At 40.2% G+C, this 144179-nt stretch overlaps 3 protein-coding genes and 1 long non-coding RNA gene across 8 annotated transcripts; 2 read left to right on the top strand and 2 right to left on the bottom strand.

The window, feature by feature from the left end:
• Positions 1-23877: 23877 nt before the first annotated feature.
• On the bottom strand, positions 23878-34695 carry LOC140507291 (zinc finger protein 184-like). Its single transcript, XM_072615412.1, is given in 4 exon segments — positions 23878-27467; positions 32443-32538; positions 33590-33716; positions 34447-34695. Coding segments are annotated over 4 exon segments (1212 nt in total). The 3' UTR covers positions 23878-26727.
• A 15482-nt stretch (positions 34696-50177) lies between these two features.
• On the top strand, positions 50178-93488 carry LOC140508236 (uncharacterized). 2 transcript variants are annotated; one of them, XR_011968351.1, is made up of 4 exons: positions 50178-50516; positions 50816-50966; positions 87379-87514; positions 93350-93488. It is a non-coding gene; the product is annotated as an uncharacterized lncRNA (long non-coding RNA). The 2 variants fall into 2 exon arrangements; XR_011968350.1 differs by lacking the exon at positions 93350-93488 and adding an exon at positions 91154-91529.
• LOC140508222 (uncharacterized) lies at positions 67797-104430 on the bottom strand. Of its 3 annotated transcripts, none has more exons than XM_072615998.1 (6): positions 103619-104430; positions 90833-91031; positions 88166-88311; positions 84224-84350; positions 83089-83184; positions 67797-70572 (listed from the first exon to the last, which is right to left on the bottom strand). In XM_072615998.1, exons 2-6 carry the CDS (start codon positions 90852-90854, stop codon positions 67898-67900), a joined length of 3066 nt encoding a protein of 1021 aa, XP_072472099.1. In that variant the 5' UTR covers positions 90855-91031; positions 103619-104430; the 3' UTR covers positions 67797-67897. The 3 variants fall into 3 exon arrangements, with proteins under 3 accessions (XP_072472099.1, XP_072472100.1, XP_072472101.1); XM_072615999.1 differs by having other exon boundaries at positions 103721-104430; XM_072616000.1 differs by lacking the exons at positions 90833-91031; positions 103619-104430 and adding an exon at positions 90099-90411.
• On the top strand, positions 104418-127696 carry LOC140508227 (uncharacterized). 2 transcript variants are annotated; one of them, XM_072616012.1, is made up of 7 exons: positions 104418-104620; positions 108681-108791; positions 110488-110672; positions 112005-112184; positions 115512-115638; positions 117443-117538; positions 124323-127696. In XM_072616012.1, exons 4-7 carry the CDS (start codon positions 112152-112154, stop codon positions 126488-126490), a joined length of 2424 nt encoding a protein of 807 aa, XP_072472113.1. In that variant the 5' UTR covers positions 104418-104620; positions 108681-108791; positions 110488-110672; positions 112005-112151; the 3' UTR covers positions 126491-127696. The 2 variants fall into 2 exon arrangements, with proteins under 2 accessions (XP_072472113.1, XP_072472112.1); XM_072616011.1 differs by lacking the exon at positions 104418-104620 and having other exon boundaries at positions 104739-108791; positions 110485-110672.
• Positions 127697-144179: the final 16483 nt, after the last annotated feature.

Here is a 144179-nt window from a genome sequence, read left to right as displayed (position 1 = left end):
GCCTCCTGATCTTCCCAGCCAGCGTTTGGGGTCTGAGATTCAAATGTTGCTTCCAGCCTCAGGGCTTTGGGCGGGGGCAGTGTGAGATTAAGTTCAGGTGGTCAGGTCAGGGCAGGGCCACCTCTCAGGCTCAGTTCCCTCAGGGAGTTTATGCACAGACCTTCCACAATGGATCCAGGCTCCTGCCCCCTTGGGGAGCCCCGGTCTGCAGCCGCCTCTCAGCTTCTACCTCCCAGGGGGGGGGCCTGAGTTATGGGGGCACCCCACTCCCCTCTCGACCTGCCAAAGAGCCTCTCTCACCGACCCCCATCACCTGTGGGTGGAGGCACTTGTGCGGCCACTGGAGATGCCATCCCTGAAGCCTGCTCGGATCTGTATCTCTCGGTGCGGTGGCCTTGGCAGGTCTGGGCTGGGCTCCGCGTCTGCAGCGTGACAGACCTTTTGCGAGAGGTTTGCAGGTCCCTCTGTGGGTGGAGGAACCTGCGTGGCCCGCTCAGATCTTTTCCTCTCGGTGCCGCGGCTGCAGCAGGGCTGCACTCAGCTCCCTGTCCAGGCGCCCAGTCCGCAGCGTGAAGGACCCCCCGTGAGAGGTTTGCAGGTCCCTCTGGAACAGAAATCTCCCTCACTCCAATATTCCGGGGCCTCTGGGTGCAGAATTCGCCGTGAGTTACTTCCCTGTAGCCGTTCTATGGGTTGTGGGTTCGGAGCTATGTGTATGTGCGTCTTTCTACTCCGCCATCTTGGCTCCGCCCCCTTGATATTCTTTTTAAAAGCAAGTAGTCAATAATTCATTTTAAGTGTTATTCACGGTTAAAATGCTTTTGGACTCGCAATTTTATTCATCCCTCCTTTGATTTTCAGAATTTCTATTTTGGTGTTAAATTAGAGGTTTTTAATTTGTGTTTTAATAGGATTTTTTTAGTTGCATGCCCACTTCACTGATCTGTCTTTTTCTCTTATTTATGTAAACATTCAGAGATACAAAATTTCCCCTAAGTACTGCTTTGCTGTAGCTTAAAAATTTTGATATGTTATCTCATTATTGTCTTTCATGAACCTGTAGTTTCTCTGATTTGATTTTTGATCAATTCATTCTTTATGTTTAGATTATTTACTTTTCAATTAATTTTTAATTTATGCTTCCAAGGTCATTCATTGAACGTGATTTTTATTGCATTATTTATTGCCCACAAAAGGTACATTTTATATTTTTGTTTTTCCCTGCAATTGTGAGATTTTTATGCCCTATTGTCAATTGTTCTGAAGGTGCCACATAGAGGTAAGGAATAGGTATAATCCATTCTGTTTTCTTTCAAATTTATTCAAAATTCTATTATGTAACTTTTCTAAAATTCTATTAATTTATTGAATCTATTTTATTGCTAGATGTATCCAGGTCTGAGAGGATAAGTTGAAGTCCTTAATTAGTACAGTTTTACTTTCTATTTCCTCCTGTAGCTCATTTAACTTTTCTTTTAAAATCTGTATGCTACAAGAGTCCAAGAAGATGGCAGAGTAGGTCAGAAAACTTTCAGCTCTCCAAATTTCCTCCACAATAAAAGACAGAACATCTCCTCAGAGCAGCAGAATAAACATTTTAGAGAAGAGTTAATTGAGCAAAAACTGGTTGTTCTTTTTCCAGAGTTAGACAAGAAGAAAGCATCTGAGGCAGGATTTGAACCCATCTCCCTGATTCTAAACCCAGTGCCCTATAATTATAGCATGCTGCTTTACACCATTTTGAATAGCAATTTCAAGTATAAAAAAAGTTAAATAAATTATCCAAACCTTTTCACTCAAGATTCTACTATGAGAATTATGACTGAAAGAATGAAAAGAAGAACTAGCATTTCAATACTGACAATGCTTGCAAAGCAATTTATAAATATTATCAAATTTGAACATCATGTCCATCCTCAGAGACAGGTGTTATCAGTATATAGATAGGAAAAACTGAGGTAGTACCAGGGTAAGTGATTTGCCCAGGGTCACACAGCTTGGATGTGTTAGAGACTAAATTTGAACTGAGGTCTTTTTGTTCCAGTGACAGCACTCTATCTACTGTGCCACATACTAAAGAAATTGTAATATAAATACCCAACAGTTACCAAAATATTTATGTCAGAATTTTTTTTGTGTCAACAAGAAACAGGAAACAAGTGAGTATTAGTCAACTGGGGAATCGCTGATGGGATTATGCCATAACTGTTATGGAGGTATTAATGTTATTGGATGCTATTGAGAATTGAAAAACAATGGAATTTCATAGAACAAAATTACATTTAAAGGGCTTTATCTGTGCATTTAGGTTTATCAAGTCTGTATTTATAAAATCTTCATGAAATCTGGGAATTTTAGTCTGTGCTGCAGCCAAATATCTCCTCTTGTTAATTAGACTCAAAAGTTTTATCTCCAGCATACTTCCTCCAATGTATAGTCGAGTATGAGCTCCCCTTCAAGGCTCTCCCACAATTTTTGCTTTTATTATCCTTCTAGTGTGAATATTCTGATGTTCAGGGACCATCTTCTTCCATGAAAAGCTATATCCCCACTGAGCTCAATATAAAGTTTCACTCCACCATGAGTCCTCTGATGTGAGTGATGATCTCTGACTAAAGGTCTTCTCCACATTGAGTCCAAACTGCGTTTGTTCCCAGAATGAATTTTCAGATGTCTAACCAGCTCTCTGCTCCATTTCAATGCTTTTCCTCCTTCAGGAGAGTAATGATTTCTATCTATTATGAAATCTTCTGTGGGAAATGAGGGATGGCAGTTGCCAGAAGGTCTTACAACACTGATTACACTCATATGATTTCTCTCCAGTGTGGATTGTCTGATGTACAATAAGAGATGAACGCTCCCTAAAAGCTCTCCCACATTCATGACACTCATGAGGTTTCTCCCCAGTGTGCACTCTTGGTGGAGAACAAGTTTGGAGTCGAATCTGAAAGTCTTTCCACATCGGTTATATTCATAAGGTTTCTCTCCAGTGTGGATTCTCTGATGATTAGCAAGACTGGAGCTGTGTCTGAAAGTCTTTCCACAATGATTACATTTATAAGGTTTTTCTCCATGCTCTTTAATACTTATTGAAAATGACATCCAACGATTATGTGCTATGCTAGGAACAGCTGCATACTGCTTTCAGTGGATCCTATCTATCAGTGAGGTCACTGAGCTGTGGCTATTTTTTTAACCAGAGACTCTTTCTGAACCATTAATCCTAGAGCCTAAACACCATAATTTTAATTGTGACAAATAGAACTGAAGCAGAGCAGTGCAGAGGGATAGGGTAAATAAGGGTGAGTATAGTAAGGATAACTAGGAAGAAGGAAAGTACACAAGTAATTGTAGCTTAGAATAGAATGGGATGAATTAGCCTAATAAATGGAAATGGATAGAAGATTAAAAATTTTAATTGAACATTATGTCACTTCTATGAAGCATTATAAAAATGGCAGAAACACACATATATAAAATAAAGGGCAGGAGTTGAATTTAGTTTGTAAAAAAAAGCAGGGATAATAACCATGATCTCAGATAAAGTTAAAATTAAAATTAAAATGGATTTAACTAAAAGTGAAAAATAGAGAAACTACACTATGTGTCAGCAATGTTATTCAATATCGTCTCCCATTGCATCGTGGGCCATTTCCAGTCATCCTGATGAATATCTGGTCTCTGGATCCAGAGGAGAACTGAGGTGGGTGACCTTGCACAATACTCCCTGACTCAAAGCAAAGTCAAATTCAAGTCATGTTATCATTTCTCTGATAATATGGTCTTCTTCAGCAATGAAGGATGACCACAACAGACCATTTACAGTACCTAGACAGTACAAAAACTTGAGCCTATACCTGCCAGAACAAACACATATGAACATAAGAACACTTTTTATAAAAATGCATTCATATCTAAATAACTGAAGTAAAATTTATTGTTCATGAGTAGGTAAAGACAAAGTAATTTTTAAATGACAATTTTACCTAACTAATCTATTTATTCAATGTCATCCCAATTAAATTACTAAAATATTATTTTACTGAATTAGAAGAAACAACAACAAAGGTAATTTGAAAGAACAAAAAGTCAGGAACTTTAAAAAAAATTAAGGGGAAAAGATGTATAAGAAGTAGATTCAGCAGTATCAGACCTTAAAATGTCTTCCAAGGTGAGAGCATTGTTGAAGTATAAAATGGATAATTCTGATGATGTTAAACGAAAATTTTCTTATATACATAAAACCTATGTAGCAAAAAACAGAAGAAATGCAGCAAATTTGGGAAAACCTTTCATAGACAATCATTCAGGCAGGATGTGATTGTGTTGGAATATTGTTGTGTTGTAGGAAACAATGAGCTGGTTGATTTAGAAAAACATGGAATGATTTGGACTTATGAAAGAAGACACTATCAAGAGAAACAGATGATGGGAAATCAACATAATATGAGTAAGTGTTTGTTTATAGATACATTTGTGTGTATGTGTATCTCCATACTTAATTGCAGCCTTTTTTAGGGAAGGGGGAGGGAGGAAAACAATGAAGTAAAAAGCACACAGCGGAGACAGAAGGAAAACCACTAAGAAAGCAAAGAAAAGCTGAATAACTTTGAAAACAACGTGCAATATTTATTATATAGGTTTTCTTCAAGAGGAAATTGGGTGTTTTATATTGAATCCTCTTATGGTCTGCTGTGTACATGGAAATTTTTTTCCTTTCATCATTTTGCATTTTAGTTCAACAGTTAAAAACAAATTTGCCAAAAAAGTGAATCTCTACGCTTTGTCATTTGGCACATGCATGTTCTCTTCTGTGATTCATTCATTTAATATGGTGCCTTTTAACAAAATGAACTTTGGTTTATTATCTCCTTTTGTTATTGTTGTTCAGTTGTTTTAGTCATGTCTCACTCTTCCTGACCTTACTTGGGATTTTCTTGGCAAAGATCCTGGAGCGGTCTCCAATTCCTTCTCCAATTCATTTCACAGATGAGGAATTGAAGCAAACAGGGTTAAGTGACTTGACCAGGGCACATAACTAGTAGTGTCTGAGGATGGATTTGAACTCAGGAAGAGGAGTCTTTCTGACTTCAGGCCCAGCACTCTATCCATTGTGCCCCCAATCTGGCTCCTTTAGTTAGGGGTATTTTTCTTTGTCTTTATCTGAGATGAAGATTCCTACCCATGCCATTTTTACTTTAGCCAAAGCAATATAAATTCTGTTCTACCTTACTATTTGAAGTCTGCACGTCTTTCTGTTTGAAGTATCTCTCTTAGAAACAATATATTGTTGGATTCTGGGTTTTAATCTATCCTGCTATCCTTTTCTATTTTCTGGGTGAGTTCATCACTATCACAATTATAGTTGCTAACTCTGTAGTCCCCTCCATCTTATTCTCTTCTATTTATCTTTCACTTTTATTCCATATTCCCTGTTCAAAAGTCTGCTTTGCTTCTGATCATTAACCCTAACCTCCCTGAATATACTCTCCCTCTTATCCCCCACCCTTTATCTTAATTCTTTCCCCTCCTACTTGCCTGTGAGTACATATATTTAGATATTGACAGACCCTTCCCACCTTGAACCAGTTCAGTTTTCCTTCCATCATAAACTGTTTCTTGAACATTTCTTTTGCATGTTTAATTTTCCCAATTTTTCCTCTCCTTTCCCTCTTGGTCACTCTTCCATTCTTTTAAGATCACCCCAACACAACAGACTCATAACCATGCCCTCTGTCTGAGTAATCTCCTTCTAAATGTCCTAAAGATCAGAAAGTTCTTAGATTTCCCCATACAGGAATGTAAACAGTTTAATCTTTTCCAGTCTCACTCATGTTCACTTTTTTTTGATACTCTTGAATTTTGTGTTTGAATGTCAAATTTCCTATTCAGCTCGAGACTCTTTAGCAGTGTTTAAAAATCCTCTGTTTCATTAAATATACATTTTTCACCAAAGAATTGATTTTTCTTAATTGGATTCCTACCTCCTTTACCTTCTGGAATATCATATTCCAAATTCTCCAGTCCTAATAAATTGTGTCTACTAAATTGTGGTGATCTTAATTTTAGCTCCATGTATATGAATTTTCTTTTGTGGCTAATTAGAATATTTTCTTCTTGATTTATAAGTTCTGGAATTTGTTTAAAATTTTCCTGGGACTTATCATTTTGGAATTTCTTTTAGGAGTTAACCAGTGGATTCTTTGAATTTCTGGTTGGTAGATTTCCAATAGAGTAGATTTCCTTTATATTTTCTTGATATCTGACATCTAAATTCTTTTGTTTGTTATCATGGCTTTTAGGGAGGGTAATAATTGTTGACCTCTCCTTGATCTCTATTCAAGGCCACTTATTTTGTCTCTGAGATAGTTTATATTTGTTTCTCTTTTTAGTTTTTATTTTGTGTTATTTTTTCTGGATTACTCATGGTGTTATTACCTTCCACTTAACGAGTTCTGATTTTGAAATAGTTATCTTTTTCAGTGAGAAAAATACCAAGACTAATCAGCCAATTCTGAATTTTTATGGCATTTTGTTCAATCTTTATTGTGCATCTTTTATTCAACTGTTTTTGCTTCTGTCATAATTTTTTAAATTGCTTTTATTTATTTTCCCAATTTTCTTCTCACATTCTTATTTGAGTTTTAAAACCTCATTTTGATGTTTATTGTTTCTTTTTTGAGCTCTCCAGGAATTCTTATTGGGCTTGTGTCCAATTTGGCTTTTTCTTGGAGGCTTGACTTGTAGTCACTGGGTTCTACCTCCTCATTTTATTTTTTATTTATTTATTTTCAGTGTGCCACAATCACTACCATACGCCCTAGATTTTTTTTTCTCTCCCTCTGCCTCCCTCCCCTAGATGGCATGCAATTTTATATAAGTTCTACACATACATTCCAATTAAATATATTTTCACCATAGTTATGTTGTATAGAAGAATTAAAATGAATGGGAGAAATCATATCACAAACCAAAATGTAATACAAAAGAGAATGATCTGCAATTGAATTCCATAGTTCTTTTTCTGGATGTGGAAGGCATTTTACCTTAAAAGACCATTGGGAATTTTTTAAGTCCTTGCATTGCAATGAAGTTCTAAGTCTACCAGAAAAAGTCGTTGCACACTCCGGTTGTTGCTGTGTACAAAGTTCTCTGGGTTCTACACCTTTCAGTCAGCGTCAGATCATACAAGTCTTTCCAGGACTCTCTGAAGTCTTCCTGTTTATCACTTTTTACAATACAATAGTATTCCATTACATTCATATACCATAATTTATTCAGCCATTCTCCAATTGATGGGCATTGCCTTGATTTCCAGTTTTTTGCCACCACAAAGAGAGCTGCTATATTTTTGTACATGTGGGACCTATTCCAATTTTTATGAGCTCTTGGGGATACAGTCCCAGAAGCAATATTGCTTGATCAAAGGGTATGCACATTATCATAGCCCTTTGGGGATAGTTCCAATGTGCTCTCCAGAGCAGTTGGATCTGCTCACAGGTTCATCAAGAATGAATTACAATTCCAACTCTCCCACATCTCCTCCAACATTTATCATCTTCCTGTTTTGTTATGTTAGCCAATGATGGGTATGATGTGCTACCTCAGAGTTGTTATGATTTCCATCTCTCTAAGCAATAATGGTTTAGAGCATTTTTTTCATGTGACTGTAGATAGCATTAATTTCTTCCTCTGAATACTGCCTGTTTATATCTTTGACCATTTGTCAATTGGGGAATGACTTGATTTCTTGTAAATTTGATTCAGTTCTCTGAAATGAGTCCTTTATAACAGACTCTAGTTGCAAAAATTCTTTCCCATTTTTCTGCTTTCCTCCAAATCTTGGTTGTATTATGTGTATTTGCACAAAACCTTTTCAATTTAATGTAATCAAAGTTATCCATTTTGCATTTTATAATGTTATCTATCTCTTATTTGGTCATAAATTCCTCCATTCTCCATAAATCTGAAAATAATTTATTCTTGCTGTATGATGCAATATTTTCTCCTTGACCTGATAATTTTGGAATTTGACTATAATATTTCTTGGCATTTTCAAATGGGGATCTCTTTCAGAAGGTGATCAGTGGATTTTTTGGTGACTATTTTACCCTCTGAATCTACAACATCAGGGCAGTTTTCCTTGATGATTTCTTAGAAGACACCATCCAGGCTCTTTTTCTCATCATGGCTTTCTTGTAGGCAAATAATCCTTCAACTGTCACTCCTGGATATATGTTTCCAGGTCAGTTGTTTTTCCAATGAGATGTTTAACATTTTCTTCTCTTTTTTCATTCCTTTGATTTTGTTTGACTGATTCTTGATGCTTCATAGGGTCCTTGTGTTCTACTTCTTCAATTTAATTTTTAATGAATTGTTTTCTTCAAGTAACTTTGGTTCCTCCTTCTGGACAATTTTACTTTTTCAGGAGTTATTTTGTTCAGTGATACTTTTTTCCATTTTGTCTATTGCTTTTTTAAAATAATTGATTATTTTTTTCTACCTCTCTGATTTGACTTTTTAAATCCTTCTTGAGCTGTTCCAAGAATGCTTATTGGGCTTGAGTCTAGTTCACATTCCTTTCTGAAGTTTCAGATGTGGGTATAGTGTCAATGCTGTCCTCTTCTGAATTCAAATTTTCATCACCTCTGCCCCATAGTAAGAATCTATGGTCTTTGCTTTTCCAATTTGCTTTTTGCTCATTGTGATTGCCTTTTTCCTGGCTTTTAAAGTGGATCTCTGCTTCTGGGGCACAGGGTGCTCTGTGCCATACTTCTTTTACTGGGGGCTTGGTTACTGGCTTTGTGTGCTGTGACTTCTGGTTCTGGCAGCTGAAAGCTACATATTGTCATTTAACTGTTGCTGAGCTGGAGCTGCCTGGTGTGTGCTGAGGTCAGGTGAGGTCCTTCTGCGTTTCACCAGGGTTGCACTGAAGCTCATGTTGTGAGGTGTGGAAGAGGGGTAATCTGGCTTGTGGAGGTCTACTCCTCTCCTAGGGCTATGCTAGAACACCGTTAGGGTCAGATGCTGATGTCTGCCAATTGCTGTGGCTCTATGAAGGCACACCTGTGGTTCTGATGTTGGCACTTGGCATCCATCACCCTGGGACTCTGGATCTCCCACAGGTTCACTAAGGTGGGGCATGCTGATGGCTTTCTGGGACATCTCCTGTCCTGTACTGGTCCCCTTCAGCCATAGCAAAAGAGACCTTTTCCGTTAATCCCACTAGACTCCTGATTTAAAAGACTGCCATGCCCCATTTCTCTTCTGCTCCCATTATTTCAGAATTTGTCCCAAAGATTTAATTCTAACAATTGTATTTGATCGAGTGAAGTTCCTAGAGACAGTTTCAGAAACACTTCCTGCAAATTTTGATTCAACAAAATTAAGTTGGGTTCATCAACCACGCTCAATTGAAATTTTAAAAAAATCTGTCCTTAAAAGTTCAAGAAGAATTTGCAGAGTTATCAAGTGACACTGGTTTAAAACTTGAGTTTCCTGAAAAATCATTAAAGGAAACATGGCTTGGGATTAGGACAGAATTTCCCAACTATTTCTGAAATGGCCCTAAACATACTTTTGCCATTTGGTACAATGCATTTATGCAAAGTGGCATTCTCAGAGCTGACAAAAGTAAAGTCGAAATATCAATCAACGCTAAAAAATTTTGAAGAGCTCTACATCCTGCAATATCAAACATTCCACCAAGGTTTAATTCTTTATGCAAAAATAAAAAAAACCACATCCATCTCATTATTATGCAAATTTGCTTTAATCTTTAATAAATAGTAAAACTATATGGATACCAAAGAATTGCTTTGAAATAAATTTCTCTATGATTTTTTATCAGTAAATATTTTATTTGTGTACCTATTATCTATACCTATATATCTGAAATCACATAAAAATTCCTAAGGCAAAAAGGGGTCACTGGTGGAAAAAGTTTAAGAAAGCCTCCCTTTTAGCAAAATGTACTTTAATCTATTTTCCTTTTGTTGTTGTGCAGTCATTTCAGTCACGTCTCTTTGTGACCCCATTTGGGGTTTTCTGGGCAAAGATGCATTGCTTTTCAGCTCATTTTACAGATTAGGACATGAGGCAAAGAGGGTTACATGACTTAGCCAGTGTCACATAGTTAGTATCTAAGACTAGATCTGTACTCAGGAAGATATCTGACTTCAGGCCTAGCACTCAGTCTATTGTGCCACACAGTATAGCTTTCAAATATGGGTATTTTTTGCTTTTTCTTCATTTGAGATCAGGTTGGCTACCCATACACTTTTTTACTTTAGCTGAAGCATAATAAATTCTGCTCTAGCTTACTGTTTGAAGTCCATATGTCTTTCCATTTGAAGTGTCTCTCTTATAAACAACACAACCACATGTTGTGGACTCTGATTTCTAATCAGTTCTTGCTATCTTATTGTCTGGATGAGTTCATCACCTTCACAATGATAATTGCTAATTGTGTCTTCCCTCTATTTTATTCTTGTCCACTCATCCCTCTCTCTTTTTTTTTTTTACCTTGTTCCTTCTTCAAAAGTCAGCTTTAATTCTGATCATTAAACCTAACCACCATGAATATACACTCCCTCTTAATCTGACCATTTCTCTTACCTTTTCCCCCTCATACTTGCCTGTGAGTACAAATATACACAGACATATATAGGTATAGTTATACATATATACTTTCTACCCTGAACCAGCTGTTTTGCTTCCATTGTGAAGTCTTCCTTGAACATTTCTTTTACATGATTTAATTTGCCCAATTTTTCCTTTCCTTTCCCTGCTCCCTGTGCATCCTCCCTTCTCACTTTTCCCTTCCTTTTTTAAGATCATCCCAACACAATAGATACTAAGTAAGGTCTTTTTAAGTGCCCTAATGATCATAAAGTTCTTAGGTGTTCCCATATAGTAATGTAAACAGTTTAACCTTTGCAAGTGCTTCATGATGTCTTACTCATGATTGTGGTTTTCTGCGTCTCTTGATTTTTGTTTCAATGTCAAATTTCCTTTTCAGCTCTAGACTCCTTAGGAGTGCTTAGAAGTCCTTCGTTTCATTAACCATCCATTCTCATCCATAGAATTGTGCTGAGTTTCACTGAATTGATTATTCTTAGTTTTAATCCTACTTCCTTTGCCTTCTGGAATATTACATTTTAAACTCTCCAAACCTTAAAATTAGTGTCTGCTAAATCTTAGTTATCCTGATTGTGTCTCCATGGTATTTTAATTGTTTTTCTGGCTAGTTATAATGCTTTCTCCCTGACCTACAACTGCTGGATTTTATTTAAAATATTCTTGGGATTTATGCCCACAAATTTGATAAACTAAACGAGATGGATGAGTATTTTAAAAAATACAAATTGCCCAGATGAACAGAAGAGGAAGTTGAATACTTAAACAACCCCATCTCAGAAAAAGAAATTGAACAAACCATCAATGAAGTCCCTAGGAAAAAATCTCCAGGGCCAGATGGATTTACAAGTGAATTCTATCAAACATTTAAAGAACAGTTAATTCCAATACTATATAGACTATTTTTGAAAGCTGGGAAAGAAGGAGTCCTCCCGAATTCTTTCTGTGATACAAATATGGTTTTGATACCTAAATCAGAAAGAGACAAAACAGAAAAAGAACATTATAGACCAATTTCTCTAATGAATATAGATGGAGAAATTTTAAATAAGATTTTAGCAAAACGAATACAGCATCTTATCATGAGAATAATACATTATGATCAGGTAGGATTCATACTAGGGATGCAGGGCTGGTTCAATATTAGGAAAACTATTAGCATTATTGATCATATCAACAACAAAAATAACAAAAACCACAGGATTATCTCAATAGATGCAGAAAAAGCTTTCAACAAAATATAACACCCACTCCTCTTAAAAACACTGGAGAACATAGGAATAAAGGGAACTTTCCATAAAATAATAAGCAGTATCTACCTAAAACCTTCAGCAAGCATTACATGCAATGGGGATAAGCTAGATGCATTTCCAATAAGATCAGGGGTGAAACAAGGATGTCCATTATCACCACTATTATTCAATATGGTACTAGAAATGTTAGCTGTAGCAATTAGACAAGATAAAGGAATTGAAGGAAAAAGAATAGGCAAAGAAGAAACTAAGTTATCACCCTTTGCAGATGATATGAAGATATACTTAGAGAATGCCAGAGATTCAAGTAAATAACTACTTGAAAAAATAAACAACTTTGGCAAAGTTGCAGGTTACAAAATAAACCCTATAAATCTTCTGCATTCCTATGTATTAGCAACAAAGTCCAACAGCAAGAGATAGAAAGAGAAATCCCATTTAAAGCTAGGGTAGACACTATAAAATACTTAGGAGTTTACCTGCCAAAACAAATCTAGAGATGATATGAACAAAATTACAAGACACCTTTTGCACAAATAAAGTCAGATTTAAGTAAGTGGAAAAACATCAGTTGCTCATGGGTAGGCCGAGCTAATATAATAAAAATGACAATTCTACCTAAATTAATTTACTTATTTAGTGCCATACCAATTAAACTATCAGATAATTATTTTCTAGGGCTGGATAAAATAATATCAAAATTCATCTGGAAGAACAAAAGGTCCAGATATCAAAGGAATTAATGAAAAGAAATGCTAGGAAAGGTGGCCTAACACTACCAGATCTCAAATTGTACTATAAAGTAGCAATTATCAAAACCACTTGGTATTGGCTAAGAAACAGAAGGGCAGACAAGTGGAATAGACTTGGCACTCAAGACACAGTAGGCAAGGAATATAGCAACCTCCTGTTTGATAAACCCAAGGACCTCAGCTTCTGGGATAAGAACTCATTGTTCAACAAAAATTGCTGGGAAAACTGGATAACACTGGGGCAGAAACTAGGCATAGACCCATGCCTGACACCATACACAAGAATAAAGTCCAAATGAGTACACAATCTAGGTATAAAGATTGATACCATGGACAAACTGGAGGAGCAAGGAATAGTGTATTTATCAGATTTATGGAGAAGGGAAGAATTTTTTTTTCTAAAAAAGAGATAGAAAGCATTATGAATTGCAAGATGGATAATTCTGAATACATTAAACTTAAAAGTTTTTGCACAACCAAACACAATGCAACCAAAATTCGGAGGAATGTAGTAAATTGGGAAAGAATTTTTACAGCTAATCTCAGGGATGAAGGCCTGATTTCTAGAATATATAGAGAATTGAGTCAAATGTACAACTATACAAGTCATTTCCCAATTGATAAATGGTCAAAGGATATGAACAGGCAATTTTCAGAGGTAGAAATTAAAGATATCTGTAATCATATGAAAAAATACTCTAAATCACTTTTGATTAGAGAGATGCAAATCACAACAACTCTGAGGTACCACATCACACCTATAAGATTGGCAAACATGACAGAACAGGAAAATGATAAATGTTGGAGAGGATGTGGGAGAGTTGGAACACTAATTCATTGTTGGTGGAACTGTGAGCTCATCCAACCATTCTGTAGAGTGGTTTGGAACTATGCCCAAAGGGCTACAAAAATGTGCACACCCTTTGACCCAGCAATATCACTACTAGGACTATATCCCCAAGAGATCATAAAAATGGGAAAGGGTCCCACAATATTTATAGCAGCACTCTTTGTAGTTGCCAAAAACTGGAAGTCAAGGGGATGCCCATCAACTGGGGAATGGCTGAATAAATTATGGTATATGAATGTAATGGAGTACTATTGCGCCATAAGAAATGATGAACAAGAAGACTTCAGAGAGGCCTGGAAGGACTTATGTGACCTGATGCTGAGCGAAAGGAGCAGAACCAGGAGAACTTTGTGCACAGCAATGACCACAGTGTGTGAGATTTTTTCTTGTAGACTTGGAACTTCATAATAATGCAAGAACTTAAAAAAAAATTCCCAACAGTCTTCTAAGGCAAAATGCCTTCCACACTCAGAGAAAGAACTATGCAATTCATTCGCAGAATGCAGGAGATCATGTTTGTGTGTGTGTGTGTGTGTGTGTGTGTGTGTGTGTGTGTGTGTGTGTATGTGTGTGTGTGTGTGTGTGTTATGTTTTGATTTGTTATATGATTTCTTCCATTTATTTTAGTTCATCTACGCAGCATGACCATAGTGAAAACACATTCAGTAAGAAAGTATATGTAGATCCTATATAGAATTGTACGCTGTCTTGGGGAGGGAGGGGGGTGGTGGGGGGTAGGTGGGTGGGTAAAAATCTAAGTTTTACGATAGTGATTGTAGAACATTAAAAAAAATAAATAAAATATTAAAAAATATTCTTGGGAGTTTTTATTTTGAGATTTCTTTCAGGAGGTGACCAGTTGGTTCTTTGAATTTTTACTTGACATTGTCATTGTAAGATATCAGAGAAGCTTTCCTTTATATTTTCTTGATATCTGACATCTAAGCTCTTTTCTTTTTATCCTGGCTTTTAGGGAGTCCAATAACTCTTGGCCTCTCCTGGATATCTTTTCTAGTTGGCAAGTTTTTCCCATGAGATATTTCCCATTTTCATCTCTTTTTTATTTTAATTTCATGTTCTTGCTTCTAAATTACTCATGGAGTTATTACCTCCCACTTAATCATTTCTAATTTTGAAGGGGTTATTTACTTCAGTGAAGTTTTGAAACTCTTTTACCACTTGATCAATTCTAATTTTTAAAGATTTTTTTCAGTATTTTTTGTGCTTCTTTTACTAGGCTGTTTTTTTCTTTTGTCATAATTTTCTTTAATTGTTTTTATTTGTTTTCCTAATTTTCCTTTAATATACTTACTTAATTTTGAACATCTTCTTTTGATTTTTATTATTTCTTCCTTAAGCTCTTCCAAGAATTCTTCTTGGGCTGGTGTACAATTTGCATTTTTCTTGGAGTCTTTGCTTGCAGTCACTGAGACCAACCTTCTCATTTGAGAGATGACTAAAATGACAAATAGAGGTTGTTCTTCATCCAGATTTACACAAAAAGGGAGCCCCTCAGGCAGGAATTGAACCCAAATCTTCCTGATTCTAAACCCAGTACACTACAGTTACAACATACCACCTTACTCTACACTGTTTTGAATAGCAATTTCAATTAAATGAAAAGTGACTAAATTGTCCAAACCTTTTAACCAAAGATTCTACTATGAGACTTATGACTCAAATAATAATAAGAATAATAAGAAAAGCTAGCATTTAAATAGTAATTTTAAAAGCAATTTACAGACATTATAAAATTTAATCCTCACATCAACCCTCAGAGACAGGGGTTATTAACATATACATTCTACAACACATGAGGAAAAGAAAGACAATACTAAGTTAAGTGATTTGCCCAGGGCCACATAGTTAGGAAGTGTCAGAGACTGAATTTGAATTGAGGTCTTTTGATTCCAGAGGGAGCATTCTATCTGTGCCACAAAGTAAAGAAATCATTCCACAAATAAATGCCTAACAGGTAGCAAAATATTTATACCAGAAATTTTTTGTGTCAATGATAAACAAGAAACAAGTATTAATCAACTGGGGAGTAACTGATGGAGTTATGGGAAGTGAATGTTATGGAATATTGTTGGGAACTGAAAAACAATAGTATTTCAGAGAAAAACATCTTTACATTTATAGGGCTTTATGAATAGTATGAAATATGGAATGTCTAAGATAATTCTGAAGCAAAAGTTCTCCCCTTGCTGATTAGATTCAAAAATTGTATCTCCAGCACAATTTCTCTCATGTACAATCGAGTATGAGCTCCCCTTTAAAGCTTTCCCACAATCAGTGCTTTCATGACTATTCTTTCCAGTTAAATATTGTTATGGACATACTTTCCTCTTTCACCAACAACTATGACACCATTAAACTCATGCATAAGGGCTCTCTCCATTGAATCCTCTGATAAAAGTAAGAGATGGCCTCTGACTAAACTAAAATATATGTTAATGTATAAATTTACTTAGTATAGAAATATATTAACATAAATTTATAACAGAATTTTATTTAAATACGTAAATTTATTTGAGTAAGATAAATTTAATTTTAAAAATAAATCTAAATAAATAAATAAAATTAGATTTAAAAATTTAAAATATATAAATATGTTTCTCTGGAAGAACAAACATGTACTTGTTTAAGAACAATAGTTTTCTTTCTTCAGTCAATCCAAACTCTCACAAACATGCAATGTTTTTCAAATTCATATAGTGATAACATCAAACCCTGACCATTTCTGACTAAGTGCAACATATTCCTTCATAGGCTTAACCTGACATCACATTGTTTTTAACAGCCAGGAAGGTTTGAAATTGAAGTGGAAATTGATTCCAAATGGATGGTCCCAGGCATGCACATAGAGTCACATGCTCTCTGTCACTCCACCAGAGTAGTTTCCTCTTTCCCAGGTTGCCTTGTAAGCAAATGTCATCGGTAGGATATTCACCAGGTCAAGATGTTACATCTTTGCATAGATGGCAGGCTCTTTGGAAACCAAGACCACATGACAAGCCATGTTGAGACCATCATGGACCATCATAATTGTTTTACAAAAGCAATCCTTCTATCGGCCCTCATTACTGGGTTAGGGCTTGTTTTTTCTGATTTGAACTTGTACTTCTGTTGAGCTAATTTTTCTTTTTTCCCCTTTTTCTTTTTTTCATAATATTAATTAACTAATTAAATTAAATAGTCATTAATAGTAATCAGTAACAAATAATGTTTACAGAACAAAACAACCATTTCCATAACATAGCACAATTTTAAAAAAAGATAATTGGCATGAAACTGCTATTCTTGGAAATCCTCAATAGAAGAACGCTCCTGGTCAGCTTTATCCAGCCTTGTAGTTGTTGACACAGGAAGGAGTATTTGGATTCACTCAGAGTGCAAAGCAAAGCTTGTCTGTTATGCCAAACCAATGCGAAGCATTATGGGAGGTTAAGCTCAGAGTGGGCCAAAAATGTCTTTCTCCTGATTGGCCAGCCCAGGTTTTAAAACTTTGGCAGGTCATGGGAGGCTTTCAAACACCTCATAGAATGCTCAGCTACCACCTGTATTCTCATCCAGCTTGTTGTTTTTCTGATGTTCATGTAAAGGATAGTAGATCATATACATAGGCCTTCAATTGTTTCATGAATCTAGATGGATTCATTTAATCAACATGTTTTCATATTATGAATAGAAGACCCTGAATCCTACCTGCCCCCCTTCCATTGTCCAAAACTTACCCTTTCCTCCTCTCAACCTGTAATGCCCCTAATTTATATTTATTTAGAAATGAGATGACCTACTTTTGCATCTTGGTTTATATCCTGGTTAATTTTTTTATTATAATCTATTGGATTTATCTGATAGTTTTGTGTATAAATGTCTGCTTTACTCTGTATTTGATGTCTTAAGACTGGCTGGGAGAATCAGCTGACCCTTTCATTCTGACTGCCTGGTCAATAAATCACTGATGTTTAGACTGTTTCCTTAGGTACTATTAATTACCTACCCCACCTTTGTCAAAGCTATCTAGTTTGGATTCTGGCCACCTCGGGGATAGTTTTGGGGTGGGGGTTTCCCAGGAAGCTCTGCTGATTTCACCATGGGACCTGTTTGAAATTGACTGCCCCAATGGTCAGATTCCTGCTCTCTATCCTATTATCTCCTAAGCTCAGGTAAGGTATGGAGTGTAGTCTCAGTTTTTTTTACTTTAAGGTTTGGCAGTTGCCCAAGGGAATGAGGTGATTTGGAGTTAACTTTTGGTTTCTTTTATAATTTTTTTCCCCAGAAGTCATGTGAGTTTCCCCTTGGATAGAATTTTGATAGCATGGGACTGAAGGATGCTCCTGTTAGTAACAGGAGTGAATAAAACAGCATTTTCTAGTATCATTTGGTACACACCTGCCAGGGACTCTAGTGGTCAATTGTTCTGGCCACAACATGGGTCTTCTCAAAATTGTAAACTAAAGAAATTTTGGCTAGCAAAAATCTTCTGCTCAGATGAACTACTGGTTTTGCTGGGCAGTTTGAAACTATGGTTTGTGCCTGCTCCCTGTAATGGCAATTTAAAAGGAAAGGTCTTTCACATTCATTAATAGGACCATGTGACCTGTTTAAATCATCTGGAAACCTAAGTGACATGTGATGGGAGGAACTTGCTGAAGGAATGAAACAGGAGCGGAGGGAACAGATCCTGAAGGAAGTGAGTGAGAGTGGTTAGGGTGAAGAAGGGAGGATGCAACCCAGTAGGCAAAGTAAGGCTCATGAGTGTTTGCATGTTAGAAGGCCCTAGCTTGGTGGGGAACAGGGTAAGTGTCTGTGGAATACCTTTGTCTCTATCAGTGCTAATGTGTATGGACTTCATGGCTACTATGATAGATTTGACTTTATGGTGTGATTTGGCTTTTTAGTGTTTGAATAAATGTTTTCCGTCTACTTTCTATATGGAAAGTCTTTTATACTGTGATTCAGAACTATGCCAGCATAATCATAGCCATCCTCGGTGATGTGAATGTTGCGCGGGGAGTACATTTGGCATCACAAACAGGATCACAGGGTATAAAATCTCTATCGGAAGGTAGAAAGGATTTAGAGGAAGAAGCAGACATCCCAAGATGGGAGGATTTTGGTATTCTTCCCTAGTAAGGGAATGGGCTAAAAGCACTGGACCCTGAGAGAACTGGGAACCTTGGTTACAGGAGGGGGACCTGGAGATTTGGAAAGGTGTTTGTAAGGAATACCAATAAAACCAGGAAAAGAGCTGGCAGAGATATGTAGTAAAGGCTGGATTTTACTACAGGTTACTGTATTATGGGATCCCAATTCCCCAGCTGAGTTCATACAGGCGGCCAGGGAATCTTTTCTTTTATTCATTTCATGTATTTTCAGTGCTCTACAATCACTACCATATAACTTAGTTTTTTTCTCCTACCCCCCCACTACCTCTCCTAGATGGCATACAATTTTATGTGGATTCAACACATACATTCCTATAAAATATTTTTTCATTATAGTCATGTTGTGTAGAAGAATTAAAATGAATGGGAGAAATCATATTACAAACTAAAATGTAACACAAAAGAAAATGATCTGCTACATTCTATGGTTGAATTCCATAGTTCTTTCTCTGGATGTGGAAGGGATTTTGCCTTAAAAGACCACTAGAAATTTTTTTTAAGTCCTTGCATTGCAATGAAGTTCCATGTCTACCAGAAGAAACTCTCACACATTGTGGTCAATCTCTACCTCAAATATGGAATTATTTTCTGAAAATTTTCTAGATTGGCATGACAATTGGGGGATTCAAAAGTATCATTCTTCATTCATATATATATATGATATATATCTATATAGATAGATGTATCTATTTAATATATCTACATATCTATATAGATATCGATATGGATATATGGACAGGTAAGATAAAAGCCTCAACAACCTGAACTCCCTCTCAGGTTTGGAATCCTGACCAACTAAACCTGCATCCTTCCCAAGGTTGGCTTCCTGCCCAACCTGCCTTGACTTCTCCTCAAACCCTTTGCAAAATACCCCTTCCTCCTGTTTAGACTTGGTGCTCTCTCTCCAAGTAGCTCTAACTCCCTTAAAATCTCAGGCTCCCAGCCAAGCTGTAGGCATTCCTTCAAATGTTCGACCCTGACAAGGGAAATTAAGTTCCCTTCCAAAATCCATTTCCTAATGCCTTTTGCTTTTATTGTCACCAAGCAAGTCATGGATCCAAGTTGGACAATGTGAAATATTGGGATTTAAGATGCGAAAATAGGCAGAGGTGACCCTGGAATAACCCAATTTCGAGCTCTCTGGCATAAGGGTGTGTGGGATGGATGGGGACAATGGTTTCAGGTGAGGATCCTTTCTTTACTTGTCTTGGAGCCTGATGTTCTGGTTGCAACTATCCCTGTCTATCCCACCCCACACTAGTGAACCCTGTCTGATCCTTAAGGTAAATTATTGCTCTGTTATTGGAACCCTAGATGTAGTTGGGATCTTGGGAAAGCTTTTCACTATAACCATTGTCAGCCCAGAATCGTTACTCTTGGCTGTTTCATCTGTGAACATTCCTTTCTCCTATTCCCAGAGTCCCCCATTACCCTATGAGGTCACTATATGGTCTAGCATGTCAAGAGCTATGATGACCTGCTCCCTGGATGAATCTCTAACACAGCAACTGCCTGAGGACTCACTCTCCTTGTTCTCTATATTGGTTCAGAATATCCAAGGGAGACCAAACGATAGTGTGAAATACCATCAGACATCCCTGATTCTCAGTGGGGTTCTTGGTGCTCAGATGTGGGATTGTTAAAATGTGCTATTCTGATTAAGGTTAAGAGGGATGCTCTCCCCACTCCAATCCATTTCTCAGGATTCTTTCTCCAGGAAGGCCACTGAAGGTATTACACCCATCATTGACTCTTTGAAGGATCAAGGTGTCATTATTCCATGTAAATTCCCTGGTAACTCTTTTTTCCTCCCCATTAAGAGACACAAATACAAATTGGAATCCATTGGCATGCCCATTACACTTTTTTTTTCTACAGGATTTATATGGTATTAGTACTTTTCATTCCTAGACCCCCAGTCATCCCAAATTCTGTAACCATGGTCTCCTCAGTACTTTGTGAGGTTTCCTGTGTTAGTGTGATAGATCCTTGCTCCCCCTAGCTGCTCTATCCTTCTTTGAGTTCCCCTGGAAGAATACACATTGGAAGTGGACCCATTGGTCTCAATGGTACACAGAAAGTCCAGCCCTATACTCTGTTTTTAAGAGACTTAGCTTCCATCACTTTCAGGGGCTCTTCTCATGTGCAGTACATTAAAGATCTCCTGTTAGCAGTTTGAGATCTGCCAAGTTGACAGTCATCATCTTCTTCAGCTTCATCAGAGAGGCTGGAAGCTTTCCAGATCAAAGGGCCAATGGTGCCTCCCGCAAGATGAGTGCCTTGGTCTCTATTTTGTCTGCTGGCACTCATTATTTCTCCTGAATTACAATAGTGGTTCTTCAATACTTCTTGAAACTGACGTCCAACAATTTTATGCTTTCCTAGGAACAGCAGCATCCTGCTTCCAGTGGATTCTATCTTTTAATGGGACTACTAAGCCCTTGTTTTTGTTTTTTTTCACCAGAGCTCCTTCTGAACCATTAATCTGAGAACCTTAACACCATCATTTAAATACTGACAAATAGAACTGAAGCAGAGCAGTGAGAAGGGAAAGGGTAAACAAGGGTGAGTATGGTAAAGAAAACTAGGAAGGAAGAAAATACACAAGTTTCTATAGCTTAGAATGTGAATGGGATGAATTTGCCCTTAAAATGGAAAGGGATAGCAGATTAAAATTTTTAATTCAATAGCATGTTGCTTCAAGGAAAATGAGAGAAATACACAAACATAAAATAAAGGGCAGGAGCAGAATTTAGTATTTAACAAAAAGCTGGGATAGTAATCATGACCTTGGACAAAGTTAAAGTTAAAACGGATTTAATCAAGAGTGAAAAATAGAGAAACTAGAATGTGTCAGCAATATTATTTAACATTGTAGACCATTTTAAAATGCCTAGGCAGTACAAGACACTTGAGTGTATACCTGTCAAAATGGACACAGTACCTTGATGAACATAAACATAAAACCACTTTACAAAATAAGCTCATATATAAACAACTGAAGTAAAATTTATTGTTCATGGGCAGGAAAAGCCAATGTAATTTTTTTAAATGGCAATTTTACCTAACTAATCTATTTATTCAATGTCATCACAATTAACTTATTAAACATTATTTTACTGAGCTAGAAAAACCACAAAGTTCACTTGGAAGAACAAAAAGTCAGGAACTTTAAGGAAATCAGGGGGAAAAGATCAGGGGGAAGGAGATTCAGCAGTATCAGACCTGAAACTGTCTTCCAATGTGAGAGCATTATTGAACTCTAAAATGGGTAATTTTGATTGTTAAATTAAAATTTTCTTATGGAAACAAAACCTATGTAGCAAACAATAGGAGGAATGCAGAGAACTGGGGGGGGGGGGAACTTTCATAGACAATCTTTCAGATAGGATTTGATTGGTTTGGAATATTGCTGGGGTGCTGGAAATGAGGTGGCTGATTTAAAAAAGCACAGAAATGCTTCGCCTTATGAAGGAAGACGTTATCCACTTTCAGAGAAGCAGATGATAGGAAATAAGCAGAGGATGATATCACATACATGTGTATGTGTTTTTTATAAGTATGTTTATGTACATATCCATGTTTAATTGTAGTCTTTTTTAGGATTTGGGTAAGGGAGGAAAACAGTAAAGTAAAAATGCACAGCAGAGAACAAAATCTGTAAGGAAGCAAAGCTGAATAGTTGTGAAAACAATGGGTAATATTTACCATACAGGTTTTCTTCAAATGGAAATTCGTTGTTTTATACTGAATCCTCTCTTATGGTCTTTTGTGCACATGGAATTTGGTTTCTCTTCTGATTTTGTATTTTAGTTGAAATAAAAAAAAATCACCCAAAAGTGGATGTCTGTACTTTGTCATTTGGTCCATACATGTTTGCCAGGCCTAGAGGCCTGAGGGCTACCCGAGTCTTACCTTACCTGTATCGCAGGTCTTCGGCTGGCCAAACCGGATAAACGTATGAGAGAAGAGACTTTACGGAGTCGAACAAGGGTTAGGCTTTTATTCAGGGTCCTGGTTACAAGTGCAGGGGGAATTCTTCCTTAGGAGGGAGCGAGGAATCTCCCAAGGAGGCAAAGATCTTATAATAAGAGATTGGAAGCAGAAGTGTAAGTGGGGAGAGAGGGGGAGGGGAGAGTGAAGAGAGGAAAAACGGAGCCTTCTGTCCTGTCCGCTCCGCGCCCCTCCCGCGCTAAGAGCGCTTTCAGGCTTTCCTGATCCCAATTAAGCTCTCGGGCCGCGTAGTTTGCATCTGAATACCGTGCCTGTTAGATAACAATAGGTGTGCCCAGACCCGGGACAGTCTCGAGGGGGATGCTCCTCCCATCACGTTTCTCACGGGAAGAGGCGGAAATACACGAGATTGCTCGGTCTCACTCCTCGATTCCCTGGTGTTTATGGGGGGCCTCATGAGAACTCTAAGATTTAGAAGTTCCCACCTTTACCCGCCCCAGACTGTCCACATGGAATTGAGCTTCCATCCCCAGCACATGTTCAGTTTTGTTATTAATTTATTGAATATGGTGCTTTTTAACAAAGTGGACTTTACCTATCTTGTTGTTGTTGTTGAGTTCCTTCAGTCATATCTGACTCTTCCTGACCCTGTTTGGGGTTTTCTTTGCAAAAATACTGAAGTGGTCTGCCATTTACTTTTCCAGTTCATTTTACAGAAGAACTGAAGCAAACCGGGTCAAGTGACTTGACCAAGGTCACACAGCTAGTACTAGTAGTATCTTAGGTAGATTTGAACTCAGGAAGAAGACTATTTCTGACTTCAGGCCCAGCACTCTATCCATTATGCCACCCAATCTACCTCTTTCAATTAGGGGTATTTTTCTTTGTCTTTGTCTGAGATCAGGATTGTTGCCCATTCTCTTTTTACTTTAGCTGAAGCATTATGAATTCTGCTCCAACCCACTGTTTGAAGTGTACATGCCTTTCTGTTTGAAGTGACTCTCTTAGAAACAACATATTGTTGGATTTTGGTTTTTAATCTATCCTGCTATCCCTTTCTATATTCTGGGTGAGTATCATCACAACTATAATTGCTGCGCAGTTCTCTCCATCTTATTCTCTTGTATTTATCCTTCACTTTTTTACCCTGTCCCCTCTTCATTCCCCCTGCTTTGCTTGTGATCATTAACCCTAATTTCCCTGAATATACTCTCCCTCTTACCCCTAGCCATTCTCTTAGCTCTTTCCCCTTCTACTTGCCTGTGGACATATGTGCACACGGATTTAGATATACACTTCCTACCATGAAGCAGTTGTTTTTCTTCCCAGTGTAAAGTCTTCTTTGAAATTTTTTACATGTTTAATTTCACCAATTTTTCCTCTCCCTTCCCTCTCTCCCAGTGCATCCCTTTTTCACTCCTCCACTCTTAAGACCATCCCAACACAATGGACTCATAACCATTCCCTGTGACTCATCTCCTTCTAAACAACCTAATGATCATAAAATTCTTAGTTTTTCCCCACATAGGAATGTAAAAAGTTTAACCTTTTCAAGTCCCTTATGATGTCTCACTCATATTGACTTATTTTTGCTTCTCATGATTTTGTTTGTGTCAAGTTTCCTACTCAGTTCTAGACTCTTTAGGAGTCCTTAAAAATTGTTTCATTAAATATCCATTTTTCACATGTAGAATTATACTAAGTTCTGCTGAATTGATTATTCTTAATTTTAATCCCACCTCCTTTAACTTCTGGAATATCACATTCCAAATTATGCAGTCCATAAAAGTAGTGTCTACTGAATTTTGTAGACCCAGATTGGGGCTCCATGGTATTTGAATGATTTTTTTTTTCAGGCATTACTTTCTTCTTGACCTACAAATTCTAGATTTTGTTTACAATATTCCTGGGACTTTTCATTTTGGAATTCCTTTCTGGAGATGACCAATAGGTTCTTTGAATTTCTGCTTCACTCTCTAGTTTTAAGAGAAGAGACTTCTTTGTATTTTTTTTGATGTTTAACATCTAGGCTCTTTTGTTTTTTACCATGGCTTTTAGGGAATCTAATAATTCCTCATATCTCCTTGATCTCTTTTCTAGGCCACTAGTTTTCCTATGAGAGATTTCACATTTTCTTCTCTTTTAAATTTTTATTTCGTGCTGTTTCTAGATTACACATGGTATGATTACCTTCCACTTAATTAATTCTAATTTTGAAGGGATCATTTTCTTCAGGGAAATTTTGAACCTCTTTTGACCATTTGGACAAATCTGATTTTTAAGGAAGTTTTTTCAGTATTTTTTGTGCCTCTTTTATTAAGTCACAATTTAATTCAATTGCTTTTACTTATTTTCTCAATTTTCCTCTAACATTCTGGTTTGATTTTTAAAATCTTCTTTTCCTCTTTATTATTTCCTTTTGAGTTCTTCTAGGAATTCTTGTAGGGCTTGGGTCCAATTTGCCTTTCTCTTGGTTGCTTTGCTTACAGTCCCTGGAATCAACCTCTTCATTTTAGAGAAGATCAAACTGAGGCAAATAGAGGTTGTTCTTTGCCCAGAGTTACAAAATAAGAGAGCATCTCAGGCAGGAGTAGAACTCAAGCATTCCTGATTCTAAACCCAGTGCCCTATAATTACAACATACTGCCTTACTCTACACTGTTTTGAAAAGCAATAACATTTATTAAAAAATGACTGAATTGTCCAAACCTTTTAACCAAATACTGACACTTATGACCCAAGGATGATAGGAATACCTAGCACTCAAAGATGGTTTTAAGACTTGCAAAGTAATTGATATGTATTCTCCCATTTGATCCACACACCAACCCTCAGAGATAGGTGTTATTAGTATACTCATCCTACAAGAGAGAGGAAAAACTAAGGCACTGAGAGGATAAGTGATTTCTCCTGGGTCACACAACTAGGATATATCAGAGACTGATTTCGAACTAAGGTCTTTTGATTTCAGAGGGAGTGTTGTGTCCACTGTGCCACATACTAAGGAAATCATTCCATAAATAAATGTCTAACAGTTACCAAAATATTTACACAGAAGTTTTCATGTCAACTGAAAAAAAAACACAACAGGAAACAAGTGATAATGAACTGGGGGAATGCCTGATGGGATTATGGGATGTGAATGCTACAGAATACTATTGAGAAATGGAAAACAATAGCATGTTAGAGAAAAAAGGGGTACATGAACACTATGAAAGCTGGGATCTCTAAAACTGTGCTGAAGCCAGAACTGCATCTGAGAGTCTTTCCACAGTGATTACATACATAAAGTTTCTCTCCAGTGCAGAGTTTCTGTTATTCAGCAAGACTGGAATATTGTGTGAAATATTTTCCACACTGAATAAAATTAATAAAGTCTCATGCCAGTGTGAATGCTCTGATGCACAGCAAGAGCCAAACTACATCTGAAATTCTTTCCACATTGACTACAGTAATAAGGTTTCTCTCCAGTGTTGATTCTCTGATGTAGAGTAAGACTGGAACTCTGTCTGAAAGACTTTCCACAGTGATTACATTTATAAGGCTTTTCTCCAGTGTAGATTCTCTGATGTTTATCAAGAGAATAACTACATCTAAAATGCACACACAATGGCTACATTCATAAGGTTAGCTCCAGGGTAGATTCTCTGATATAGAGTAAGCCAGGAGCTAAAACTGAAAGTTTTCCCACATTGATTATATTCATAAGGTTTCTTTCAAGTATGGATTCTCTGATGTGCAATAAGATTGCTTCTGTCTTTGTAAGCCTTTCCACACTGATTACATTCATAATGTTTCTCTCCAGTGTGGATTCTCTGATGTAAAGCAAGACTGGAGCTGCATGAGAAAGCCTTTCCACATTGATTACATTCATAAGGTTTCTCTCCTGTGTGGCTTCTCTGGTGTACAACAAGATGAGAGCTTCTTCTAAAAGCCTTTTCACATTGATTACATTCATAAGGTTTCTCTCCAGTATGGATTCTGTGATGTACAATGGGATTAGAGTTGTATCTGAAAGTCTTTCCACATTGATTACATTCATAAGATTTTTTTCCACTGTGGATTTTCCGATGTCTTACCACACTTACTGCAAGAATGAGATATCTTTACACCATGGTTCTCTGATGTACAATACAAGAGGAATATTCTCTGAAAGTTTTACCAAGTTTGTGACACTCATGAGATTTGTTTCTAGTATGAATTCTCTGATGGGAAATACGGGATGAATGTTGCCTGAAGGTCCGTCCACATTGCATGCATTTATATAAATTTTGGCTAGAATGAAGTTCTTGATGGTGAGTAAGTGATAACTGTTGCTTAAAGGATTTATCACATTCAACGCATTCATAATGTTTCCCTCCACTTTGAATTGTTAGGTGGTCAATAACCTTTGAAGTATCAGTGAAGACCTTCTCATCTTCATTACACATGTAAAGCATTTCTCTGGGATGACCTTTCTGGTGTCTAATTAGCTCTGAATTCAACCTGAAGGTCATCTCACATTCATTACATTGATAATTTTGCATTTCCAGAGGCTTTCCATGGGACTCAATAGGCCTTCCCTGTCCTGTAAAGCTATCAGTATATTTCTGATCCTGTGAACAGCCATTCCCTGATACCCTTTTCTTACAGTGAGTTAGGACTGAACTTTGTCTGAAACTCTTTCCATCTTCATCAGATTCACAGTGACCCTTTTGTTTTTTCTTGACCTTGATATGAGATTCACAGATTTCTCTCCAACTGAAGTCAGAGTGGCCATCACACATGAATCTTGGCTGTTGTTATGCTTTCACAGAAATGCTCAGCTTTGAAGCAGTTTTCCTGATTTCAAGCCTAGTCTCTCCATCTGAAAGACACAAAGAAACACATTTATTCACTTATTTGTGGACACATACACATACACACATACACATATACATACACACAACTATATACTCTGCCTTCATTGACAGAAAGTAACAGATTAGTAATCTATTTTCTCTTTTATTATTACGTTTACTTGTCTGTATCTGTGTAGAGATCATTATGTAAGCAGTCAATTAAACAAGAATGAATTAAAAATCCCCAATTAAATACCAAATTAGAAATTCTTAAAACCAAAGGAGAGATTAAAAAAATTGAAATTAAGAAAAATACTGAACTAATACATAAAACTGAGCTGATTTTATAGGGAAAAAAACAATAAAATAAGTAAAGCTTTGTTTAATTTTATTTTAAAAACAGAAAGAAGGAAACCAAAGGACCAGCATCAAATATGAAAAGGGAGGATTCACCACCAATGAAGAAGAAAATAAAATAGTAATTAGGAGCTATTTTGCCCAATTGTATGCCAATAAATCTGTGAATCTTAGTGAAATGGATGAATTTATACAAAAACATAAACTCCCAGATGAACAGAAGAGAATATAAAATCCTTAAAGAACTCCATTTCAGAAAATGAAACTGAATTAGTCATCAGTGAACTCCCCAAGAATAATGGCTAGGGCCAGATGGATTTGCAAACTAATTCTATCAAACATGTAAAGAACAATTAATTCCAATATTATGTAAACTATTCAGGATAATAAGCAAAGAAGGTGGGCTATCAAATTCTATATATGGCACATATGTAGTGCTGATTGGTAAATTGCAAAATTGGGAAGAGCTAAAACAGAGAAAGAAAAGTAGAGACCAATTTTCCTAATGAATGCAGTTGCAAACATTGTTAATAAGCTATTAGAAAAGAGGTTACAGCAGCTGATCCCTAGTATGATGTACGATGACCAGGTAGGATTTATTCCAGGATTGCAGGGCTATTTCAATAACAGGAAAACTATCAGCGTAATTGACCATATCAACAGTAAAACTAAGAGAAATCATATGATTATCCAAATGGATACAGAAAAAGCTCTTGACAAAATCAAGCACCCTTTCCTATTAAAAACCATAGAGAGCAGAGGAATAGTCTTCCTTAAAATGAGAAGTAGAATCTACTTAAAACCATCAGCAAGTATTTGTAATGGGGATAAGCTAGATGCATTTCCAATAAGATCAGGAATGAGAAAACAATGTCCATTATCACCACAGTTATTCAAGAGGTAAAGGACCAGAAACACTAGTTTGAGCAAGTAGAGAAAAAAAAGGAATTGAAGGAATTAGAATGGGCAAAGAAGAAAGGTGTTTGTCTGCACGGGTTGTGATGGCACACCTTTAGAATCAAGTAAAAATTCAAGTAAAAAACTTTGAAATAATAAATTTAGCAACGTTGCAAGATGTAAAATAAACCCACATAGAGCATGCGCATTTCTATATGTTAGAAACAAAGCCCAATAGCAAGAAATAGGAAGAGAAATTCCATTTAAAGTTACTGCAGACAATACAAAATATCTGGGAGTCTACCCACCAAGACAAACTCAGGAACTCTAATAACATAAACACAAAACACTTTTCATTCAAATAAAGTCTGATGTAAAAAATCAGAAAAATATCAGTTGCAGCTAGGTAAGGCAGAGCTAATATAATAAAAACGACAATTTTAGGTATGATAATTTACTTATTCAGTGCTATACCAATCACATTAACAAAAAATTCTTTTATAGAGCTAGAAAAAAGTCATACCAAAATTCATGTGGAAGAACGGTCAAGAATACTTATTTAAGAGAATTTATGAAAAGAAATGCTAGGGAAGGAGGCCTAACCAACCTAGATCTTAGAATGTACTATAAAGCAACAATTATCAAAACTACTTGGTACTGGCTAGAAAATGGAGGGGTAGATCAGTGAAATACATGACACAGTTGTCAATGACTAGAGCAGTCTACTGTTGGATAAAACCAAGGACCCCATCCTTACCCTTCTTATACTTATCCTTCTGGGATAAGGCCTCACCGTTTGACAAACACTGCTGGGAATACTGGAAAACAGTGTGGCACAAAATGAGCATAAATCAGCATGTGACACCATATATCACAACACTCTGCAAACAGTTACAGGATTCAGATATCAAGGCTGATACCACCAGCAAACGAGGAGAACAAGGAATAGTGGACCTGTTAGATCCATGGAGAAAGGAAGAACTTATGACCAACTAAGAGGGAAAGAACATTAGGAAATGCAAAATGGATGATTTTGATTCCATTAAACTGAACAGGTTTTGCAGGAACAAAGCCAGTTCAACCAAGATTAGAAGTGAAGCAGAAAGCTGGGAAATAAATTTCAAAGCCAATGTCTCTGGTAAAGCCCTCATTCCTGACATATGTAGAGGACTGAGTCAAATTCATAATGATACAAGTCATTTCCCAATTGATAAATGGGCAAAGGACATGAGCAGGCAGTTTGGGGAGGAAGGAATCAAAGCTATGTATAGTTATATGAAAAAAACTCTCAATCACTATTGATTAGAGAAATGCAAACACAAACAACTCTAAGGTTATGGCATCCCACCAAGCACATTGGCTAACATGACAACACAGGAAAATGATAAATGCTGGAGAAGATGTGAGAAAATTGGAACACTACTGCATTGTTGGTGAAGTTGTAAACTGATTCAACCATTCTGGAAAGCAATTTGGAACTATGCACAAAGAGCTTGTTAAACTACACACACCCTTTGACCTAGAAATATCACTTTTAGGTCTATATCCTCAAGAGATCATAACAATAGGAAAAAGACCTACATGTACAAAAATATTCCTAATAACCTTCTTTGCAGTGGTCAAGAATGGGAAATCAATTGATTTCCAATGATCAAGTGGGGAATGACTGAGAGAGTTGTGGGATAGGAATGGAATGTTCCATAAGAACTGAGAAGCAGGCAGACTTTAGAAAAACCTGGAAAGACTTAAATGAACCGATGCTGTCCAAAATGAGCAGAACCTGAAGAACACTGTACACACTAACAGCCACACTGTGTGCTGACTGACTTTGACAGACTTAGCTCTTCTCAGCAATGCAGGGATCTTAGACAACTCCAAAGACTCATGATGGAAAATGCTGCCTGCATCCAGAAAAAGAACTCTGGAGTCTGAATGCAGATTGCTGCAGACTATTTGCTCTCTTCTTTTCTTTCTTCTTTCTCCTGATTCCTCCCATTGGTTCTCACTCTTCTTTACAACATGACTCATGGGAAAATATGTTTAATATGGATGTATATGTGTATAGCCTATAATCAGATTGCATGCCCTCTTAGGCTGGGGGAAGAGAAAATGGGGGAGAAATTTTAAAACTCACAATCTTAGGAAAGTGAATGTTGATAATTAAAAATAAATAAATATATTTTTAAAAACTCCCACTTTATCCATTCCTAGCAGACACTGGCCTGTATCTGTCTTCCTTTTTATGGCTAAACACTTAGAGATAGCCATCTACACCTGGGCTTTACTCTTTACACTCCTTTACTCTTACTTCCTACAAAACTCTGCATTCTGGTTCCCAATTCACTAGTCACTTGAAGCACCTCCCTCCAAAGTGACCAGTGACCTCCTAATTGCTAAACCAAAGGTCCTTTTATCAGCCCTCATCCTTCCTGACCTCTCTGGAGCTCTTCTCACCATCACTCACCACCTTTTTCTTGCTACTCTCTTTCCTCCAGGTTTCAGTGACACTCCTCTCTTTGGGTTCTCCTCCTATCATGTCCCAAACTAACCTCATCATCTTTCCACCAACCCTCTCATCTTCCTACTCTCCTAACACTATCCATGTCACCCTCCTGATTGTCCAGGCTCATAATAGAGATGTCATCCACTGCTCACCATCTCTCAAGCTCATATACTATCACCCTCCCTCCATTTTTAATCTTTTGCAAAATGCTGTTTTTCCATCTTGGTAACATCTCTCATACCCATTCCCCCTTGTCTCCCAACACTGCCAACTTCTACATTCAGACTTCAATTACCTTAAACCTGCAGTGTTGAAAAGGCCTGCTGTTTGGTCTCACTGTCTTAAGTCACCTTGGATAAGTCAGTGTTCTCCCCAGCTGTCAAATTCAACTTCCTAAAGCTCGCATCTGACTATATCACTGCCTCCTCAATAAACTGAAATGGCTCCCTAGCACCAGGATGACATAGAAAGTCCTATGCTGGACAGTTAAGGAACTTCATCATCTGCCCCTTTCCTCCCTTTCCACTCCTGCTTCATCTCATGCCAACTCCACATATGTTAGGATCCAATAGCAAAGACTCCTTTGTATGCCTTCAACAGAACAAATTATCTCCAGTCTACAAGGGCTTTCCCTGGCTGGCCCTCATGCCTGGAATGCTCCTCCTGCCTTCTCTGAAGCCCCAGATCAAGCCCACCCTCCACAATAAGGCTTTTCCAACCCTCCTTAATCCAAGAGCCTTCCCCCACTTGACTAGCTCCAGTTTCACCTGGACATAGCATGCTTTACATGGCTCTGTCCAGGTTCCCTTCCTCACTGGTCTGTGAGCTCCATGAGGGCAGGTGATGTCCCTCACAATTCTTTGAATCTCCAGCACTTAGCACACAGCAGGCACTTAATAAATGCTTGCACACTTGAAGAAGGCCTTAAAAAAGCCCCATCTCAGTCAGCCCAGGCCCTTTCTGGATTCCTTAAGGAGAGCTCCATGAGCCAAAGTTCAAATTGATCTTATGGGATCACAGTTTTATTCCTGGAACAGAGCTGAAAGATCAAGGCATCCAACCGCTTCATTTCACAGATGGGGAAACTGAGCTTAAGGACTTTCCCAGGATCTTACTGTGAAAAAATGTCTGAAAAAGAGAGGCAAGCCAGGTCTTCCTGCCCACAAGTCTAACATTCTCTTCACTGTGACATGTAGCTGCCCTTGTGCTAACAGCCCTCACAGATCTGCTTTTCCCTCACTCACCTTGACAGGAGGTTCTGGGGTCTTCTTGCTCCAGCATCCAAGGTTCTTCCCCTCCTGCAAAATGTGAGATCACATCTACTCTAGGAGCTGGAAGTCCTGGGCATGGGAATAAGGAAGGGAGGAAAATGGACAAAGATTGGTAAGGTAGCTCTCTTTAGGAAAAGGGGGCATGAAAGGAGAGTGCCAGCATGCCTCAAGATCCTTGTCCATGATATTTACTATTGGAAACTTTGCTAGGGGATGAGAAGGAGATCATGTGGAAGCCAATTTGGAAGCAGAAAATTCTGTTTTCTCCACTTCCTTCCTACAAGCAAGGGCTGAATCCACAGATTCTGTCATCTACAAAGTAAGAGGCAATTGTTAGTGGAGTGGAGAGGCAACTTTGGCCTGGGTTCAGGAAGCTGTGAGTTCAAATCTGCTCTCAAAGAATTACTGGCAAAGCTCCCAAAGCAAGTCACTTAACCTCTGCTTGCCTCAGTTTCCTCAACTATGTAATACCATCTAAATCCCAGGCTTATTAGGAGGATGAAATTAAATAACATTTTTCACAAAATGCTGCCACAGAGTAGGTATACATGAATGCTTATATTCCCTTCCTTCCTTTCCCACCATTTCTTTTGGACTGTGGGGTATTTAGGAAGGAAGATCCAGGTATCTGAGAGTCAGACCAGGAGCTGCGGAGGACAAATTGATACTTGTCAACAAGAAGAATCCTCCAAAGACCAGACCCAACCTAAAGGGGAAGAGCCTGCTTTGGGAGGTGAGGGCTTCCCTGCATAGCCAAACTCCAAGGAAAAGCTGCCTGAGCGTTTTCAGAGACAAAATTCATGTTCAGGGAGAGGTCAGACCAGGCACATCCTCTGAGATTAGCCTGAGATTCTTCAACACGTTTAATCTTTGACCTCAGATTCCCTAAAACTAGTAAGGGACAGCTTCAGGGGCAGCAAAGGAAACTCCTTGTTTTCTATCACACATTGCAAACACCTTTCATGGGAAATCAGTCAAGAAGAGAACTGTGTCAGACACAAGTGATCTCCATTTTGGCCTTTCTGATCATTAATAAATGCTCCAAATCCTGAACACTAGGAAGAGAATGAAGGAAGTTCTTTCGATGATAGATTCATAGATTTAGAGGAAGTGTCCTTACCTAGGGAGAGCAGGTTCTGGGCATTCTCCAGCATGACCTCCTTGTACAGTTCTGTATGAGGATGGTCCAGGAGGCCCCACTCTTCTGGGGTGAAGTCCACAGCACCATCCTGGAATGTCACTAACCCCTAAGTCAGCAAAAGTCATAGGATCAGATCTCAAAGAGACTCCAAATTCATCTAGTCTGACCCTCATGCATTTATGTGAGGAAAGTGAAGCACAGAGAACAGATCTGCCCAAAGGTCACACCCTTAAAGAGAGTCAGAGCCAACACTTAAAACCACAATGAAATAAAATCCCAATGGAATACGGGGAACAACTTTTTGTATTTGCAGCTGGAATAAAGTTGAGAAATGGGCTACTAAGAATTGTTTCTCCCTATGGAAACAGAGAACTTATTTGATCTATCAGAGATACATGGAAATGTGTGGAGGAGAAAGAGACAAGGTGAAGTGAAAATCCTCCCTCATCATAAAAGGCATAAACGATATGTCATAAAGAAAATTCCACTGACTTCAAACAGAAGAACAGAGTGAAAGCCCCTTATGCTTCTCTTTCTCTCCCCTGACCTAAGACTGCCCCTCCCCTCCAGAGAATGGGGACATGGGTGACCAGCCCAAGCAGCCTAAGGCCTGCTACTGGGCTCTGTCAAAGTATCTGAAGCTGAAGAGAACAGGAGGCCTGGGCCCCAGGAGACCTGCTCTGGGACAGTGGTAGAGGCAGCAGCCTTGGCATCCCCTAACCCTCTTCAGATCTTGATTCTCAAGAGACAGAAAGTGCTCCTTCCTATCCCTGATACCCCCAGGTGAAGAAGCAAAGGAGGAGCCTGAAGGGACTACTGAACAACAGGAGTCTAACAGAATGCAGCTTTGTAAGGAGGTGGCAAAACCTGGTCTTCAGAAGGTTCCAACGGATAGCAAGATCGTCACCCATCCCACTATGCTGAACACCCAAGTGGGAGCAGTTCACACCAACACAGATACCCAGAGCACCTTTGCAGCCCTCAGAGCCAAAGGGGAAGACAGTAGCAGCAGAAGAATCATCCAGCAGTGGATGGGACCCTGCCCAGCTCCCCTGGATCCCTGGCCCCAAATCAAGGACTTTCATTTAAGGAGAGAGTCCAGCAGGCCCATTCCATTTCTGACATACCTGTACCACTTTGGGACTTAATGACCAAGAGGGCAGAAGTGGTAGCTGAGAGCATGTGACCCTCCCCAGACCACTAGGGGCCCATTGCAGTTCAGGATCAGAGCTGTAAGTGAGGCAGCAGGTGAGAGCCTGGCCAATATTCAGTGTTCAGAAAGATGGGTTCTCATGGACTGCATTCCTGCAGGATCAAGCAAGAGATAGAGGAGAATCCACATCCAGTGCAAAATCAAGTCAGGGTGGAAGAACCCCCAGCCTCACTGGGCTCCTCACAGGAGCCTTGAACAGAAAACCACCTTGTTCCTACATGGAATGATGCAGTTTGCCATCAGCAACACTGAGCAGAAACCCATGACCTAGAAGGGCATCCACCCCTGGACTGAGGAAGATGTTCCCTCCTTTCAGCACATCACCAAACAAGACTGGACACCACTTGAGGCAGGTTGTCCACCATCATCTGAACACTAGGAGTCGCAACCAAAATGGCCCATCCCTGGCCTCCACAGAAACCTGGGCCTCAAAAATGATCTCCACTCGACTGCATGAAGGTGATGCTGCTTCTCCCAAGGGTCAACTCATAATCACACTCAGGACTAAACTGAGCAGTATGAGACTATTGCCAGTGCAGGGAAAAAGAGACCTCAGTTTCTCTATGGAGGGCTTGAATGGCTCCAGGTATGAGGAGTTATGGCCAAAACATCTCCTGCCTTTGCCTTATGCTTGCTTTCATTTGTCAATGGCAAATATTCATTCATCATGATTATTTAGTTAGAATGAGTAACCAGGAAGAGGAAAGGAGGTTTCCTTCATTTACTACAAAGGTAATACTTTATTAACCAATGCTTGGATTTGAGCAAATTCAGGAGAAAGACATTGCCAGTCTTCTTAAGAGAATAAAGGGTCTATGGAGACACCTAGAATCCTGGAATTTGAGAGAAAAAGAGAAGGGATTCTAGCCAACTGAAGAACAACCCAGAGGACAGTTTGACCAGATCTGAAAATATGCTGATCCATGGCACAGTTCATTCATTTTTCCAACCTCTTAAATGTGGGACACGTTTTTGGTCAATGTGCCAGAAATCTCAGACTCCTCCATCATGCTTTGTTCCACTTCCATTATGTAATGACATGACTCACCTTCTATTATTTTGACGTACTCTCTATCATGCAGTTAAAATTCTTTTTTACCTTTTCATCACTGTGGTTTTTTCCTTAAAATGATAGGTCAAGGCTTTATTGGGAATCCACATTTCAGTTTTAACATCCTTTACTTCTATTATTTATCTGCTGAACAGTTATGAAATTTATCCATCTTTTCCCTCTTTTGGAGATTCCCAAGAATTTGTCTGTGTCTCCTTTTTACTAGAGTCCCTTCAGTCCCTGCTCTCCCCTTCACAGCACTTACTCACAGTGTGGGCTCTCACTGGAGGAAGGCAGGCTTTTATTGATTGATAATTGGGTATTTAACTCACTCCTGACAGAACCTTCTAAGCCTCTTTTCCTTCTATTCTGACCTTCCTTCTCCATCCTCCCACATCCAACCTTTACCACTGAGGGGCAGGGCCATGAACTTTCATGTAAGGAGAGAGCCCAACAGGCCCATCCCATTTCTGACATGCCTGCACCACTTTGGGACTTAATCTGACTGAATTTTCCACCATGCCCAGGGTCTGGGACCTTCTCCTATCCTTGAGACATGTCAGCTTCCTTTTACATGCTGGTTTTCCTCACTTGATTATAAACTCCTTGACAGCAGAGACTGTCTTTCACTTGGGATATTTCATTTCCCAGCACTGAGTACTGGGCATGGCACACAGTATTCCCCACCCAGTCACCCATTTCAGCACCTCAACCCTGACTGTCCTTCCACAACCAAAGCCATTCAAGCTGAGCTAGCTATGCTCCCAGCCTCCTTTCAGACATTTCCAACATGATGTCCAGTATCCTAAGCTCACACTGTCCACAAGAGAACTTCTTACCTTCTCTCCCTGTCAAAGGTAGTCACATACTCCACCAACCTATACCTCATTCTCAATTCCCACTTCTCTCCCATCTTATTCAACCTGCTATCAAAGTCTGTGAACTGTACCTTGTAACATCTGTCAGACACACTCCCTTATCTCCCATGATACTGCAGTTGCCCAGGTATGGGCTCTCATTGTCTCACCCTTGGCCAGTTGCTGAGGCCTGCTGCTGGGTGAACTGGCCTCAAGACTCTCCCCAGTTCAATGCCTCCTTCATTTGGTCCACAAAGGAATTTTCCTTAATAACAGGTCTGACCCCTTACTCAATAAACTCCAGTTTCCTGGACTCCCCCCACCTCCAGGATCAAGTACAAATTTTGTATTCAAAGCCCTTCATGACCTAGACATCACCAGTTACTCCAGTCTTCTTACACCTTGTTTCCTGCCACCTCCTCACTCACAGAATGACACTGGCCTCCTTGCTACTCCACAAGAAGACACCGCATCTCTCAGGTCAGAGCATTTTCCCTGGAGTTAGGAAGAACTGTGTTCAGATGCTGCCTCAGACACTGAGCTAGTGTAGATCCTTCCCTCTCAGAGCACCTCTCATCCATACAGCAGAGAGCTTGTTTGGACAAAGCTGCTGACCTGTCATCTTCTCCATTAGACTGGGAGCTCCTTGAGGCCAGGGACTGGTTTTTTCTTCCTTTGTATACAGAGTAGGTGAGCCCAGTGTCCCTACCCTTTCTAAATGCTTGGGGCCTTCATCTAAGAATTGGTAAATGGGAAGGATTCAGAGAGACCTGACAAGGCGTGTGACCTGATGCAGGAGGACAAAAGCAGGACCATGAGGACACTTTCTGCTCTGCTGACAGCTGTGGAAAGTACCAGAGCTGGGGGAGCCTCAGGGCTCTGCTTTAGGCCTGGCCAGGTCAAGGGGTGTCCTGTCCCTTCAGTGGCTACAAGACAGAGGTGGGTTAAAAGAAACAAAGAGTAGGGGAAGAAATTGTGTGTGTGTGTGTGTGTGTGTGTGTGTGTGTGTGTGTGTGTGTGTGCTAGCAAAAGTAAAGCAAAGCAAACACAGGAAGGCAGCGATTGGGGGATGGGGAGGAGGGGAGGTTAGTGCAGGAGATCCCAAAGTGCCAATGAACCACTTTATAACACACAAGGAGAGAGCAGGGCAGTATGGTTACCATTGCTTTCAATTTCCTGCCTACTTTTGTATAGAAACAACCCATAGGTGAGGTACTACCAACCTCATAGACAATCCTGGGTCCATAGAAATGGTCTCTTTGGCTGATGTTCAGTAAGTCTAAAGAAGGACTGCACTCACCTGGGCTGAAGGGATGGGGCTCCCAGGGGCCATTTCCTCTGGCTCCAGGCTCCCTGCTTTGGACAGGCCTGGGTCCTCTGCAGACTGAGCTGGGCAGGTTGAAGGATTCCAAGGTAGAAGAGGGGGTTCCAGTCACTTTCTGGACAGCAAGCAGAGCTTCAGTGATTTAGAGCGGGTGGAGTCACACAGGAATTATAAAGGCCCTGTCCCTGCCCTCAGGGGAGAGACACCCAGGTGTGGGGGAAGGAAGGTCAGCTTTGGGAATCAAGATGGTCTCAACAGGAAAACTATTCCCCTCCCCCATTCTCCTACAAAGAACCAGGAGGCAGAAGGACCTTAGGGATTCCAAGTGGCATGAGAATAGTCAGAGCCCCCATGGCTGCTAAGCCAGAGCTCTCCCTCCAACCCAACCTCTGACCTCCCTACCTCCCCTCTCCCCAACAAACATAAACAGGATCTAAATTCTCCCTCATTACACCTGCCTCACGCAGATAACCACTTTACTCATTCAATTGTATGCTTCAGGGGTTATGTCTAGGCTTTCTTTTTGCTTGTCCAGCACCAGGCCCCCTCCGTATGCCCAACCCACCCACCCCCAACACACACCCCATTTCCCCCTTGTCTTGGTCTAGGAGAGACGGTACATAGAGAAGGTTGAAGACAGGGAGGCCTCTGAGATGGAGCTGCCAGGAGTGACCAGGGGAAGCCTGAGAGGGGAGACACAATGCTGGTTGGGATTCAGTTGTTTGGCACTCAGAGGGTTTAGAAAAAATATGAGGGCAGGGCAGGAGGCCAGGGTAAGGAAGGCTCTGGGAGCCAGGACAGTATAACAAAGCTGGGGGGGAGGAGAGGGGACATCTGAGTGACAAAAGGTTCCCAGGAGGGCAGCTGAGCCTGAGCAGACAAAATAACTGTGTCCTGGGTCTCCCTAGGAGCCTGGGGTAGGAACCCTCTTTGGACCTTAGCCTTGGAGGCTGCTTATCTGAGTACTTGGAGGGAAACTGGAGACAGGAAAGGCCTGGGATCTAAGAGGGAGCCAGCAGGAGAGCGATAGGTGGTCGGTCCTGGGGGCAAGGAGGCAAGATTCCTGCTTCCCTACAGGGAGCCAAGGCTACTGGTGGGACAATGGAATCTCTGAACAGGAGCTGGGAGACAGTACTAGGGGGACAATTTCTGCCCTGCTGACAGCACTGAACACGAGGTCACACGGGAACGAAAGGGCAGCCAGCAGGAGCTGAGGGCTACATGGCTTCCAGATTCAGACCTACCTGGGAGCTGCAGGCACAGAGATGACTTCTGGGAGGAACAGAGAAGTAGGAAGGATAATCACAGCTCCAAAGAAAGAAAGCAGCTGGATCTCAGCTCCATGGGCTTCCTCTTCCAGCCAGGACACTCTAGGTGGGCTCTCTCAGACCCAGAGCCCCGCCCTGCCTTCCCTTTCCTCCAGTGGCTCCCACAGTCAGGTCTCCTCTCTTCCCAAAACCCTGCCCTTCATCCTGTGGAATGCCTTGGCCAATGAAATAACTCCTTTCCCCTCTAGACCCCTCCCAGGCCTCCACACTCCACCCCAGGGCTCAAATTCCACCTGGGCCCCCACCCACTCCACTAGTCACCTGGGAGAGTCCCCCTCCCACAACCTCTCTTCCCCTCTCCTTCCCCTGCTCTGGGACTCAGACCCTCCTCCTTCTGAGGAGAATCTCCTGGTCTTCTTCCAGCTCTAGTCCCACAAGCACCTTCTTCCAAACTAGGACACCCAGACCCTCCCTCCCTCCTGTCTCTCCCAACCATCCCCTCCCCCACCAGGCAGGTGTCCCTGTCCTCCCTGCTGTTGGACCCCACACTTGCCCAACCCAATTTAACCCTCTCCTTCAGTCTTGAATCATTTGCATTTGGAGGCCTTTCCCTCTATCTTGTCATTTTTCCTTAAGGGACATTCCCTCACTGAAAGGCAGGTGGATGCCCTGGGAGAGCTGAGGGCAGGAAGCAGGACCCCCGGGTCCCAGGGCAGCAATTACAGGTCCCTCGTCATGTGATCAGAGACATTTTAAAGCCGGAAAGAAAATCATCATTTAAACTTTCTTCACAACTTATTAAAGCCGTTTTATATGAAAAACCTTCAATCCAACTTTGAGTTTATTGACAATAATAAAAACATTAATAACATTATTAATAAAATTGAAACACAAAGAAACCCTCTGGGAAAGAATGAAATCAACTTATAAAAACTCCATTCATCTCTGTGTATTCATTGGAGCTTCAGAAACTTCACTCCTTTGGTCTGCATTTTAGTCTTGTGCTTCATTACCTTTAGGATTGAAGGACAACGTAAACATCAATAACATTTAATATCATTTTTGGAGTTTTAGGAAGGGCTGGAGCCTGAACCGATCAATCTGACTGCTGTGCTTTGTTCTAAAAATGCCCTTTCCTGTGTCAACAATTTCAAACACCTGTTTATGACAGGATGCCTGCAACCAGAATGGTGGCATTCTTTATTTTGTCTCACTGAGATATGTACCTTGTTAACTGTCTGGTCTCGTTGTGTTCACAACTTATTCAGCTAAGAAACTTACTTTCTCATGGCATGGTTAAAAACATATAGAGACCATAAATCTCAGGGACACAGAAATCCTGGGATTGTCCTAAGATCGATTTCAGCCTGGTCATCCTTGTGTCAGACAGTCAGAAGTTATCTTCTGGCTCCATGATCACGTATCTGCTAGCTTCATAAATGATATGAATTTAGCCTGTTTGCCTCTTTTAACCAAACTTTCAGGAGGACAGTATATAGTACTCAGGAACCTGATGTTTATTTGACCTTATCTCCCTATTTCCAATAGAAACATTTGGAAGACAATCTCATACATCCAATTCTCAGGAAAGCAGTATAGTTTATACATACATATATATATATGTATATATAATATGTATGTATGTATGTATATATGTGTGTGTGTATCCTCATTTATGTATCTCATCAGATGATCTAGAAAAAAAGTGACATTGTTCAGACCTGATATTCCACAATTCAACAAAGTGCAAAATGGCAAGCCTACTGACTCATTTTCCTAGATGCTGATAATATTTAATATAAATTTTAGACTTTAATAAGGGCCAAAGTTTGCATTAAGAAGAGCCTGGACCTAATAGTCTCCTTTGTTTAGAGGATGCCTTTTGATGGGCAAATGGGACTTCCATATCAGACCCTTCTTCTAGCATCCTAGTGTTAAGAGAAAAACACAAATACCTTGGGGTGTGACTTCAGCTTTGTCAAACTCAGTTAAGATAAACAACTTCAAAGGCCTGTTTAGGACAGGATGTCTGTAATCTGGGTGCTGGGACTTTTCCTTATCTTGAATCGCAGAGGCACACTAGGCAAGGAAGATGCCCATAGCCTGGGGTCATAAAACCCAAATGACAACACTTTGTTTACAATGTGTTTACTGTGAGAACTCCTTTCTCATGGCAAAATGTACTTTGAGACAGTCAATTTCTGTACTAAGTTAGCCAGTTCTGATCCTGGCTCCGTAGTGCTCTGTAACTGTTTTCTTTATGGGGAATTGATTAATTAATTAAATCATAAAATGTATGCATTTAGCCTGTTGCCTTTTCTCTAACCAATGATAATGTTTAATATAAAATTTTGGAATAATCTCTTTGTTCTCTCTGAAGCAAACTCAGAGAATGCCTCTTCCTATGTCAACAAAAGCGTGCCAGGGCTGACTTAACATTCCTTAAGAGATCTTTAACCTAAGACACTATCTTGAATAATGGGACATTTTCCATATCTTAATATTTGTAGACATATAATGTGTTATGGCATGTTAATGGTAAAGAAAACACAGACATCTTGGGTCGTAATTTCTATGTGAAACTTTGTCAAACTCTGTTATCTTATTGTATTTACAACCTATGCAATTAAGAAATTCCTTTCTAATGTCTAGTTAGTCACTTATGGAGATCATAAATCTGAAGGACACAGAACACTTCTTTGTCCTAAAACATATTTAAGGCTGTCCAATTCTTTGTATCAGTAGCCAGAATATTTCTGGCTCCACAATGTATTACGTTAACATTTTCTTTAATAGGGAATTGATGAATTAATTAATTAAATCATAAAGTGTATGCATTTAGCCTGTTGCCTTTTCTCTAACCAAGTTTTCAGGTCAACACCAAGTTTTCAGGTCAACAATGCTTAGGCTGGGAAATTGAAAGAAATGTTGACTACCAATTCAGAATAGTAAAATCAAAACTATAAGGTCTTACATCACTTTGCAGCAACTATATTTAAGTATTGCAACAATAAGACCCATTGTTTAAAAAAAAAACACCTTTCCAATTCACTTGCCCTTCTTTTGGAAATTTACTATGTGTTGACCTGAAAACTTGTTAAGAAAAGGCAACAGGCTAATGCATACATTTTATAATTTAATTAATTAATTATTCAATTCCCTATTAAAGACAACGGTAACATAATGCATTATGGAGCCAGAAATGTTCTGGCTACCCAGTGCAGAAATCTTCTGGCTTATATACATTTTGCTGTGAGAAAGGAACTCTCCTAGTTGAACAAATCATAAATTTAGAAAGACAAGACAATTAACAAAGTAATGTTGGTCAGGCCTTGGGATTCCAGCTGGGTAAACACGTGTCTCGGTGATAAAGAAGGAAATCCCACCACTAGTAAGTGGCAGGCTTCCTGCCCTAAACAGATAACTGACATAGGAAAGGGTAAACAAAGTTCAATAGAAATTACGACCTAGGTTAAAGGTCTCCTAAGGAGTGTAGAGTCAGCCTTGGCTGGCTTTTGCTGACATAGGAAGAGGCACCCTCTGAGTTTGCTTCAGAGAGAACAAAGAGATTATTCCAAAATTTTATATTAAACATTATCAATGAAAGGAAGAGGAAAGGACATAGTGGAAACAACTTCAAGACCATCCCTTCAAGGGCACAAACTGCCCTGAAGAGGGTAAAACTTCCTTAGCTCTGCTCAAACTGCAGGGAAATCCGAGTTAACGTTATGAAATAGCCAATCATGTAGAAAATTTCCACAGTATTCACAGGGCATCCTTGGGAGACACAGGATTTTGGAGATGGGAAACATTTCTATTCGCAAAGGAAATAGCACAATGGGGAAACTGAGTCAAAACCATCCCTCCATGAGCTTTGTAAGGCTGTCTTCTCAACCTTCCCAGGTATAAGCAACAGCCTGTAGTAATTCTCAGATCACACTCACTTTGAGCAGCTCATGGCATTTCCCTTCAATAGTAGTTTACTGGTGTAATGGTAATTCAGACAATTATACCTGAATTAAGAACTCAGAACAATACCATGTTGTAAATACATGCACACGTGCACACACACACACACACACACACACACACACACACACACACACATGTACCCTTGAGAGATTTTCCTCAAATAATCAGTGTAGGGCAAGGTACGGTTTTTTTAAAACTTTTTTGCAGTGGCAATTAATGAGAAAAACATTACTCTTGAGTTCTTAGTAAGTACATCCAAGGACTTAACCTTGTTCTTTCTTTCTAGTTTACATGCAGTCTAGAACTAAAATCAATGAGTAGAATTAGAAGAACAATAACCACATTCTGTAGTGACACACATGCCCTGAATACATGATTGTTCAACTCAAAACCCAGAAAACCACAGGCCATTGAAGGTCTCCAGGAAACAGGCATGCATATCTCAAGGTATTGCATATTAACCACTAAAACAAGAATCTGGGGGATGTTGGAACTAAGATGGCTCAAAAGTATAAATTCAATATATATTGATGGCAGCTTGAGTTTGATAATATGCATAATCAGTGGCCAGAGAAATCATCATCAAAAACACTTCTTTATTCTGAACAAAATTCTTAGCCACTCCCAGCCTAATCCCCTCCATCCCCTGCCAGAAATGGTTTCTCCTTGTAATGAAGGTACAAAGACTTCAGCCCAGACTCAAGCTCATTGGATATCAGAAAATTAGCACTGCAATGAAACTTTACGGATGTAATCAGTGTAATAGTCGTTAGACAACAGTCATCCCTCGATGGCCATCAGAGAAGTCATAGCAGAATGAACTCTTCACTGCAAGAAATGAAGACAAGCATTGAAATGGAGCACAGAGCTGCTTGTTGTGACATGCGGGTTCTGCCCAAATGAATTTGACCAAAGCCTTCTTCCAGCCAAAGGAAAACAAGAATCTGCTATATTGGCCAGACTCTTAAAAAATCTGAGCCATTGGAGGCAACTGGAGACAAGATGGATCTGTTATACAGAAGACTGTGAGAGCAGAGAGAGGTCTAGATGGAATTAAGGGAGGGATTGCCTAAGGTGAGGCCAGACACAGTAAATAACACAGTTTTGAAAGCCTTAAGGCATTATCAATTTGATTTGATTTCTTTGGGTCCTGAGGCCCTGCATCAGGTATTTCTCCTCTTCAAGAAAGCTTGGTTACTGACCCAATTAACCCATAGGTTTGGTCAAGGTTTAGACATCATCAACCTTTCAGTCCCTCTGACCTCTTACACAGGGAGAGGAAATACTCGTAAATTGGATGAGGATCCTGTGGCTGCTAAATCCCACTCTCAAGGCATATTATAGTTTCTATTTCAACTTGGGGAGATATTACAGATTTCATGGAAACGCTACTTCTATCATCAAGGCAATATTCACAGTGCTGCTGGTGACTTTGAATATATGCCAGTGCAGTTCTCAATGACAAAGTATAACAGACTATCCATACAGAAGGCAGAAGACAAGCATTTACTTAGACACCAGAGAGCCAAATCCTGGAACCAGAAAGTTTCATTTGTCATGGTAGCCAAGAAACATGATCACTGCAAGGAGCAAAGCCATTCTAAGCCACCCCACCTCTGCAGGGGCCTTCTCACAAGCACACACTCAGGAATCTAACCCTACTCATGCCTACCTGCCCACCTGCCTGCCAGCCTGCTCTCTCCTCTGCCCCAACCAGTGCTCACTACTTTCCTCCCAGTTCTGCTCCACCCTCCCTGTTCTGCCTGGCCAGAAAGCTCCTCCCACCACATGGGACTTAGGCTTCCTGGTGATTTAAGCAGATCATATGAGCTTATTAATGAATGAGAAAGATCTTTCCATTTAAATTGCTACTGCACTACTCTCTCCAGGGGAAAGAAGCGCCATTATAGAGGCTGCAAACAGACAAGGCCCAGCAGTGGGATCTCCTCTTGGCCCCTTGGGGTCCTAAATGGCTGTTGCAAGACTCTGACAGGGACCCCAATGTCCCAGCTGACTTCTTCAGGCCACAGAATGCTAGGGAATCTTTCATCAGGGCTATGTAGGTGTGCTCATGTTCCAATAATCTGTCCAACAGAACAAGGAAGTCCATTTCATTTTTATGATGGACTGCATAAAAGTGCCAAATGATCACTTAGATTCACCCAATCTAAGAGATACTAGAATTCTAAATTTAGATTTTGTAAATCAACCTCCATCTGAAATATGAAATTATTTTCTGAAAAATTGTCCAGATTGGCATGACAATTGGGGGATTCAAAAGTATCACTCTTTATGCATATGAGGGGACAGATAAAATAAAAGCCTCAATTGACTACTCAGACCATCTTAGCTCCAAGCTCAGGTTTGCATCCTTCCCAAGGTGGGCTTCCTGCCCAGCTAGCCTTCACTTCCCCTCAAGCCCTTGCCCAAATATCCCATCCTCCTACCCAGACTTGGCCTTCTCTCGAGGCAGCTCCAACTCCCTTACAATTGAGGCTCCAAGCCAAGCTGGAGCTATTCCCTTCAAATATTGGACCTCTGACCAGGACAATTCCATTCCCTTCCAAAATCCATTTCCTAATGCCTTTTGCTTTTAGCATCATCAAACAGGTCATGTAGCCAAGTTTGACAATGTGAAACAGTGGGACTTAAGACTCAGAAACACACAGAGGTGCCCCTGGAATAAACCAAGAGGTGATGGTTGGGGGGGGGGGGGGGTGGCTGTCCTTTGTTTTCCAAGCGGAACAAAAGGACATCACCACTGTGTCCACCTGTGGCCCATCAGATCAGTACAAGCTTGGAATGCTCTATCATAGGTTGGTCACAGATAGTCTGTATGAATATTTGGGGTGAATATCCCAAATGTGCACATCCTGCATTTACTTTGTGCTGTCTCATTTCTGCTTTGCTCAAAGAGCACAGCACCCTTTCTGATGTGGGCACTCCATGCTGAGCAGTCCTGTGCCAGTATCTCCCATGTTGCACAGTCAAATCCAAAGTTCTTCAGAGAGACCCTGAGAGTGTGCTTGTATTGTTTCTTCTGGCCACCAGGTGCTCCCTTGCCCCATGCAAGTTCTCTATAAAATAATCTTTTTGTCAAGCATACATTTTGCATCCAAACAATGTGGACAGCCCATGGGAGTTGCCTCTCTGAAGCATAGTTTGAATGCTTGGCAGTTCAGCTCAAGCAAGGACTTCAGTGTCTAGTACCTTCTCCTGTCTGGTGATCCTCAGAAGCTTCCTAAGACAGTTCAAATGGAAGTGATTCAGTGTCCTGGAATGGCGCTGGTAGACTGTCCATGTTTCACAGGCATACAACAATGAGGTCAGTACAACCGCTGTGTAGACCATAGTCAGTCTAATACCTCTTCTCTCCCAAACGTTTCTTTGGAGCCTCCCAAACACTGAGCTAGATCTGGCAATGCACACATCAACCTCATTGAAAATGTATAAATCCCTGGAAAGTACACTACCAAGGTAAGTGAACTTATCCACAGCATTCAAAACTTCTCCATTTGTTGTAATTGATGGTTCCATGTCTGGATGGTTTGGTGGTGGCTGATGGAGCACCTGTGGGTTTTTTTGGTGTTAATTATTAGGCCAAAATTAGCACATGCAGCAGAGAATTGAGCCATACTTTGTTGCATCTCAGCTTCAGAGGCTGCATTGAGTGCACAATCATCTGCAAACAGAAAATCATGCACCAGCACTCTCTTCACTTTGGTCTTGGATTATAGCCTTTTCAAACTGAAGGACTTGCTATCAGTATGGTAGTCCACCTTGATGCCATGTTCATCCTCATTGAAAGCATTTGTCAACATGGCTGAAAACATCATGCTAAAAAGCATAGGAGCAAGCACATGGTACTGCTTCACTCCACTGGTTACTGGGAAGGCACAAGAGCTTTGTCCATTATCCAGAACTTGGCAAACATGCCATCATGAAATTGACATACAACACTGATGAACTTCTCTGGGCAACCAAATTTTGACGTAATTTTCCACACGCCCTCACAACTAACAGTGTCAAAGGCCTTGGTCTGATCCACAAATGTTGTATACAGACATCTCTTCTGCTCCTGGCATTTCTCCTGGAGTTGCCAGGCAGCGAACACCATATCAACTGTTCCTCGGCTCTTTCTGAAGCCATACTACTTCTCTGGTATATGACCATCTTCCAGGTGAAGGATCAGCCTATTAAGGAGGATTCTGGCAAGAATTTTGCCAGCAATGAGTAAGAGAGAGATCCCCTGTGATTGTCCCAGGACAACCTATTCCCTTTACCCTTACTGAGATGGATAATGGAGGCATCTATGACCTCTTGGGGGATAATCTCCCCTTGCCATGTAACCTGGAAAATTTCAGTCAGCTTTTGTATGAGCAATGGTCCCCCTACCTTGTAAATCTCAGCTGGAATAGAATCAGCACCAGGTCCTTTGTCACATGAAAGGTGCCTAATGGCCCTCAAAACTTCTTCTTCAGTTGGAAGTTCAGCCAAGGAGGGATTGACTTCAACCTAAGGTAAATGGTCAATGGCCTCAGCACTGATGGATGATGGTCTGTTGAGAACACCGTGGAAGTGTTCAGCCCATCTCTGTAGGATCAAGTACTTATCACTAATCAATGAGGCTCCATCAGCCCTGGGTAGCTGTGATGCACCACAGGTGTTCGGTCCATAAAGAGCTTGCAGGGAATCATAAAAGTGTTTTGGATTGTTACTATCAGCATAAAACTGAATTTGAGCCAGGAATCCTCCATCTCTCTAAGCTTTGCTTGTACTTTGTTTTTGATGGAACTAAAGGCTGCCCTCTTAGAGGTGGATGAACTATTCTGCTGGTAAATCCTGTGGAGTTCTTGTTTTTCATTTAGCAGTTTCTAATTTATCCATCATTTTCATCAAAGCAGTCTTGGTGGTTGTGAGTTTTCTGACCCAGATGAGTAAAAGCAGTGCTAAACACCAATCTCTGAAAGCTGCCCACTCCTTTTCTGCTCCACTGTTGCCAACTGTGTGTTGGCTCAACTTTTCCTCCAAATCAGCAGCAAACTGTTCACACTCAGAGAAGAGCTCTAATTTGTTGACATTAATTCTTCTGGTAGTCATTTTGCCTTGGGGTCAGCGCTTTTGATGAATGGGAATATTTAGCTTGGAAAGGATAAGTCTATGATCAGTCCAGCCCTCTGCACCACACATTGCCTTTGTCACTCTCACATCTTGTCTGTCTCTTCTCCTTACAATCACATAGTCTTTTGGATGCCAGTGTTTGCTGCAAGGGTGCATTCCATGAAGTTTTATTCGTGGGAGCAAAGGCACTGATGATGGTGGCATGGTGTTTTCTTGAGAGTAGCAACCACATCGTCCTGAGCCTGTCATTCACTCCTTTTGGCAGGCATGCCAGCTTGCTGATTACATTGGTTTTGATTGCAAAGCCCAGGTCAGCTTTAGGGTGCTCTCCTTCACTGTGACCACTCCAGAAAAAGGTGTATCCAGCTCCAATGTCAGTAAGCTGGCCTTCATTTGCCAACCTTTTTTCACTCAGGGCTCCTATTTGGATGTGATACCTGTTGAGTTCTCTTGCAATAAGAGGAATTCTTCTTTCAGGTCTCCTGGATTTTGTGTTGTCTATTAGTGTTCAATGGTGAGTGGAATCATCTTTGCAGATGTTTTTGGACATTTTTTTTGTGTTTCAACCACATAGTGAGATTCCCTGCCTGCTATGACAATCAGGCCAGAGTTGGGTAAGCAGGCAATGTTTAGGGCACCTTTTCTAGCCCCCTTCCTCACACCAGGAGATGAGCAGGGTGATCCTTAAAAGGCTGCTCAGCCAGCAAGGGGGCTGCCAAGTCCCACTGCTGCTTCCAGTAAACAACCACCTATGGCTTGGACCACCTGAGCGCAGGGTTGTGACTACAGCTCTCTGTATATCCACACTGGCTGCTTCATCACTTGCCTATAGCCACAGGACTTTGAGGCATAATGGTGAAATGGTGTGGGTGATGCATTTTGATTCATGTGTAATTTGAATTTAAGTCAGGCAGAGTTGCACGAAGTCTTCAGCCTCACTCTCCTCCAGAGCCATCATAGTCCAGTAGGAGGACAGAGTCAAGATAGCTGGTGATGGCTCAGGATGCAGTGGATGACCTTGGCATCTTCTGTGTCTAACCAAGCTCTAAGCACTCCATATCACTTGCTTCATCTGCCTTTGTGGCCACTGTAACAAATTGTTCCACCCACTCCACCAGATGAAGTCTTCACATGCTTGAGGTAGACACCCCTATAACTCACCAAAGGATTTGAGACCCCTTGGTTTCCCTCAGCCTGGTTTGACCCGTCTGCCGAAATGGTTTACCAGGGTGTGGCTGCTGCACAGGCTGCAGCTTCTGGGACCCACAGGTGAGAGTTAGGGGGAACAGGTGGACACCAAAGGTGGAAGAGTCCTGAAAAGGGCTTGGGAGCCATCACACCAAAGGTACTGGTACTGATACTGGTCCTTCCTGAAAACACCTTACAAACCAAGATGTAGGTCTTTGGCAAGAGGATGTGTGGGATGGATGGGGACAATGGTTTCAGCTGAGGATCCTTTCGTTGTGTTGGAGCCTGATGTTCTAGTTGCAACTCTCCCTGCCTATCTACCCCTTGCCACACTAGTGAACCCCATATGACCCTTAAGGTGAGTTATTGTTCTACTACTGGACCCTGAAATGGAGGTGAGGTCTTGGGAAAGCTTTTCACTGGCCAGCCTGTCTCCCAGAATTGTTTCTGTTGGCTCTTTGGTCTGTGAGCATTCCTTTCTCCTTCTGCCTGAGTCCCCCAGTAATCTATGAGGTCACTATTTTCTCTGTGAGCTCATAGATATGATGTCCTGCTCCCTGGATGCATCTCTGGTTTGCAACCCCCTGAGGACCCACTCTCCCTGTACCCTATGTTTTTTGAGAATGTCCAAGGGAGACAAATGGATAGATAGTCCAGAAATATCAGTAGACATCCCAGATTCTCTGGGGGAAACTTGGTCCTCAGATGTGGGATTATTAAAATCTGCTATTCCCTTTCCCATCAAGGTTAAGAGAGGGCCCTAGTCATGCACTCCTCTGTATTCTTTGTGAGGGGAGGCCACTGAAGGTTTTACACATTACTGACTCTTTGAAGGATCAAGGCATCATCATTCTGCATAGATTTCCTGGTAACTGTTTTTTCTTCTGTATGAAGAGACCCAAATTGGACTTGGTAAGCCCATTTACTTTTTGTTTTGTGCCTGCTATAAATACTTATATAATTCCCAGACCCCAGTCATCACAGATTCTATGACCATCATCTTCTCACTTCCTTGTGGGGTGACCTAGGTTACTGTGATAGATCTTTGCTCCACCTTCTTTGGTATTCCCATTCACCCAGACACTAAATACTTCTTTGTGTTCTCCTGTAAGAATACATTGTGGGAGTGGACCCATTGGCCTCAAGAGTACACAGAAAGTCCTTTCCTGTGTTCTGCTTTTGTAACAATACTTCACTTCCATCACTTTCAGGGGTTCATCTCCTGTGCAGTACATTAATGATCTTCTGCTAGCTGTAGGCAGTCTTGAGATCTGCCAAGCTGACAGTCACCATGTTCTTCTTCAGCTTCATCTGAGAGGCTGCAAGCTTTCCACATCAAAGAGCCAATGCTGCCTCCCCAAGGTGAGTGCCTTGGTTTCTATTTTGTCTGCTGGCCCTCATTGTTTCTCCTGAATTGCATACAGGCCCTTCAAAACTTCTTGAAAATGACATCCAACAATTGTGTGCTGTGCTAGGAACAGCTGCATACTGCTTCCAGTGGATCCTATCTAACAGTGAGATCACTAACCGCTGGCTATTTTTTTTAACCAGAGACACTTTCTGAACCATTAATTCTAGAATCTAAACACCATAATTTTAATTGTGGCAAATAGAACTAAGCAGAGTAGTGAGGAGGGATAGGGTAAATAAGGATGAGTATAAAAAGGAATACTAGGAAGAAGGAAAGAACACAAGTAGTTGTAGCTTAGAATATCAATGGAATGAATTTATGCAAGACATGGAAATGGAGAGAATAGTAAAAATTTTAACTGAACAGCATGTCACTTCCAAGAAACCTTATTAAAAGGAAAGAAACACACTAAAACAAAGAGCAGGAGTAGAATTTAGTATGTAAAAAAAAAGCAGGGATAATAACGATGATCTCAGACAAAGTTAAAGTTAAAATGGATTTAACGAAAAGTGAAAAATAGAGAACCTGCACTATGTTTCAGCAATGTTATTCAATGTTGTCTCCCATTGCATGCTGGGCCATCTCCAGTCATCCTGATGGCTCCAGAGGAGAATCGAGGCTGGCGACCTTGTACAGCACTCCCTGACTTAAAACAAAATCAACGGCAAGTCATGTCATCATTTCTCTGGTGGTATGGTCTTCTTCAGCAACAAAAGAGAAACACAACAGACCATTTACAGTACCGAGACAGTACAAAATACTTGAGCTTATACCTGCCAGAGCAGACATATATGAACATAAACATAAAAATACTTTTTATAAAAATGAACTCCTGTCTAAATAGCTGACGTAAAATTTATTGTTCATGTGTAGGTAAAGCCAAGGTAATTTTTAAATGACAATTTTACCTAACTAATCATTTATTCAATGTCATCCCAATTAAATTACTAAAAAAATTATTTTACTGAGTTAGAAGAAATAACAACAAAGTAAATTCGGAAGAACAAATAGTCAAGACCTTTAAAAAAAAATCAGGAGGAAAAGATGTACAGGAAGGAGATTCAGCAGTATCAGACCTTAAACTATCTTCCAAGGTGGGAGCATTGTTGAAGTATAAAATGGATAAGTTTGATTATGTTAAATTAAAATTTTCCTATATCCATAAAATCTATGCAGCCAAAAACAGAAGGAATGCAGAAAATTTGGGGGAAACCTTTCACTGACAATCTTTCAGACAGGATATGATTGGGTTGGAACATTGCTGTGGTATAGGAAATGATGTGATGGTTGACTCAAAAGAACATAGGAGGATTTGGACTTATGAAAGAAGACACTATCTAGAGAAACAGATGATAGGAAAGCAGCATAGTATCTTACATGCATGACTATATGTTTGTTTATAGATACATTTGTGTGTGTTGGTGTATCTCCATACTTAATTGCAACCTTTTTTAGTGAGGGGGAGGGAAGAAAACAATAAAGTAAAAAGCACACAGCCGAGAAAAAAGGAAAACCACTAAGAAAGCAAAGAAAAGCTGAATAACTTTGAAAACAACATGTCGTATTTGTTACATAGGTTTTCTTTCAATGGAAATCTGTTGTTTTATATTGAATCCTCAATTATGGCCTGCTGTGTATATGGAAATGTTTTCCTTTTATTATTTTCTATTTTAGTTCAAAACTTAAAAAAAATTTACCAAAAAAGTGAATCTCTATGCTTCGTCATTTGGCACGTGCATGTCCTCTTCTGTCATTAATTCATTTAATATGGTACCTTTTAACAAAATAGACTGTGACTTATTACCTCTTTTTGTTGTTGTTGTTCAGTTGGTTCAGTGATGTCTCACTCTTCCTGACCTTATTTGGGGCTTTCTTGGCAAAGATCCTGGAGTGGTCTCCAATTCCTTCTCCAGTTCATTTCACAGATGAGGAATTGAAGCAAACAGGGTTAAGTGACTTGACCAGGGCACATAACTAGTAGTGTCTGAGGATAGATTTGAACTCAGGAAGAGGAGTCTTTCTGACTTCAGGTCCAGGACTCTACCCATTGTGCCCCCAATCTGGCTCCTTTGGGATATTTTCCTTTGTCTTTGTCTGAGACCAAGATTGCTACCCATGCATTTTTTCCTTTAGGTAAAGCATTATAAATTCTGCTCAAGCTTCCTATTTGAAGTCTGCATGTCTTTCTGTTTGATGTACCTCTCTTACAAACAACATATTTTTGGATTCTAGTTTGTAATCTATCCTGCTATCCCTTTCTATTTTCTCACTGATTTCATCACTATCACCATTACAATTCCTAACTGTGTAGTTCCCTGATCTTATCCTCTTCTATTTATCCTTCACTTGTATACCCTATTCCCTATTCAAAAGTCTGCTTTGCTTCTGATCATTATCCTTAACCTCTCTGAATATACTCTTTCCCTTACCCCCACCCTTTCTCTTAATTCTTCCCCCTCCTACTTACCTGTGTGTATGTATACTTATATATTGATACACATTTCCCATCTCCAACTAGTTCAGTTTTCCTTCCATCATAAACTCTTTCTTGAACATTTTTTTTACATGTTTAAGTTTCCCAATTTTTCCTCTCCTTTCCCTCTTGGTCACTCTTCCATTCTTTTAAGATCAGCCCAACACAACAGACTCATAACCATGCCCTCTGTCTGAGTAATCTCCTTCTAAACGTCCTAGTGATCATAAGGTTCTTAGATTTCCCCATACAGGAATGTAAACAGTTGAACCTTTTCCAGTCTCACTCATGTTCATCTTTTTTTGATTCTCTAGAATTTTGTGTTTGAATGTCAAATTTTCTATTCAGCTAGAAACTCTTTAGCACTGTTTAACAATCCTCTGTTTCATTAAATACACATTGTTCACCTATAGAATTGATTATTCTTAATTAAATTATTGTTTCCTTCACCTTCTGGAATATCATATTCCAAATTCTCCAGTCCTAATGTCTACAAAATTTTGTTATTTTGATTTTAGCTCCATGTATAGGAATTTTTTTTGTGGCTAATTACAATAGTTTCTTCTTGACCTACAAGTTCTGGATTTTGTTTAAAATATTCCTGGAATTTCTCATTTTGAGATTCCTTTCAGGAGGTTACCAGTAGGTTCTTTCAATTTCTGGTTGGCCCCCTACTTACGATACAGCAGATTTCCTTTGTACTTTGTTGATATCTGACATATAGGCTCTTTTGTTTTTTATCATGTCTTTTAGGGAGTCTAATAATTCTTGAATTCTCCTTGATTTCTTCTCAAGGCCACTTATTTTGCCTCTAACATATTTCATATATTCTTCCCTTTTTAATTTTTATTTTGTGTTATTTTATCAAGATTGCTTATGGTGTTATTACCTTCCACTTAACCTCTTCTAATTTTGCAGGGGTTGTCTTCTTCAGTGATTAAGATACCAACACCAGCTGATCAATTCTCAATTTTCATGGCATTTTTTTCAGTCTTTTTTATGCATCTTTTACTAAGATGTTTTTGATTCTGTCATATTTTTTCAATTGTTTTTATTTATTATCCCAGCTTTCTTCAAACATTCATGTTTGAGTTTTAAAACCTCCTTTTGATTTTTATTTTTTCTTTGTGGAGCTCTCCAGGAATTCTTATTGGGCTTGTGTCTAATTTGGCTTTCTCTTGGAGGCTTTGCTTATAGTCACTGGGACCCATCTCCTCATTTTATTTTTTATTTCTTTATTTTCAGCGTTCCACAATCACTACCATACACCCTAGATTTTTTCTTTCCCTCCCTCCACCTCCCTCCCCCAGATGGCATACAATTTTATGTAAGTTCTACACATACAATCCTATTAAATACATTTTCACCCTCGTCACGTTCTATAAAAGAATTAAAATGAATGGGAGAAATCATATAACAAACCAAAATGTAATACAAAAGGGAATGGTCTGCTGCAATCTGCAATGGAATTCCATAGTTCTTTCTCTGGATGTGGAAGGCATTTTACCTTAAAAGACCATTGGGAATTTCTTAAGTCCTTGCATTGCAATGGATTTCTAAGTCTACCAGAAAAAGTCGTTGCACACTGTGGTTGTTGTTGTGTACAAAGTTCTGAGTTCTGCACCTTTTGCTCAGCATCAGATCATATAATTCTTTCCAGGCATCTCTGAAGTCTTCCTGTTCATCATTTCTTATAGCACAGTAGTATTCCATTACATTCATACACCATAATTTATTTAGCCATTCCCCAATTGATGGGCATCCCTTTGATTTACAGTTTTTGACCCTCACAAAGAGAGCTGCTATATTTTTGTACATGTGGGAGCTTTTTCCATTTTTATGATCTCTTTGGGATACAGTCCCAGAAACAATATTGCTTGGTCAAAGAGTAAGCATATTTTTGTAGCCCTTTGGGTATAGTTCCAAATTGCTCTTCAGAATGGTTGGATCAGCTCACAGCTTCATCAGCAATGAATTAGAGTTCCAACTCTCCCACATCTTCTCTAACATTTATCATCTTCCTGTTGTGTCACGTTAGCCAATCTGATAGGTGTGATGTGATACCTCAGAGTTGTTTTTATTTGCATCTCTCTAATCAGTAATGATTTAGAGCATTTTTTCATGTGACTGTAGATAGCTTTAATTTCTTCCTCTAATACTACCTGTTCATATCTTTGACCAACTATCAATTGGGGAATGACTTGATTTCTTGTAAATTTGACTCGGTTCTCTATATATTTTAGAAATGAGACCTTTATCTCAGACACTAGTTGCAACAATTCTTTCCCAGTTTTCTACTTTCCTCCTAATCTTGGCTGTATTGGGTTTGTTTGTGCAAAAACTTTTCAATTTAATGTAATCAAAACTATCCATTTTGCATTTCCTAATATTTTCTATCTCCTGTTTGGTCACCAATTCCTCCATTCTCCATAAATCTGAAGATAATCTATTCCTTGCTCCCCTAATTTCTTCATAGTATCACCTATGCGTTCATGTACCCTAAATCATGTACCAATTTGGACTTTATTTGGCTATACAGTGTCAGACATTGGTCTATGCCCAGTTTCCTCCACACTATTTTACAGTTTTCCCAGCACTTTTTGTCAAACAATGAGTTGTTATTCCAGAAGCTGGGGACTTTGGGATTATCAAACAGTAGATTGCTATAATCATTGATTACTGTGTCTGTTGTACTTAACCTCCTCTACCGATCTACTCCTCTGTTTCTTAGCTAGCGTCAAGTAGTTTTGATGATTGCTACTTTATGATACAATTTAAAATCTGATATGACTAGGCCAATTTCCTCAGCATGTCTTTTCATTAATTCCCTTTTCTGGACATTCCAGTACTGTTGTTCTTCCAAATCAATTTTGATATGATTTTTTTCTAGCTCTATAAATAAATTTTGGTAGTTTGATTGGTACAGCACTGAGTAAGTAAATTAATTTCAGTAGAATTTTCATTTTTCTTTATATTAACTCAGCCTACTCATGAGCAAATGATGTTTTTCCAGTTATTTAGATCTGATTTTATTTGTGGGAGAAGTGTTTTGTAATTATGTATCTGGGTTTGTTTTGGTAGGTAGACTCCCAAATATTTTATCATGTCTATGGTAATCTTCAATGGAATTTCTCTTTCTATCTCATGCTGTGGGGCTTTATGAGTAATATCTAGAAATGCCAATGATTTCTGTGGCTTTATTTTGTATCCTGCAACTTTGCTAAAGTTCTTTATTATTTCAAGGAATTTTTTACTTGATTCCCTAAGTATATCACCATATCATCTGCAAAGAATGAAAGCTTCATATTTTCTTTGCCTATTCTAATTGCTTCAATTTCCTTTTCTTCTCTTATTGGTAACGTTAACATTTCTAGTACCACATTAAATAACAGTGGTGATAATGGATATCCTTGTTATTGAAAATACATCTAGCTTATCCTCTTTACAGATAATGCTCGCTGATGGTTTGAAGTAGATACTCCTTATCTTTTTAAGCAAGGCTCCATTTATTTGTTTGCTCTCTAGGATTTTTAATCAGAATACATGTTGTATTTTGTCCAAAGCTTTTTCTGTATCCATTGAAATAACCATGTGGTTTCTGCTAGTTTTGTTGTTGATATGATCAATTATGCTATTAATTTTCCTAATACTGAACCGGTCCTGTATTCCTGGTATAATCTTAAATGATCACAATGTATGATGCTCATGATGAAGGACTGTACTCTTTTTGTTAATATTTTCTTTTTCTAACATGGAGTTATTTAAGCATTTTACTTCCTCTTCTCTTACTCTGAGGACTATATATTTTTGTGAATATTCATCCATTTCATTTTGATTGTCAGATATATGGGCATACAATTCGGCAAAATAATTCTTCATTATTATTTTAATGGCTTCTTCATTGGTGGGGAATTCAGTCTTCATTTTTGATGCTGGCTGTTTGCGTTTTTTCTTTCTTTTTTAAATCAAATTAACCAAAGTTTATTAATTTTATTGATTTTTGCATAAAGTCAGCTCTTAGTTTTATTTAATTCAATAATTTTCTTTATTTCAATTTTATTAATCTCTCCTTTGGTTCTTAGAATTTCTAACTTGGTATTTAATTGAGGGTTTTTAACTAGTTCTTTTTGTAGTTTTTCAGTTGTATGCCCAATTCTATCATCTTCTCTTTCTCTATTTTATTCATGTAAGCAATCAAAGATATTAAACCTTCCCTCAGAAGCACTTCTGCTGCATCCCATAAATTTTGGCATGTTGTCTCATTACTGACATTCTCTCAAACAAAGTTATTGATTGTTTCTATGATTTGCTTTTTGATCCACTCATTCTTAGTCTCCAATTCATTTTTGATCTATCTTTCCATGGCTCATTATTACATTTATTTTTATTGCATCATGATCTGTAAAGGATACATTTGATATTTCTGCCTTTCTGCATTGGACTGGAGGTTCTTATACCCTAGAATGTGACCAGTTTTTGAGTATGTGTCATGTACCAAGAAAAAGGTATATTCCTTTCTGTCCCCATTCAGTGTTCTCCAGAGTTATACCATATCTACCTTTTCTAAAATTCTATTAAGTTCCTTAACTTCTTTCTTATTTATTTTGAGGTTAACTATATCAAGCTCAGACAGGGGTAGGCTGAAGTCCCCAACTATTATAGTTTTGCTGTGTATTTCTTTCTGTGACTCCCTTAACCTCTCCTCTAGGAATTTGGATGCTATATCACTCTATAAATATGTGTTTAGCAATGAGATTACTTCATTGTCTATAGTGCCTTTTAGCAGGATATAGTTTCCTTCCTGGTATCTTTTCATTAGATCCATTTATTGCTTTTGCTTTGTCTGAGATTAGGCATGCTACCCCTACATTTGTTTTACATCAGGTGAACCATAATATTTACTGCTCCACCCTTTTATTTTTACCCTGTATGTATCCCCCTGTTTCAAATGTGTTTCTTGAAAACAACATATCATAGGATTTTGGTTTTGAATCCATTCTAGTATTCACTTCTGTTTTATGGGAGAATTCATCCCATTCTCATTCACAGTTATGGTTACTATCTGTGTCTTTCTCTCCATCTCATTCCGCCCCCTGCCCCATTTATATTTTTATTTCTCCTTTTCCCTCCTCAAAAGAATTTTACTTTTGCCCACTGTCTCCCTCAATCTTCCTTCCCTTCTATCAGCTCCCTTCCCTTTTCTTTTGCTTTTCCCTTACTCTTTCTTCCCTCCCTTCTAGCCACCACCACCCTTTCCTTTCCCCTTTCCCCTCCTACTGCCTGTAAGGCAAGTTCGATTTCTGTACTTAACTCTTATGTTATTCCCTCCTTGAATCAAAACTGATGGGAGTGAAGTTCAAACTAGGCTCATCTCCCACTTCTTTCCCTCAACTGTATTGTTGTGCTTGTTCATGTGATGTAATTTACTCTTTTCTGACTCTTCCTTTCTCCTCCCATTACAATCCTTTTGCAGCCCTTAATTAGGTTTTTTATCATCACATCATTTAATTTATTCCCACAATCACTGTCTATGTATATCCCTTTTACATATCATAATGAAGATACTGTTCTCAAGATTTACAAGTGTCATCCTCCCATGCAGGGATGTAAAAAGTTTACCCTTATTGAATAACATGTTTGTCCCCCTTTTACCTTTTTATGCCTCTCTTGAGTCTTAAATATGAAGATCAAATTTTCCACTGGGTTCTGGTCTTTTTGGCAGGAACCCATGGAAGTCCCTTATTTCCTTGACTGTCAATCTCCTTCCCTGAAAAAGAAAAAAAAAGAAAAAGAAAAATAATGCTCAGTTTTGCTGTATTGTTGATCCTTGGTTTTATTCCAAGCTCCTTTGCCTTATGGAATATCATATTCTAAGCCCTCTGAGTTTTTAATGTAGAAGCTGCAAGTTTCTGTGCGATCCAGACTGTAGTTGAATTGTTTCATGCTGGATGCTTGCAGTATTTTCTCCCTGACCTGATAGTTCTGGAATTTGGCTACAATATTTCTTGTTATTTTCCATTTGGGATCTCTTTCAGAAGGTGATCAGTGGATTCTTTTGATGACTATTTTACCCTCTGAATCTACAAATTCAGTGCAGTTTTCTTTGATGATTTCTTAGAAGATACTATCCACACTCATTTTCTCATCATGGCTCTCTGGTAGACCAATAATCCTTAAAGTGTGGCTCCTGGATATATGTTTCCAGGTCACTAGTTTTTCCAATGAGATGTTTTAGATTTTCTTCTCTTTTTTCATTCTTTTGATTTTGTTTGACTGATTCTTGATGCCTCATAGAGTCATTATGTTCTGCCTGCTGAATTCTAATTTTTAATGAATTGTTCTCTTCAAGTAGCTTTGGTACCTCCTTCTGGACAATTTTGCTTTTTCAGCAGTTATTTTCTTCAGTGATTCTTTTTTCCATTTTGTCTACTGTATTTTTAAAATAATTCATTATTTTTTTCTACCTGTCTGATTTGACTTTTTAAATCCTTCTTGAGCTGCTCCAAGAATGCTTATTGGGCCTGAGTCTAATTCACATTCCCTTTTGAAGTTTCAGATGTGGGCATAGTGTCAATGCTGTCCTCTTCTGAATTTATATTTTCATCACCTCTGCCCCATAGTAAGAATCTATGGTCTTTGCTTTTCTAATTTACTTTTTCCTCATTGCAATTGCCTTTCTCCTGGCTTTTCAAGTGGATCTCTGCTTCTGGGGCACAGAGTGCTCTGTACCATGCTTCTTTTGCTGGGGATTAGGGGCTTGGTTACTGGCTTTGTGTGCTGAGACCTCTGGTTCTGGCAGCTGAAAGCTATATGTCATTTACCTGTTGCTGAGCTGGAGCTGCCTGCTGTGTGCTGAGGTCAGGTGAGGTCCTTCTGCGTTTCACCAGGATTACTCTCAAGCTCATGGTGTGAGGTGTGCGAGAGGGGTAGTCAGGCTGCTGGAGGTCTACCCCTCTCCTTGGGCTATGCTAAAACACTGTTAGATTCAGATGCTGATGTGTGCAGATTGCTCTGGCTCTGTGAAGGCGTGCCTAGGGTTCTGATGTTGGCACTTGCCTTCCATTACCCTGGGACTCTGGATTTTCCACTGGTCTGCTATGGAGTGGGATGGTGCTGGCTTTGTGGCACACTTCCTGTCATATAGTGGTCCCCTTCAGCTACAGCAAGAGAGACCTTTCCCATTAATCACAGTAGACTCCTGAGTTAAAAGACTGCCATGCCCTATTTCTATTCTGCTCCCATTATTCCAGAATTTGTCCCAAACATTTAATTCTAACAATTATAATTGATCAATTGAAGTTCCTTGAGACAGTTTCAGAAACACTTCCTATAAATTTTCATTCTAAAAAATTAAGTTGAGTTCATAAACTGCACTCCATTGAAATAAAAAAAAAAATCAGTTATCTGTCATTAAAAACTTCACGAAGAATTTGGAGAGTTATCAAGTGACACAGGTTTAAAACTTGAGTTTCCTAAAAAATCATGAAAGGAAACATGACTTGGGATTAGGACAGAATTTCCAACTATTTCTGAAATGGCCCTAAACAAACTTTTGCAGTTTGGTACAATGGATTTATGCAAAGTGCCATTCTCAGAGCTGAAGATAATGAAGTCAAAATATCAATCAACTGTAAAAAAATGAAGAGCTCTACATCTTGCAGTATCAAATATTTCACCAAGACTTAATTCTTTCTGTAAATAAAAAAGCACACCCATCTCATTATTATACAAATTTGCTTTGATTTTTAATAAATGGTAAAATTATATGGATACCAAAGGAGTGCTTTGAAATAAATTTCTTTATGACTTATTATCAGGAAATATTTTGCGTACCTAATGATGTCTACCTATACATCTGAAATCATATAAAAATATCAACAGCAAAAACAGGTCATTGGTGGAAAAAGTTTAATAAAACCTGCCTATCAGCAAAATGTGCTTTCATTCATTTTCTTCATTTTGTTGCCAGTCATTTCAGTCATGTCTCTTTGTGACCCCACCTAGGGTTTTCTGGGCAAAGATGCATGTCTTTCCAACTCATTTTACGGATGAAGAAATGAGGCAAAGAGGGTTACAGGACTTGATCAGTGTCACATCGTATCTGAGACTAGATCTATACTCAGGAAAATAAGTCTTTCTGACTTCAAGCCCAGCCCTCTATCTACTGTGCCACACAATAGAGCTTTCAATTATGGGTATTTTTTGCTTTTTCTTTATTTGAGACCAGGTTGGCTACCCATACTCTTTTTCACTTTAGCTGAAGCATAATAAATTCTGCTCTAACTTAGTATTTGAAGTCTGCATGTCATTCTGTTTGAAGTGTTTCTTTTATAAACAACATAAGCACATATTGTGGGACTCTGGTTTCTAATGAATTCTTGGTATCCTATTTTCTGGGTGAGTTCCTCACCTTCACAATGATAATTGCTAATTGTGCATTTTCCTCCATTTTATTCTTGTCCACTTATCCCTCTCTCTTTTTTTTTTTTTACCTCATTCCTTCTTCAAAAGTCAGCTTTACTTCTGATCATTAACCCTAAATTCCATGAATATACACTCCTGCATAATCTGATTTCTCTTACCTTTTCCCCTCCTACTTGCCCGAGTACAGATATTTACAGGAATATAGAGATACAGTTTTAGGTATACACTTTCTACCCTGAACCACCAGTTTTCCTTCCATTGTGCAGTCTTCCTTGAACATTTCTTTTACATGATTTAATTTGCCCAATTTTTCCTTTCTCTTCCCCGCTCTCAGTGCATCCTCTCTTCTCACTTTTCCCTTCCTTTTTTGAGATCATCCCAACACAATGGACACTAAGTAATCTCTTTTTAAATGCCCTAATGATCATAAAGTTCTTAGGTGTCCCCATAGAGTAATGTAAACACTTTCACCGTTGCAAGTGCCTTATGATGTCTTACTCATGATTATCTTTTGCTGCTTCTCTTGATTTTTATTTCAATGTCAAATTTCCTATTCAGTTCTGGACTCTTTAGGAGTGATTCGAAGTCCTTGGTTTCATTAACTATCCATTCTCACCCACAGAACTGTCCTGAGTTTCACTAAATTGCTTATTCTTAATTTTAATCCTACTTCCTTTGCCTTCTGGAATATTACATTTCAAACTCTCCAAACCTTAAAATTAGTGTCCGCTAAATCTTAGCTATTCTGATTGTGTCTCCATGGTATTTTAAGGAGTTTTCTGGCTAGTTATAATGCTTTCTTCTTGACCTACAAGTGCTGGATTCTGTTAAAATATATTTTTTTTAAAGCAAAAAAAAAAAAAACAAAGTTTATTAAAGATTCTCCATACTGGATTGACTCTTTTATTTAAATTTTTGTTTTTCATTTTTAACACAGTTTATAACAGATAAAACAATTCTAACTTTACATTAGGTGATACTTCTTTTTTAAAGCATTTAGAAAATGGACCACAAAAGAATTTTTTTTTAAGCATTAACCGAGACACAAATAATATTTATGTTGCCAACTTCTCAAGCTCTTGACCTGTCTCCACAGTATTACTAAGAATTAAAGGACCTTGACTTATTGTTGTTTAAGTCGCCTGCCTAACAGCTCAATTTTAGACTTAACCTCCGATGTTCCCCTACTCATAATCTATAATTGAACAGATCTGGTATTAAGCTTGCAAACCTTTTGACTACAGGAAATTGCCACCAAGAGTAGGGACATTGCAGGGATACAATATCTCCCCAACTTCACGTCAATTCCAGACAGGATTAGATTGTCCACTTGCATTCAGTCGGGCTTCAAGTCTGCCACATGTCAGTGGGGAAATTGAATAAGGAGAATCCTACCTCAGTCCAGGCTGAACAGTTGCTCTCTCACCCTTCCCATGAGATCACCTTTTGCAGTTCATACCAGCATCTCACCAGCTTACTGGCATCATGGATTGGAGGATCAGACCACCTTTCTTGCTATCCATACAGTCACTTAATAGCCACATAGCATCTAAAAATGGCAAGTTCCAATTACCAGATGTATGCACAAACTCTCCATCTACCCAAATAATGAAAAAAGATTCAAGAGCTAACGATATTTCCTTTGCATGTAGTAATGTAAATAGTTCAGCTTTAGAGAGTCTTTTATGGTTTTTCTTTCCTGTTTACCTTTTCATGCTTCCCTTGATTTCTGTCTTGGGAAATCAAATGTTTCTATACAGATCTGGCCTTTTCCTCAACATGAATGACTGAAAGTCATCTATATCACTGAATGAGCATTTATTCCCTTGAAGTATTATACTCAGATTTGCTGGGTAGGTGATTCTTGCTTTCAATCCCAGTTCCTTTGACCTCTGAAATATCCCATTGCAAGCCCTTCGATCCCTGAATGTTGAAGTTGCCAGATCCTGTGTTGTCCTGACCTTATTTCCACAGTACTCAAATTGTTTCTTTCTAGCTGCTTGCAGTATTTTCTCCTCGATCTGAGAACTCTGAAATTTGGCCACCATATTCCTAAGGAGTTTCTCTGTTCGTGTCTCTTTCAGGAGGTGATTGGGAATTCTTTCAATATTTATTTGACCCTCTGATTCTACAACATCAGGGCAGTTTTCCTTGATAATTTCATGGAAGATAATATGACTATTTTTGACTTCAGGCACAGCACTCTATCCATTATGCCACCCAATCTGCCTCTTTCAATTAGGGGTATTTGCCTTTCTCTTTGCCTGAGATCAGGATTGTTGTCCATTCTCTTTTTACTTTAGTGAAGCATCATAAAATCTGCTCTAACCCACTGTTGGAAACATGCATGTCTTTCAGTTGGAAGTGCCTCTCTTAGAAACAACATATTGTTGGATTCTGGTTTTTAATCTATCCTGCTATCCCTTACTATTTTCTGGGTGAGTTCATCACTATCACAATTATAATTGCTAACTCTGTAGTTCCCTTCATCCTATTCTCTTCTATTTATCCTTCACTTTTTTACCCTGTTCCCTCTTCATTTCCCCTGCTTTGCTTCTGATCATTAACCCTAACTTCCCTGAATATACTCTCCCTCTTACCCCTAGCCATTCTCTTACTCTTTCTCCTCCTACTTGCCCATGTACATATATGCACACATAGATTTAGATATACACTTCCTACCTTGCAGCATTTGTTGACCTTCCATTGGTAAGTCTTCCTCGAAATTTTTTACGTTTAATTTCACCAATTTTTCCTCTTTCTTCCCTCTCTCTCATTGTATCCCTTTTTCACTCCTCCAGTCTTAAGACCATCCCAACACAATGAATGCATAACTATTTCTTCTGAGTAATCTTCTAAATATCCCAATGATCATCAAGTTCTTAGTTTTTCCCAACATAGGAATGTTAACAGTTTAAACTTTGCAAGTCCGTTATGATGTCTCACTCATATTCACTTTTTTTGCTTCTCTTGAATTTTGTGTTAAATGTCCTACTCAGCTCTAGAGTCTTTAAGAGGCCTTAAAAATTCTGTTTCATTAAATATCCATTTGTCACATGTAGAATTACACTAAGCTCTGCTGAATTATTTTTCATCTTAATCCTACCTCCTTTAACTTCTGGAATATCATATTCTATATTCTCCAGTCCTTAAAAGTAGTGTCTAGTTAATTTTATTAATCCAGATTTTTGGCTCCATGGTATTTGAATGATTTTTTTTTCTGGAATTACTTTCTTCGTGACCTACAAGTTTTAGATTTTTAAAAAAATATTCCTAGGACTTTTCATTTTTGGCTTCCTTCCAGGATATGACCAAAAGGTTCTTTGAATTTCTGCTTCACCTTCTGGTTATAATAGAACAGATATCCTTTCTATTTTCTTGATATCAGACATCTAAGCGCTTTTGGTTTTTTATGATTGTTTTTAGGGAATCTGATAATTCCTAATGTCTTCCTGATCTGTTTTTCTAGGCCTCTAGTTTTCCTATGAGATATTTCACATTTTCTTCTCTTTAAAATTTTTATTGTGTTGTTTCTAGATCACTCATGGTGTGATCACATTGCAATTAACCAATTCCAATTCTGAAGGGATCATTTTCTTCAGGGAAATTTTGAACCTCTTTTGAACATTTGGACAATTCTGATTTTTAAGGACGAGTTTTTCAGTATTTCTTGTGACTCTTTCACTAAGCTGCTTTTGCTTCGGTCATAATTTTCTTCAATTGCTTTTATTGATTTTCCTAATTTTCCTCTAACCTTCTCATTTGATTTTTAAAATCTTCTTTTGTTCTGTATTATTCTTTTTGCGTTCTTCTTGGAATTCTTGTTGGGCTTGTGTCCAATTTGCCTGTTTCTTCGTGGCTTTGCTTATACTCACTGGGATCAACCTCCTCATTTCAGAGATGACCAACCTGAGGAAAGAGAGGTTGTTCTTTGCCCAGAGTTACAAAGTCAGAGAGCATCTCAGACAGGATGTAAACTCAAGGCTTCCAGATAGTAAACTCAGTGCCCTATAACATACTGCCTTACTCTACACTATTTTGAATAGCAACCTCAATTATTAAAAAATGACTTCATTGTCCAAACCTTTTCTATTATGACGCTTGTGACCCAAGCAGTGATAAGAATAAAGACTCAAAGAGTGGTTTAAAGCTTTCAAAGCAATGGATAGATATTCTCAAATGTGATCCACACACCAACACAGAGATGTGTTACTACTATGCACATCGTACAAGAGATGGGGAATGTTAAGGCACAAGCTCAGTTTTCACGAGAATGGTCTTGGGTCAGGTAAAGGTGAGGGCTTCTTGAAACCACCAAGCTCTCACGAGGCCCCCCAGAGAACAGCTGGGAATTGAGGGAGTGAGACACGAGTTATCTTGTTTTCCACCTGTTCTCAGTGGAAACTTGCTGGGGAGAGCATTCCCCCCTTGAGACTGGTCCATGGTCTGAGCACACCTTTCGTTAATTCACTAAGGGGCTGACAGCATGCACAGTCCACGAGTTAACTATGCAGCTGGGAGAGCTTAAATGGGGACAGGAAAGCCTGAGAGGGGTGTTGTTTTTTTTCTTTCTCCTCAGGAAGGAGGACGCTCCCGCAGAGAGAACTCACCCTGCATGCTGACATGTAGCTTGTATCCGGAGTAAAGCCTACACCTCTGCTTCACTCTGGCAGTCTCTTCTCTTATGTTTATCTGGCTGATCCCCAAAGACCTGAGATAGGGAAGAGAACCCGGCAGCCCATGCCATTAGGCAGGATAGGGGAAAACTGAGGCACTGAGAGGCTAAGTGATTTATCCTCGGTCACACAGCTAGGAAGTGTCACAGACTGAATTTGAACTGAGGTCTTTTTTTTCAGAGACAGTATTGTGTCCACTGTGCCACATACTATTCCATAAATAAATTTCCAACAGTTCCCATAATATTTCCACAGAATTTTTTGTGTCAACAGAAAACAAAACAGGAAACCAGTGGGAATGACTGTTGGTTTTATGGCATGCGAATGTTATGGAATATTATTGAGAAATGAAAATCAATAGTATGTCAGAGAAAAAAATATCACATTTAAAGGGGTACATGCACAGTAGGAAATCTGGGATGTCTAACACTGTGCTGAAGCCAGAACTGCATCTGAAAGTCTTTCCAGAGTGATTATATTCATAAGGTTTTTTTCCAGGGTGGATTCTCTCTTATTCAGCAAGACTGGAGCATTGTCTCAAATATTTTCCACATTGATTAAATTAATAAATTCACATTTCACTGTGAATGCTCTGATGTACAGCAAGAGCCAAACTACATCTGAAACTCTTTCCACACTGACTACAATAATAAAGTTTCTGTCCAGTGTGGATTCTCTGATGTAGAAGAAGACTGGAGCTCTGTCTCAAAGTCTTTCCACAATTATTCCATTTATATGATTTTTTTCCAATGTAGATTCTCTGTCTGTAAAGAGAATAACTACATCTAATATTCACACACAATGATCACATTCATAAGATTTCTTTCAAGTATGGATTCTCTGATGTGCAGCAAGACTGCTCCTGCCTCTGAAAGCCTTTCCACATTGATTACATTCATCAGGTTTCTTTCCAGTGTGGATTCTCTGATGTACAGCACGAGTGGAGGTGCATCTGAAAGCCTTTCCACATTGACTACATTCATAAAGTTTATTTCCAGTGGGGATGCTCTGATGAAGAGTCGAGCTTTGGTTGGAACAGAAATGCTTTCCACATTGATTACATTCATGAGGTTTCTTTCTAGTGTGGACTCTCTGATGCACAGCAAGATAGGAGCTGCATCTGAAAGCCTTCCCACATTGATTACATTCATAAGGTTTCTCTGCAGTATGGCTTCTCTGATGTCGAACCAAGTGGTGCTTCTGTTTAAATGACGTTCCGCATTGATTACATTCATAGGGTGTCTCTACAGTGTGGATTCTCTGATGTACAGTAAGACTGGAGCTGCATGTGAAACCCTTTCCACGTTGATTACATTAATAAGGTTTTCCAGTATGGATGCTCTGATGACAAGTTGGAACTAAAATGCTTTCCATATTGATTATATTCATAAGGGTTCTTTCCACTGTGGGTTCTCTGATGTGCAGTGAGTCTGGAGCCGGATCTGAAAGCCTTTCCACACACATTACATTCATAAGGTTTCTCTCCAGTGTGGCTTCTCTGGTGTACAGTAAGACTGGATTTGCATGTGAAAACTTTTCCACATTGATTACATTCATATGGCTTCTCTCCAGTGTGGATTCTCTGATGTACACTGAGAGTGGAGCTGCGTCTGAAAGTCTTTCCACACTGATTACATTCATAAGGTTTCTCTCCAGTGTGGATTCTCTCATGAGCAGCAAGGGTAGAGTTCTTTCCGAAAACCTTTCCACACACATTACATTCATAGGGTTTCTCTCCAGTGTGGATTCTCTGATGCCCAGTGAGACTGGAGCTACATCTGAAAGCCTTTCCACAGTGATTACATTCATAAGGTTTCTTTCCAGTATGGATGCTCTGATGATAATTAAGGCTGTAGCTTGATCTGAAAGCCTTTCCACATTGATTACATTCATATGGTTTCTCTCCAGTGTGGATTCTCTGATGGACACTGAGACTGGAATTGGATCTGAAAGCCTTACCACACTGATTACATTCATAAGGTTTCTCTCCAGTGTGGATTCTCTGATGGACACTGAGACTGGAGCTACATATGAAAGCCTTTCCACACTGATTACATTCATAAGGTTTCTTTCCATTATGGATGCTCTGATGATAAGTAAGGCTGTTGCTGGATCTGAAAGCCTTTCCACATTGATTACATTCATATGGTTTCTCTCCAGTGTGGATTCTCTGATGTCCAGTGAGACTGAAGCTATATATGAAAGCCTTTCCACAGTGATTACATTCATAAGGTTTCTCTCCAGTGTGGCTTCTCTGATGTCGAACAACGTGGTGCTTCTGTTTAAATGTCTTTCCGCATTGATTACATTCATAGGGTGTCTCTCCAGTGTGGATTCTCTGATGTACGGTAAGACTGGAGCTGCATGTGAAACCCTTTCCACATTGATTACATTCATAGGGTGTCTCTCCAGTGTGGATTCTCCGATGTATGGTAAGACTGGAGCTGCATGTGAAACCCTTTCCACATTGATTACATTCATAAGCTTTCCCACTATGGATGCTCTGATGATAATTTAGGCTGTAGCTGGATCTGAAAGCCTTTCCACATTGATTACATACATATGGTTTCTCTCCAGTGTGGATTCTCTGATGTAGTCTGAGACTGAAGCTGCATCTGAAAGCCTTTCCACAGTGATTACATTCATAAGGTTTCTTTCCAGTATGGATACTCTGATGATAATAAAGGGTGTAGCTGGACCTGAAAGTCTTTCCACATTGATTACATTCATATGGTTTCTCTCCAGTGTGGATTCTCTGATGGACACTGAGACTGGAATTGGATCTGAAAGCCTTTCCACACTGATTACATTCATAAGGTTTCTCTCCAGTGTGGATTCTCTGATGGACACTGAGACTGGAGCTACATATGAAAGCCTTTCCACAGTGATTACATTCATAAGGTTTCTTTCCAGTATGGATGCTCTGATGATAACTAAGGCTGCAGCTGGATCTGAAAGCCTTTCCACATTGATTACATTCATAAGGTTTCTCTCCAGTGTGGATTCTCTGATGTTCAGCAAGATTACAGCTTCTTCTAAAAGACTTTCCACATTGATTACATGCATAAGGTTTCTCTCCAGTGTGGATTCTCTGATGTAGAGTGAGACCATATCTTCTTCTGAAAGACTTTCCACATTGATTACATTCATAAATCTTTTCCCCAACATGAATTTTCTCATGTCTAGTAAGATGACTCCTCTCAGTGAAGGTCCTACTACACTGACTACAAGAATAAGATTTCTTGACAGTGTGGCTTCTCTGATGTACAACAGAAGAGGAGTATTCTCTGAACGTTTTATCACTTTTATGACACTCATGAGATTTATTTCTACTAAGAATTCTCTGATGGGAAATGAGGGACAAATGTAGCCTGAAGGCCTGCTCACATTGCATGCATTTATGTCGATTTTGGCTAGAATGAAATTTTGGATGGTGAGTGACTGATAACTGCTGCTTAAAGGATTGACCACATTCAATGCATTCATAATGTTTCTCTCCACTTTGAATTTGTTGATGGTCAACGAGGTTTGAATTATCAGTGCAGGCCTTCTTCCTTTCATTAGGTGTAATTCCCATTTCTCTGGGATGACCTTTCTGGTGTCTAATTAGCTCTGAATTCAACCTGAAGGTCATCTCACATCCATTACATTGATAATTTTGCACTTCCAGAGGCTTCCCAAGAGACTCAATAGGCCTTGCCTGTCCAGTAGAGCTTTCAGTATATTTCTGATCCTGTGAACAGCCATTCCCTGATACCTTTCTCTTGCAGTGAATTAGGACTGAACTTTGTCTGAAACTCTTTCCATCTTCATCAGATTCACAGTGACCCTTTTGTTTTTTCTTGATCTTCATATGAGATTCACAGATTTCTCTCCAACTGAAGTCAGAGTGGCCATTACTCATGAAACTTGGGTGCTGCGATGCTTGCACAGAAATGCTCAGCTCTGAAGCAGTTTTCCTGATTTCAAGCTTGGTCTCTCCATCTGAAGGAAACAAAGAAATGTATTTATTCCTTATTTATGAAGACAAACAGATATAAACAAACATATGCTCTACCTCCATTGATACAAAGTAACAAATTAGTAATATATTTCCTATTTTTTTATTACGTTTCATTATCTCTCTCTGTGTAGAGACTATTATATAAGCAATCTTTTAAACAAGTACGCAGTGGAAGTAGGACACTTGGCATGCCTGTAATATCATTTTCAATGCGTTGCTACAGAACTATGAGTTCAAGCCCAATGAACAGTATGAGAAATACACTACAAAATGTAATTTGAGTTCAGACATTTTAAGAATACAAAGGTGGTGGAATTTGTTTACAACTATACTGCTTTTCACATCCACTATAAATTCACTGTGCTTATGAAAAGTGATGAGTATTATTTTGTACTCAGCTGTTTCAAAAATAGTTTCTTTGAGAAGGTATTGCTCAGGTCCCTGATTATAGGCAGAGGACCAGTATCTCACCCTGGAATAGAAGGCAACTATTGTCAAGTAGCAGGACTTGACAATGATCCCTGACCCAGACTTCCCCCATCTCTCCCTCACTGCATTTCTCAAGGCCAGTTTTTTGTACTTTCTATGGGCTTAGGGATCTTCCTGCTCCTCTTTATTGATCAGCTTTGATGGCTTATCACATTCCTTCTTTGTAATCATTCCTTAGCAATTTCCAACTTTGTGTCCAACTTTGCTTATATTATCTTTTGATCCACAGAGAAGGCATTTGTGGCTCACATCCTAAATATTCCCACTATTTCATTCCCTAGGACATCAACAGGCAGAGTGAAGTTCCCTGCTGATAGGTTTTATTTCCTCTTTTCTGTTCTCATGTCTAAGGGCACATAACTGCCTGTCTTGTTTTTGTACTCAACTGAGGCATGCTCTATTCTGGTCTAAGCCATCATTCTTTTAGGACAGCCATTATCTCTTTCCTTGGGAAAATTTTACATGTGATTCCTTCTGCTCCCCATTGGAAAAAACAATAGGAAAAGCACAATCCTTGTAATGAACATGATTTTAAAAATCCATTTCCATCCCATATGCAAAAATAGTATTTCTTTAAGTATGTCATCCTTCTCCCTGTAGGACTACTGTTCCTATTGTAGCCCCAGCCATTTGATGGCTGATCAACCCTTTGAGTCTCCACATTAATGGCCCAAGGGGTTTGGCCTGAAAATTCTCTAATATGACCTGCAGAAGAAAACAGTTGCCCAATTAATTATGGGTATGTTTAACCAAGTAAAATAAATGTAAATATACAATCTTATTTAATTGCATAAATTTAGTACAGGAATACAAAATATGATATTACATTACATAAACATAGAATAATTTATAAGTCTATCAATTCAATAATGCAAGTGCACCACTCTTTTCCTCCAGAAAAATGAACATGTACTCCTCTTAAGCACAATAGTTCTTCTGCAATGATTCCAAACTCATGATCAGGTACACAATACTTTGCAAATCCATGCAGTGATTACATCAAATGTGGACCACTTCTGATTAGGTGCAGTATGTTCCTTCAGCTTCTCAACCTGACATCAAATTGTTTCCCAGTCCCTCAGAAAAGTTGGAAATTCAACTGTAAATTGATTCCCATGGATGGTCCCAGTCACGCAGCTGGACTCATTTTCTTTCTGACACTACACCAGAGTACTCCTCTCATTCTCAGGTCATCTTGTAAGCATGGCTCATCACCAGGTAATCACCAGATCGAGATCTTACAAATACTGACATGGATGGAAGGCTTTTTGGCAACCATGAACACCTTCCAAGTGATGGTGGAATCATCATGGACTATCACAACCATTCCACAAAGACAGTCCTTATATTGGCCCTCATTGCACTCTTCAGGCTTTTTTCTGAGCTGAACTTCTCTGTTATATATGTTGCTAGTCTTCAGTTGAGCAAATTGTCCCTCCCTCTTTTTTAAACACCAGTACATAGTTATGGAATAAAGCAAGCATTTTTATAACAAAGTACAAGAAAAAAGATGTCTGTGTGTGAAACCGTAAATCTGCCATGCACAACTTGCTATTCCTTTCAAATATATGAGAAAATTGTCAAGTAAATTATCTTCTTTTTCTTCCCTCCCCTACCTTAAAGATGGCTACCATTAGACACAAATATATATAGAAACGTATATAATTATATGTACATATATATATATAAAATTATTCAACACATACTTGTATTTCTAAGTTATATCTCTGGATGTAGGAAGTACCTATCTTCCCATGGCCTTTATACTTATTTGGGGTATTTATAAAAGTCAGTATAACTTATTCACTGAAAGTCATTCTATATTTGGGGGGGGGGCAGGTGGTGAGTGTAGAGGGCATGAGACAATAGAGGTTAAGATATATGCCCAGGGTCTCTCATACAGTTAGTAAGTGTCAAATATTTAAGGCCAGATGGAAACTTGGGCCCTCCTCACTTCAGATCCAGTGCTGTATCCACTGTATCACCTATCTAGCCCTCAAACTCATTCTGAAAACAAAAATGTTGTTCCTCTATATCATATTCTCTTGGTTTTGCTCATTTCACTCTTCATTATTTCATGCAAGATTTTCCTTGATATTCTCCAGTCAATGAACTCATCATTTCTTATAGCAAAGTTCTTTATAATTTCCATCATGACCATAGACCACAACATGTTTAGCTAACTGGGCAGATTTCCAAAGAAAGTGGTTGGCAACAAAGGTCAGTCATTCAGAAAAGTTTTTGTGAGGCTATAGCTGGTGTGCCCATGGTACAAAGAAGAACTCCCTTTCAAAGTTCATTTTAAATAAAATTAAGAAACAAGAAGGAGGAATGCATTGGGAGAGGGGGAGGTAGAATAGGGTAAATTATCTGACAGTAAAAAAGATGTGAAAGACCTTTTACAGTAGAGCAAAAGATGGTGAAGGTGGGGGAAGGGGGGAAATGTTACTCTCACCAGATCTGACACAAAGAGGGAATAACATCCACACTCATTGGGGAGTATCTTGTCCTACAGGAAAGTAGGAGAGGTAGGGCAGAAGAGAAGCAGGGGAGGGCTGATGGAAGTGGGAGCAGATTGGGGAAGATAAAAGGCAGAAGCAAACCACTTGTGAGGATGAGGAAGGTGAGACAAGAGAGAATGAGAAAAATGTGGGAAAGAGGATGGAGGGAAATAGGAATGATAAACTTTGAAAAAATTGTGGCAGTAGGTTTCTCTGATCAAGACCCCCTTTCTCAAATATAAAGAGAACTGAGTCAAATTTATAGGAAGTATTCAAAATTATCTATAGTCATATGAACAAATGCTCTAAATCACTATTTATTAGAGAAATGCAAGTTGAAAACACTCTGAGGGATCACTCCAAACCTATCAGAATGGCTACCATGACAGAAAAGGAAAATGATACATGTTGGAGTCAATGTGGAAAACTGAGACACTGAGGCACTGTTGGTAAAGTGGTAGTGATTCTACTGTTGTCAAGCACAATTTGGAATTATGTCAAAAGGATTATAAAAGCCTCTCTGCCCTTTGACTAAGCAATACCACTACTAGGTCAGTTTGTCAAAGAGGTTGAAAAAGCAAAAAAAAATATACTGTAGCTATACACATAGAAACATTTATAGCAGCTCTTTTAGTGGTAGCAAAGAATTGGAAACTGAGGGGCTGTCCATCCATTGGAGAATGACAACCAATTGTTGCACGTAATTGTGATCAAATACTGTTGTGTCATAAGAAATAAAAGAGCACGATGTTTTCAGAAAACCCTGAAAAGGTTCATATGGACCGATACAAAGTCAAATGAGTAGACCCAGAAGAACACCGTATACAGGACCAGCAATATTGTAGGATGATCAGCTGTAAATCTGAGCCAACTGCTTTGCTCAAAGAGCACAAAAAATTGTTCTCAGCAAATCATCCAAGGAAATTTTGAAGGAAAAGCCTGTGTCTTGAGAAAGAACTGACTGAGTCTGGTTGAAGAAGGAAACATACTTTTTCTTTTCCTTTTTTATCTGTTTTCTTTCACAACGTAATGTGGAAATACGTTTTGCATGATTGAACATCTGTAGTCTGTATCAAATTGCTTGCCTTCTCAGTGAGTGAGTGGAGGTTGGGGTTAATAAGAGAATTTGAAACTCAAAAAAATTTTAAAAGGAATGTTAGAAATGGTTTTTACATTTAATTGAGGGAAAATAAGACAGTACTTTTGCTAAAAGAAAAGAAAAGTTGTATATATAAAGATTGTTTCAAAGAACCCAAAGTAATAGTGCAATTGACCTTCAAATACTTTTATCATTTCATACAACCCCTCTCATTACCCAAAAGAAAATAAGTCTTTTTCTATAATGACTAGCAATTCATATTATTCATCCCATTGACTAGATAGGGAACTAAAAATGAAAAATAGACAAGTCTCAGCAAGAGAACTTGCAAATTGTCTTCCTAGTTCCCAGCTCCTCCATATACAAGGCAATACTCTCCTTGCATCCTGATCATCAAGCCAAATACACAACATTCACAATAGAGATTTGGGCCTGAAGTCCAGAATGCCTGAGAGTTCCAGAGGCAGCTCAGAACCTTCCTGCCAATGTGATGCTGGGCAAGTCACAGTACTTTTGCATGCCTTGGTTTCCTTATCTGTAAAATGAGGATCATAATAGCACCTACTTCCTACTATTCTTATGAGAAGCAAATGAGGTAATACTTGGAACACCTTGGTACAGATGAGGCACTACTTCATTGTGAGCTCTTCTTATTATTTTTTACTATTTACTCCTTTCAACTCAGTTCTCCTTCTTGAACAGCCCTTCTCCTACAAGGCCCTAACTGTTACTTCAGTCCCTGGAATCTGGTTGTTGTCCTTCATCTTCAAAGATGACCAAAATGGCATCACCATTGTAAAGTGAAATTTCAGTGTGTCTTACTGTGGCTGATCAGACCAACATGACCTAGGAATGCTCTACCACAGGTTAGGCACAGATAGTCTATGTGAATATCCCAAATTTGTGCATCCTGCCTTTACTTTGTGCTGTCTGAAATCTTCTTTGGTCAAAAACCACAGCACCCTTTCTGATGTGGGCACACCATGCTGAGTGGGCCTGTGTCAGTGACTCCCATGTTACAGAGTCAAATCCAAAGTTCTTGAGAGAGACTTTGAGAGTGTCCTTGTACTGTTTCTTCTGGCCACCATGAGATCACCTGCCCCATGCAAGTTCTCCATAAAATACTCTTTTTGGCAAGCATACATTTTGCATCTGAACAACGTGGCCAGTCCATGGGAGTTGCACTCTCTGAAGCATAGTTTGAATGCTTGGCAGTTCAGCTTTAGCAAGGACTTTAGTGTCTGGTATCTTATCCTGCCAGGTGAACCTCAGAATCTTCCTAAGACAGTTCAAATGGAAGTGATTCAGTTTCCTGGCATGACACTGGGAGAATATCCATGTTCCACAAGCATATAACAATGAGGTCAGCACCACAGCTCTGTAGACCTTCAAGTTTGCTAGTCAGTCTAATACCTCTTCTCTCCCAAAACTTTCTTTGGAGCCTCCCAAAGACTGAGCGAGCTCTGGCAACACATGTATCAACCTCATTGTCAATGTGTACATCCCTGGAAAGTACACTACCAAGGTAAGTGAACTTATTCACAGCATTCATAACTTTTCCATTTGTTGTCACGATCCATGTATGGATGGTGCAGTTGTGGCTGATGGAGCACCTGGAATCTAGTCTTTCTGTGGTCACATGGAGGTTCTGCCTCAACCCTGCTTTCTGTCTCCTTTTTTTACCTCATACCTACAAGGAGTTACCTTTGTCCAGTTCTAACGTGGATGGCACCTGAGCAGAGCCAATACTGGAGATTCCAAAGGTTGCTGGAGGGTGTCCTGCTATGGGACACCTGGCAATCAACCACCCATCTCCATAAACTGATGGTGGCAGCCATCTATATGGATCTGGGGAATGATTCTCCAAAAATGGAGACAAAGACTGGATCATACAAACCATAAAGGAACTTGGCTTGGTGACGTAAGCAAGCCTCAGCATTGGATTACTTCAAGTTAAGACACTGGCACTCCTGTCTCCTCACATGCTGAATAATGAAGAGAGAAAATCAGGAACCCAAGTTGCTAGGGTCCACTGCCAATTTTGGTAACACCATCTCAGCTGGGCAAAGACTGTGGCAAAGCAATCCTCTGACACCTCCCTAACTGATTCCTTATCTCAGTTTTTCCAGATCTTTTCATTCCTCTCAGGCCCTCCCATAGGGCTCACTCCCACCAACCCTCTCAGTTGAGAACCTGGCCTCATATTTCACTAAAACAATTGGACATTTCCTCTGAGCTCTCTTATCTCATGCTAATCTCATGCAAATTCTTTTCCTCCTTTACCCCAGTCTCTGATGAAGAGGGGGCCAGATGTTCCTCCAGCATATTACCTACTTATCATCACTATTTTCAATTTCTTTCTTTCCACTGGCTCCTTCTCAACTGCCACAAATGAAATCATATCTTCTTGGACCTCAAAAAAGTCCTCCCTTTGAGATGAGCACTGTTAGAATTTTACTCTCATCAGATTTGACTCAAAGAGAGAATAACATACTCAGTATAGAAATATAACTTACCCTACAGAAATTTTGGAGGGGCAAGGGGAAAGAGGAAAGAAAAAGGAGGGGGTAGTAGAAAGGAGGGAAAAAGGAGTAAAGGAAGAAAGGGAGGGTCTGATAGGAGGGAGGACAGATTGAGGGAGGCAGTGCTCAAAAGCAAAATTCTAGTGAGGAGGGAAAGGGAGAAAGAACAAAAGCATATAAATAGGGGGAAATAGGATGGAGAGAAAGACACGGATAGTAATCATAACAGTAAATGTGAATGGCATGAACTCTCCCTCATAAAACCGAGGGAGATAGCAGCGTGGGTTAAAATCCACACTCCGACAATGTGTTGTGTACAAGGAAAACATTTGAAGGAGAAGGATACACACAGAGTAAAGATAAAAGGCTGGAGTAGAATATATTATGCTTCAGTTGAAGGAAAGAAGCAGGGCTAGCAAAAGCAAGAATAAATCTAACTAAAAGAGATAAGGAAGGAACCTACTTCCTGCTAAAAGATACTACAGGCAATGAAGTTATATCATTCCTAAACACATGCACGAAGTAGTATAGCATCAAAATTCTTACAACAGAATTCATGGAAGTTCATGGAAGAAATAGAGAGTAAAACTATACTGGTGGGGGACTTCAGCCTACTCCTCTCAGAACTAGATAAATCTAAGCACAAAATCAACAAGAAAGAAGCTAAGGATGAAAAGAGAGATGTGGAACACTTCTGGAGAAAACTGAATGAAGATAGAATGGAATATGCCTTTTTCACAGTGCTACAAGGCACCTACACAAAAACTGACCATGTATTAGGGCATAAAAGCCTCACAATACAGTGCAGAAAGGCAGCAATATTAAAGGCATGATTTTCACACCATGATTCAAGAACAACTACATATAATAATGGGACATGGCAACATAGACTAAAAGTGAATGGGAAACAAAGTAGTGTAATCTTCAAGAATGATTTGGTCAAGGAAAAAATCATAGAAACAATCAATAATGTCATCCAAGACAATATCACTAAGGAGACAACACACCAAAACTTATGAGAGGCAGCAAAAGCAGTTCTTAGGTTAAGTTCTGTATCTCCAAATGCTTACAGGAAAACAATACAGAGAGAAGAACTAATGAACAAAAGATAGGAAAAGAATGAATAAAAATCCCCAATTCAATGCCAAATTAGAAATTCTGAAAACCAAAGGTGAGATTAATAAAATAGAAATTAAGAAAACTATTGAAGTAACAAATAAAACTTAGAGCTGGTTTCATGGGAAAAAAACAATAAAATAAGTAAACCTTTGTTAATTTTATTTTTAAAAGAGAGAAGAAAACTCAATGACCCGCATCAAATAGGAAAAGGCTGGATTCACCACCAAGGAAGAAGAAATGAAAACAATAAGTAGGAGCTATTGGGCCCAATTATATGCCAATACATTTGTCAATCTTAGTGAAATGGATGAACATGTACAAAAATATAAACTTCCAAGGTTAAAAGAAGAGGAAATAAAATACTGAAATAACCCCATTTCAGAAAATGAAACTGAATTAGCCATCAGTGAACTCCCCAAGAACAATGGCTAGGGCCAGATGGATTTACAAACTAATTCTATCAAACATGTAAAGAAGAATTAATTCCAGTATTATGTAAATTATTTGGGAAAATAGGCAAAGAAGGCGTGCTACCAAATTCTTTCTATGGTACAAATATAGTGCTGATACTTAAACTGGGAAGAGCCAAAACAGAGAAAGAAAAGTAGAGACCAATTTCCCTAATGAATGCAGTTGCAAACATTGTAAATAAACTATTAGAAAAGAGGTTACAGCAGCTGATCACTAGGATGATATATAATGACCACGTAGGATTTATTCCAGGAATGCAGGGCTATTTCCATAACAGGAAAACTATCAGCATAATTGACCATATCGACAACAAAACTAAGAGACATCATATGATTATCCCAATGGATACAGAAAAAGCTTTTGACAAAATCAATCACCCTTTCCTATTAAAAACAGTAGAGAGCAGAGGAATAGTCTTCCTTAAAATGAGAAGTAGAATCTACTTAAAACCATCAGCAAATATTTGTAATGGGGATAAGCTAGATGCATTTCCAATAAGATCAGGAATGACAAAACAATGTCCATTATCACCACAGTTATTCAAGAGGTAAAGGACCAGAAACACCAGTTTGAGCAAGAAGAGAAATAAAAGGAACTGAAGGAATTAGAATGGGCAAAGAAGAAAGCTATTTGTCTGCACGAGTTGTGATGGTACACCTTTAGAATCAAGTAAAAATTCAAATAAAAAACTTTGAAATAATAAATTTAGCAATGTTCCAAGATATAAAATAAACCCACATAGAGCATTCACATTTCTATATATTACCAACAAAGCCCAATAGCAAGAAATAGGAAGAGAAATTCCATTTAAAGTTACTGCAGACAATACAGAATATCTGGGAGTCTTCCCACCAAGACAAACTCAGGAACTGTAAGAACATAAACACAAAACACTTTTCATTCAAATAAAGTCTGATGTAAAAAATCAGAAAAATATCAGTTGCAGCTAGGTAAGGCAGAGCTAATATAATAAAAATGACAATTTTACCTTTGATAATTTACTTATTCAGTGCTATACCAATCACATTAACAAAAAATTATCTTATAGAGCTAGAAAAAAGTCATACCAAAATTCATCTGGAAGAATGGTCAAGAATATTTAAGGAAATTTATGAAAAGAAATGCTAGGGAAGGAGGCCTAACCAACCTAGATCTTAGAATGTATTATAAAGCAGCAATTATCAAAACTTCTTGGTACTGGCTAGAAAATGGAGGGGTAGATCAGTGGAATACAGGACACAGTAGTCAATGACTACAGCAGTCTACTGTTGGATAAAACCAAGGACCCCATCCTTACCCCTCTTATGCTTATCCTTCTGGGGTAAGACCTCACCCTTTGACAAAAACGGCTAGGAATACTGGAAAACAGTGTGGCACAAAATGAGCATAAATCAGCATGTGACACCATGTATCACAATACTCTGCAAACAGTTACAGGATTTAGATATCAAGGCTGATACCACCAGCAAACTAGGAGAATAAGGAATAGTGTACCTGTTAGATCCATGGAGAAAGGAAGAACTTATGACCAACTAAGAGGGAAAGAACATTAGGAAATGCAAAATGGATGATTTTGATTCCATTAAACTGAAAAGGTTTTGCAGGAACAAAGCCAGTTCAACCAAGATTACAAGTGAAGCAGAAAGCTGGGAAATAAATTTCAAAGTCAATGCCTCTGGTAAAGCCCTCATTACTCAAATATGTAGAGGACTGAGACAAATTCATGATGATACAAGTCATTTCCCAATTGATAAATGGGGAAAGGACATGAACAGGCAGTTTGGGGAGGCAGAAATCAAAGCTATGTATAGTGATATGAAAAAAACTCTCAATCACTATTAATTAGAGAAATGCAAATCCAAACAACTCTAAGGTTATCGCATCCCACATTGGCTAACATGACAACACAGGAAAATGATAAATGCTGGAGAAGATGTGAGAAAATTGGAACAGTACTGCATTGTGGGTGAAGTTGTAAACTGATTCAACCATTCTGGAAAGGAATTTGGATCTATACACAAAGGGCTTGCAAAACTACACACACCCTTTGACCTAGAAATATTACTTTTAGGTCTATATCCTCAAGAGATCATAACAATGGGAAGAAGACCTATATGTACAAAAATATTTCTAGTAACCTTCTTTGCAGTGGTCAAGAATGGGAAATCAGTTGATTTCCAACGATCAAATGGGGAATGACTGAGAGAGTTGTGGTATAGGAATGGAATGGAATACTACTGTTCCATAAGAACTGAGGAGCAGGCAGACTTTAGAAAAACCTGGAAAGACTTAAATGAACTGATGCTGTCTAAAATGAGGAGAACCAGGAGAATACTGTACACACTAACAGCCACACTGTGTGCTGACTGACTTTGACAGACTTAGCTCTGCTCAGCAATGCAAGGATCTTAGACAACTCCAAAGACTCATGATGGAAAATGCTGCCCACATCCAGAAAAAGAACTCTGGAGTCTGAATGCAGATTGCAGCAGACAATTTGTTCTCTTTCCTTTTCTTTCTTCTTTCTCCAGATTCTTCCCATTGGTTCTCACTCTTCTTTACAACATGACTCATGGGAAAATATGTTTAATATGGATGTATATCTGTATAGCCTATAATCAGATTGCATGCCCTCTTAGGTTGGGGGAAGAGAAAATGGGGGAGAAATTTTAAAACTCACAATGTTATGATAGTGAATGTTGATAATTAAAAATAAATAAATATATTTTTAAAACTCTCACTTTCTCCATTCCTAGCAGACACTGCCCTACATCTGTCTTCCTTTTCATGGCCAAATGCTTACAGATGGCCATCTACACTTGGGCATTACTCTTTACACTCCTTTACTCTTACTTCCTCCAAAACTCTGTATCCTGTCTCCCAATTCACTGGTCACTTGAAGCACCTCCCTCCAAAGTGATCAGTGACCTCCTAATTGCTAAACCAAAGGTCCTTTTAATCAGTCCTCATCCTTCTTGACCTCTCTGGAGCTTTTCTCACCATCACTCACCACCTATTCTTTGATACTCTCTTTCCTCCAGGTTTCAGTGACACTCCTCTATTTGGGTTCTCCTTCTATCATGTCCCAAACTAACCACATTATCTTTCTCCCAACCCTCCCATCTTGCTACTTTTCTAACACTATCCAACTCACTCTCCTGATTATCCATGGTGATAATAGAGATGTCATCCACTGCTCACCATCTCTCAAGCTCATATACCATCACCTTCCCTCCATTTTTAATCTTTTGGAAAATGCTGTTTTTCCTTCTTGGTAAAACCTCTCACAGCCATCCCCAGTTGTTTCTCAACACTACCAGCTTCTAAGTTCAGATTCCAAATACCTTACACCTGCAATGTTAAAAAAGCCTGCTGTTTGGTCTCACTGTCTTAAGTCTCCCTGGATAAGTCAATGTTCTCCCCAGCTGTCAAATTCAACTTGCTAAAGCTCACATCTGACCTTATCACTGCCTCCTCAATAAACTGCAATGGCTCCCTAGCACCAGGATGACATAGAAAGTCCGATGCTGGACTGTTAGGGAACTTCATCATCTGCCCCTCTCCCACCTTTCCAGTCCTGCTTCATCTCATGCCAACTCCACATATGTCATGATCCAATAGCAAAGACTCCTTTGTATGCCTTCAACAGAACAAATTATCTCCAGTCTCCATGGGCTTACCCTGGCTGGCCCTCATGCCTCGAATGCTCCCTCTGCCTCCTCTGAAGCCCCAGATCAAGCCCACCCTCCACAGTAAGGCTTTTCCAACCCTCCTTACTCCAAGAGCCTTCCCTCCCTTGACTAGTTACAGTTTCACCTGTACATAGGATGCTTTACAAGCCTCTGTGCAGGTTCCCTTCCTCACTGGTCTGTGAGCTCCATGAGAGCAGTTGATGTCCCTCACAATTCTTTCAATCTCCAGCACTCAGCACACAGAAGGCACTTAATAAATGCTTGCACACTTGAAGAAGGCCTAAGAAAAGGCCCATCTCAGACAACCTAGGCCCTTTCTCGATTCCTTAAGGAGAGCACCATGAACCAAAGTTCAAACAATAGATCTTATGGGATCCCAGTTTTATTCCTGGAACAGAGCTGAAAGGTCAAGGCATCCAACCCCTTCATTTCACACATGGGAAAATTGAGCTTAGGGACTTTCCCAGGATCTTCCTGTGAAAAAATGTCTGAAAAAGAAAGGTATGGCAGGTCTTCCTGCCCACAAGTCTAACATTTCCTTTACTGTGACATGTAGCTACCCTTGTGCTAACAGCCCTCACAGACCTGCTTTTCCCTCACTCACCTGCACAGGAGGTTCTGGGGTCTTCTTGCTCCAGCATCCATGGTGAATCCCCTCCCACAAAATGGGAGATCACATCTTCTCTGGGAGCTGGAAGTCCTGGGCATGGGAATAAGGAAGGGAGGAAAATGGACAAAGTTGGTTAAGGCAGCTCTCTTTAGGGAAAGGGGGCATGAAAGGAGGGTGCCAGCATGCCTCAAGATCCTTGTCCGTGGCATTTACTATTGGAAACTTTGCTGGGGGATGGGAAGGAGATCATGTGGAAGCCAATTTGGAAGCAGAAAGTTCTGTTTTCTCCACTTCCTTCCTACAAGCATGGGCTGAATCCACAGATTCTGCCATCTACAAAGTAACAAGCAATTGCTAGTGGAGTGGAGAGGCAACTTTGGTCTGGGATTAGGAAGCTGTGAGTTCAAATCTGTTCTCAAACAATTACTGGCAAAGCTCCCAAAGCAAGTCACTTAACCTCTGCTTGCCTCAGTTACCTCAATTGTGTAATATCATCTGACTCACATGCTTCTTAGGAGGATGAAATTAAATAACATTTTTTGGCACCATGCTGGCACACAGTAGGTATACATGAATGCTTATATTCCCTTCCTTCCTTTCCCACTATTTCTTTTGGGCTGTGGGGAATTTAGGAAGCAAGATCCAGGTATCTGAGAGTCAGACCAGGAGCTGGGGAGGGCAAATTGATACTTGTCAACAAGAAGAAACTTCCAAAGATCAGACAAAACCTAAAGGAGAAGAGGCTACATTGAGAGGTGAGGGCTTCCCTGCACAGCCCAACTCTAAGGAAAAGCTAGCTGAGCATTTTCAGAGATAAAATTCATGTTCAAGGAGAGGTCAGACTAGGTATATTCTGAGATTCTCAACAGTGGTTTGATCTTTGACCTCAGGCTCCCTCAAACTAGAAAGGGACAGTTTCAGGGGGAACAAAGAAAACTCCTTGTTTTCTATCACACATTGCAAAAATGTTTCATGGAAAATCAGGCAGGAAGAGGACTGTCTCAGATACAGAAGATCTGCATTTTGGCTTTTCAATCATGAATAAATGCTCCATATCCTGAACACTAGGAAGGGAATGAAGGAAGTTCTTTGGATGGTAGATTCATAGATCTAGAGGAAGTGTCCTTACCTAGGGAGAGCAGGTTCTGGGCATTCTCCAGCATGACCTCCTTGTACAGCTCTTTCTGAGGATTGTCCAAGAGGCCCCACTCCTCTGGGGTGAAGTCCACAGCCACATCCTTGAATGTCACCAGCCTCTAAGCCATCAAAAGTCATAGGATGAGCTGAAAGAGACTCCAGAATTCATCTAGTCTCACCCTCATCAATTTAGTGGAGGAAAGTGAAGCACAAAGAGATCTACCCAAAGGTCACACCCTTCATGAGCTTCAGAGCCAATACTTAGAACCACAATCATGAAAAGCCCAGCTGAATATGGAGAACAGCTTTTTGTATTTGCAGCTGGAATAAAGTTGAGAAATGGGATACTAAAAATTGTTTCTCCCTATGGACACAGAGAACTTATTTGATTTATCAGAGATACATGGAGATCTGCCAAGGAGAAAGGGAGAAGGTGAAGTGAAAATCCTCCCTTGTCAGAAAAGGCATAAATCATGTGTGAGAAAGAAAATTCCACTCACTTCAAACAGAAGAACAGAGTGAAAGCCCCTTATCCCTCTCTTCCTCTCCCCCTGACCTAAGACTACCCCTCACCCCCAAAGATGGGGACTTGGCTGACCCAGACCATGCAGCCTGAGGCTTTCTACTGGACCCTGTCCCAGCACCAGAAGCTGAGGATAACAGGAGGCCTGGCCCCAGGAGACCTGCTCTGGGGCAGTGGTAGAGGCAGCAGCCTTGGTGTCCCCTAACCTCTTCAGCCCTTGATTCTCAAGAGACAGAAACTGCCCCTTGCTATGCCTGATGCGCCCAGATGAAGGAACAAACGAGAAGCCTGAAGGGACTGCTGCCCAACAGGAGTCTAGCCAAATGCAGCCTTGCAAGGAGGTTGCACAACCTGGTCTTCAGAAGTTTCCAACAGGGAGAAAGATCATCACCCATCCCTACATGTTGAACACCAAAGTGAGGGCACTTGACAGCCACACAGATATTCAGAGCACCACTGCAGCCCTAAGTGTCAAAGAGGAAGAAAGCAGTAGCAGAAGGACCATTCAGCAGTGGATGGGACCCTACCCAGCCCCCTGCATCCCTGGCCCTAAACCAAGGACATGAAGTGACCAGGAGGGCAGAAGTGGTAGCTGAGTGCAAGGCACCAAAATCTGCAACTAGAGATGTGAGCTTCCCCAGACCACTGGGGGTCCTCTGCAGTCCAGGATAAGAGTTGCAAGGGAGGCAGCAAGTGAGAGCCTGGCCAATATGCAGTGTTCAGAAAGGTGGGTTCTCATGGACTGCATTCCTGCAGGATCAAGCAAGAGATAGAGGAGAATCCACATCCAGTGCAAAATTAAAACAGGTTGGAAGAACCCTCAGCCTCACTAACCTCCTGACAGGAATCTTTAGCACAAAACCACCTTGTTCCTACATGGAATGATGTAGTTTGCCATCAACAACACTGAACAGAAACTCACAACCTAGAAGGGCATCTACACCTAGACTGAGGATGATGTTCCCTCCTTTCAGCACATCACCAAACTGGACTGGACACCACTTTAGGTAGGTTGTCCACCATCATCTGAACACTAGGAATCACAACCAAAATGGCCCATCCCTGGCCTCCACAGAAACCTGAGCCTCAAAGCTGAGCTTCCCTTGACTGTGTCAAGCTCCTTCTCCCAAGGGTCAACTCATAATCATACTCAGGACTAAACTGAGCAGTATGAGACTACTTCCAGTGCAGGGAAAAAGAGACCTCAGGTTGTCTATGGAGGGCTTCAGTGGCTCCAGATATGAGGAGTTATGGCCAAACCATCTCCTGCCTTTGCCTTATGGTTGCTTTCATTTGTCAACGGCAAAACACTCAATCATCATGATTATTTAGTTAGAATGAGTAACCAAGAACAGGGAAGGAGGTTTCCTTCATTTACTACAAAGATAATACTTTATTGACCAATGCTTGGATTTGAGCAAATTCAGGAGAAAGACATTGCCAGTCTTCTTAAGAGAATAAAGGGTCTATGAAGAGACATAGAACTCTGGAATTTGGGAGAGCAAGAGTCAAGACAAGGGACTGTAGATGAGTGAATAACAACACACAAGACTGCTTGACCAGATCTGAAAATACTCTGATACCTGGCACAGCTCATTCATTTTTCCAGCCTCTTAAATGGGGGACACATGGTTGGCCAATATGCCAGGAATCTCAAGCTCTCCCATCTCCCTTGGTTCCACTTCCATTATGTAGTGACATGACTCACCTTCTGTTATTTTGGCTTATTCTCTATCATGCAGTTAAAATTCTTTTTACCTTTTCATCACTGTGATTCTTTCCTTTAAATAACAGATTGAGGCTTTATTGGGAATCCATATTTCAGTTTTCACTTCCTTTACTTCTATTAATTCTGTGCTACACAGTTATGGAATTTATCCATCTTTCCTTCTTTTGGAGATTCCCAGGAATTTGTCTCTGTCCCCTTTTCACTAGGGTCTCTTCAGTCCCTGCTCTCCCCTTCACTGCATGTACTCACAGTGTGGGCTCTCATTGGAGAAAGGCATGCTTTTGTTGATTGATAATTGAGTACCTAACTTGCTCCCAACCAAACCTTTCAAGCTTCTTTCCTTCTATTCTGACCTCTTTCCTTCTCCATCCTCCCACATCCATCCTTTCCCACTGAGGGGTGGGGCCATGAACTTTCATGTATGGAGAGAGCCCAGCTGGCTCATTCCATTTCTGACATACCTGCACCACTTTGGGACTTAATCTGATTGACTTTTCCAGTGTGCCCAGCGTGCCATCCATACTGCAGAGTGTAGTGGACTGCCCATGTCCCTACTCGGCTCGGTGATGTGGTTGAAGAAAAGAGAGATGGGATGTGGGAAAAGATAGACCAGTTCCCTTTATTGATCTGAGGGTCCAGGTATTTATAGACAGAAACTGCAAGCCTATGTGAGATTCTGCTCATCTCCAGTCCCAGAGATCTGGCCAGTCTTATTGTCTTCAAAGACTGTTAGCAGAGAGGACATCTATTTTACATATCCCTTGTTCTCTGTAATTCTCATGTTTGTCTCATGGAGACAGCAACATCTGGGGGGCATGGAGAGCCATTCCTGATGATAATGAGCACAGTGTCAAAGAACAGTTTTCCTGAAGGTCTTTCCTGATCTTGTCAACAGCACTCAACCCTTGTCCTCAGCAGCAGAGAACTCATTTGGACAAAGCTGCTGACTTGTCATCTCTGTCACCTTCACCAGTTGACTGGGAGCCTTTGAGGCCAGGGACTGGTTTTTCCTTCCTGTGTATACACAGCAGGTAAGTCCAGTGTCCCTACCCTTTCTAAATGCTTGTGGCCTTCACCTAAGAACTGGTAAATGGTGAGGATTCAGAGAGACCTGGGAAGGCCTGTGACCTTGGAGCAGCAGCAGGAGGACAATATCTGTTCTGCTGACAGCCCTGAAGAGGACCAGAGCTGGGGGAGCCTCAGGGCTCTGCTCCAGGCCTGGTCAGACAAGACTCAGGGTCAGGGATCCCTGGACCTTTAGTGGCTACAAGGGAGAGGTGGGTTAAAAGAAAGAAAGAGTAAGGTCAGAAGTGGTGTGTGTGTGTGTGTGTGTGTGTGTGTGTGTGTGTGTGTGTGTGTGTCTGTATGTGTCTGTGTGTGTCTGTGTGTGTGTGTGTGTGTGTGTGTGTGGTAGGAATGCAAAAGGATTGCAAGATAGACCCAAAAAGGCAGCAACTGGGGGATGGGCAGGAGTGGAGGTTAGTGCTGGAGATCCCAAAGTGCCTATACATCACTTTATTACACAGAAAGACAGAGCAAGGCAGAATGGTTACCATTTTTTTCACTTTTTGTAAAGAAACAACTCATACGTGAGGTATTACCAACCTCTTAGACAATCCTGGGTCCACAGAAATGGCCTCTATCCCTGACGTTGGGCAAGTCTGAGGAAGGACTGCACTCACCTGGGCTGGGGGGCTGGGTCTCCCAGGGGCCATTCCCTCTGGCTCCAGGATACCTGCTTGGGCCAGGTCTGGGTCCTCTGCAGACTCAGCTGGGCAGGTTGAAGGATTCCCAGTCAGGAAGAGGTCTTTCCAGTCACTTTCAGGACCTACAGTAATTTAGAGAGGGTGGAGTCACACAGGAATTACAAAGGCCCTGCCCCTGCCCCTGCCCTCAGGGCAAAGACACCCAGGTGTGGGGGAAGGAAAGTCAGCTTTGGGCATCAAGATGGTCTGAACAAGAAAACTATTCCTCTCCCCCATTCTCCTACAAAGAACCAGGAGGCAGAAGGGGCTTAGGGATTCCAAGTGGCATGAGAATAGTCAGAGTCTCCAAGACTCCTGAGCCAGAGCTCTCCCTCCAACCCGCCTCTGCCCTCCCTACCTCCCCTCTCCTCAACAAACACATAAACAGGATCTAAATTCTCCCTCATTACACCTGCCTCACCCAGATAACCACTTTGCTCATTCAACTGTATGCTCCAGGGGTTAAGTCTTGGGCTTTCTTCATGCTTGTCCAGCACCAGGCCCCCTCCATATGCCCAACCACCCACCCCCAACACACACCCCATCTCCCCCTCGTCTAGATCTAGGAAAGAGGGTAGATAGAGAAGGTTGAAGACAGGGAGGGCTCTGGGATGGAGCTGCCAGGAGTGATCAGGGCAAGCCTGAGAGGAAGAGACACAATCCTGGCTGGGACTCAGTTATCTGGCAGTCAGACTGAGGGTTTAGAAGAAATGTGGGGGCAGGAGGAGAGGGGACATCTGAGTGACAGAAGGGTTCCAGGAAGACAGCTGAGCCTGTAACTGTGTCCTGGGTCTTGCCAGGGGCCAGGGGTTGGGGTGTGTGACCCCTGGGACCTTCCTTGGAGGCTGCTTATCTGAGTCCCAGGAGGGAAAGTGGAGGCAGGGAAGCAAAGGCCTAGAATCTGAGAGGGAGCCAGCAGGAGAGCCACAGGTTCAGGTAAGGGAGGCCAGGCAGGAGCCTTACTGCTGTTAACCTGAAAACTTGGTTAAAGAAAAGCTAACAGGCTAATGCATACATTTCATAATTTAATTAATTAATTGATCAATTCCCTATTAAAGAAAATGGTAACATAATGCATTATGGAGCCAGAAATGTTCTGGCTGCCGATACAAAGAATTGGGCAGCCTTAAATATGTTTTAGGACAAAGATGTGTTCTGTGTCCTTCAGATCTACGGTCTCCATAAGTCATTCACTAGACCATTAGAAAGGAATTTCTCAATTGCATAGGCTGTAAATACAATAAGATAACGGAGTTTCACAAAATTTCACATAGAAATTATGACCCAAGATATCTGTGTTTTCTTTACCATTAACATGCCATAACATAGTATATGTCCAGAAAATATGAAGATCTGGAAAACGTCCCGTTATTCAAGATAGCGTCTTAGGTTAAAGGTCTCTTAAGGAATGTTAAGTCAGCCCTGGCTGGCTTTTGCTGACATAGGAAGAGGCATTCTCTGAGTTTGCTTCAGAGAGAACAAAGAGATTATTCCAAAATTTTATATTAAACATTTATCAGGGCCTGGGTCTTTACAGGGAGCCAGGGCTGCTGTTGGGACACTGGAACAGGAGACAGGACATTGGAGTCCTGAGGGGGAGGCTGAAGGGAGTCCTGCTGGGTCCCTATGGGGGAGGTCTGAAAGGTGGCAAGTGTGACTCAGTGGTGAAGCTGGGGAAGGCGTCCCAGGGCATTTGGGAAGGGAGACTGAGCCCTGAAAAGAGGCAGGGACTGGGATCCTGCCAGGGAGCCAGCAATGGAGAAAAGAGGGCTCCTAGCAGCCCTGAAGGACACTGAGCACATGGTCCCATGGGAAAGAAACCCAAGCCAGCAGGAGCTGAGGGCTGCATGGCTTACTGACTCAGACCTACCTGGGAGGTGCGGGCACAGAGCTGGCTTCTGCGAGGAACAGGGAGCTCAGCTCCAAAGGAAGTAGGAAGCATAATCACAGCTCCAAAGGAAGAAAGCAGCTGGATCTCAGCTCCATGGGCTTCCTCTTCCAGCCAGGATACTACTGGGGGCTCTCTCAGTTTCAGAGCCCCACCCTATCCATTCCCACTGAGACCTCAGGATCTTCCCTTTCCTCCAATGGCTCCCACAGTCAGCTTCCCAGACCCGACAGGACTCTCCTCCCCCAGCCCTGCCCTCCATCCTGTGCAATGCCTTGGCCAATGAAATAACTCATTTCCCCTCTAGGTCCCTCCCCTGGCCTCCACACTCCACCCCAGGGCTCAAATTCCACCTGGGCCCCCACCCACTCCACTAGTCACCTGGGAGAGTTCTCCTCCCACAACCTCTCTCACTCCCTCCTTCCCCTGCTCTGGGACTCAGACCCTCCTCCTTCTGAGCAGGATCTCCTGGTCTTCTTCCAGCTCTAGTCCCACATGCACCTTCTTCCAAACTAGGACACCAGACCCTCCCTCCCTCCTGTCTCTCCCAACCATCCCCTCCCCCACCAGGCAGGTGTCCCTGTCCTCCCTGCTGTTGGACCCCACACTTGCCCAACCCAGTTTAACCCTCTCCTTCAGTCTTGAAACATTTGCATTTCCCTCTATCTTGTTCTTTCTTTTCCTAAAGGACATTCTCTCACTGAATTAGGACTAACCTTTGCCTGAAGCTCTTTCCATCTTTATCAAATTCTCAGTTGCTCTGCTGTTTTTCCTCAGTCTTGATATGAGATTCACAGATTTCTCTCAAAACGAAGTCACCCTGGCTATCATTCATGAATCTTGGCTGCCATGCTGCTTGCACAGAAATGCTCAGCCCTGACGCAGTCTCTCGGATTTCAAGCCTGGTATCTCCACCTGAAGGAAACCAAGAAAGAAACATAGTTTTGAAATGTATTTATGGACACAAACACACATACACAATATATCCTTTTCCTTCCATTGACTGAAAGTAATGGATTTGTAATCTATTTCTTTAGGGAAAAAGAGTCTTCAAATTTAAATGGGCAGAATGCATCATTTGAAAACGCCTTTGGCGAATATCCCCAGGATGATTTGGTTTACAAAGAGTTTCCCGGTACAAAACACAGGATTCTCACAAGCCTCCAATACAGGAAAAACTACCATTCTTTTTGCTGGCCCAGCTCAGATTATGAGCTCCGAATGGCTGAATGACCTGATCAACATCCCTGCAACTGAGATTAAACTCAAATCCTGTGACTGGGCACGCTTTGTCCACAGAACTAGATGGTCTTTCTCTATTTTTTTTTAAAGAAATACTATTTATTATTACGTGTTTATTTGTTTGTATCTGTAAGCATGTATAGAGACCATTATGTAAGCAGCCATTGAAACAAGCACCCTGTGTATGTAGGACACTTGGTACCTGGTAGGACACGTTTTAGAAGCATTGCTGCAGAAATATGAATTCAAGCTCAATGAACAGCATGAGAAACACACTATAAAATGTAATTTGAGGTCAGAATTTTTAAAATACAAATGTGATTGGATTTTTTAAAAACTATGATGCTTGTCACATCCTATACTTCAATTTGTTGTGCTTACAATTACCACTTTGCACCATCTGAAAAATGATTTCTTTGGGAAGGCATTGCTAAGTTCCAAGATTGTAGGGAGTGGACCAGATAAGGAAACTGAGGCAAATGGAAATACTATGACTTGCACAGGGTCACAATGCTGTTTCCTTATCTGTAAAAGGAGGATAATATCAGCAGCTACTTGCTAGGATTCTCACAATGATCAAATGAGATCATGCTTGCAATGTTTTGGATCAGACGAGGCATTATATAACTGTTAACTATCATTATTATCACTTTTACTGTTTGTTCCTCAACTCTGCTCTCCTTGAACTGCCACTGTCCTACGAGGCCCTGACCTCTCCTGCAGTCCCTGGAATCTAGTCTCTTTCCTTTGGTCACATGCAGATTCTGGCCTCAGTCCTGTTTTCTGTCTCCTTCTTTCACACTGTAACCTACAAGGAGTTACCTTTGTCCAGTTCTAACGTGGATGGGACCCGACCAGACGCAAGGCTAGAGATCCCAAAGGTTGCTGGAGGGTGTCTTGTTATGGAACACCTGGGAATTTATCTCCCATCTCCCTAAACTGAAGGTGGCAGTCACCTATGTGGATCTGGCCAATCATTCTTCAAGAATGGAGACACAGACTGGACCATACAAATCATAAAGGAGCTTGGCTTGGTGATGTAAGCAAGCCTCAGCGTTGGATTGCTTCAAGATAAGATACTGGCCTTCCTGCCTGCTCACATGCTGACTAATGAAGAGAGAAAATCATGAAACCAGGTTGCTTGGGTCCACTATAAAGTTCAGTAACATCACCTCACCTGGGTCTTGACTCTGGCAAGGCAATCCTTTGACACCTCCCTAACTGGTTCCCTGGCCTAGCTTTTCCAGATCATTTCATTCCTCCCTGACCCTCCAACATGGCTTGTTCTCACCAACCCTCTCAGTTGAGAATTTGGTCTCATATTTCCTTGAAGCAATTGGACATCTACACTGAGCTTTCTTATCTCTTCCTAATCTCACATAAATTAGAAAACTTCTTTTCCTACTTTCTCCCAGTCTCTGATGACAGGGGGAGGGAGGAGGGGAGGCCCTGCTCCTCCAGTAATATGCCCTACTCTATCATCTCTATTTTCTCATTAATTTTCAGTCTCTTCCTTTTTACTGGCTCCTTCCCAACTGCCAGAAAAGAAATCATATCACCTCAGGCCTCAAAAAACTCTCACTTTGAGATGAGCATTGTTAGAACCTTACTGTCATCAGATTTGGCTCAAAGAGGGAATAACATACTCAGGTACAGAAATCTAATTCATATTACAGGAAGTTTGTAGGGGAAAGCAGAAAGAAAAGGGAAGGTGTGGATAGAAAGGAGGGAAAAAGTGGTAAGGTAAAAGGGAAAGAAAAGGGAGGGGGCTAACAGAAGAGAGGGCAGATTGAGGGAGGCAATAGTGAAAAGCAAAATTGTAGTGAGGAGAGGAAGGAAGAAAGAAGAAAAGTATAAGTGGGGGAGATAGGATGGAAAGAAAGACACAGATATTGATCATAATTCTGTGAATGGGATGAACTCTCCCATAAAATGGAAGCAAGCTAGCAGAGTGGGTTAAAAACCATAATCCTGCAATATGTTGTTTACAGGAAACATATCTGAAGCAGAGGGATACACACAGAGTGAAGATAAAAGGCTGGAGTAGAATATATTATGCTTCAGCTAAAGAAAAAAAAGTACGGGTAACAATCCTGATCTCAAACAAAGTAAATGCAAAAATAGATCTAATTACATGCAATAAGGAAGAAAACTACATCCTACTAAAAGTTACCACAGACAATAAAGTGATATCATTACTAAACACACATGCACCAAATAGTATAGCATCCAAATTCTTAGAGGAAAAGTTAAGGGAGTTACAGTAAGAAATAGAGAGCAAAATTATATTAGTGGGGCACCTCAACCTCCCTTTCTCAGAATTACATAAATCAAAACACAAAATAAACAAGAAGTTAGGGAATAGAATTTTAGAAAAGTTAGATATGGTAGACCTCTGGAGAAAACTGAATGGAGATAGAAAGGAATATGGGAGGAGCCAAGATAGCAGCAGAGTAGAAAGACACACATATGCTAGCTCCAAACCCACAACCCATAAAATATCTGTAAAAAAGAACTCCCAACAAATTCTGGAGCAGCAGAAGCCACAGAACAACGGAGTGGACGAGATTTCTGTTCCAGAGAGACCTGAAAACCTGATGCAAAAGGTCCCTCGTGAACGGGACCCGGAGCAGAGCGCAGCCCTGCCTTGGCCGCACTGCACCAAGAGGAGCAGATCCGAGCAGGCTTCAGGGACAGAATCTCCAGCAGCAGCACAGGTCCCTCCACCCACAGGTGACAAGGGTCGGTGAGAGGGTCTCTTTGGCTGGTCGAGAGGGGAGTGGGGTGTCCCCATAACTCAGGCCCCCTCGGGAGGCAGCAGCAGGGGTGGCGGCAGACAGAGGCTCCCCAAGCAGGCAGGAGCTCAGATCCATTGTTGAAGGTCTCTGCATAAACCTCCTGAGGGAACTGAGCCCTGTGTGGCAGCCCTGCTCCCACCTGAGCACCTGAAATTAATCTCACACTGAATAGCAGCCCCGCCCCCACCCAAAGCCCTGAGGCTGGGAAGCAGCATTTGAATCTCAGACCTCAAGCACTGGCTGGGCAGATCTGGAAGAGTGGTGGGTATGGAAAGAAAACTCAGAAGTCAAGTCACTGGCTGGGAAAATGCCCAGAAAAGGAAAAAAAATGACTATAGAAGGTTACTTTCTTGGTGAACAGATAATTCCTCCCTTCCTTTCTGATGAGGAAGAACAATACTTACCATCAGGGAAAGACACAGAAGTCAAGGCTTCTGTATCCCACACATACAAAATAAATATACCCTAGGCCCATGGAAGAGCTCAAAATGGATTCTGAAAATCAAGTAAGAGAGGTGGAGGAAAAACTGGGAAGAGAAATGAGAGACATGCAAGTAAAGCATGAAAAGCAGGTCAACACCTTGCTAAAGGAGACCCAAAAAAATGCTGAAGAAAATAACACCTTGAAAACTAGCCTAACTCAACTGGCAAAAGAGGTTCAAAAAGCCAATGAGGAGAAGAATGCTTTAAAAAGCAGAATTAGCCCAAGGGAAAAGGAGGTCCAAAAGCTCACTGAAGAAAATAGTTCTTTCAAAATTAGAATGGAATAGATGGAGGCTCATGACTTTATGAGAAACCAAGAAATCACAAAACAAAACCAAAAGAATGAAAAAATGGAAGATAATGTGAAATATCTCATTGGAAAAACAACTGACCTGGAAAATAGATCCAGGAGAGACAATTTAAAAATTATGGGCCTACCTCAAAGCCATGATCAAAAGAAGAGCCTAGACATCATCTTTCATGAAATTATCAAGGAAAACTGCCCTGAGATTCTAGAACCAGAGGGCAAAATAAGTATTCAAGGAATCCACCGATTACCGCCGATTACCAAAAAGAGAAACTCCTAGGAACATTGTGGCCAAATTCCAGAGTTCCCTGGTCAAGGAGAAAATATTGCAAGCAGCTAGAAAGAAACAATTCAAGTATTGTGGAAATACAATCAGGATAACACAAGATCTAGCAGCTTCTACATTAAGGGATCAAAGGGCGTGGAATATGATATTCCAGAAGTCAAAGGAACTGGGACTAAAATCAAGAATCACCTACCCACCAAAACTGAGTATAATACTTCAGGGGGAAAATTGGTCTTTCCATGAAATAGAGGACTTTCAAGCATTCTTGATGAAAAGACCAGAGCTGAAAAGAAAATTTGACTTTCAAACACAAGAATGAAGAGAAGCATGGAAAGGTAAACAGCAAAGAGAAGTCATAAGGGACTTACTAAAGTTGAACTGTTTACATTCCTACATGGAAAGACAATATTTGTAACTCTTGAAACTTTTCAGTATCTGGGTAGTGGGTGGGATTACACATACACACACACACACACACACACGCACACACACACACACAGAGACAGAGAGCACAGAGTGAATTGAAGAGGATGGGATCATATCTTAAAAAAATGAAATTAAGCGGTGAGAGAGAAATATATTGGGAGGAGAAAGGGAGAAATGGAATGGGGCAAATTATTTCTCATAAAAGAGGCAAGCAAAAGACTTTTTAGTGGAGGGGAAAAGAAGGGAGGTGAGAGAAAAACATGAAGTTTACTCTCATCACATTCCACTAAAGGAAGGAATAAAATGCACACTCATTTTGGTATGAAAACCTATCTTACAATACAGGAAAGTGGGGGAGAAGGGGATAAGCAGGGTCGGGGGCAGGATGGAAGGGAGGGCAATGGGAGGAGGGAGCAGTTTGAAGTCAACACTCTTGGGGAGGGACAGCATCAAAAGAGAGAATAGAAGCAATGGGGGGCAGGATAGGATGGAGGGAAATATAGTTAGTCTTACACAATACGACTACTATGGAAGTCATTTGCAAAACTACACAGATATGGCCTGTATTGAATTGCTTGCCTTCCAAAGGGAATGGGTGGGGAGGGAGGGATGAAGAGAAGTTGGAACTCAAAGTTTTAGGAACAACTGTTGAGTACTGTTCTTGCTACTAGGAAATAAGAAATACAGGTAAAGGGGTATAGAAAGTTATCTGGCCCTACAGGACAAAAGAGAAGATGGGGACAAGGGAAGGGAGGGATGATAGAAGAGAGGGCAGATTGGTGATAGGGGCAATTAGAATGTTCGGTGTTTTGTGGGGGGGGGGGGACAAATGGGGAGAAAATTTGCAACCCACAATTTTGTGAAAAGGAATGTTAAAAGTTAAATTAATTAATTAAAAAAAAAAGAAAGGAATATGACTTTTCTCAGTGACACATTGCACCTATACAAAAATTGACCATGTATTAGGGGATTAAAAACTTCCCCATCCAATGCATAAAGACAGAAATATTAAATGCATCCTTTTCACATTATGATACAATAAAATACAATAAAAACTACACGTAATAAGTATTATAAATAAGTAATAAAGATAGAATAAAAATTAATTGGAAACAAAGTAATCTCATCCTAAAGAATGAGTAGCTCAGACGACAAATAAAAACAAGTAACTTCATCCAAGAGAATGACAATAAGGAGACAACATACCAAAATTTATGGGATGCAGCAAAAGCAGTTCTTAGGGCAAGTTTTATGTCTCTAAATGCTTACATGAATAAAATAGAGAAAAAAGAGATCAATGAATTGGGCATGCAGCTAAAAAAGCTAGAAAAAAGAACAAATTAAAATCCCTAATTAAATACCAAATTAGAAATTCTTAAAACCAAAGGAAAGATTAATGAAATTGAAATTAAAAAAACTATTGAACTAATAAATAAAACTTAGAGCTGATTTTATGAAGAAACCAATCAAATAAGTAAACCATTGGTTAATCTGACTTAAAAAAAGAAGAAAACCAAATGACCAATATCAAATACAAAAAGGGTAGATTCACCATCAATGGAGAGGAAATTAAAACAATAATTAGGAGCTATTTTAGCCAACTGAATGTCAACATATTTGACAATCTTAATGAAATGGATGAATATTTATAAAAATATGAACTGTACGAATTAACAGAAGAGGAAATAAAGCACTCAAATCTATCTGTGTTCATCCTTTGTTTTCGAAGACCATGACCTCAGGGAAATGATGACATGACTAGCACTTGACTTGGTTTTGAGTGAGGGAGGGCTGTGCAGGTCACCAGCCTCACTTTCTCCTCCTGAGCCATCTCTCTATCAAAAATAAAGTACAAGCAAAGCTTAGAGAGATGCAGGATTCCTGGCTCAGGAAGAAGCAGATGAAATTCAGTTTTATGCTGAGAGTAACAATCTAAAACACTTTTATGATTCCCTAAAAGCTATTTATGCACCAAAAACTTATGGTGCATCACAACTACTCAGTGCTGATGGAGTCACACTGATTAGTGATAAGGACATGATCCTAGAGAGATGGGCTGAACACTTCCATAGTGTTCTCAACAGACTATCATCAATCAATGCTGAGGCCACTGACCATTTTTCTCAGGTTAAAGTCAGTCCCTTCTTAGCTGAACTTCCAACTGAAGAAGAGGTTTTGAGGGCCATTAGGCTCCTTTCATGTGGCAAAGCACCTGGTGCTGATTCTATTCCAGCTAAGATTTACAAGGTTAGGGGGACCATTGCTCATACAAAAGATGACCCAAATATTCCAGGTTATATGGCAAGAGGAGGTTAGCCCCCAGGAGTTCAAGGATGCCTCCACTGTCCATCTCTATAAAGGTAAAGGGAATAGACTGTCCTGTGACGATCACAGAGGGGTCTCTCTCGTAGTTACTGCTGGCAAGATTCTTGCTAGAGTCCTCCTTAATAGGCTGATCCTTCACCTAGAAAACACTTAAATAACTCCATTTCAGAAAAAGAAATTGAACTAGCCATCAGTGAACTCCCTAAGAAAAAATCTCCTAGGCCAGATGGATTTACAAGTGAATTCTATCAAACATTTAAAGAACAATTAATTCCAATAGTATATGAATTATTTAGCAAAATAGGCAGAGAAAAAGTTCTACCAAATGCTTTTTATGATACAAATGTGGTGCTAATACCTAAACCAGGAAGAGTCAAAATGGAGAAAGAAAAGTATAGAATAATTTCCCTAATGAATATAGAAGCAAAAATTTTAAATAAAATATTGGAAAAGAGTTTACAGAAATTTATATAGCATAATACACTATGACAGGGTGGGATTTATACCAGCAACGCAGGGCTAGATCAGTAATAAGAAAACTACCAGCATTACTGACCATATCAGCAACAAAACTTACAGAAATCATGTGATTATCTGAATAGATACAGAAGAAACTTCTGACAGAATACAACACCCATTCCTATTAAACACACTGGAGAACATAGGAATAAATAGAGTCTTTCTTAAAATGATAGTAACACCTACCTAAAACCATCAGTAAATATTATGTGTAATGGGGATAAGCTAGAAGCATTTCCAATAAGATCAGGGGTAAAACAAGGACGTCCATTATCACCCTTGTTATTCAGTAGGATACTAGAAACAATAGCTTTAGTAATAAGAGAAGAAAAATAAATTGAAGGGATTAGAAGAGGCAAAGCAAAAACAAAGCTATCACTCTTTGCCAATGATGTGATAGTATACTTAGAGAATCCTAGAGAATCAAGTAAAAAAATTTTTGAAATAATATACAAATTTCTCAAAGTTGCAGGATATAATATAAGCTCACATAAATCATCCACATTTCTATATATTACTAACAAAGCCCAATAGCAAGAGACAGAAAGAGAAATTTCACTTGAAAGCATATACAATATAAAATATTTGGCAGTCTATCTGCTAAAATAAATTCAAGAACTATAAGAACATAATTACAAAACACTTTTCACACAAGTAAAGTCAGATGTAAACAACTGGAAAAATATCAGCTGATCATGGGTAGGCTGAGCTAATATAATTAAAATGACAACTCTACCTAAAATGATTTACTTATTCAGTGTCATACCAAGGACAATAACCAAAATATTTTAAAGAGCTAGAAAAAGTCATAACAAAATTCATCTGGAAGAACAAATGGTCAAGAATATTCAAGGGAATTAATGGAAAACAATGCAAAGGAAGGTGGCTTAACAATACCAGATCTTAAATTTTATTATAAAGTGACAATCATCAAAATTACTTGGTACCGGCTAAGAAATAGAGTGGTGGATCAGTGGAATAAGCTAGGTATGTATAGCAGTAAGGACCCTGGCATACACAGGAGGCCCTGCTATACAGGTTCTTAGATCTGCTTTTCTCAAAGTTAAGCAACTTTTGAGTGGCCAACAATCTACTTTAATTACATCCACCAACAGAGAAAATATAAGTGGAGAAATAAAGACCAACAGGGCTTCTGTCTGACCATAAACAACACATACATCACGGATCAACAGACAGATCCAGCTGTCTTACCATGACAGACATATGTAGTCACCCGACAGAGACACCTTAACATACGTGTTTTCAAAGCTGGGAGTCTCATCTGGCACCTGAACTTTCTTCCAAAGGGTAAGCCCCAAGGTAAAACCTCATCTCAGAGTATATATACAATTTTCAAAACTAGAAGGCATCATGACCCTCCTGACCCATTGCTTCATCAAAATTAACAAAAGCTTCCCTTACTGGGCTTCAGGTGAGGCCTATTAGTGGATGGGGAAGATCTTTAACTTTGCCACTACAGTATACAAGACACAGTAGTCAATGACTATAGTACCCTCCTGTTTGATAAACCCAAAGACTCCACCTCCTGGGATAAAAACTCATTATTTGATAAAAACTGCTGGGAAAACTGGAAAATGGTATGGCAGAAATTAGGCAGAGACCAACATCTTACAGTGTATACCAAGGGTAAGGTCAAAATGGGTATAGGATTTAGACAGAAAGGATGATACCATAAGCAAATTACATGAGCAAGGCATAGTTTACCTGTAAGATCTATAGAGAAGGGAAGGATTTATGACCAAAAAGAGACAGAACATTGTGAAATGAAAATGGATAATTTTGATGATATTAAATTAAAAAGGTCTGCCAAAAGCCAATGCAATCATGATTAGAGGGGAAGCAGAAAGCTGAGAAACAATTTTTATGAGCTGTGTTTCTAATAAAGGCCTCATTTCTAAAATATATAAAGAACTGACTAAAATTTATAAGAATACACATCATTACCCAATTGATAAATGGTCAAAGGATAGAAACAGGCAGTTTTCAGCTGAAAAAATTAAAGTTATCTATTGTCATGTGAAAAAATGCTCTAAATCGCTACTGATTAGAGAAATGCAAATTAAAACAACTCTCAGGTACCACCTTGCACCTATCAGATTGGATAACATGACAGAAAAGGAAAATGGTGAGTGTTGGAGAAGTTGTGGGAAGATTGGGACACTAATGTATTATTTGTGGAGTTGTGAACTGATCCAACCATTCTGAAGAGCAATTTGGAACTATGCCCAAAGGGCTATAAAACCATGCATACCCTTTGATCCAGTAATACCACTATTAGGTCTGTATTCCAAAGAGATCAGTAAAAGGGGAAAAAGACCCATATATACAAACATATCTATAGCAGCTCTTTTTGTGGCTGCAAAAAATTGAAACTGAGGGAATGCCCATCAATTAGGGACTGGCTGAACAAGTAGTGGTATATGAACGTAATGGAATATGATTGTTCCATAAGAAATGATGTGCAGGCCAACTTCAGAAAGCCCTGGAAAGACTTACGTGAAGGGATGCTGAGTCACGTGAGCAGAACCAGGGAAACATTGTACACAGTAACAGCAACATTGTAACAGTAACAGCAACATTGTGCAACAATCAACTTTGATACACTCAGCTCTTCTCACCAATGAAATTAACTAAGACAATTCCAAAAGACTCATGATGGAAAATACTATCCACATCTGAATGGAGAGCAAAGTATAGTATTTTCACCTATTAAATTTTTTTCTTTCTTTCTCATGGCTTTTCCCTTTTGTTCTGATTCTTCTTTCACCACATAAGTAACGTGGAAATGTGTTTAATATGACTATATATATATGCATATACACATATATGCATACATATATATCCTATATCATATTGCATGCCCTCTGGGGGAGGAAGAAGGGAGAGAGAGTAAGAAGGAGAAAAAAATTGGAACTCAATATCTAAAAAGAGTAATTATTGAAAACTGTCTTTCCATGTAATTGGAAAAAAATCCTATTAAGTGGGGGGAAAAGTTGCATGTGAGTTTTCCTTTTCACTGAGGGAAGATCAGTTCAGAAAGGGAGAAAATGAATGTTAATTCAAAAAGTAAATTTGACAAAATCTGGCATTTTGAGGGACACTAATAATAGGACTGCCCTTCCCTCCCCTTCCCCCCAAAGGAGAACAAGAAAGAAATTGTTGGATATTTGTATTACTCACACAAGAGAATAGCAGGAAGGCCAGATGGAATTGGGGCAGTTTTGTAACATTAAATTTTATTATCGCAAAAGGAAAATCAAGTCATAAAAACTAGAAATAATTTCACATGCAATCTTCTTTTCTGATTATATATATGTATGTATATATGTTAAAATGTAAGAAATGTATTATATTTAATAATAAATATAATAGAATGGGCTCATTTTATTTCATGGTTGTATGTTTTAAAATAAAAAATAAAATATCGGTAGTTTCCTCTTTTTCATTTTTGCCAATGTTGAAGGCATCCTCTCTCTTGGATACAATGATTTTATTGTTCATTTCTGATGTAACATTTGCTATAATTGAGGAAAACCAACAGAAGAAATGCCCTAGAATTAAGGGGGATAGAGAAGGGCTTCCTGGGGAAAGTGAGATGTGAAGGAAGACAGGAGGTGCGAGGCTGAAGAGCAGAGCCAGGCAGGGGGATGACATGGGGGCCGATGACAGTCAGGCAAGGGGCACTGACAGAGGGAATGTCCGGAGGTGGGAAATGGAGGATATTGTGTGAGAAACAGCCAGGAGCCCAGTGTCACTGGATCCAAAACTACATTATGGGGTGGTGTAAAGTACAATAGGACTGGAAAGGTGCATGGGGCTATGCCAAAGTGATTTTGTATCTGCTCCCAGCCCAGTTTGTTGAGTTGGGGGTGACACTGTTAGATCTTTGTTTTAGGAAGATCATTTTAGCAGCTTGATTGAGGATGGGTTGGACTGGGAAGAAACTAGAGGCAGACAGATCTCCCAGCAGCTATTGCTATGGCCCAGATGTGAGGTGATGAGGGTGTGCTCCAGGATGGGGACTGAGTCAGAAGAGAGAAGGGGATATTAGAGAGATGCTGCTGAGGTGGAGTCAACAGGCTGGGACAACAGCTTGAATATTGGGGGCAGGAAAAAGCCAAAGATAAATGAGTGAGGAGATAAGCAGGGCACCTAGGTTATAAGCATTGGGGACTGGGAGGGGGGGGCGGTGTTCAGAATGGGGGAGGGTTGGGGCTAAAAATGATGAGTTCAGTCTTGGACATGTTGAGTTTGAGATGGCTACAGGACATACATTGGAGATGCCCAAGAGGCACCAAACGGGAGGTGGGGGGCGGGGGGAAGGGGAGAAGAGCTAGATAAGGAGGTCTGAGAATTGTCACACAAAGAGATGATCACTACTGGGTGAAGATTGGGCAGAGGACCTGGAGAGGGAGAAGATGGGGGAGAGAGGAGAGGGATGGACAGTCAGTCACAGGCTGCAGAGAGGGAAAGAAGACTGAGGACCTGGCAATGATGAGCCCTCAGTGACCTGGAAGAGCCCCAAGAATGTTCTGTCCCCTCCCTGCCACCCTTCCAATCCCTGTAGGACTCAGTTTAGCCTCCCCTCCTGAAGGTCCTTCTCTGTCACCCCAGCTATTGATGCCCACCGCCCAGATAAGCTCCTGCCCTGTCTAGACACACACAGCCCATTTCCATTAGATGTCCTTCTTTAGAATGGCAGCTCCTGAATCCAGGTAATGTTTTAGCCTTTTTGGCATCACCATAACTTAGCCCAGCACCAGCACACAGTAGGCACTCCACTCACTTTTGCAGATACACACAGTAGGCACTTCACACGGTTTTTTTGCAGATGCACACAGTAGGCACTTCACTCACTTTTGAGGATGCACACAGCAGGTACTTCATGCACCTTTGCTGATGCACACAGCAGGAACTTCAGGCACCTTTGCGCATGCACACAGTAGGCAATTCACGCACCTTTGCAGGTACACACAGCAGGCACTTTACTCGATTTTGTGTACACACACAGCAGGCACTTCACCTGCTTTTGGGGATGCACACAGTAGGTGCTTCATGTGCTTTTGCAGATGCATACAGCAGGCACTTCACGCACCTTTGCAGATGTATACAGCAGGCACTTCACGCACCTTTGTGGAGGCATACAGCACGCACTTCACTCACTTTTGCAGATGCACATAGTAGGCACTTCACGCACCTTTGCAGACTTCTGGCTGCCTACAGCCGGAGCACATGAGCAGCTGGGGGGTCAGAGCAGATAAGGCAGGTCCAAAAGCCCCAAACTGGGGGAAGGCTCCCGGGGGTGGGGGTGGGGGTGGGGGGACTACTCCTCCCTTTTCATCCCCTCCCCACCCCTGCCTGCTCCAAACTGACGGGAAGGCTGGGGGACAGAAGCCCCAGATGCTGGGGGTGGGGGTCGGTGGAGACCCCCGGGGAAGGGGAATGTTCAAGTTTCGCAGCAGGGGCTGGAGGGGATGGAAGAGAATGGGGGGAGGACGCAGAACCAGCAGCTTTGGGGGGCTGCGTCAGGGCCAGGGGGAAGGGGAGGGGAGGCACCATGTGGGGGCGCACGTTCTGGAGGGGGCAGCACTGCCCGGGTCCGGAGGTGGGGGCGGGGAGAGGCAGGGCGTGTCCTCTGGGGGGAGGAGATGGGGGCGCTCCTGGGTCCTGGAGAGGCCTCGGGGCCCGGGTCTCAGGGCCTGAAAAAGGGGCTCAAGATTCCCCGTCCCGGGGAGAGGGAGGTGGGGGCGTCAAGGCTCCAGGATCTCGCAGCTGATTGGCTCGGAACTGGTTTAAATTTTAAAAAAGGCAGCGGGGGAGGGAGAGACAGAGGAAGCGGAAGTGGAACCGGTGTGGACGCCTTCTGGGAAATGTAGTCCCGAGCCGCGCATGCCCAGGAGCGAAGACTAGGGAGGAAGTCCAGACGACCACGGTCTAGAATGCCGGGTGTAACCTTGGTGTGTGATGAGTGACCCGGCCCTGCCGCTCTGCCGCGGCCTCCTTCAGGGCCGCCGGGACTGGGAGAAGTCTTCCCGGGCTTCGGGTGACGTCACCCCCAGGGGGTGGCCTGCTCACGTGCTGGGAGGCCCCGGCAGAGGTGAGTGCGAGGGGCCGCCCTGCCGCAGCGCGGGACGATCCCGGCCGGGGCTTAGTCAGGGCGGGGCCGGGGACCCCCTGCCAGCTCTAGGCCTGGCCTAGAATGCCCGTCCGTGCGCGTGCGCGGGCAGGAGGGTGGCCCTGGGAAGACTCGCGTGCGCTGGCGCCGCCGCGAAGGACGGGGCCGGGCTGTGCGGGGTGAATGACGTCTGCGGGATGATCGCCCCTAGCCAGACAAGGGAGGGGTTCTCCATGGTTTTCTCCACGCAGCCTGTCATGTGTTTCCCATGGCTTTGCATGATAATAGCGCAAGTATTTCTTGCCTTCTCCATGGGTGGGGGATGGTGAAAGGAGGGAGAGAACATGGAACTCAAAATAAGAATTAAGGAAAAATAAGGGAGACTGGGTCATTGGAATAAAGTCGCGTCTGTGTTTCATGTGCCTTTCGTATGAGGTTTTTATCAGAGACACTTCCTGGAAATCTTTTCCGCGGTGGATTCCCTTTCAATTTCAGATGCATCGGTACTTTTGTATGATCAAGATGGTCTCTCTTTTTGTTGGCTGATGAGCTCTTAGCTTCCCCATCGTTCACAACGTCTCTTCTTCATGGCTCCTGTCATCTGTTTGAGGTGAACCTTTCAGTCTAAGGCATGGAGTCAGAGCTGATCTTGGTCTTACAATGTGAGACCTTGGTCTACAGCAGCACTTCTTGAACTCTGAGTCCTGACTGGGGCGGGGTGTAGCTGAACATGGGGGTTGTGCAACATTTGGCAACAGTAGACGGTTTCTGAATGCGCAGTGAGCTAACTGAAGTCAAAGTCACATGCACGGTGAGTTTGAGGTATGGCATTCCCTGCCTTGTTATGTCATTCACGTTTCCCGGCAGCCTTGGTTCCGAACACACAATATGTGCACTTTGTACTGCGCATGCCATGCAGCGCCAACAAACGCAGCCAGAAACACCTGGGCTCAGACTTGAGACTGTCATATGTTAGGCATTGAGTGTTTTTACTGTACGTACAATGTTTTTTGCTCTTACATAGGCTTAATAGATTAATTATAGAAAATAAAGATTTATTATTTTCCTACCATTATTCCTAAGCATGTAAGTATCAAATTAGTGTATCTTTGGATTGTATTCTGTTATATTTGATTTTAAAAATTGCCTTAATCTCCTTCTTTTACTGAAACAAATGTTTAACTGCAGCAAGTAAAGGGAAAAGCCCTTTAACAATATTTTTCAGCTATCATCACTGTATGTCTATATAAGTGTGAACATCAATTTTTTAAACTGAGTACAAAAATGTAATTCATAAACTAAAGCTTCTATATGTTTCAGAAATTATTAGTAATATTTACTTATATTTTAGCACAAAAATATTTTTCAGTTATGAATAAGGGCCTAAATTTAGAGAGAAATAAAAATACTATTGACAGTGGCAGAGTCTTCATTACTAAGCTACATATAGTCCATCTAAATTGACAAGAAAGAGAAAATATGTCAAATCATTTTTGCAATATGGACTCACTTCTAATAATGAGGATGATGTGGAAAAAGCTCTTTGCTTAATTCATGATGAAGTTTTGGCTGTGGAGAGCATGAAACTTGCCAAACTAGAATGACCTCTTAGTACCAAGCCTGCAGTGCCCTGCAATAATCTTCCCATTAAACAAAAACACATTTACAATATAATGCAAAGCCTTAAGCTATGCATACCTGTGATCTGAAGACTTTCAATGGCCTATGATCTTCTTGGTTTTGAGGGAACAATCATGTTTTCAAGGCTTGTGTATAATTATAGAATGTGGTTATTTTTTTCCACTTCTACTGATTGATATTTGCTCCAAGCTGGATGTAAACTACAAACAAAGAGCAAGGCAAGACCTTGAATGTACTTATTAAGAGCTCAAGAGTAATGTTTTCTCATTGAGTATTACTGCAAAAAAATGAAAAAAAAATCCTAACTATACCTTGCCCTTAGCTGATTAGTAAAACAATAAATCAAAGCAATAAATCAAAGGAATATTTTCAAGGACTTTTAAAATCTTCAAAAGAAGAGAAACAATGTTTTGAGAAATTTGTATTATTATAGTTATATTATTAAAGAGTAATGACAACCATTAGGATGTCAGAAAATAAGTGATTCCATTTATAGGGTTTGATCCCCAGTATGAAATTCCAGATATCTGATAAAGTCTGTGCTGCAGCCTTCCCTCATTGAATGGATCCATATGTGTTATCTCCAGCAAGGTTTCAAGTATGAGCTCTAGATGAAGGCCTTCCCGTAGTCATTGCTGGCCAGTAGGAATATTCTAATGTCCAGTGACCTCCTCCTTCCCGCAGAAGGCATGTGCCCAATAAGCCCATTCATGAATGTAAGTCCTCTGATGTAAATAAGACTTGCTGTCTGGCTAAAGACCTACCCCCACTGAGTCCATGTAGGGCTTGTCTCCAGGATGAATTTTATGTTGTTTAACAACCTCTGTGGGATAGTTAGGTAACACAGTGGATAGAGAACCAGCCCTAGAGTCAGGGGGACCTGAGTTCCAATCCAGCCTCAACACTTACTAGCTCTGTGACCATATTTGCCTCAGTTTCCTCATGGGTGGAATGATCTGGAGAAGGAAAAGACAGACCACTCCAGTTTCTTTGCCTAGAAAACTCTAAATGGGAACACAAAGAGTGAGACATACTGTACAACCACAAGCTCTGTGCTCGATTGGAATGCCTTCATTTATTGCAGTGATAAGAGTTCAGTCTGATGTGACTTCTCTGATGGCCAGTGAGGGATGACTCTTATCTAAAGACTTTATTACATTCATTACATCCATAAAGTTTCATTCCAGTGTGAATTTTCTGATGTCTAATGAGCTGCGAGTCCTGGCTGAAGGCCTTGCCACCGTCTTTACATATAGAAACCATTTCTGGCAGAGATGGAGGGGATTGGGCTGGAAGTGGCTAAGAAATTTGTTAAGAGTAAAGAAGTGTCTTTGATGATGATTTCTCTGGCTACTAATTATGAAAATTATAAAACTGGCGTAATATATATTGAACATATACCTTTGAGCTACCTTAGTTCCAACATTCCCCAGATTTTTGCTTTATGGGTTAATATGCATATATTGCCAAGGTGACACCCACAGTGGCTATGGTGGCTTTGAATATGCTGGCATAATTCTGAATTGCGAAATATAGCAGACTCTCCACATGGAAGGCAGAACCAAAGCATTCAAAATACCATAACACCGAATCCCACCACCAGAAAGCCAAATCCATCATAGCAACAATCTATACACAGTAACAATGCAGAGGGCACACCATCCCTAAGCCTTCCCCCTGCTAGGACCTTCCCACAAATGAACACTCACAGCTCACTGCCTGCTGCCACTCTCTCCCACAGTATCTAACTGCTCTGACCAACTTCTTTGAACCTCCATTCTACCCTTCTCACTCTACCCCTTCCTGTTCCACCCATTTGGCAAGCTCCTCCCACCACAGAATCATGTAACTCAGGCTTCCATGTGACTCAAGCAGGTCTCATGGGCCTGTTAATTGATGGGAAAGATCTTCCCATTAAACAAAAACACATTTACAATATAATGCAAAGCCTTAAGCTACGCATACCTGTGATCTGAAGACTTTCAATGGCCTATGATCTTCTTGGTTTTGAGGGAAGAATCATGTTTTCATGGCTTGTGTATAATTATAGAATGTGGTTATTTTTTTCCACTTCTTCTGATTGATATTTGCTCCAAGCTGGATGTAAACTACAAACAAAGAGCAAGGCAAGACCTTGAATGTACTTATTAAGAGCTCAAGAGTAATGTTTTCTCATTGAGTATTACTGCAAAAAAATGGAAAAAAAAATCATAACTATACCTTGCCCTTAGCTGATTAGTAAAACTGACTAGTTGAGGAAATATCTCTCATGACTATACATATATCTCTATCTATCATCTATCTATCTGTCTATCTACATGTTTGTGGATAGGTAGACAAAATTTGGTATTGTTCTGAGTTCTGAATTCTGGTATAATTGTCTGAATTACCATTACACCAGTAAACTCCCATTGAAGGAAAATGCCATGAGCTGCTGGAAAGGAGTGTGATCTGAGAATTGCTACAGTTTGCTGGCTACACCTGAGAAGATTGAGAAGACAGCCTTACAGAGGTAATAGAAGAAGCCTTTTGACTCAGTTTTCCCATTTTGATATTTCCTTTGTGAATGGGAATATTTCCCACCTCATTAATCCTTAGTTCAGCAGTGATACCCTGTGAATAATGTGGAACTTGGCGACATGATTGGCTGTTCCAAAAAGTTAACTGACTTTCCTGGAATTGACCAGAGCTGAAGAAGGTTACTCTATGCCCTTGGAATCTTAACGTTGTTACCACCGTGTCCCTCCCTTTTCCTTTCATAACCAACTTCTAAAACCAGGGAAGGTGAATTGTAAAGGTATTTTTTTAAATAGTGAGTCTTCTTGTTGCAATACTTGAATATCTCTGAGTTGCTGTAATGTGTAAGACCTTATTGTTTTGATTTTACTATTCTGAATGGGTGGTCACCATTTCTTTCAATTTCTCAACTAAGCAACTAGGAAGATGAGTCAGTAGGCTTACCATCTGGCACCTTGTTAAAATATATGTCATTATGTGTAGCATCAGATCTGAACAATCTCACTCCTTTTCTAGATGATCTGATAAGATACACAAATATGGACATGCATCCCTCCAAATCTGCCCTCAAAGATGGTGAGGGTGGAGCAGGAGGCCCAGGATAAAAATGTACAAGTTTTAAATTCTAGGTAAAAATTTTAGTTTCAAGCTTTAATGAAAAAGTAAACTTCACTTTGAGAAAAGAATAGCTCCTTTTCTTACTGTTTTCCCTGAGAATTGGACATATGACCTTGGCTCTCCAGCGCTTCTCTTGGGATGAGTGATACAAGGTCAACAAACATCAAGTTCCTGAGTGATATATACTTGTATTTTCTTTTCATCCAAAAACTAATAAAGCATAAGACTATAAAGTTCCTTAGGGTCCAATGAATATAGAGATATGGAATGAAGGTTTTGTGAAATTATTATTTTTCTTTTACCTAGGATATACAGGCTTTGACTGTGTTTTAATAATTGTCTGTAAAATCTCAAAATTAGATTAAGGCATTTTCATGTAAAATGGCTTTAATAAGTTGTGAATAAAACTTAAATGATGATTTTCTTTTCCGGCTTTAAAATGTCTCTCTGATCACATGAAGAGGCACCTGTAATTGCTGCCCTGGGACCTGGGGGTCCTGCTTCCTGCCCTCAGCTCTCCCAGCTCTCACTGCCTTTCAATGAGAGAATTTCCCTTAGGAAAGAATAACAAGATAGAGAGAAAGGCCTCCAAATTCAAATGTTTCAGGACTGTAAGAGAGGATTAAATTGGGATAGACAAGTTGGGGTCGAACAGCAGGGAGGACAGGGACACCTGCCTGGTGGGGGAGGGAATGGTTGGGAGAGACAGGAGGGAGGGAGGGTCTGGGTGTCCTAGTTTGGAAGAAGGTGCATGTGGGACTAAAGCTGGAAGAAGACCAGGAGATTCTGCTCAGAAGGAGGAGGGTCTGAGTCCCAGAGCAGGGGAAGGAGAGGGGAAGAGAGGTTGTGGGAGGGGGACTCTATGAGATGACCAGTTGGGGTGTGGGGGGGGGGAGGGCAGGTGGAATTGAGCCCTGGGGTGGAGTGTGGAGGCCTGGGAGGGGTCTAGAGGGGAAAGGAGTTATTCTAGTGGCTAAGACATTCCCTGTGATGAAGCGCAGGGCTTGGGGAACAGAGGCAGGCAGGGTCTGGGGAGCCATTGGAGGAAAGAGAACATCTTGGCATTTTAGCAGGACTGGGCCGAGCTGAGCTCTGGGACTGGGAGGACCTGCCCAGAGTGTTCTGGCTGGAAGAGGAAGCCCATGGAGCTGAGATCTAGCTGCTTTCTTTCTTTGGAACTGTGATTATGCTTCCTACTTCCTTTGGATCTGAGCTTCCTGTTCCTCCCAGAAGCCAGCTCTGTGCCTGGAGCTCCCAGGTAGGTCTGAGTCAGGGAGCCATACAGCTCTCAGCTCCTCCTGGCTGCCCTTTCCTTCCCTTGTGACCTCATGCTTAGTGTCCTCCAGGGCTGCCAGGAGCCCTCCTTTCTCCATTGCTGGCTCCCTGGCAGGATCCCAGGCCCTGCCTCTCTTCCAGGGTTCCCATCTCATCCCAAATGTCCTGGGATACCTTCCCCAGGTTTACCATTGAATCACACTTGCCAATCTTTAGACTTCCCCCATAGGGACCCAGGAAGTCCTCCTTCAGCTGCCCTCTCAGGACCCCAGTGTCCTGTCCCCTACCCCCAGCTCCTGTTCAGAGATTCCATTGTCCCACCAGCAGCCCTAGCTCCCTTTAAGGACCCAGGAGTCCTGCCTCCTTGCCCCCAGGGCCTACCTAAGACCCAGACACCAAAGCTTATGCCACGCCTCTCTTACCTGGACCTGCGGCTCTCCTGCTGCCTCCCTCTCAGATCCCAGGTCTTTCCTTCCCTGTCTCCAGTTTCCCTCCAGGGACTCAGATAAGCAGCCTCCAAGGCTAAGCTCCAAAGAGGGTCCCAGGAGTTGCATCCCCCACTCTTGGTTCATAGGGAGACCCAGGACACAGTTACTTTGTCTGCTCAGGCTCAGCTGCCCTCCTGGGAACTTTCTGTCACTCAGGTATCCCCTCTTCTTCCCCCCTTCCTTTGTTACCCTGTTCTGCCTCCCAGAGCCTTTCTTACCTTGGCCTCCTGCCCTTCTCCCACATTCTTCTGAGCCCTCAGTCCCCCTGCCAGACAACTGAATTCCAGTCAGGATTATGTCTCCCTGCTCAGCTTGACCTGGTCACTCCTAGCATCTCCATCCCAGAGACCTCCCTGTCTTCAACCTTCTCTATCTACCCTCCCTCCTAGATCAAGAGGAAGGGGAAAAGGGTTTGGGTATGGGGGAGGGGGCCTGGTGCTGAACAAGCATAAAGAAAGCCAAGATATGACCCCTGGAGAATATGGATGAATGAGTAAAGTGGTTATCAGGGTCAAGCAGGTGTAATGAGGGAGAATTTAGATTCTGTTATGTGTTTGTTGGGGAGAGGGGAGGTAGGGAGGGCAGAGGACCAGTTGGAGGGAGAGCTCTGGCTCAGGAGCCATGGAGGCTCTGACTGGTCTCATCCCACCTGGGATCCCAAAGCTCCTCCTGCCTCCTGGTCTTTGTAAGAGAATGGGGGAAGGGAATAGTCTTCCTGTTTAGACCTTCATTTCCTAACCTGAATCTCCTTGCTGCCTATCTCCTCCCCCCCATGGGTTGGGGCCTCTCCCTTGATGGCAAGGTCAGGGTCTTTGTAATTCCTGTAGGACTTCACCCTCTGTAAATCCCTGTCAGCCCACCTGCTGCCCAGGAAGAGAAGGGAAGGACCTGTGCTCCTCTGGGATCCTCCCTCCCCAGCTCAACCTGCATAGCACCAAGACCTGGCCCAAGGTGGGCACCTGGAGCCTGAGGGAATGGCCCCTGAGAGCTGCAGACCCACAGCCCAGGTGAGTGTACTCTGTCCTCAGACTTGACCAACAAAGAGGCCATTTCCAGATGCAGAGGATTGTCTCCCTATGGATCGTTTCTTTACAAAAATAGGCAAGAAATTGAAAACAGTGGTAACCACACTGCCCTGCTCTCTCCTTCTGTGTTGTAAAATGATTTATTGGCACTTTAGGATCTCCAGCACTAACCTCCTCACCCTTGTAGCTGCCTTTTAAATTCATCTTTATTACAACTGAGTCACCTTAGGGACATCCACTTCACTCATGAGTTTCTATTTCTTAGACACCATACCTTTGCTCTGTTTTTTACATGCCTAACATGCTCTCTCTCTCTCTCACACATGCACTCATGCATGCATGCATGCGCACACACACACACACACACACACACACACACACAGACACACACTATATCTCTCCCTTCTTTTGTTTCTTTTAACCTACCTCTCCCTTGTAGCCACTGAAGCTCCAGGGAATCCCTTAACCCTGAAAGTTTCCCCAGCACTGGTCCTTTGCAGGGCTGTCAGCAGAGGAGAAATTGTCCTCCTGCTGCAGCTCCTATCTTCCTGCCTTGGCTCACACACACTTTCCCAGGTCTCTGAATCCTTTCCATTTACCAATTCTTAGGTGAAGTCCACAAGCATTTAGAAAGGATAGGGACACTGGGCTCACCTACTCTGTGTACAAAGGAAGAAAAAACCAGTCCCTGGCCTCAAGGAGCTCCCAGTCTAATGGAGAAGATGACAGGTCAGCAGCTTTGTCCAAACAATCTCTCTGCGGTATGGATGAGAGGTGCTCTGAGAGGGAAGGATCTACACTAGCTCAGTGTCTGAGGCAGCATCTGAACACAGTTCTTCCTAACTCCAGGGAAAATGCTCTGAAATGAGAGATGCATTGTCTTCTTGTGGAGTAGCAAGGAGGCCAGTGTCATTCTGTGAGTGAGGAGGTGGCAGGAAATGAGGTGTAAGAAGACTGGAGTAACTGGTGATGTCTCGGTCATGAAGGGCTTTGAATGCAGAATTTGTACTTGATCCTGGAGGTGGGGGGAGTCCAGGAAGCTGGAGTTTATTGAGTAAGGGATCAGACCTGTTGTTAAGGAAAATTCCTTTGTGGACCAAATGAAGGAGGCATTGAAGTGGGGAGAGTCTTGAGGCCAGCTCACCCAGCAGCAGGCCTCAGCAACTGGCCAAGGGTGAGACAATGAGAGCCCATACCTGGGCAACTGCAGTATCATGGGAGATAAGGGAGTGTGTCTGACAGATGTTACAAGGTACAATTCACAGACTTTGACAGCAGGTTGGATAAGAGGGGAGAGAAGTAGGGGTTGAGAATGAGGCATAGGTTGGTGGAGCATGAGGCTGCCTTTGACAGGTAGAGAAGGCAAGAAGTTCTCTTGTGGACAGTGTAAGTTTAGGATACTGGATATCATGTTGGAGATGTCTGAAAGGAGGCTGGGAGCATAGCTAGCTCAGCTTGAATGGCTTTGGTTGTGGAAGGACAGTCAGGGGTGAGGTGCTGAAATGGGTGATTGGGTGGGGAATACTGTGTGCCATGCCCAGTACTCAGGGCTGGGACATGAAATATCCCAAGTAAAGGCAGTCCCTGCCCTCAAGGAGCTTATACTCTGGTGAGGGAAGCCAACATGTAAAAGGAAGCTAAAACATCTCATGGATGGGTCCCAGACCCTGGGCACGGTGAAGAAGCCAGTCAGATCAAGTCCCAAAGTGGTGCAGGCATGTCAGACATGGAATGGGCCAGCTGGACTCTCTCCTTAAGTGAAAGTTCATGACCCCACCCCTCAGTGGTAAAGGACGGATGTGGGAGGATGGAGAAGGAAGGAGGTCAGAATAAAAGGGAAAAAAGCTTGGAAGGTTCTGTTGACAGTGAGTTAGATACCCAATTATCAATCAATAAAAGCATGTCTTCCTCCATTGAGAGCCCTCACTGTGAGTAAATGCTGTGAAGGGGAGAGCAGGGACTGAAGGGACTCCAGTAAAAAGGAGACACAGACAAATTCTTGGGAATCTCCAAAAGAGGGAGAAGATGGATAAATTCCATAACTGTTCAGCAGATAAATGGTAGAAGTAAAGGAAATTAAAACTGAAATGTGGATTCCCAATAAAGCCTTGATCTGTTATTTGAAGGAAAAAATCACAGTGATGAAAAGGTAGAAAGAATTTTAACTGCATGATAGAGAATGAGCCAAAATAATAGAAGGTGAGTCATGTCACTACATAATGAAAGTGGAAGCAAGTGAGAGGGGGACCATGAGATTCCTGGCACATTGGCCAAACAGATGCTCTACATTTAAGAGGTTGAACAAACGAATGAGCTGTGCCATGTATCAGCAGATTTTCAGATCTGGTCCAGTGGTCATCTGTGTTGTTGTTCAACAGTCTACTCCTCTTGACTCTTGTTCTCCCAAATTCCAGAGTTCTAGGTGTCTGCATTGACCCTTTATTTCTCATGTCTTTCTCATGAATTAGCTCAAATCCAAACCTTGGTTAAAAAAGTATTACCTTTATAATAAACTCCTTTCCGGTTACTTATTTCTTTATACCTGAATAATCACAAATAATGAATATGTGCCGTTCACAAATGAAAGCAACCATAAAGCAAAGGCATGAGATGTTTTAGACATGACACATACCCAGAGCTACCTCAAGCCCTCAGTATAGCAACGATGGATCTTTTTTCCTTTACTGGAAATACTCCCATAGTGCTCAGTTTAGTCCTCAATGTGATTAAAATCTCTTAAGAATCCTTTTTATGTTTTCATCTGGATAAGACTTTATTTTAACCACCCAGGAATTAAACTGGATCTTTTCTTTTTCTTTATGCTCTTCTCAGTAATCACAGGGAACCCCCGACCCCAACCTCCACCTCCCATCTTCCCCCTGTCCCTAAGTGTGTGTGTATATATACACACATGTACCTGCTGGTATCGACATGGGATTTTCTTAATGACATATGATTTATATCTGTTCTGATGACGTAGAAATTTCCCTTCTTCTCTCTTTGTCCTCCAGAGATCTCCATGTATCTCTGACAGATCAAATAACTTCTCTGTTTCCATAGGGAGAAACAATTCTTAGCAGTACATTTCTCAACTTTATTCCAGCTGCAAATATGAAAAGCTTTTCTTCACCTTCCATTGGGCTTTTCATGACTGTGGTTCTAAGTGTTGGCACTGACACTCATAAGGTTCTGACCTTTGGGTAAATCCTCCTTCAGTGCTTCCATTTCCTCATGTACATTGATGAGCATTGGACTAGACTAATTCTAGAGTCTCTTTCAGCTCTAATCCTATGACTTTTTATGGCTTAGGGGTTGGTGACATTCCAGGATGTGGCTGTGGACTTCACTCCAGAAGAGTGGAGCCTCTTGGACCGTCCTCAGAAAGAGCTGTACAAGGAGGTCATGCTGGAGAATGCCCAGAACCTGCTCTCCCTAGGTAAGGACACTTCCTCTAGATCTATGAATCTACCATCAAAGGAACTGTATTCATTCCCTTCCTAGTGTTCAGGATTGGGAGCATTTATCAATGACTGGAAAGGCCAAAATGCAGATCTTTTGTGTCTGAGATGGTCCTCCTGACGCCTGCTTTCCTGTAAAAGCTTTTTGCATCATGTGCCTGGGTGCTGGGGGTTTTGGTTTGCTTCTTTTTTCCCATGTGAAGCAGTCCCTTTCTGATTCTAGGGAGCCTGAGGTCAAAGTTCAAACCAGGGTTAAAGAATCTCAGACTAATCTTAGAGGATGTACCTAGTCTGACCTCTCCTTGAACATGAACTTGGTCTGCCAGATCTCTGAGAAATGCTCAGGCAGCTTTTCCTTGGTGATGGGCCATGCAGCAAAGCCCTTACCTCCCAAAGCAGGCTCTTCCCATTTCGTTAGGTCTGGTCTTTGGAAGGTTCTTCTGGTTAACAAGCATCAATTTGTAGCTCCCAGATTTGGAAAGATGCCCAAGGGCTATTAAACCTTGCACATTCTTTGACCTAGCAATTGCGCTACTAGGTCTGCATCCCAAAAGAGATAAAAAGCAAAGAGGAAAATTATCTACATGTACAAAAATGTTCATAGCAGCTCTTTTCCGGGGGTAAAGAATTAGAAGATGAGGGGAAACTCATCCACTGGGTAACAAATTGTGGTGTGTGATTATGAGGCTCTGAAAAGACTTGTATACTTGGATGCAAAGTGAAATGTACTGGATACAAAGTAACAGCAGAATTGTGAGATGATCAGCTGTGAATGACATGGCTATTCTCAGCAACGCAGTGATCCGCGGCAGTTCTGAAAGATGAGAAATGCTATCCACCCTCAGAGAAAGAACTGATGTCTGAATACGGAATGAAGCATACTTTTTTTAAACTTTTCTTTTCTGGAGATTTTTTTGTGGTTTTTTTTTTTTTTTGTGCTTGTGTGTCTGTGTTTTCTTTCACACCATGACTCTAATGGAAATGTCCTACGTGATTGCACATGTATAACCTATACCAGATTTTTACCTTCTCAGGGAGGTGGGGTGAAGAAGAAGGAAGGGAGAGAATTTGGAACTCAAGTTTTAAAAACGAATGTTAAAAGTAATTTTTACATGTAAATGGGGAGAAATCATAAATAAAAGCTAAGAAAAATAAATTTATAGCTTAAAGCTCCTACTCTTACTCTCAGAAGCTTGGTATAGCAAGTGTGTCCTTCCTCTTCCTTCCTAAATGTCCAAAATTCCAGGACAAATGGTTGGAAGGGAGAAAATTAAAAATGTATGTGTGTTTACTATATGCCAGTTAGTGTGCTGGGAGTTATCTTTACAAATATTATCTAGTTTAATGCTTGGAACAAGCCCGTGAGTTAAATGGTATTATTATCCTCATTTTATAATCCGGGAAACTTAGGAAAACACAGGCTAAGTGACTTGCCTGGGGCATGTGGCTAGTGAGTGTTTGAGACCATATTTGAACTCAGAACTTCCTGAATCCAGGACTCTGCACTCTCGGCACTGCACTACCTGATGCCTCTTAATTTCTAGATAATGAAATCTATGGGTTCAGACCATCCTTCTGTGAAGGAAGTGGAGAAAACAGAATTTTCTGCTTCCAAATTGGCTTCCACATGATCTTCCCATCTTCCACCAAGGATCCCAGCAGTAAATATCATGGGAAAGAATCTTGAGGAATCCTGGGAGCCTCCTTTGTGCCCCATTTCTCTAAAGAGAGCTAAGTTGCTGGTGTTTCTCCATCCTCATCCTTCCTTATTCCCATGCCCAGGACTTCCAGTGCCCAGAGAAGGTTTGATCTCCCATTATGCAGGAGGGGAAGCACCATGGACGCTGAATCGAGAAGACCCCAGAGCCTCCTGTCCAGGTGAGTGAGGGGAAAGCAAGTCTGTGAGGGCTGTTATCACTAGTTACATGTCACAGTGAAGGGAGTGCTAGACTTGGGGGCAGGAAGACCTGACTTGAAATTCTTTTTCTGACACTTTTTTAACAGTGGAATCCCAGGAAAGTCACTGAACCTCATATTCTGTAGTGTGTTTAGCTGGGACTTTAGAAGGTAGGGGGAGCATTCCAGGCATGAGGGGCAGCCAGGGAAAACCCATGGATACTGGAGATGGTTTGTCCTGTTCAAGGCATAGTAAGGAGGCCTTTGCTCCTGGATTATAGTATATGTGAAGGAGGAGTAAGATGAAAGAAGCCTGGAAAGGGAGGAGAGCAGGAGATGAGGAAGGCCCCTAACAGCCTAACAGAGGATTTTACATGTCATCCTGGTGCTAGGGATCCATTTTAGTTTATTGAGGAGACAGTGACTGACAGCTGGTTAGAGCATTGACTGGTCTACGGAGAGACTTGAGGCAGTGAGACCCAATAGCAGACTTTTGCAATATCACGTGGTATGAGTGTGAGAGATGGTGAACAGAGAATGACATTTCTTTTATGAGCCCAATAGGAGGGTGACCTGGATAGTGTTAGGAAAGTAGGAAGACGGGAGGATTGGGGGAAAGAGAATGAGGTTAGTTTGGGACATGGTAGGAGGAGAACCCAAAGAGTTGAGTGTCACCAAAACCTAGAAAGAATAGAATATCACAGAAAAGGGGGTGAATGACAGTGTGAAAAGGAAGGATGAGGACTGAGAAAAGGGCCTTTGGTTTAGCAATTAGGAGATCACTGGTCGCTTTGGAGGGAGGAGTTTCCATTGAACAGTGAAACTGGGAGCCAGACTGCAGAGTTTAGTAGGAAGTAAGAGTAAAGGAGTTGGAGACCCCAAGTGTAGATGGCCATCTCTAGGTGTTTCACCATGAAAAGGAGGAGGGATATAGGATAAAATCTACTGGGGATAAATGGGTCACATATGGGTTTTTTGAGGTCCAAGGAGAAATGGTTTGATTTGTAGAAGCTGGAAATAAGCCAGTAGAAAGGAAGAGATTGAAAATTAGTGAGAACATGGAGTTGATTGAGTTGGGCATATGCTATAGGAACAGGAGGACCCCCTCTTCATTAGAGACTGAGGTAAAGGAGGAAAATAAGTTTTCTGTTTTATGTGAGATTGTGATGAGCTGGGGAGCTTGGGGCAAGTGTCCAATTGTTTCAGTGAAATGTGAGGCCAAGTTCTCAGCTGAGAGGGTTGGTGGGAGCAAGCCATGTATTGGGGAGGAATGAAATGATCTGGAAAAGCTAGGATAGGGAACCAGTTAGGGAGGTGTCAAAGATTGCCAGAGTCTAGCTGAGCTAGTTACTGAAATATAGGGGTCCCAAGTAACCTGGATTCATGATTGTCTCACTTGGTCCATCAGCATGTGAGCAGAGTGAAGGCCAGGGCTTATCTTGAGTGAATCCGCTGTTGAGGCCGCAGAAGTCCCCAAGCTAAATTCCTTTCCTGATCTTTATGGTCCAGTCTTTGTCTCCATGCTTGGAGAATCATTGGCCAGATCCCGGTAGGTGACTGCCATCCTCAGGTTAGGGAGATGGGAGGTAGATTCCCAGGTGTCCCACAGCAGGACACCCTCCAGCAGCCGTTAGGATCTCCAGTATTAGCTGTGCTCGGGGGCCATCCACATTAGAACTGGACCAAGGTCAGAAGGTAAAAGAAGGTGACAGAAAGTAAGGCTGAGGCCAAAACCTGCATGTGACCAAAGGAGAGAGATTTGCAGGAGAATGGCAGTTCAAGGATAGCATAATTGGGGAGAAAATAGTCACGACAATTATGTAGTGCCTTATCTGTGCCAAAACTTTACAAATGTCTCGTTTGATCATTGTGAGAATCTTAGAAAGGAGATGATATGCTTATCCTCATTTTACAGACAAGGAAACTGAGGCAAACAGGGTCTTAACTGGCTCTGGAACTCAGGTGTTCTTGACTTCAGGCCCAGCTCTGTTGTGCTGTCTCTGTGTTTCTAACCAGGATACATGAGTGAGCTGGGAAATGGGAAGAGAATTGGAAAGTGACCTTGCTGAGAGTTGGGAACTTCTTAGGTTTTAGCTCCCTGTCTAGCCAACAAAATGAACAGCATGAATTGTTAGGCATTATAGAAAAGATTTGTTTTCCTGTTGGCTGGTGAGAAGGGCTGCATTAAACGGGAAGAGTACTTGAAGGGCAATCGCACTATTGCTTTGTTTTTTTAAAGCAACATTTGCGTATAAAACCTTTTTGAAAAAAATTAATATTTTTCCCAGTTAAATGTAAAAACAATTTTTAACATTTTAAAAAAATTTTCAAGTGTCAAACTCTTATTCACCCCAACCCCATTTTTTTGTAACACATGGGGATGTTTCCATTTTTGGTTTTTAATCTCTCTGAGGTATAGGCTTAGCAGTGGTGTTGCTTGGCCAAAGCTTATGCAGAGTTTGATAGTGCCTCGGGCATAAGTTGCAATACCTCTTTACGGTGGTTGAGTCAGTGTAGCACTTTACCAATAGTGCCTCAGGGTCTAAGTTCTCCACATTCACTCCACCATTTACCATGTTCCTTTTCTGTTATGTTAGCCAGTCTCATAGGTGTAGAGTGATCCTTCAGAGTGGTTTTAATTTGCATTTCTCTAATCAATAGTGATTAAGATCATTTGTTCATATGACTTATAAATAGCTTTGATTACTTCATCTGAAAACTGCCTGTACACATCCTTTGACCACTTATTGTGGAATGGTCCTTATTTTTATAAAGTTCACTCAGTTCTCTGTATGTTTGAGAGAAATGGGCTCTTGATCAGAGAAACCTGCTGGCAGTGTTTTCAAAGTTTATGATTACTCAATGTATTTCCCTCCATCCTCCACCCCCTTCCCATTTTTCTCATTCTCTCTCTCCTCTCACCCTCCTCATCTTCAGAAGTGTTTTGCTTCTGACTTTTATCTCCCCCAATCTGCCCCTCCTTCTATCAGCCCCCCCCTTCTCTTCACTTCTACCTCTCGTACTTTTTTGTAGGGTAAAGTAGATTTCTATACCTAACTGAGTGTGGTTATTTCCTCTTTGAGTCAGTTCTGAGGAGAGTAAGATTCACCCTCCCACTCACCTCTGCCATCTTTTCATCTATTGTAAAAGCGCTTTCACACCTTTTTCATTTCAGATAATTTACCCTATTCTGCCTCCCCTTTTCCTCTCCTCTCCATGCACTTATCTTTTCCATCCTTAATTTTATTTAAAACAAACTTTCTAAGGAACATAATATCTTTCTGGCGTTGACACACCAACTGCACCTTCACACATACTCTTCTGAATGACTCATCTACGTTGCCGAGCAATTCCTTTGAAGATCTGCTTGTTTAACCAAATAACTTGTGGTAGATGATTATAGAGGGAATTAGGAAGTCCTGTGTTAGAAGGAATGATGGGAAAATCATGCAAAATTGCATGAAATAATGAAGAGCAAAGTGAGCAGAACCAGGAGAACATCATTACACCGTTACAGCTGTGTGGTTGTAAGAATGGCATTGAAGGGCAGCTGGGCGGTGCATTGGGCAGAGCACTGGCCCTGGAGTGAGGAGGACCAGAGCTCAAATGCAGCCTTAAACATTTGACATTTACTAGCTGAGTGACCCTAGGCAGGTCGCTGAATCCCAATAGCCTCACCATAAAAAAATGACAGTGAGTGAATAAATTATATTCATTATAACTGTACAGGACATATAAAGCAAGGTGATATCTGCATCAGAGTATGAACTGAGAAGCAGAAGAATGTATAGAATAAATTTACATATATGTATATTTGTATCTAATAGTAGCCAACTTTAGAGTGGGGGAAGGAAGAAAAAAAGAGAAAAAAATTTACATGATAATTTTGTTGTGTATTCAGAAGGAATAACAAGTGCAGATCAGATTTGCCATTTCATGCACAGTAATCTTTTTTAATTATATTTTGTTGTGGAAATGCTTAATTTATTCTATAAGTATGTATTAAGGTAAAAAAAGAAAAGAAAAAGGGAGAAAAGAAGAAAATAAAAATAAGGGGAGAATAAGTTCAAGTCAGAAAAAAAAGCCTTAAGACTGTAATGAGGACCAGTATAAGGACTGTTTTTGTAGAACAGTTGTGATGGTCCTGCGTGGTCTTAAGGTGGCTTCTAATGTGCTCATGGTTTCCAAGGAGCCTGCCATCTGTGCAAAGATGTAACAGTTTGATCTGGTCATTACCCTGGTGATGAGCTGTGCTTACAAGGTAATGTGGGAAAGGCAGAAGTACTTGTGTAGTGGCAGAAAGCAAATGAGTACACATGTGTGACTGGGACCATCCAATGGCAATCGATTTGCACTTGAGTTTCGAACCTTACTGACTGTTGGGAAACAACTTGATGTCAGCTTGTGAACCAAAAGGAAGGCTGCACTTAGTCAGAAGTGGTCAGAGTTTGATGGACTCACTGCATGAATCTGAAAACCATTTATGCCTGATCGTGGGAGTTTGGAATCACAGCAGAAAGAAAACGATCGTGCTTCAAACATGTACATGTTTGCTGTTCTGGGGGGATATATATATTCACATGTATTTCATTTAAATAAATTTACATATTTATCATATGTATTATAGAAATATATGAACACATTTCTATACTAAATAAATTTATGAAATTAAAATAGGGTTTACATTTATTTTATTAAATTAAACATATTTATAACTAAATTGGGGAATTATTTTCTGCTCTCTATTCCACTAAAGAATTTTTAGCCCAAACCTCTTAGGCCATTACTGTGGAGACCCAAAGGGTTTTATCAGTCACCAAAAGCCTGGGACTACAATATGATCATTTGCTGTCCATTTCCTGATAGAAGAATGACAAATTCAAAGTCCAGTAGAACACATTCTGTTTTTGCACATAGGAAAAAATGAATTTTTAAAAATCATGTTCATTGAAAGATTCCGGATTTTCTTTTTTTTTTTTTTTTTAGGGAACAGAAGCATTCAAAGATAAAATTTTTAAAAGGAAATAGATAATGGCCCTCCTAAATGAGCAATGGATCAGACCAGAACATACCTTGCCTCAGGTGAATACAAAAACAAGGCTGGCAGTTATGTGGTCTTAGACATGAGAGCAGAAAAGGGAAAATAAAAGAGAGCAGCAGGGAAATTAACCCTCCTTATAGATGTGATGGGTAATGAAACAGTGTGAATATTTAGTGTGAATATAAGTTTGGGCTTATCTATGGATCTAAAGATAATATAAGCAAAGTTGGAAATTACTAAGGAACAGCTTTGAAGCATATGATTACAAAGGACTGTGTTAAGTTATCAGAACTGATCAATAAAGAGGAACAGGAAGATCCCCAACCCATAAAAAGTACCAATAACAACTGGCATTTGGAGAAATGCAATGGAGAGGGGAGGAGGGTGAAAGCTGGATCATGGGTTCATGTGCCCCCTGGGACTGTGGAGTTCTTTCCTCAGGAAAGTCTCCAGAGATCCAGAGTCCTGAGTGGTTGGGTATGACACTAGCAAGTAAGAGGCTAGCTGTGGGAGATGACAAGGGTCTCAGAAACTCCTTGTCAAGATTTCCAGCTTTCCCCCACCCCAAAATATCCTACAGAACATTTGAGACCCTCACCTCATTCATGGCTGAACTGTACACCTTGACCTTGGGTTGTTTGTCTGACTGTTGAGAGTACTGGACCTGATTGGAAGAAGACATGCCTTCAAATCCTGCCACTGGCTCCTGGGAGCTGCATACTTTGTCTGAGCCTCAGGCAGAGATCTAAAACCTGTCTATTTAAAGGCATCCATACACCAAAAGTATGGCTCCTCCTCTCAATGCAGAGAACTGGAATCCTAATCTCTGGGAATCCCCCAGCTATGCTGACACAGTCACTGAAGGGCCATGACATAGAGGGATATACAGTCATTAAGAAGGAAAATAATCACCAGGAGCCTGAGACTGGCACCCATTATGTCAGGGATCATTGTCCAGTCCTGGTGCTTGGCAATGTTTGCCTGCTCTTCCAGAGTAAGATACTGATCCACTCCTTATAATCATGGTACTTGGTAATACCTTCCCAAAGAAATTATTTTTTAGACAGCTAAGTACAGAATGCTAATCATCATTTTTCATAAGCATAATGAATATAACTGTAGGATGTAAAAAGCATTATAGTTTTTAAAAACCCAACAAAATGTGCATTTTAAAAATATCTGAACTCAAATTACATTTTGTAGCATATTTTTCATACTGTTTATTGGGCTTTCAGCTCATACTTTTGCAGCATTACCTCGAAAATGATATTACAGGCATGACAAATGTCCTACTTCCACTGGGCATTTTTTAATAAAGGTTTTTCTTTAAAAAAAAAATGTGCAATGGAGAAAGACCATCTAGTACTGTGCACAGAGAATACCTAGTAAGTAATAGGGCTTGAATAATAGTCTCGGCTGCAGGAATTTAATTAGGTTACTCAGCCATTCTGAACTCATGGTTGGACTTGAGCATGTATTGAGAATAGTAGTTTTTCCTATGTTTCAGGTTTGTTGTGAGAATCATGCGTTGTTGTATGTGAAGCTCTTTGTAAATGAAATCATCCTGGGGATATGAGCCAAAGGCATTTTCAAATGATTAATTCTGCCCATTTCTGTAGGGAAATAGATTATAAATCAAATACTTTCTGTCAATGGAGGGAAGAAGATATTTTTATGTATATATGTGTCCACAAATAAATATGTTTTGTTCTTTGTTTCCTTCAGATGGACAGACCAGGCTTGAGACCAGGGAGCTTGCTTCAGAGCTAAGCATTTCTGTGGAAACATCACAAAAGCCAAGATTCATGAATGATGACCACTCTGACTTCAATTTGAGAGAAATCTGTGAATCTCATATCAAGAGCAAGAAAAATCAGAGAAGTCACTGTGAATTTGATAAAGATGGAAAGTGTTTCAGACAAAGTTCAGTCCTAGTTCACCATAAGAAAAACACATCAGGGAATGGCTGTTCACAAGATCATAAATATAGAGAAAGCTTTGCTAAACAGATAGGGCATGTTGAGTCTCATGAGAAGCCTCTGGAAGTGCAAACTTATCAATATGGTGAATGTGAGATGACCTTTAGCTTGAATTCAGAACTAATTAGATATCAGAAAAGTTATCCAAGAGAAATGCTTTATACATGTATTGAAGGTAAGAAGACCTTCACTTATAATTCAAAGCTTATTGACCACCAGAAAATTCAAAGTGGAGAGAAACATGGATGCAGTGAAAGTGGGAGATCCTTTAAGCAGCAGTTATCACTTATTCACCATCAAAAAGTTCATGCTAGAGAAAAGCTACATAAATGTGTGCAATGCAGACAGGCCTTCAGGCAACATTCATCCCTCATTTCCCATCGGAGAATTCACACTAGAAAGAAAGCTAATGAGTTTAATGACTGTGGTAAAAATTTCAGTGAAAACTCCTCTTGTGTTGTACCTCAGAGAAGCCACACTGGAGAGAAACCTTATCCTTGCAATCAGTGTGGAAAGACTTTCAGACATAGGTCCAGTCTTGCTGAACATAAGAGAATCCACACTGGGGAGAAACCTTATACTTGCAATCAATGTGGAAAGTCTTTTAGATGCAATTCTAGTCTTGTTCAACATCAGAGAATCCACACTGGAGAGAAACCTTGTGAATGTAGTCAATGTGGAAAGACTTTCAGATGCAACTCTAAGCTAGCTCTACATCAGAGAATCCACACTGGAGAGAAACCTTATTACTGTAGCCAATGTGGAAAGAGTTTCAGACAGAGCTCTAGTCTTGTTGAACATCAGAGAATCCACACTGGCGAGAAACCTTATGAATGTAATCAATGTGAAAAGACTTTCACACAGAGTTCCAGTCTTTCTCTACATCAGAGAATCCACACTGGAGAGAAACCTTACAAATGTAATCAGTGTGGGAAAACTTTCACAAACACATCCAATCTTTCTGAACATCAGAGAATCCACACTGGAGAGAAACCTTATGAATGTAATCAATGTGGGAAAAGTTTCCGACAGAGCTCTAGTCTGGTTGAACATCAGAGAATTCATACTGGAGAAAAACCTTATAAATGTAATCAATGTGGGAAAAGTTTCAGACAGAGCTCTAGTCTGGTTGAACATCAGAGAATCCACACAGGAGAAAAACCTTATAAATGTAGTCAGTGTGGAAAGACTTTCAGACACAGCTCCAGTCTTGCTAATCATCAGAGAATCCACACTGGAGAGAAACCTTATGAATGTAATCAATGTGGAAAGGCTTTCACACAGAGCTCCAATCTTGCTTTACATCAAAAAATTCACACTGGAGAGAAACTTTATGAATGTAATGAGTGTGGAAAGACTTTCACAAACACATCCAAACTTGCTCTACATAAGAGAGTCCACACTGGAGAGAAACCTTTTGATTGTAATCAATGTGGAAAGACTTTCAGATGCAGATCCAGTCTTGCTCTACATCAGAGAATCCACACTGGAGAGAAACCTTATGAGTGCAATCAATGTGGAAAGACTTTCAGATGCAGTTCTGGTCTTGCCAAACATCAAAGAATCCACACTGGAGAGAAACCTTATGAATGTAAGCAGTGTGGAAAGAGTTTCAGACAGAGCTCCAATCTTGCTGAACATAACAGAATCCACACTGGAGAAAAACCTTATGAATGTAATCAATGTGGAAAGGCTTTCAGATTCAACTCCAAACTTGTTCTCCATCAAAGAATCCACACTGGAGAGAAACCTCATGAGTGTCATGAATGTGGCAGAGCTTTTAGGGAGCGTTCATCTCTTATTGTACATCAGACGATCCACGCTGGAGAAAAACCATATGAATGTAATCAGTGTGGTAAAACCTTCCGGCAACCATCATCCCTTATTTCTCACAGAAGAATTCATAATAGATAGAAATCATTACTCTCCTGAAGGAAGAAAAGCATTGAAATGGAGCATAGAGCTGGTTAGACATCAGAAAATTCATTCTGGGAACAAACTCAATTTGGACTCAATGTGGGGAAGACCTTTAGTCAGAGATCATCACTTACATCAGAGGACTCATGGTGGAGAGAAACTTTATACTTGAGCTCAATGGGGATATAGCTTTTCATGGAAGAAGAAGGTCCCTAAACATCAGAATATTCACACTAGAAGGATAATAAAAGCAAAAATTGTGGGAGAGCCTTGAAGGGGAGCTCATACTCAACTATACATTGGAGGAAGTATGCAGGAGATAAAACTTTTGAGTCTAATTAACAAGAGGAGATATTTGGCTGCAGCACAGACTTAAATTCCCAGATTTCATTAAGATTTTATAAATACAGACTTGATAAACCTAAATGCACAGATAAAGCCCTTTAAATGTAATGATTTTTCTCTGAAATTCCATTGTTTTTCAATTCTCAATAGTATCCAATAACATTAATACCTCCGTAACAGTTATGGCATAATCCCAGCAGTCATTCACCAGTTGATTAATACTCACTTGTTCCTTGTTTCTTGTTGACACAAAAAAAATTCTGACAAATATTCTGGTAACTGTTAGAGATTTATGTAATAATTTCTTTAGTATGTGGCAGAATAGATAGAGTATTGTCTTTGGAACCAAAAGACCTCAATTCAAATTTAGTCTCTAACACCTCCAAGTTGTGTGACTCTGGGCAAATCACTTACCCTGGTACTCCCTCCGTTTTTCCTATCTGTATACTGATAACACCTGTCTCTGAGGATGGACATGACGTTCAAATTTGCTAATATTTATAAATTGCTTTGCAAGCATTAAGACACTATTTAAATGCTAGTTATTCTTACCATTCCTTCAGTCATAATTCTCACAGTAGAATCTTTGGTAAAAAGGTTTGGACAATTTAGGTAACTTTTCTTACACTTGAAATTGCTATTTGAAATGGTGTAAAGTGGTATGCTGTAATTATTGGGCAATAGAATTCTGAATAAATGTAAAAGACAAGAGAATGGATTATGCCTATTCCTCAGCCCTACGTGGCATCTTCAGAATAATTGACAAGAGGGCTTAAAAATTTCATAAGTGCTGAGAAGCAAAAATATAAAATGTACCTTTTTGGGAAACATAATACAATAAAAATCACATTCAATGAAGGGCCATGGAAGCATCAATTAAAAATTAATTGGAAAGTAAATAATCTAATCATAAAGAATGAATTGACTAAAACTCAAATCAGAGAAACCATAGTTTCATGGAAGACAATAACATCAAAGTTTCTAGGACACAGCGAAGCAGTACTTAGGGGAAATTTTGTATCTGAATGTTTACATAAATAGGAGAAAAAAACATCGATGAATTGGGCATGCAAGTAAAATCCTATTAAAACAACAAATTAAAAACCTCTAATTAAACACTAAAATAGAAATTCTGAAAATCAAAGGAGGGATTAATAAAATCAAGTGTCCAAAAGCATTTTAATCATGAATAAAACTTAAATCATTGGCTACTTTGATTTTAAAAAGAATATCAAATTACTCAAAAAGGAAAAAAGTGAATGTGCAACCAATGAAGATGAAATTAAAGCAATAACGAGGACCTACTTTGCCCAAATATTTGACAATTTACTTCCATTCAAAGGCAGTGAACATTTACAGAAATATAAGTTGCCTGGATTATTAGAAGAGGAAAAAGTATTTTAAAAACTCCTACTTTAGAAAAGTTAATTAATTGAGCTCTGTAAGAGATACCCTGGCAGCAGATGAATTTCCAGATTCTGGGATGTGGGGGACACTGTCCCAACCTTCAGGTTTTTATTGCTGCTATTTTCAAAGTTAGTTCTGGGGGTCTGTAAGTTTTAGTTCTTCCAAAGTGGTATGATCTAAGAAGAGGTGTGGTCACTGTACCCCTGGTCTGTGAGTGGCCACAGGCACTTTTCTGCCCTGTAAATATGATCAGGGTCCCTATTCCCATTCTCCAAATGCTCTAGTGATCTAATGTTCCTCCTCACCCTGGGACCCCCAGTGCAAGATAAGGGCCCCCAGCAATCTCCTCCTGATCAGTTGTCTGACCACCTTACTACCTGTAGGGTAAGTGCTCTGGAAGCCATTGCTGCTAATTCAGTCACCTCCAAGGCCTGCTGCTGCCCTGCTGAGGTATGGCCTGTGCTGCGCTGTGTCTCACTCTCACCCCAGTGAAACTGACCTATCCTGACAGCCCTGTTGTGTTGTACTTTTGTTGGTTCTGCCACTCCAGAATTCATTTTGAGGTATTATGGTAAAGTTGTTTGGAGGGGAATTTTGTGGAGGTCAGATAAGTATCTACCTTTACTCTACCATCTAAGATACTTCTTCATAGACTCTCAGAGTAAGAAGGAATAACTTCCAAGTGATATAAAGTTTGTCCAACTTCATTGTGTAATTTATTTTTTTTAGATGGGGGAAGGTAAGGTAGTTGGGGTTAAGTGACTTAGCCAAGATCACACAGCTAGTAAGTGTCAGAGGTCTAAGCGGGATTTGAACTCAGGTTCTCTTGACTCTAGGGCTGGTGCTCTATGCACTGCATCACCTAGCTGCCCCCATTGTGAAATTTAGTAACAGCATTCAACCTTTTCTTGTTTTCTAGGAAAGAATGAGTGGAGGGGAAGAACCCAACAGGTAATAAAAGTAAAACTAAACAACAAGAAAAGCTAGATTTATACAATAGGTTTAATAATAGTCCTCAGGCATAAAGCAATTGGAAAAGCATATGGTAACCAGGCAAAAAGAATCTAATCTGCTATATATGTAAAAAACAGTTGCCAAAAAGCAGAGAGATTACCTTCATTCTCAAATCCTACTAAGAGTCATTGACTGGAGAGGAAGTAGCAACAGGAAAATATATTAAAAACAACACAACAAAGATTACCAATACCACTTATTGGAATTACATGATGGTGTTCAGGCTATAGGATTAAAGGTTCTGAAACAGAGTCTCTTGTTAAAAAAAAGTGCAAATGGGGGCTTAGTGATGTCACCAAAAATAGGCTGAACCAGAGGTTCAGTAGCTCCTGGCTTAGCACACACTTGTTGGTCTTTGGTGTCAACAAGTGTTGAAGAACCTGTATAAAATTCAGGAGAAACAATGAGTGCCAGCAAACAATGTTGAAACCAAGGCACCAGTGGCCCTTTGATCTAGAAAGGCTACAGCCTCTCAGATGAAGCTGGAGAAGAAGATGGTGACAGATCCCAAGACTGGTGGCAGCTAGCAGGAGGTCATTAGTGTACTGCACCAGAAAGAGCCCCTGATAGTGATGAAAGGTAAGTCTTGCAAAAGCAGAGAACAGGGTAGGATTTTCTGTGTGCCCTTGAGTCCAATGGGGCCACTTACACAATGAATTCTTCCAGGGGAATACAAAGAAGGTGGAGCAAAGGTCTGTCACAGTAACACAGGTAGCCTTACAAGGCACTGAGGAGATGATGGTCACCAAGTCATCTCGACTTTTGCTTTGCCACTGCAGTTTGATAACTCTGAAACAGTGAGGCTGATGACTTTGCACAACTCTCCCTCAATTAAATCCAATTTATGCATGAGTCAAAAGACATCACTCATACAATTTCCCCAATTCTTACCCACTTTGAAGTCTTGTGGTAACAGGTAGGTGATGAAGCAACAGGTGTATAGAGGCTGAGAGTTGAGGCTGCACAAAGAGTTTGCTTGGAGGGAAAGCTGAGCCAACACATGGTTGGCAACAATGCAGCAGGAAAGGAGTGAGCAGCTTTCAGAGATTTGTTGTACAGTACTGCATTTACTCATCTGGACCAGAACACTTGCAAATATCAAGATTAGTTTGACAAAAATAATGGGAAAATCCAGAAGCTGCTAAAAAGAGAAATGAGAACACTACAGAGTTTAGCAGTAAGAAATTTTTTTCCATCTCTAAGAAGACATTTAACAGCTTCAAAAGTAAAATGAGAGTGAAGTTTAGAGTGATGTAGGATTCTTTGTTCTGTAAGAAGGCAGCTGAAATATGGTTCTATGCAGGTTCTATTCACAGTTCTATCTATCTATGCTTCTTCAATCCTCTGAAGGCTACTTATGAACCCAAAACCTTTTTTGCATCTCAGCTACTCACTGCTGATGGAGCCACATTGATTAGTGATGAAGGACATGACCCTGGAGGGATAGGCTGAATGCTTCCATGGTGTTCTTAACAGACCATCATCAACTAACCCTAATACCATATACCTCAAGTGGAATTCAATTCTTATCTTGCCCAACTTCCAACTGAAGGAGAAACTTTGAATGCCATTAGGCTCCTCTTGTGTGGCAAAGCACACAGTGCTGATTCTAGTCCAGCAGACATTTACAAGGCAGGGGGTCCATAGTTTGTACAAATGTTGACTGAAATCTTCTGAGTTTTATGGCAAGAGGAAGTTACCCCCCAGGAGTTCAAGGATACCTCCACTGTCCATCTCTAGAAGAAAAGGAAATATGTTGTCCTGTGACAATCACAGGGAAGTCTTTCTCTTAGTCATTTCTGACAAGGTTCTTGCCAGATAGGCTGATCCTTCACCTGGGTGAAGGTAATCTACCTGAGAGCTGGTTTGGCTTCAGAAAGGGCTGAGAAATGGTCAACATGGTGTTTACTGCCCAACAATTCCAGGAGAAAGGACAGGAGCAGAATAGAGGTCTATACACAATGTTTGTCCATCTGATCAAAGCCTTTGATATGGTCAGTAACATATGGAAGATCCTGATGACATTTGGTTTCCCAGAGAAGTACATCAGTATTTCATGATGGCATGTTTGCATAGGGCCTGAATAATAGATGATACTCTCATGCTTTTCCAGCCACCAATGGAGTGAAGCAGGACTATGTGCTTGCTCCCATCCCATTTGACATGATGTTTTCAGTCTTGGTGTCAGATGCCTTCAAGGAGGACAAAAATGGCATCGAGGTCAGCTACCATACTGGCAGTAAATTATTTAACTTGAAAGGGCTACAAGCCAAGATTAAAGTGAAGGGAGAGTTGGTACATGTTTTTTTGTTCACAAATGATTGCTCACTCGATGTAGCTTCAGAGGCTGGGGTACAACAGAGCATGGATTGATTCTCTGTGCTTGGGCTAATTTTGACTTGACAACCCCAAGAAAACACAGATGCTCTACCAGCCAGCATCACACCATCCATATATGAAAAAGTCATTTAGAGTAAGTGGAGAAATTCTGAATGCTGTAGATAAATTCACTTACCTTGGTAGTACACTTTATGGGATATCCATGTAGATGGTGAGGCTGACACATACGTTGCCAGAGCTAGCTGAGTGTTTGGGAGGCTCTCAAAGAAGAAGTATTAGACTGCCTATCACATTTAGGCTCTGAAAAGCCGTTGTGCTAATGTCATTGTTTTGTGCCTGTGAATAGTGCCTGTGAAACCTGGACAGTTTACCAGAACATTGCAGAAAATTGAACTGCTTCCACTGGAATTGTCTTAGGAATCTTCTGAAGGTCACCCGGCAGGATAACCTATTGGACACTGAGGTCCTTTCTTGAGCTGAACTGCCAATATTCAAACTCTCCCAAAGAAAGAGCAACTGTGATGGTCTGGTCATATTGTTCACATGCCAAATACATGTTTGGCCAAGAGACTGTTTTAAGGAGAATTTACACAAGGCTAGCACTCACATGAAAGTCAGAAGAAGTGATACAAGGACACTTTCAATGTCTCTCTGAAGAACTTTGGAATCTACTTCCTATAAATCTTTTCCCCATGATTTTTTTAAAGTTCCTGACTTTTTGTTCTTCCAAATTAACTTCGTTGTTTTTTCTTCTAATTTAGTAAAAATAATTTTTTACTAATTTAATTGGAATAACATTGAATAAATAGATTAGTTAGGTAAAATTGTCGTTTATAAATTACCTTGGCTTTACCTACCCATGAACAATAAATTTTACTTCAGTTATTTAGCTATGAATTTATTTTTATAAAAAGTGTTTTTATGTTATGTTCATACGTGTCTCTTCTGGCAGGTATAGGCTCAAGTATTTTGTATTGTGTAGGTACTGTAAGTGGTCTGTTGTGGTCATCCTTCGTTGGTGAAGAAGACCATACCATCAGAGAAATGATGATGTGACTTGCACTTGACTTTCTTTTGAGTAAGGGAGGGCTGTGCAAGGTCACCCACCTCAGTTCTCCTCCGGAGATATCTGGATCCAGTGACCAGATATTCATCAGGATGACTGGAGATGGCCCAGGATGCAATGAGAGACAATTTGAATAACACTGTTGACACATAGTATAGCTTCTCTATTTTTCACTTTTAGTTAAATCCATTTTAACTTTAACTTTGTCTAAGATCATGGTTATTATCCCTGCTTTTTTTACATACTAAATTCTAGTCCTGTCCTTTCTTTTAGTGTGTAGCTTTCATTTTTGTAATGTTTCTTGGAAGTCACATACTGTTCAGTTAAAACTTCTTCTATCCATTTCCATTTTATGGGTAAATTCATACTAAGCTACAATTACTTGTGTATTTTCCTTCTTCCTAGGATTCCTTACTATCCTCACCCTTATTTACCCTATCCCTCCTCATTACTCTGCTTCAGTTCTATTTGTCACAATTAAAAGTATGGTGTTTAGGTTCTAGGATTAATAGTTCAGACAGTGTCTCTGGTTAAAAAAAAATAACTATGGCTTAGTGATCTCACCAATAGATAGGATCCACTGGAAGCAGTATAAAGCTGTTCCTAGCATAGCACAAAATTGTTGGATGCCATTTTCAAGAAGTATTGAAGAGCCTGTATGCAATTCAGGAGAAACAATGAGTGCCAGCAGACAAAATAGAAACCAAGGCACTCACCTTGGGGGAGGCAGCATTGGCTCTTTGATCTAGAAAGCTTACAGCCTCTCAGATGAAGCTGAAGAAGAACATGGTGACTGTCAGCTTGGCAGGTCTCAAGACTGGCTACAGCTAGCAGAAGATCATTGAGATCCTGCACGGGAGTTGAGCCCCTGAAAGTGATAGAAGCTAAGTCTTGTTATAAAAGCAGACAACAGGGAAGGATACCCTGTGTACCCTTGAGGCCAATGGGGTCATTTCCACTGTGTATTCTCCCAGGGGAACACAAAGAAGTATTTAGTATCTGGGTGAATGGAAAAACCAAAGAAGGTGAAGCAAGATCTATCGCAATAACATAAGTAGCCTCACAAGGAAGTGAGAAGATGATGGTCACAGAATTTGGGACAACTGGGGTCTAGGAATTACATAAATATTAATAGCAGGTACAAAACAGAAAGTCAATGGGCTTACCAACAGAGTCCCATTTGGATCTCTTCATAGGGAGGACAGAAGGGTTACAAGGGAATTTACATGGAATAATGACATGTTGATCCTTCAAAGAGCCAGTAATGTGTAAAACCTTCAGTGGCCTCCCCTGACAAAGAATACAGAGGCATACATGGCAGAGGCCCTCTCTTAACCTTAATGATAATGGGAATAGCAGATTTTAGTAATCCCACATCTAAGGACCAAGATTCCCACAGAGAATCTGGGATGTCTGATGATTTTTCCGGACTATCCATTAGTCTCCCTTTGACATTCTCAACCAACATAGGGAACAGGGAGAGTGGGTCCTCAGGTGGTTGCAAGGCCAGAGATACATCCAGGGAGCAGGACATCATATCTCTGAGCTCACAGAGAATATAGTGACCTAATAGGTTACTGGAGGACTCAGGCAGAAGGAAAAAGGAATGCTCACAGACCAAAGGGCCAACAGAAACAATTCTGGGGAACAGCCAGGCCAGTGAAAAGCTTTCCTGTAGTGGACTGCCTGTGTCCCCACACAGGCTCGGTGATGTGGTGAACAAGAAAGACATGGGAAGGGGAGAAGATACATCAACTCAGTTGATTGATCTGAGGGTCAGGGTATTTATTGATGATATTTAATATAAATTTCAGACTTTAATAAGGGCCAAAGTTTGAATTAAGAAGAGCCTGGACCTAATAGTCCCCTTTGTTTAACTTAGAGAACACCTTTTGATGTCAGGCAAACAAATGGGACCTCCTTACCGGACCCTTCTTCTGGCATCTTAGTGATAAGCAAAAACTCAGATACTTTGAGTTGTAACTTCAGCTTTGTCAACTCTGTCAAGATACCACAACTTCAAAGGCCTGTTTAGGACAGGATATCTGTCATCTGGGTGATGGGACTTTTTCCTTATCTTAAATCACAGAGATATGCTACGGAAAGAAGATGCCCATAGCCTGGGATCACAAAACCTAATTACAATGTGTTTACAGTGTGAGAACTCCTTTCTCATGGCAAAATGTACTTAAGACAGTCAATTTCTGTACTAAGTCAGCCAGTTCTGATCCTGACTCCATAGTGCTATGCAACTTATCTTTATGGGGAACTGACTAATTAATTAAATCATAAAATGTATGCATTTAGCCTGTTGACTTTTCTCTAACCAAGTTTTCAGGTCAACAGTTATGGCGCCCAAACGTGGATTGGAACTGAGGAACCGAATGGACATTTCCTCATCTCGCCAACGCCAGGACTCCGGCGCCAGTAGGAACCGTTTTTCCTAGAGTCCTGGGCCTTGACGGGGTTGGGGTAAGTCCTTCCATTCCCAGCTTCCAAAGGACTCAAAAATTCCCTTTAAAGTGATAATGTTTAATATAAAATTTTGGAATAATCTCTTTGTTCTCTCTGAAGCAAACTCAGAGAATGCCTCTTTCTATGTCAACAAAAGCCTGCCAGGGCTGACTTAACATTCCTTAGGAGACCTTTAACCTAAGACACTATCTTGAATAACGGGACATTTTCCTTATCTTAATATTTGTAGACATATACTATGTTATGGCATGTTAATGGTAAAGAAAACACAGACATCTTGGGTCGTAATTTCTATGTGAAACTTTGTCAAACTCTGTTATCTTATTGTATTTACAACCTATGCAATTAAGAAATTCCTTTCTAATGGTCTAGTGAATCACTCATGGAGATCATAAATCTGAAGGACACAGAACACTTCTTTGTCCTAAAACATATTTAAGGCTGCCCAATTCTTTGTATTGGTAGCCAGAACATTTCTGGCTCCATAATGCATTATGTTACCGTTTTCTTTAATAGGGAATTGATCAATTAATTAATTAAATCATAAAATGTATGCATTTAGCCTCTTGCCTTTTCTTTAACCAAGTTTTCAGGTCAACAGTTATGGCACCCAAACGTGGATTGGAACTGAGGAACAGGACAGACATTGCCTCATCTCTCCAACGCCAGGACTCCGGCGCCAGTAGGAACTATTTTTCCTAGAGTCCTGGGCCTTGACGGGGTCAGGGTAAGTCCTTCCATTCCCAGCTTCCAAAGAACTCTCACTTTAAATTCCCTTTAAAGGAAACTCTGGGGACTGGAGACCAAGTCACGTTAAATCACTCTGTATTACTTAGGTCTCCTCTGGCGATTGATCTCCGGAAACAGTACAGGAATTGCTAGCACTAGCGTCAATCAAACTAAGGATAGCCCTAAATTATGTTGGCCACCACAGGGCTCTTTTGGACTGGTCAAAGTTACTTTATCTTACAACCAAATTAAGTTTAAAGGCCAACAAAACAACTAGCCAGCAGCGAGAATGTTTCATCTTGGGCTTGCTGACTTAGCTGGATGAGAACAAAAGACAGGTAGCCTTTTCCCTCTAGGGCTGGGAGCTGCTTCAGCACCTAGCCGTATCCTGGCAAAAATCCTTTCTTCTTCAAGGGCTCCAGCATGTCCTTCCCTTCACTGCCTCCATCCTATTCCTCATCCCTTTCCTTCCTCCCCCTCCCCTTGAAGGCCTCTGATCTGGGGAAACTGACGGCACCTAGATGCAATCTTTCCCCCTTGCCTTTCCCTACCTTAGACCTGAGGAAGGCAGCCTCTGTTCAAGCCTCTGTTGCCTCCCTCCTCCCCATTCCCCCTCCCTGCTTTCCCATAAGGGCTGTGGTCCTGAAGAGGACAGTTACAATCCACCTAAGAACTAGAGGCCTGAACCTATTCCCATGGGGCCTGTTTCTTTAAGACAGTCAGAAACTTTGGGCACCAAGGCTCCCCAACCCTCCAAAGACCTCAGGGGTGCTCTGAGCAAAGGCTACAGGATTCCCCTTTATTATCAGACCCTGGATTCTTGCAACGCCCTTTCCTCAGAATGATAATAGCCAATTCATGATGGGGATTTCTAGCAAGCTTCTAATTGCCTTCTCTGGGTTGTTTTTTGTGAACTACATTTGTATTTGTCCTGTTGTCAGTTTGTCTGTTGGTTTATGTCCCTGTCTGTATCATGTGTGCTGTGAATGAGTGTGTTATCTTGTAAGATTTAAATGCAAGCAGCTGGACTTCAGTGTCTGCAGCTAGGGAAAAAACAAACAAAACTTTGAGACTTTTCCTTGTCATTCTGGTCTGGCCAACCTGGAATTACAATGGAAAGTTAGATCATCTTAGGGAAAATCATTTTAGCAGATTTGCATGTTGTGAAATTAATCAGAAATATTTCGGGAACTGATCATTTGAAATTACTCCTAAGATTGTGAGTAGCCCACCTTTCTAGGTACAGCTTGGAAATGCCACCTAGGTCCTAGACATTCTGCCCACCCTGTCCCAGCACCTGCATACCGCCTTGGGCTCAGTAAATTCTGCTGCAGTGGGAGGTTGGGGGAGATGGAAGAATCAGGCCTGTAGCGAGCATTCTCTACTCTGCCTGTGAAAGTCACCACTGGGACATCAGTTTCTCTGCTCTTGGTAAGCTTCACTTTTCTGTTCAGTTGGAAAAAGTATTTTATCTCTGTTTCACCCATTTTCTGATTTGTAAAAATAATTATGCTTGTTGTTATGGGATCAAAATGATAAAATGATTGTAAAATGCTTAACATAATGACTGGTATGTTACACACAACATTATTATCTCTCTAATGTAATTGTTACCTTTGAAGTGGTTTTAATTGCTAAAGTAATAAGATCAATAATTTCTCGAAATGCAAATTATACCATCTGTAGTTATTGTTGTGTTAAAACTGTATTTCTAGGATTGCATTTCTGAATTTCTCTTAAATTGTGAAAATTGAGTGACCACTGTGATCTAGAAATGGTGTTAGACAAAGCCATTTGTAATTTGAATTTTGTTGAAACTAAAAGATGTTGGGAAAATTGTGTAACACCAGTTATGTTACTTTATCAGTCCTGCTAACTTTGTCTTATAATGTTTTGTAATTGCCATTTAGAAAATCAGGTATTTTCACCTTTATCTGTTAAAAAAAAAAAGTTAAAGCTAAACAATTTGACTATCTTCTATGAAGTTGTAGGATTGTTAACTGTTATTTGGGATTATCGTTTTAATGCTGAAACCTAAAATTGTTAAATGATTCCTATGTATGGAAAGGAGGGAATGGAATGAAAACTTTCTTTAAATTCCTTCTGTTCATTCAGAACAGTCCTCCCATTCCTGTGGGTAAGATCATCAGTCTTAATAAAGGAATTTGGTTGGTTAATGCAAATTCTAAACAATGAATATTACTTGCGCGGTTGTAATAGTTGTAATAGATAGAGAAAATTTTTAATAATTGGCTTTCACATCAGTAAAGTTTTAAATCTGAGAAGGAAAGATGTTAAATGGAATCCCTTACGTGTGTGTGTCCTGGTAAATCTTTATTGTTTATTGTAATTCAAAGAGAGTGGAAATAACTGTTATCTGACTGTAAGTTGTGATTAGTGAGACTTGCTGTTTAAGGTAAAAGGCATTTGGGACCATAACAATTTTTGGTTTTGAGTTTGAATCTGGGTACAGTTGTCTGCATTAAATCAGTATCTGAGACACATGCCACAAAGGAATATTTCTCACCTGACTAAACAGTGAGAGGACAATTCTAGACTCAATCTAGGATGACATCCCCCTGGCTCAGTTTCCCTATTGTGTTCCTTTAAAAAGCAATGTTTCTCACCTGACTATTCCTGAGTCTGGCTATGAAACAGATACTGCGTGATTGGAGAATTTCACTCCTATCTGAATTCAAACAGAGTAAAAGATGTTTTATCCTGTCACATTTTGTTTGTCATATGTCCCTGCCTTTTCCTTCTATAGCAAATTTCTGTGGTCAATAACAAGTGACCAGCAAAACATGTGAGCCTTTTGTGTAATCTTACTGGGAAATCTAATATTATTTTTATCTGAAATTAGAACATGGGCAGAAGTTTATGTAAACTACTTAAGCTTATCTTAAGGTGTTCCCATCGTTTAAAAGGATTTTAAAAGCAAGTGTTTTTCTGTGAGTCAGTCTCTTACATCTAAGAATACTACAATAATTAAGAATTCAGTTTGTTATAATACTTTGGAAATTCATATTACTCAAGAACATTTTGGTAACAACTCAGCTTTAATGAATTCCAGTTTTAAAGGTTTATTTTTGCTTGAGAAAAAAAAAGAGATATCAAGCATTTTAAAAGTTTCCAACTAATTTTCTTCATAAGAGTTTAGTGAACATTAGAGTAAATTTTAAACTGTTTTTAAAGAAGGGAAATACTTTTAGAAGAAATGTTTTGAAAAATCATGTGTGATTCTTAGAAGGCCTACTAAAACTTCAAAATAATATCCTGTTAAATTAAGCTGTTTTGATCTGAATATGTAGTCATTCTATGGCCTAAGTCAGAGTTAAAGTTTGTGTTTGAATTTATTATGTAAAAGATTTAATTCCTGAAGTATCTCATTCTTCCAGAGTGAGTATAATTAGGGAAGAATAACAACTTGTGAAACAAAGACATAATTCCATCAAACTATAAATTTAGTCATTAACCTCTTTGTTTTGTTTAAGCTGGAATGAGATTCCAGTACAGTTATGCTAGTAAAAAGTAATAACTTATGAGCTATCTTGTCTTATGGTTAAAATGTAAAAGCAAGTGGAAGAATAGGATTGAGAGATTTGGAAAGGCAAATTAAGTTCTGCTTGAAACTATGAAAGTTAGATAAATTTTAAGTATAAATATGGGTTTTCGAAACCCCTGTTGCTCCTAGATAGTTGTTCTGGATGCTTTTGTGTCAGTTTCAGATGATTTAAAGAGTGAGGAAGTATTTTATCTGAGGGATACCAGCCAATATTGATTTGCTATATAAGACTGGGACTGCAATTTACTATTGTTTGAAGCTCTGATTACAGGAATACTTGTCTAAGTTATCATAAAGCCAACTGACATGTGCTGCAGGCTAAGGGTGGAGGCTTGGAAAGGTTTTGAAGACGACCTTCGACACGGTCTAGGTAGTATCTTCCTAACTTTATTTCCCATTTCCCAAATGTGCTATTTCCTTTCTGAGAAAGGAAATCTCCCACCTGATTACCTCTAAGCCCTGCTTTCAGCACCTTGTAACCTCACAATTACATGTCAGGTAATGGCTTATTGCTGGAATCATCTAGAACTAAGGAGATCCCTTCCTTCTGTTAACATTGTCCCTCTTTCTCTTTTATAGCAAATCTTTGTAATTAATAAGTTCTGTAAGTACAATACTAAGTCTATCAAATAATAAATGGAAATTGGAACATCTCTGAGTTATTATAATGGGGTGCAGGAATGAATAGCTTACAACTTTAACCTATATTCCTGACCAAATAAATAGATATAATATAGAGATAACATCGAGGAAATGATTAGATCAGGTAATAAGACAAAGATGTAATGTGATAGATGTCTAATTAAATAGAGTAACAAATTTTGAGGAAAAACAACAGGATCAGCCTGATTCCTCTAAGAATTATATGCAAATGTATATCATTGACTTCTAAAATTTGTCATGATTTTGAGAATAAGATCTCAAATTTGGATTTTTGCATAAAATTTTTACAGGATAGTAGTAAAAGTAAGTGAAATTATTTGTTCTCTGTTAAAATATCTGTCCAATAATTTAAAAGGCAGATGAGTTCATTTTATGTTTGAACCCTCACATTTTAAAAGATTCTTATTCCAGATGCAAGATTTAGATAAAGATAGAAACAGCAAATAATGTGAGCCAAAATTTTCTGAAATTTCAAAAAAAATGGAGAACAAATTTTAAGTAATTGTACTAGTTTATATGGTCAGAAGTATCTGGGAACTTCTAGATCTTAACCAGAAAAGCAGAATTCTCTTTTTGAACTAGCCCAAGAATAAAACCTATTGTCAAAGAAAAGGTATCAGATAACTAAATGAGAAATCTGGGATACAAAGTTTTGTTTAAATGAAATTTAAGAATGGATTACTGAGATACAAGGAACTTGATGTTATTAACTTTGAAATAATGATTGCATTGATTTGTATGGTTCATGTTTAATTTTCTTGTTTATGTTGGTGACATGTAAATCTCCCTTTCAAAACTAGTCTATCGTGAGCCATCTAAGTTTCAATCTGTACCTGACGTAATGTAAAAATACAATTTGTGAATTGTAAAAAAACTTCATTGTGTTGTTTGAACCCAGTCCTGCGTGGCTGGGAAACTGAACTATTGCTAAGTGCCTTTAGCCATGTTAACTATGTTGTATTGTTTCATTTCAATTATCAAATCATGTTTCCTGGGAGACCCTGTCAAGTTTTCTGTATAGACTTTTGGATCCATCTGTCACCTCCATTGCCCCTGACCCTGTGTGAACCGTGCCTTCCAATTTTGAAGAGGCCTGAAGAAGATGCCATCAGACATAGACAGCTTTCCCAAGAGCCTGGACCAGACATGCATGAAGAGTAAACTCTCACACTACTGGTTATTTAGAGGTTTTTTCATATCTTTGCTGGTCTACAGGAGAAGCCTTCAGCTTGCCTTTGACCAAAAGGAGGGAATGATAATGTTTAATATAAAATTTTGGAATAATCTCTTTGTTCTCTCTGAAGCAAACTCAGAGATTGCCTCTTCCTATGTCAACAAAAGCCAGCCAGGGCTGACTTAACATTCCTTAAGAGACCTTTAACCTAAGACACTATCTTGAATAATGGGACGTTTTCCATATCTTAATATTTGTAGACATATACTATGTTATGGCATGTTAATGGTAAAGAAAACACAGACATCTTGGGTCGTAATTTCTATGTGAAACTTTGTGAAACTCTGTTATCTTATTGTATTTACAACCTACGCAGTTATGAAATTCCTTTCTAATAGTCTAGTTAATCACTCATGGAGACCATAAATCTGAAGGACACAGAACACTTCTTTGTCCTAAAAACAGATTTAAGGCTGCCCAATTCTTTGTATTGCAGCCAGAACATTTCTGGCTCCATAATGCATTATATTAACATTGTCTTTAATAGGGAATTGATTAATTGATTAATTAAATCACAAAATGTATGCATTTAGCCTGTTGCTTTTTCTTTAACCAAGTTTTCAGGTCAACACTAAGGACTCAAGAGTAATATTTTTGTCATTAAGTGCTGCTGCAGGAAAATAAAAAAAAATAACTGTGCCTTGCCCTAAGATGATTAGTTGAGGAAAAATCTCTCAGGAGTACACATATGTGTGTGTGTGTGTGTGTGTGTGTGTGTGTGTGTGTGTGCATGTGTCTACAACATGGTATTGTTCTGAGTTCTGATTTCAGGTGTAATTCTCTGAATTACCATTACACTAGTAAACTACTATTGAAGGGAAATGCCATGAGCTGCTCAAAGTGAGTGTGATCTGAGAATTGCTACAGGCTGCTGCTTATACCTGGGAAGGTTGAGAAGACAGACTTACAAAGATAATGGAGGGATGATTTTGACTCAGTTTCCCCATTGTGCTATTTCCTTTGTGAATAGAAATGTTTCCCATCTCCTAAATCCTGTGTCTCCCAAGGATGCCCTGTGAATACTGTGGAATTTTTCTACATGATTGGCTATTTCATAAAGTTAACTCGGATTTGCCTGCCATTTGAGCAGAGCTAAGGAAGTTTTACCCTCTTCAGGGCAGTCTGTGCCCTTGAAGGGACAGTCTTGAAATTGTTTCCACTATGTCCTTTCCTCTTCCTTTCATAGTAAATTTCCAAAACAAGGGCAAGTGAATTGGAAAGGTGTTTGGTTTTTTTTAATAATAAGTCTTATTGTTGCAATACTTAAATATCTCTGAGTTGCTGCAAAGTGATGTAAGACCTTATTGTTTTGATTTTACCATTCTGAATTGTTAGTGAACATTTCTTTTAATTTCCCAGCCTAAGCAACTGGGAAAATGAGTGAGTAGGCTTGGCACTTTTTTGAAATATATGTCATTATGTGTACTATGAAGTCTGAACAATGTCACTTCTTTTCTTGATAATCTGATGAGATACATAAATGTGCATCTATCTATGTATCTATTTCTATGTAGATATAGATATAGATAATGATAATGTTTAATATAAAATTTTAGAATAATCTCTTTGTTCTCTCTGAAGTAAACTCAGAGAATGCCTCCTCCTATATCAACAAAGCCAGCCAAGGCTAACTCTACATTCCTTAAGAGACCTTTAACCTAAGACACTATCTTGAATAATGGGATGTTGTCCATATCTTAATATTTGTAGACATATACTATGTTATGGCATATTAATGGTAAAGAAAATATAGACATCTTAGGTCATAATTTCTATTGAACTTTGTTTACCCTTTCCTATGTCAGTTATCTGTTTAGGGCAGGAAGCCTGCCACTCACTACTGGTGGGATTTCCTTATCACCGAGACGTACGTTTATCCAGCCTGGAATCCCAAGGCCTGACCAACATTGCTTTGTTAATTGTCCTGTCTCACTGAATTTATGATTTGCTCAGTTAGGAGAGTTCCTTTCTCATGGCAAAATGTATATAAGCCAGAAGATTTCTGCACTGGGGAGCCAGAACATTTCTGGCTCCATAATGCATTATGTAACTGTTTTCTTTATGGGGAATTGATCAATTAATTAATTAAATCATAAAATGTATGCATTTAGCCATGTTCCCTTTTCTTAACAAAGTTTTCAGGTCAACAATAGATATATACACATTACTATACTGTTTTCATGAGAATTGGATTTATGAGATTGTCTTCCAGATGTTTCTATTGGGCCTAGGAACATAAGGTCAAATAAACATCAAGTTCCTGAATGATATTTACTGTCCACCTGAAACTTTGGTTAAAAGAGGCAAATAAGCTAAATTCATAGTATTTATGAAGCTAGCAGATATGTGACCATCGAGCCAGAAGAAAACTTCTGACTGTCTGACACAAGGATGACCAGGCTGAAATCGATCTTAGGAAAATCCCAGGATGTCTGTGTCCCTGAGATTTATGGTCTCTATATGTCTTTAACCATGCCATGAGAAAGGAAGTTTCTTAGCTGAATAAGCTGTGAACACAATGAGACCAGACAATTAACAAAGTAGCATATGTCTCAGTGAAACAAAATAAAGAATACCACTGAAGAGGTTGAGGGTTGATGGGGGACCCCAAAATAGCGACGGTCAGGGTTGTGCTCGAATGAATTCCACTCAAGCCTTCTGAAAGCCAAAGAAAACAAAGTTTATTAAGGATTCGCCTAATTGGGTTGCCTCTTAAGGAGACTAAGCATTTGTAACGCTTGTATTCACAAGAGGGCCAGATAGAACCCCAGCTAGACAGAGTCTGAGCTGGATTGAACCTGAGCACCTTCATGGAGGCAAGATGGGACTTAAATACAGAAAAAACTAT

This window comes from Notamacropus eugenii, chromosome 5, assembly GCF_028372415.1.
Source record: "Notamacropus eugenii isolate mMacEug1 chromosome 5, mMacEug1.pri_v2, whole genome shotgun sequence".
NCBI classification, from domain to species: Eukaryota; Metazoa; Chordata; class Mammalia; order Diprotodontia; family Macropodidae; genus Notamacropus; species Notamacropus eugenii.
The sequence above is the reverse complement of the archived record's forward strand: the minus strand, read 5'-3'. Positions and strand labels throughout refer to the sequence as shown.

Coding starts and splice junctions, on each gene's coding strand:
- LOC140508222 (XM_072615998.1), bottom strand. CDS start 90,854: ATGGAAAGAGCTTCAGGCAAAG. Junction 84,351..88,165: donor GACCCAGCCCCCCAGCCCAG/GTGAGTGCAGTC, acceptor TTGATGGCTTAG/AGGCTGGTGACATTCAAGGA. Junction 70,573..83,088: donor CCCCAGAACCTCCTGTGCAG/GTGAGTGAGGGA, acceptor TGTTTCCTTCAG/ATGGAGAGACCAAGCTTGAA.
- LOC140508227 (XM_072616012.1), top strand. CDS start 112,152: ATGGCCCCTGAGAGCTGCAGACCCACAGCCCAG. Junction 112,185..115,511: donor GCTGCAGACCCACAGCCCAG/GTGAGTGTACTC, acceptor TTTATGGCTTAG/GGGTTGGTGACATTCCAGGA. Junction 115,639..117,442: donor CCAGAACCTGCTCTCCCTAG/GTAAGGACACTT, acceptor TCCCATGCCCAG/GACTTCCAGTGCCCAGAGAA.